The following is a 144,179-nucleotide window of genomic DNA, read 5'->3' as shown; positions in this document are numbered from 1 at the left end:
TTTTTTAAATTATGGCTTTCTTGAACCTTTCATTCAAAGTTACCCCCTGCCAAACCTGAGTTTCACCTTCCTTATAGCACAAATCACAGCAGAGTACAGAGCATTAACACAGCCTGCACTATTTATAACTGTCACCAGCTACATTTTAACCCTACTGGTGACAGCCATAAGCTTGAAAAATGCTCCAGAGCATTGTTTCACAATTTAAATTTGAAGTATTTGGGGAGGAGACAGCTCTCTCTTGCCTGTCATTCAATTAATCCAAAACTGAAGCATATATCACCTTCTTTTACTGCATTTATCTTCTTCAACAGAGGAATAATTTTAAATCCCTAACTTTTTTTTTTCTGTTCAGGTTTTGAAGTCCCATGAGATTGCTGAAAGTCACATTATTTACAACTATAGTAATTTGGCAAAAGTGCAAACTAATTGGCACAATTTGTATTGATACTGAGCATTAGAAGCTCCATGGAGTGCAAATTAAGGGGGTTTTTTTGTGATGCTATGTCGCAGTTGAGATAGCCACAATACACAAAGTATCACCATACAGTTTCAGCAGGCTTTAAGCACTCACCCATACACAGTAACACCTCACCTCATCAGAAGGCTTCAGGAGCCTGCCCGTACACAGGAACATCACTGCTGAAGGCTGCAAATACCTGCTTGATTTTTAGCCCAACCTTTTACACCCTCCTGTTGATGCACTGCACCTGTGTGCCCTCTGCTCCCTTTGGTGTTGGTCAGTGCCCCTGGGCACTCCCTGGCTCATTGCTGGCAATGCTGCTCCCCTGCTGCTCACAGCTGCATCCATTGGGAATGAGACTGGGCCAGCCCCACTCCCAGTCACCACAAACTGTGTGCCTACAATGCAACACCTTCTACAGAGCAGAAATTTTAACTTCATTGATGCTCACAACAGCTACACAATAAAGGATATCTCACCAAAAAAAAATTCCATTTTTTGAGGGAATACATAAAACTTGCAGTGTTTCACACATATCAAAAGTATAGAAAGACCAAAGGAAAAATTTTACAAATTGGTTTGAGTGTCTCTGTCTCCCCTCTTTAGTGGCTCTGCTGGAGCGCCATAGCCATTACCAGAGAAGAGCACAGTAAATACAAGGTTAATAGCTGCTACTATTATAAAACTACACTGTTACCAACATAAAATGAGTTCAAAATTCTTCATCACTGAGGATATTGATCCAAGCAGACTGATGTCACTTTTATGCATACAATGCCAAGTTGGAGAAAGGCACCTAAGAAAAATGAAGCATTAGTCAACCCTGAGTTGCAGTGCCCCAGCAGCAGCCCCTGATGAAGCGCCCGCCTGCCTCCCAGGCAGAATAAAACACGTCTGTCTGCAGCCATTGGAGAGCTCGAGGAGCTGCTATAATTACTGCATCACTGCCCAAATCCTCATTTGTCACAGACCAAATAAATTCCAGCACCAGTCTGGGTTCTCTTCAGCCATGACTCAGTACTTCAATCCATTACAGTAACGGTGGAATGAAGGCATTATTTAAGGAGGTAACTAAAGTTTTATGTAGGAGAATGGAATAAAATTGAGAGAAAAAAGGCCATTAAAACCAAACAGCTTAAATAATAATTTTCTGATATTCTTTGTTGACATATGCAAATGACTAAACCACTTAAAGCTAGAGTATTTTCTTCCTTCAATCCCTGTTTATAACACATTGTTAATATGTAAGTACTGCTCCTAGAGGGGCTTGTTTATATATATAGGCCAAGATACTTAATGCATCATTGATCAGGCTTTGTTTCAGTTTAGTTCCTAGAAACAATGTACTCACAATGTAAATGGCTTTAAATAGTTTTATTATTTGAGATGATTTGCAATCTTCAAACTGAGGCACTTCAGTGACTCAAAAAATGAAAAGGAGTAATTGAAATGTCAATTATCACATTTATAACTAAATCTATTCAATTGTCTTGATTTCAAGACACATGACTAGAACAAAAGTCCTTGATAAAATGCTTGTATTAAAAGAGTGACTAAAACCTATGGAAAATTAAGTAGGTTCTATTTTTCTCATGGAAAATTGAGTTACAGTTCCTCCTAGTTTTGTTTCAATGGTCATATCAGCACTATCCATGCCAACATCAGGCTACACACAGATTTTTATAAAACACATTTCCAGATCATAGAATCCACAGAGAGCCTGAAAATTAAGCTGTCAGCATATCAACTTGAAACTCTGCAATAAAATATATTGTAATATTTTTGTTGAATTGGCCTAAACTGAGCTATATAAAAATACAGTTTGTTTCTATACTGTCCAGGTATGATTATCAAAGTATTTGGAGTGACAGAAAAAGCAAAGACTAAGAGGGAGTCAGAGTCATTCATTTAAAAATAAAGATTTCTAATTTGTAATTACATCCTCAGACAAGAATAAATGAGCCATACCCCAGGGAGATAAAACAGTGTTTAAAACAACATTGTAACAAGCTCAATATTTTTCCTATTCCTAGAAGAAAGTATGCTCCCTAGTTAGACTCAGCTGGTTAAGCGTAATCTGAGGATCCCAACAGAAGACAGAAATCTGTCTTAAAGAATTTGGGTTACTCTGCATTTCTTTGTGTCAGTTAGCAGAAAAGTAGCTGACAGACTACTGCATACACTTCTCATTTGGTGCCACATTATCGATATTCCCAGCAGGTTTCTGTGCAGTTTGCTATTTCAAAGAGTCACATTAGATTGTAACTAAGTGGAATTTACTATATTAAAAACCTTTTCAGTGAAATAATAATCACTGTTTGCTGAGACAGTCTCCCACATGAATCAGAACAGAAGAGACAAATACGTTCACCTTCCTCTTATCTGCTTTAAATTGCCATGTAGTCAGCTACAGAAATAAATACACCCAAACAGACAATAACTGATTTTTATTTAAATATATACGTAACAGTGGATGCACAGCAGCCCCATTCCTACTTAACAGGAGCACTATTTGCAGTACTAGAGTTATAAATATGTCAGACAGTTCAGTAGACAAACCCATTTACACAGGTTTACAATTGTCTTCAGGACACAACACAAAAAGTTTCAGATGTATTTTCAAGGGGCTTAACAAAATAAATGAAGAAGAAGAAGCAGAAATAATGGTGCTTCATAATTTCCATCTCAGATGCCAAACAGAGGCAGCACAGGAAGAATTCAGAGTATTCTGACTTTACTGAGTCCAGTATCTCTGACAAGATCAGCAATCCAGATTATTTGTGGTCATTAGAGATTCTGTGGCATATTTTATTATAGTTGAAAGGTGTTCATGACAGTGACATGCCCTAGTTCTGATGAAAGAAATTATATCCTGCTCATACAATCTTTCTGGACAGCTACATTTTGGCAGAAAGCTCTTCCTTGCTGTAATCCAATCTATATTGTAGTAAGTATTGTAGACTTTATTAATAAGCCACTGTGGAGTATTCCAGAGACAGGTGCTCATTAGCAAGCTAAATTATTTTTCTATGTGATTATTTTTGGAAAGAACTATAGTAAATGGCTCTATCCTTTTCTGTTTCCAGAGTCAGATAAAAACAGAGGCTGTCCATACCACACAGGTACCTGGATAACCACGTCAGGGAAGGGGTGAGCACACAGAGACAGGAGTTCTCAAGTGCTGCTAGATCTGGGCCACTGGTATAGGCTATCTATATCCCTTTTCATTTGGTGTAGGAAAGTTTAACTGGAAATTTTGTAGGATAAGTTTTAGAAGAAATGCCAGTACTTTCTTTTCAAATTAGTCTGATGCTCTTTAAATTGCATATCTATCTCCACTTTACAGTGTGTATCCAGAATTCCCAGTTCAAGAAGAAGAATGTTTAAAAATATGCTTAAATCTTTACTTGAGAGGTCCATGATCAGTACAGTGTCCAGTTAATTTAATCTTTAATGCCTGTGCTACCTTTGTCAGCCAGCATAGCAAACCATATCTACTGTCTGATACATATTTTTTCCCATTCACCACAAAATGAGGGTTGATGTGCTCTCCACACTTTGCACAAAGCAAAACCAAATACACATCACTGTCACTCAGTTCTCACAGAATAATTACTTTCAGTCAGTAGTCAGCAGGGGCTTTCAAGAAAAGGGTACTGAAAGCTCTGGGTCATCTTCTGAGTGATCTGAACAAATCTACCTTCTCCAAGTGCTTTAGGATTGCTTTGCTTTCTATGGGATGTGAGTTAAATGTGCTCTTTTGCAGAGGAAATAAAAAGCTCTGCAGGTCTCAGCCACCACTCTGCAGAGCTGCTGACACCTCTCCCTTTCATGATGACTAGCAGGAACCCAGAGACAAGGCAGGAATCAAGGAGACAGGTTCCACAGCAGGAACAAAGACAGGGCATTTTGCATTTTCTTTGCTGTCATACCTGGTACTTCTAAAGTGTCAAAAGAACTTTTGGTACTGTCAAGAATTTTAGTCTTTTCCATTACTTTACAGCTCACTGTGCTCCAACTTAATTCTACAAGTCAAGATAAACAGATAATTAACATTTTGACTCATAGGCAAAAATTGATTTTTCAATTTTGAAATTTTGATTTTTTTGTGGCAATTAGCCCCTGTTCTGAGAGGTCTGTCCATGTGGTACTAAGGAAACCATAAAGTCCCCATACAAGTCCCAGTGGGCATGGAATCAGAGAATCAAACTACAGACTTGGTGCTGAGTCTCCTTTTTGTTCAGCAAAAGCATTCCAGTACAGGTGGCTGCCATCTCTCTGCCATAATTTGATTAACTTGTTTTCTAATACAATTTTCAAGTGTCAGCTTGCAGGTCCAGCCAGAAAGCAAAATCCCCTTCATCAGGACATGCTAGCCCAATGAACCTTAGAAGACTTGAACAGGAACTATCCTCTGCCAAATAAATTTCCTTGACAGCTGAATAATTCTCCTGGAAGAGAAGGGGAGAGAACAGGAGTCTGCCCACCTGACTTGAGTCCCCTTGACAGAAATGCATAAAGGACAATAGCGTTTTTTAAATGCTGAGTTGCAGGAAGGTCTGATCATGTGCACACCAGGAGGGGTTGTCAGCTTGGGGCTAAGAAGCAAAGGATGAAAGTTTGGCCACAAGTCAGTCTAAAGGGTGAAGATCATTCCTAACCCCTTCTAAAGCAAAATCTGATCAATACTTCTTAGCTAGCTGTTCTAGTTCTGCTATTCTTTGTTTCCCTTGGGTACTACCTCTGCACAATTTTACAGGAAGAATAAACTGCAACACTGCAGTGGAAGTACGAGGTGACCAGACACAGAGCTTCTGAAACATCTGTCATTATCACACAATATCTCCCCGATTAAAGAACTAGAAGAGAGATTGTTCAAAATACAAAAGAACTAGAGGACCCAAGATAAAAATCAAGGTACATTATTCTCTGTATTTTTTAGCTGAGCACTTCACAACCTGTAGAAGTCTTTGGCACTGCTCACTGCTCTCTGTAAAGCATCACTCTGTAACAGGGACAGATCTTGAGGCCTGTTTTGTAAATGTTGCATGAGAAGGAACCACAACTAGATTGAGCATGCAATAATAACTTAAAGACATAACTGTACTTCAGACACAAATCTACACTTCAGTGAAAACAGAACTAGAAAGCAAATTCTACTATAATCATCTGCAGAAGAAAATAAGGCAGACTGTAGCAATTCTGGGGCACCAGCTAGGTCAGGGAAACCTTTAGTCTAAACAAAGATGTCAAGAAGACTTGAAGAAATACACAATAACTTGTGGGCTGCATTTTAAAATCCCTAAAGCTTAATTTAAATCCACAGCCAGCACACAGTGGAACACAACCTTTTCATCACTTTTCTATGAAACCACGAAAAATGCTTTGTATTTTTCAAATACAAACAAAACAGAGTTGAGCAAATTTTTATCTCTGGAAGACCACAAACAGAAATTTCCATTTGTGAATCCCTTTCTGTAGAAGAGCTGTATTGTACTCTCCTCCTGATAAGGCTCAGACCTGAAATCTGAGCCCTGCTTTAGATGGACGGCAGTAAATTTTGCACACTTTGTATCAGTGCTTTTCAAATTGCCTGTTCTGACACATGGCAGGTTTAGAATTTACCCTATTAAGTTACGACACTCATTTCCAAGTGCTTGCACAGCTGAAATGTTCAGACAAGCATGAGTGAAGGAAGGAAGGTGAGGACAAGGATTGCATTGAAAACATGGCATGATAGTTCTGGATTATACCTTTTCATCTCAAAGATTTAAGAAACAGAGATTGTCAATCTTATGTCCAATCTGTAATTCTGCTTATCGTTATATACATGAAAAAAAAATATTTTCTGACTGCAATTTTACGAAAATGCAGAAACCTAAAAAATCCTACATCCTCCTTGATTGGGGAGGATGTGTCTCATCTGAGACAATACAGTGCCCTCTGCGGGTTCTCCTCTCCTATTACAATCACAGAAGTAGATGCCTTGGAGTATCGTGAAATTCTCTCTGCTAATCTTTGTAATTACACTGTTAAATACTGTTAGATGAAAGGTAGACATAAACTAAATAGAAATCGTCTTTTTTTAAAAGTAATAATAATGCTGTTAATTTATCTAAAGACCTCGGAATTACAATAGATGTGCAGTTTATTAAGTCTCCTATGAATATCGGCTGACAGAGCTGGGGTTGTTCAGCCTGGAGAAGAGAAGCTCCAGGGAGATTTTAGAGCCCCTTCCAGGGCCTAAAGCGGCTCTGAGAGAGCTGGAGAGGGGCTCTTAATCAGAGTGTAGTGACAGGATGAGGGATAACAACTTAAAACTGGAAGAAGGTTCAGATATTAGTAAGAAATTCTTTGCTGAGAGGGCGGCTGGGCACTGGCACAGGTCACCCAGAGGAGCTGTGGCTGCCCCACCCCTGGAGCTGTGCAAAGCCAGGCTGGATGGGGCTCTGAGCAACCTGATCTGGTGAAAGGTGTCCCTGCCCATGGCAGAGAGCTGGAACAGGATGCTATTTGTGTCCCTCCTAACCTAAACCATTCTGCCATTCTGTGAAATGATTCACTGCTTAGGTGATGGAATTACACAAAAGCATAGAAAACATAACTACTACCTAAGCAGAGTTCTCCAGAAGAGTCTGCTAACAGTTTTTACAGGAATTTCACTTGGTTTAATTATTAACTCTAGCAGGAGCAAGTACCATTGCAAACTTGATTAGCACTTATAAAATCAGAAAGGAGATTAAATCCCATCATACCCAATACCAAGCTGTTGCTTCCCTAGCACCTGGACACATACAAGCGCAACACTTTAAACCATAACTGCTTTGGGCAGAGCACCTCAACACACAGCCATAAACTTGGAGATGGTAACATGTGAAGCATGACAAAACTTGTTCCTTGGCCTAATTTTTTGACAGAGATATACATTATTTCAAATTAGCTTCATTTTAAAAAATTAAGTATTCATTATAAACTACCTCGGGATTTTTAAGGGGTTTTCCAAAGTACACGAAATTCTATTCGGGGCATGGTAACACTTACTGAACTTCAGAACTTGCACGTAATTGAGCTGTGCTGCATTAATACATCACAGCAAGTTTTGCCAGCAAGCAGATTGATGAGGAGTTAGTTTCTTTTTGTATGTGTAAAATCCAGACAGAAAAAGAAACAATTTTTTTCCTGAGGAAGCAAAGAAAAAGATTCATAATGTTGTCATTTTCCTTCCTTTGTATACAAAATGATTCAGTGGTATGAAAACCCCTTTTAAATATATCACTGAGCAAGGGGAAATGTCATAGTAATGAAAGTCAGTTTCCAGACTGCAAAAAGCATTTTTTATTGAGATACTTCTGCCCTGTATCAGAAGCATGGCAAATAGATACATGGATTTTATACACATGTCTCATAAACAAACATGATGGCCAGTTTGCTTTATGGTAACTCTTTCTAAGGTACTGAAAGGAAAGTTCTGGAAAGATCAACAAGACATTTCAGTAGAATTTCACAGGCCAGGAAGAGCACAACAAACATCTGCTAGTTCATCAGATGTAACCACGAACAAAACAAAGACACTGACAAGTCACAGAGCAAAATGGAGTTAATAACCAAAGTGGCAGGGCTCCAAAAGCAAACCTGGTGAATCTGTTTAGAACCACCCAGGAAAACCAGCAGACTCTGACTTTGCAGACAAGATTAAAGGAAATACTGTCCTTATGAATGTGCAGGCTTTCAACAATTTCAACATTAATAGGAGCAACATTCCATTAGTATTTTAGCCACCTAGACTTTTTTCCTACTATGCAACAGTATTTCCTCCCAAGAGAAAACACCTGATTTTGCTGCCTTTACACAAAATGCTTAATGCTTCCAGCAATCCTAGGTTTCTAGCAATCCATTTTTTCTCCACAATATCTTTGCTAATGTGATGGGAAGAACAAGCCACAAATCTTAAAGGCAAGAGACTGGATACATGGTGTTATCCCAGCAGGTCTCATCACCAGCTGGGTGCTGCAAACTGCTCTGAGCATAGAAGTCAATGCAGATGTCAATGACCCAAGATTCCAGGATACTCCAGAAGGTTATTACTAACCCCTAGTTGGGAAGCTGCAATCTGACTGTTGGTGGTCTTTTAAGAGACAGTCAAACACGCAAAACTAGGTCATAAGACCTGTAACACTGTTGTGATAGCTGTCCTCACACAGTCAGTGTAGGCTGAAGGACTAAAAATTAAATCAGAGAGGCAATAGCATTCTGCTGAGCAAAGCTAGGGGGGGAAAAAAGATTTTTTGGGGAAAAAAAATTTGATGGGGGGGAAAAAATGAAATCAGCCTCCTTGTCCCACTGGATAAAATTATTTCAAGAAGTGAGGAATGAGAAGCAAATCGTTAGTTCATGTGAGAGAATACACTGGTCTCGTGGTGTGTCCCCTTGAGAATGGGCTGCAGCACAGAGTGGCTCCTTGACTGCAGCTCTAAGAGGATTTATAAAGAGTAAAATAAACACAGGTTACAGTGCCATGCCTGCAGTGCTGCTGCTGAGGGGCAGCTTGCACGCTGCCCTGTAGTAGAAGAGTGAGAGATGTTTCACTCAAACCCCCGGTATAAAATGGTGCTCTCTGATTTCAGCTGTTGGTTAAGCAGGAGGTCACCCCTTACAGACATGAAACTCTGGCACACCTCAGCCTTCCCTCTGTGCTGCCATTGCTGCTGCCTGGCCTCAGAGCCTTCGCCAGGTTATTGCAGGGTAGTGGCTGTCTTCTGTGATTACAGTTTACTGCAGGGCTGACATCCTCCAGGGGCTCCTGCCCTGTGACAAGGAGTAAGGATTCAAGAATTAAACAGCTGCTCTGATGGTCAGGTTGATATTTATAGGGAAGGCAGATTTTCCTGTGTTTCTTCAAAGCAAGCTTTCATTACTTTGCTAGCACAGCATGAATTGATCTGTGTGACCTCAGGCCCCTAGCTTTCACTTTATAATTTAATGTTAAAGAAAATCCAGTATCTTACCCTCTAGCTTTCAAAATCTGGATGCAGCAATCCAGATATACCTCAGGGAATTGTATGATTATGTTCCCACAAGTATGTGTTTATAATTAGGAGCACAGCCTGTAATTTACCAAGTGAACTGCTCAAAGTCGATTTCTCCATTGCAGCCAACAAATATTCCCAGCCAAGTCCCCTGTCACAGGAGGAATTCCAAAATGGGTGATCAGGCAGCAGCCAAAAAATTGCAATTAGTTGGGTTCCAAGTAAATAAGTTCATCAGGAATTAGCCATGTGTTAGAAAACAGACACAAATCCATATGGAAACTAAATGCATACTTTCACTCTCAATAATCAGTGAAATATCCAGCATTCTGGAATTGCAAAATTGGATTTCTTTTGTATGCATCTTTGAGGATCTCTGCATTGTTACTTGAGCACAGAGATGCACAACCTCAGTGCAGCTGCTACAGATACAGCAGAGATGTGGCATTACCTGTGCCCACACTCTCCACAGCCCCTGGGTGAAGCCAGGTGAGATGCAGAGCACCTTGGGCTGCTCAGTTTGTCTCAGCACTGAATTTGAGGGCCTCCCCCAGAATGGTCCTTCTCCTTTTTCCTCCCACAACAGGCAATTCCCAAAACAAGGAGGCCCTGAGAGAGAGGAACAGAACAGCCAGTGTTCACAGAAACAGAAACTCTCATCACAATAAGGCCAGTTTGCCTGAGGCATCCTGACATGCCCAAAAACAAAACCAAAAATACTTTCATCTCCTTGAGAGCAAGATGAGTGCTTCATTCCCATTTTACCTACCGGTAAAGAGAAGATGACTTTTCACCAGCACTGAGAGCTCAGTGCAAGGCAGCATACCAGGAAGAGATCCCAAGCCTTGCTCTACAGTTGCTGAAAACCTGCTGGGCAGAGAGACAATGGTGCTGTCCCTAATTCAGTCTGTTCACCACTCACAACACCACAGTTCTGCTCAAAGCCTCCCTAATGCTCTGCTTACTTTTTTTCTTTGTTCTATTTTCAAGTTTTGTCTGTTCCTTTTACCTCCCCAATCCCCCCATGACTCTTAGCCAAACACACCAAATGTAAGCACCCAAATGACATTGATTTCACAGAATTTAGGATGAAAGAAGTGTTCTTAGAAAAGCCATATGGCCTGTTGCTATGATTCTGCAGTGCCCCACAGCATTAAGTATATAATAAGTCATGCCAAGGATGGGATTGCAAATTTAAGACCAGTTTTCAGAGATAATATAATGAGCTGATCTCTTGTTCTCTGTGGATATACCTGTAATTTTTTTTAAGGAATGTAAATGTAATGTAAATTTTTTTCAGGAAAATTAAGGAGGAAAATTTAAAAATGCTACAGATACAGCTGTTGTATTCTCCTTACTGTGTTTGTAATTTAAGCCAATTACACACCAGCAAGTTGCTGGAAGTCTTTTGTTTAGGGCACAATCCTTTGACTTTACAGGCACACAGACATGATCCAGCTGTGCACCAAGCAAAACTTGTTGCACCATAAACTAGATAAAGACTTTAATGAACATATTATATAGGACTGGAGAAGCCAGTCATTAAATCTTGATGATTATGAGACCTGCATATCTGAATCATAATCAAGTTTTTTTTTGCTCCAGTTTTGCTGTAACTCAATGAGATGTAACTCATCTCAAAGTGTTAAAAGAAAAAAATTCTCCACATTTTCACTTGGAAGTTTTGTGCAATCACAAGTATTTTTATAAAGCTTATTTTATCTTTTCCATGGCATATTTAGTTATTTTCAGAGATACTCTCCCTCATCATTACAAACAAATTTCAAATAAAAAAAAAAATTGTAAATTATGAAAGAGTCACAGAACTAGAAAATATGCAAAGTACCTGGAAATAAAAGACAATGCTACATGGAAATTTGTGGCTAATTTTAAACCATTTCCTGATTCATTAACCATACTCTGTGTACACATAAGGTCTCAGTGAAGTCATCGGGACTCCACTAGAGCTCAGATATTTGTTCAAATGGCCCTGGGAAGAGTGAAGACAACAGGCTTTAAACCTCACCTAATCATAATGGCAAGGCTGCTTCAATAGATACTCTGAAGCTTTCACAGCTATAAACATATTTTAAATCAGAAAAAAAGCTGATTTAAAACACACACACACACATATAGATACATAAAGCACAGAGATATTGGAAGTATAACTGACACAATTACAAATCCAAGTATATTTGAGAGATGCTTCTTGCCTAAGCAATACTCATATTATGACAATCCCATGTACATAAATACCAGCATGGTTTACACTAAAAAGAGAGGGGAGAAGAGGATTCTTGTAGTAGTTCATCTGATAAGTGAAATCAGTACAATGCTGAAAGGAGCAAATATGGCCAGATTGACTGACTAGAGTGAGGGGCATGCCTGGAATGAGTAGTTACTACAAGGAGATGAAACCAAGAAGGGAAAAGGAAATCATGGCATCAGAGGAAAGGGCAGTATGGACACTCATCTGCAGTTTGTTAGAAATGTAGGTAAGGAGAGGGAGAAGCTTCCTGCAATATGCTTGGGCACAGTGAGCTTTGCTGAGCAGCCTCTCCAAGGAATACCACAGGCATGCACAAACTACACCACAGTTAGTGGAAAAAAGCAAACTAATGAGCACAAAGCCATATAGCAGGCAAAGGATGTTCATTGCCTCTGACTCACTAGTGCATATGGGCATTATGGAATATTAGTTAAGCTCAATATTTACAGGAATAACGAGCCTAAAATCTGCAGTACTCTAAGGCAGAGCTGGAACTCAATTCTACAATCTCCTGAGTGAATGAAAAGCCACACTGAAGTCTGGAACTTTTGAAATCTTGCTGATATGCAGATCTGCTACCTCACATGTGCTTGTGGAATCTGGATGTGGGTAGGGACAGCCATAAGCAGCTGGTCTCTGAAATTACACTTTTGGTAACAGAATCACAGTTTCTTCTCCATATCAGAATGCAACGGGCAGTCAGACAGCAGCTGACATGCAAATACCAAAAGCAAATCACAGCAGCTGAGAATACTAAGATGAAATAAAAGAGAGCTTGCTTGTGTCTATGGCTCTAAGGAGACAGAAAATACATAACTCTGCCAGAAACCTATCCTGCCACTCTGGGCTCTCATATGTCACAATTATTCAGAACACTTCTGTGCCTCAGTACTTGAAATACAGGAATCCCACAAATCCCAGCTCAAAGCAACTGCTGCAATATCCAGCCAAACCAGTGGAATCCCCCTCAGTCTATGTTTATGCTTTCCTTTGGGTCCTCTAAACACCAGATTTTAAAACCTGACTTTTTAGTTGGATGCTGATGGCATCCACTGACTGGAAAGCAAATCCAAGTGCCCTCTTGAGAAGAACCATTTTTGTAGTTATTGATGAGAATCTGTTTTGCCCTGGCACAGAGTGGTATTTTGCATGTACTCTTTACCAGAAACTATCTCTGAGCCTAATTATTGAGGCCAATGCCTTGTCCACAAAATGAATCAAATTATTCTAAAGAAAGTGTAATTATTTTAAATCAAGCTAATTACTTCTGTATGGAAAGCTACAAGGAGTTGAGTTTAACTCAGATGCAATTTGATTTTAGAAGTCAGTCAGGAATAAGCTGATACTAAACTGAAAATGAGACTACTGAACAAAGAAGTTCCCACCAAATGAAATATAGCAAGTTTATATACAGGTAGGTCTATGAATTCCACGCTTTGAGCAAGAATTTACTCCAATTATTTTAGTAAATGCAGCAATATCACACTAACTATAGATTTAGAGATGCTTTAGAGGATCAAGAAGGGTTTATATTCAAATCTTATCCTACCTGAGGACATAAGGTCCATAGAGTGACTCACGAGAAGCTTATTTAAGTATCTTTTCTTCAGAAACTCATAATATTTTTTTCACACATAAAAACCTTCATTTGATCTGAAAAAACAGATTTCTTTCTACAGCTTTAATTGCAAATGAAACCCAAGCTGTAAGTAAAGGCAATTCTATTTCTAAGGCTGAGATCAATAGCACGTAGAAGAGCCACTCACTTTTCTTCCCCAGGCAGTTGAATATAATTTATATTCTGCTTGCAAACAGTTATTTCAGAAACCCTCAATTTTTGGTGTAATGTGTATCAATTAACATAGAATCCTGTTTTAATGAGAACAGCATTTAGAAATTAAATAAATCACTCTTTAGAGTATCATGGACAAAACTCTGCTGCAACACCAAAGAGAAAAAATTAACAGAACCAGACCTCAGCCAGTGTGCAGACTCCCAGGTCTATGAATGAGAAGACAGACCCCAAATCCAATATCTAGGTCTAGATCAAGACTTTACATCTACATAAATGAACTTTAATTTTTTCATTTAATTTTAATGCCACTGCCTATCCTCAAGAATTTACAACAGATTAATAAATTGGTATCTCACCAGTCAGTGGAAAAGGGCTAATAAAAATCACACATTCCTCTTCCGAAATAAAAGGAAAAAAGAAAAAAAAAAAAAGAAAGAAAAAGAGAGAGAGCAAGGTATTTTATTCAGGCAAATAATTTCCTCTGCAGAGTTCTAGTGTACTGCCCAGCAAGAAGGGATAGACATATATTAATTGCTATGGCTTCCATACAACAATAACCTCAGCATTTTCATTTCACAAAATAGGAGATCTTAAATCTTGAAAAGCCTAAGTGGTGACAAGTCAGAATCTGATAGGCCTTTTACATATTTTATTCAGTATTCTGTTGAAAAAGGCTGTCGTTCCTGTGTTTTTCCTGTCACTTTAGTGATTTCATATGTAATCATTTTCACAAGTTATTAAAAATTACCAGAAATTAAAGGAAACTTGAATTTCTGAATGCCAGCCTAAAGTAGGCAGCTTGATCTCTGGTATCCACCGAGCATTCAGTAAACATCAGCAAGAAATTTGTGGAGGACAATAAACTCCTGATTTGACAAAAACACAAGTGAGAAAAAGAAATCTGCAAGACAGAGACTCCATCAAATGATTAAAGCCAGGAGTGACACAAGTGAAGAATTAGGTACTAACCTGCAGTAATCTCACCTGCTTGATTCTATTGTTCAGTCATGAGAAAACTTCTGTGTTCACTACATCATCCAAAAACATTGCACTAACAACAAAAATTGTTTCATTATTATTTTTTGATTCCTTCTCTCTCTAGTAGTGCATTCCTCCAGTCTGAGCTCACATAAATTATGCTGAATAGTTTGCAAACGAAGCACACGGGACTGAGATGCTTCCTGATACAGACTCAAGCCACTTGCTACCAGCCCATTTCAGAAATAATTGCTCTTGAATTCTTCTCTTGCTTCTGCAAAAGTTTAATTCTTCTGACAGTTAGGAACTTGACTTCCAATCCAAATTTATTCATTGCCAATTCATGCCTATTACTTGTGCCAACATCTATCTTGCACAACTTTCCCTGGAGTTGGTTCTTTAGGCATATTTCTAAGGTAACACATCCATTCCCAGGCTTTACTTTCCTGAGCCAAAGAAACCTTCCCCAGAATATGTATTGTCTGTTCCCTGACAAGCCCTGCAAATCCTCCTGCACTGTTCCAGCCCAAAGAGCTGTACATAACTGCAGTGTTGAGGGTTACCCAGGGCCTGCAGCAATGGCCCCTGGAGGCACTTGCCCTCAGGCAGGGTGAGAGGAGCAGCAGCAGGGCGATGCAGCCTGCAGGCACTGGGCAGCACACAGTGTCCCACACCAGGGAGCCCAGAGCTCTGCACCCCCAGCAGGGCACAGCCCCAGGGCTCCCCTCAGCACTAACAGGGCCCTGCTGGCTCCCAGCGCTGTCAGAGCATCCCACCCACACAAACCCTCCAGCAGCAGCTGGGCACAGAGCCAGCCTGCACCCAGCAGGGCTGACAGCAGGCACAGTGTGAATCACTCACATCTGACTGGTTCCCTTAGCCTGCCAGAACCACAGCCAGTAAATCCTGCCAGAGCCAAGCTGGAGCCATGCAGTGTCAAACCAGATACCCCTGACTGTGGCCCCCATTTACCAGCAGCTGAGGTTATGCACCCACAAATAAGAGAGGGTCAGCTGCCTGCCTCTCCTGAAACATCTCTGTATACATTTATTTTTCCTATCATTTGGAAAACAGAAAGTGCCTCATTCTAGTGTACTTGTACCAACACTGCCATCCAATTCTGCTAGACCCTGGAAGTCTAATATGGTTATTTCAGTTATGTTCTGATACTCTATGCATCACTGTCTGCCATTTGCTCTTTCAGAAATACAGATGATACAGTATACAGTCTGCATGCCAGGTTCTGAAATCCTTCAGCAACTGTCCCCATGGACAATAATGCCAAAATTCATCAAGGTCTTGAAACGGTGGTGAGTACCTTTGTGCCCCTCTGGCAACACCCACCTGGTGTGACATTTGCTTTCTGTACCTTTCAGTCCAGGAGAAAAGTAATCTTCTCAGTCCCATGGTGTCCCACAAAACACAGGAGCTAAATCATGAGAGCCAAAGGAAGCAGCTGAGACCAGCTACATGCCACATGTAGTTCCTGACCTTAACTGGAGTCACAAATAGAGTCAGCTTCACTCCAGGGACAGGTCAATAAACTGTCCTGGATATAGGCGGAGACAGCACTCCAGTGATGCAGGAAAGAACAGGATAAATAGGAGAAGAATGCAGAAAGGAAGCAGGAGAAATGGGACTCATTACAAACACAATGGGGGAAAATGAGGGGGAGCAAAGGAATAAAAGAATAGGGGAAAAAAATCCAACACAGAAAGCAAGGATGGGGACCATTCCCATTCTGCCTGCCACTCACCCTATCCCAGTTTCCCTCTCCTGGTCTTTTGGGACAGCGATCAACAAAAGCCATGTTGTGAAACAGGTCTAGAATAGAAACTTGCCCTCAAAAACCAAGACTTCTGTAAAAAAATGGACATGTACTTCTGAACTCACTTCAAAGCTAAAAATTATCGAGGACAATTTTTTTAAGGGTTGCTATGAAAATTAAGAATTTATTCCTTGATGCAGTGAGCAAAATGGCCTCATGATCAAAACACAACTGAGTTCCCAGTTCTGCCAGTGAATCCTCTGCAGCCTTGTCACTTGCCTCTGTGTCTCATTTCACCATCTGCACAGATTTGCAAGAATCCATCCAAGATTGTTTGAGACATTTCCACTCTAATCATGGTAGCCAGAAACAAACACACTAAGATTTCAAATAGAAGAAGGAAAAACTCTAGGAACAGAAAAATCCAACTGCCAAGCACACAGAAGAGAGATTTTTAATTTTATTAGGGAAGAAGACTATGCTGAGGAAAGAGAGAAAAGAGAAGACAGAAGACTAAAAAAAGCAGAAGTGCTGAGTGTTCAATCGTAATAGGGAACACCCTAAAGAGGAATGAGAGCTGCATGCCCTGCAAAAGTAGTGCACACATTTGGAAACAAGATTTTCCAGATCAGGACCCTTGCTCTCTTATTGCCCTGCTGGCTGAGAAGAATTTGCTGGTTTCAGCTGAGATACCAGACATGCAAGTTGGACCAAGATGTAATAACAAGGTGCAATAACAGAATGCTTGCCAGTGGGGTGGATAACATGGGAACATGGGAAACACCAGAAGTCATTTTCAACAGAGGCAGCTATTTTCACCCACTTGAAAAACAAGTTATTTTTGGTCCAAATTACCATCTGCTAATAGCATATATTATGAACCAATTAGCAGATAGCAGAGACAGTGGGATATATCTTTTCTAGTGGAAATTCCTATGGTTCCCTCTGTTTCAGGTGCAGTTTACATCAATTAACTCTTGCAAGTGACACCACCAAACATGTTGTGCTAACCTAACACCAGGCATGTGATCCATCAGAGGATTGGTGACAGACACACTAAACCATAAGCCACTTGAGAGAACTGAAAGCCAACTGCTGAGAACCTGAGAAATAGAGAAATAGAGGGAACGTGCAGCTTGTAGCAGTCTACATGAGACCCATGCCATGGTATGAGTCTATAAGCATAGACTGCAGACAGTGGAATTAAGTCTAGTGCATTTTTTCCCTCCTCTTGGGGTGTCTGTGTAGGACTAGAGTGCAAATCCTCTGGGGATATCTGGGAATTGATTTGTGAAGTGAGATGTAAGTGCTTCACTGGAGGTTCTACCTGTCTGACTTTTTCTGTCACAAACAAGTGGAGTGCAGACAAGAGGCTGTCTCTAGGTATAAAGGCCAATCTTTTCATTCTTTCCTACTGCTGACATTTATCCCCTTGCTCTAACAAGATTTGCAAATCACAAAAGGAATTCTACTGTGAAGTATCTTAACTTTAACCAAGGGGCATTCAAAACAAAATCATGTGATAAAGTAAATATTTGCCTCAGCACAGCTGCCTCGCTGCACAAAAGATGCAAACATCTTCCTGAATATATCACAACACTAAGTTGTGATGTATGATTGCTCTGCAATTATATTCCCTTTAAAACTCTATTTTAGCTATACATGAGAATAAGACCATATGTGAAAACCCCCAGAGAACTGCAGCTTCCACCACTTTCAACCTCCTCTCCATAGAAATCCTCATTCCTCTCCTTTTGTATTCTTCTGCTCACCCTTTTAATGTTACTGTTCCCTTCAACAAGATTATTAGCATCTTTTTCTAAGGCAAGATAAATAAGTATGATTGCTCTGTCCTAGACAAGGTCCACCAGCAATCACACTATCTTTTTAATCAAAATCACCAGTCAACCAAATTGTGTTTCCAATGAAATTTCACCTTTCTTTGATAAACCACTCTCTATTAGTTTTATCAAGGTTTTCCCTGCTGCTGATTTTGGCTGATATGTTTGTAATTGACAACTTGACACAAGTCAGGACCTTTTCTGAATATTAATGATACAGTCTACTCCCTAACCCTTAGAAATGTAATGCTAAAAGCTAAAAGTGTTCTTTTTCCTCCTCTCAGAACTCAGAGAAATGGTGTCAAGACTTTTAGACCTGACTTGCAGCTGCAGCAATATTAAAACTAAAGGAGCTTTGCTAAGCATTACCTGAAGGCAGGAAAATCACACACCAGTATAGTCAGGAGAGGATAACACTGGACAGTTTTGGCCAATAGGATGAAGCTTCCAAAGATTACTAACTCACATTTTCCATATTTACCATCAGGTTACATCAATATTCTCTTTGAAGACTCAGAAGAAATCTCTTTTTTCTCTACCTCCTAGCCTCCTTGGCAGGCAGGATCACTCCTTACTTGTGCAGAATTCCTGGGGTCAATGGAACATTTTACAGAGCATGTGAAACCAGGCAACACTAGAGACAAAACATCAATATGAGTGGTACTTCTCAATTACCCATTCCCAGTTCCCATTTATCAGAGGACTGGTTATCTCTCCTCCTGCCCTCACTTGCAATATACTTTCAGTTGTGTATTGTAAACAAGCAGCCAAGGCTTGTTTTAGCTGTGTAATTAGAAGCCCTTGTTTCTCTGTTTAATTTCTCTGTCTGTAACAAAGCTCCCAGTCATTACCTGACAGCAGTTGTGCTCCTATTACTGACCCTGCTGTCTAGATACCTACTCACACTTATCATCCACTCTCACTTTCCAAATAAGGACCTTAATGAGGACAAGAATAGCCATTATCCCTACAACTGTGTATTAAAATACTTTAAATTTAAAATTTATATTGTAAGCAGTAAGAGAGCATATAGGTTCAGAATCTTTTTAAAAATACCTCCTTTATGACCCTGTGAAATAATTTAATAGTAATGATATTTTTGCAGTCACTAGAATGCTGATGCTTTGTAACCTCTGACTTACCTATTGCAGAAGGTTTATCTCCTTCATTTACCTCAAAAATGGCTTTTGGCTGCTCAACAAATTAAAAATTTTTAAAAAAAATTAATCCTGGACTAGCACTAGAAATGTGTTCACAACTTTTTTTAAAAGGTTGTTAATCCCCCTAACTAAATATCATTACAATTTATATAAAAACTGTACATTTTTTTTTCTCCTGGAAGAATCTCTTTATGATAAAGATGTCATGATCTTCTTTCTGTCACTATCACGGGGATACAGATGGTTCCAAACAAACACAAAAAATCCCCTCACAACTTTGTGCTGATGACTTCCATCCCAGTTGTCCCTGCTGTGTCAGCCAGAAGAAATGCATCACTTCTCTCCATCCACCTGCACCATCCATCAATGCCCTCTTTCACTTGCTTTGATTGCCTGTCCTTTAGTAAACCCTGCACTTCAGCATTTTACCTTCTGGAGGAGGCTTTAGTGAGCCAGCCTACCAGGCACCATGGCAGCACAAACAACCCCACACTGGGATGTCCTGGGAGGTGAGACCAGCCCAGCAGCCACACACACTTGATGCACAACACTTGAGGCTCTGATCATCCAGGGAAAGCCACTGTATTTATTATGCTCATAGTCTGGATGAGTATGCTGAGCCAGCAATATTAATACTGGATAAATCTAGAGATGGGATTGAAATTTTTCTTCAGTTTTTAAATCAGATATTCCTGGCAAAGAAACCCTTCACATATGCTAATCATGTATATAGAGGGGACTATAAGAGTAATATGTTAAAATAACCCAGTTACATTTGTTACAGGTTCTAGCAAATAATAACAAGTACCATTTTCTCCTTTGCACACAGGCCTCCAGTAGTGGCCTGGGGATCTGAAGAGGTAATTGGATTTATTGTCCACCAGAGCCCACACTGAGAATGCTATAATTATTTATGAAGACACAAATGTCTAAGCCCAATATCATCTTGCACAGGCCACTGTACAAGAGAGTGAAATCTCCTGAAGACAGCTCATTTAAAACTTATTCACATTAGCAACACAGATGAAAGTACAGACAAAACTGTCAATGATACCTGGCATATTATCCCCTAAAATGTGCCTCCCCTTTCGTAAAACTGCACCATTTGTTTTGGCTACAAGTCACAATTAATTGGAATTACCATTTCCAGACACCATTAAATTCTCTTTCCTGCCCTTATTTCACCTAAATTGCTCAAATTCTCTTCTATTTTTTCTCCAACAGCAAAGGTTTTTGCTAGTCAAACCAGGACATGGCACGAACACTTATGAAAACATTTATTAGCCTAAACAGGTACATTTATAGATTCATTTGTTTTTGTCAAAACAATTTGTACCATTCATTCCAGTTTCTAACCTGGACAGGTCTTTGCTGACTCAGAAGCTTGCATTTACAATGCCTTTCCAGCTGATCCCATACTGAAAATATATCCTGTATCAAAAACAAACTAAACAAAACAAGCTGCAAAACAATCTATCCCCCTAATTTTATTGAAATTTCTCCAGTAAGCTATCCTTGCATCAGCCAGGAACAGTTCTTTCTCTGAGAATTAGAAAGTAAATTCCAATCTCTGTAACATTGTGAAAATGCCCTCAGCTCCACGCTAAACAAGTCAGTAACAAGGCAGGAATTTAAAGCACATTAAGCCTGGCTCTGACAACAAGGCTATAATCAAGCAAGATGAGATATCTGATGACTCAGCAAATTAAATTTCCATAAGGATTTTATTTCATTGACTATATTTACATCAACAGATGAGAAAATCTCAGAAGTCATAACATGGATTAGTGCAGTCTAATGAGGCACACAACAGAGGGGAACTCAAGTCAACAACTTACCTTCTATTTCCCTTATTTTAACCAGTTAATGCATTAATCAGCAAGTCAACAGCATTCTTGGCAAAAACTGCTGGGGTTGAACATTTTGGAGTGGGTGCACAGCAAGTCCCACAATGCAGAAATGCAGAGCTTTGGGGCCCTCCTATTCCCAGAGCTCCAGCAGGTGGCTCAGTGTGTGAGAAACCAGGTTCTCCCTCTTCCCAGGACAGGCAGCACCCACCAGGTAGGCAGAGAGCACCTGCAGCCATCCCACAGCCCAGGCAGTGAAGAAATTAATTTACAGCTTCATTCAGTCCCAAGGTGGCAGAATGGCAGAGATGATAAGAAAACAAAAATTCTGGCTTTCTTGTCATTTCTTTCCATTGTATCACATAAAAGTACAAGTTATTTAGCAAAAGATTAAAAACACTCCAGTAAGAGGAGCCAGTACTGAAATTCAAAGCATTAGCCAGGAGAGCTTAGGACTTATGAAAGGCTCCAGCCCATAAATCTAATCTCTTCCTGTAATGTGCCCCAACTGAGTCATAGTCATGCTTCAAAAGGCAGAATCAGAACAATTCCTCTTCCCCAGCCCTCCACACATGCTGGTGGGGATGTATCACATTCCTACAGTATACAGCCTCTGCTCTTGTCCCAGCCCTCAGGCCCTGCAGTGCTAGCAGTATTCTCAGAGGACCCAGGCTCATGTGACAGCTTGCAGGCAGTCTTGTTGCCTAGAGATGGCATCCCCTTTTTCTTACATCCTAAGTAAATCCATTCTATGCCCTATCTGCCCAAGTAGTTCTAGGGGAACAATAAACCCTCATAGTCCATCCCCAGACTGGCTTTTAATTACACAGTCACAATCCCTGCAAGGCTCTGCTCTTTAGGGCTGTTACAGAAGTTTCTAATCCCTTTTTCCTTCCAAGTGCTCTCATCAAGGCATGGAAAGAATAAAGCAGAACAAGTTCCAATTAAAGTTTGGGGGATTTTTGACCTGACCAAACATCAGACCTGTTTTGAGCTGCTGAGGCTCTTCCCTGCTGTCTCTTTTGATGAAATGGAAATCCACATGTGGAGACTGGCCAAGGGAGCACCCAGCAACCTGCTGGTGCAAAATGGTCTGAAGATGGTGTGCATCTAAGAGGCAGGGGTTGTGTACTCCTAATCGCTTCATCATCAGTTCCTAAGTGGCCTATTCTGAATACAATCAATGGAAAATACAGGAAGGAGTTATTCATATGGGCCTTCTCAGGTATCAAACAAGGAGCTACAGCTTCTGACTTCTGACCCACCAGGCATCCATCAGTCACAGCTTCCCCCAAGGAGCCCACTTCCCTCAGCTCATCCCCAAAGAGCCATTCCCTGTGCACTGCCTGAGCCACCCCTGGTAGGACTACAGGGCTGTTAGCAGGCTGCTTGAGAGACACAACCACTGTCTGAGCAATCACCACTCACTGCTCAGCCCCCCACCACTCCCATCCTGTCTGCAAAATTAAAAATCTGTCACCTTCTCTGACTTGGCCAGCAACTGGCCCTCTCTCAGGATAGTGCTTAGCAGACACAGGGCTTTGACAGATGGCAAGACAATGACGCAGTTCAAAATCTAAATGTGATGCCACAAGATCAGAGCAGTGCAGATTTGGTAACAAACTCAATGGAAAACTGTGGAATCAATAAGGCATAGCTGAAAAAATAAATTAAATGTACCCTTATATAGTGGGGAATGGATGTCCTTTGTTGAAGGATGAAATAACAGGCTTACTTCTCCAGAATGTTGCAGTTCCTGTAGGACCTCTTCACGTTTCCCATTTCCCTGCTAATTCCAAAGCAATATTAATCACTAAATAGCTCTGCATACAACACACCAAGCACTGAGAATTAGAAGATGTAGTAGATAGATTTCATTCAAGTAGTTATGCTTCACATACAATCAGCTGTTTCTTGTAGAGGTAATGTAGCATGGCTACAAATGAGGACTAAAACTGTCTTAAACACACTCTGATTTTGCACCTTGCTGCTTTGCTGAAAGTGAAAGCATGCATGAAAGGATTAAGTAATTGAATCATCTATCACTGTCCATATCCAGAGAAGACAGGCTGAAACAAAAGACTAGGGAATTTCTGAGATCAAATCAAGATAATTCAAAAGAAAAGCTCAAAAAATAATTTGAGAAACTATATCAAGATTTCTTCCCCTTTTAGGAGTTTGTTAACTCAAAAGTGTTTAAATTACCAGCATATCACAAACACCATGCCTCCTTCATATCAACCTACATGAAATTATGCCTTTGGTTCTTGAACTTTTGGATAACCAACTGATATACCACATGATGGACAAGTACCTGAACACAACGTGAGAGATTTCCATAGAAAACACCAAAAATGCATTATGTATTTCAGCATTTAAACCTGTGTTTCTCAGCTCTCCTCTCTGCCTGGAACTGGAGACAAAGAGTACCACAGTGATTATTTCACATCCAGCTCTGGTGCTTGCTCTGCTGTCTGTCACCATCTGAGTGACACTGAATCACCCCAGATGATGCAGTAAGTTATCACATAGGATTTATTACCTATGCTCCTTCTGGGCTATACATGAGGTAACTGAAAAAGATGGCAAATGTAGAGACAGACAAGTAGAGGACTGTACCCTCGTACCAAGGGAAAGCCACATTATGTCATTTTAGGTCACTTTAGTTTATTCAGGAACTCGGTATGTTTCCTTAGAACAAAAGATTCAGGCCAAGAACCATTTGAATTTCACTTCAACTCATTTTATAGGGACCTTTCAAAATGCAGCTGAAGCATTGATCCCATGTTACTCCTTCCCAAGAGTGTTTATCACAGCAACACCTACAGACTAGGCAAGGATCACACTCCACCATGCAGAGAGACAGAGGGCAGGTCTGGAGGGACCTGCTGGAAAAACTGTGGAGGACAGTGGTGATGGATGGAGCAAAGAGCTGCAGGGCAGCAGAATGTCCAAGGGAAACTTCTCATTTATTGAAAGCTGCTGCTCAAGCTGTTACACAACTTGCACAAAAGCTGTTGCAGACAAAGTCTCCCTTGAATGAGGGATGGCCTCAAATGCAGTTTGCTTCTTTCTAGACCAAGGCACAACTCATTCAAGACAGACTGGATGTTACCCATGTAAAACATTTAGCCTTAATTTTAAAACAGAGGAATAACAGCAACAAGGAACCAGAACATTACACAGAAACCCTGCAGCTAAAGGTACCAAATAGCATTTCCTCCCCACCCTTTCACACAGGCCCACTGGCTCCATCCAAGATTACTGCTGATCTTCTGGATCTTGAAATTTGTTTCTGAAAACTGATGGCATCCCTATTTAGGGCCATGCACTTGGCAGGATTTGGGTAAATTACATTGTCTTTTAAATGATCTCCCTGCCCACATGTGCTCCCAGGGCACCTGGACACCCAGACTCCCTCCATTCCTTCCCTAGGAAAGACAATCCTCCCCAAAAGGTCCTTCTAGAGTAGTGTAAACTCAGTTAAACTGCATGAGAGCAAGCAATTGAGACAGATTCCACACAACATTTAAAAATCAACCCTTAACTACAAATTGGGGTAACATCAAAAAGGTCAAAGAATGGGGCAGGGGAAATAATCTCACAGAAAACCCAGACAAAACAGATTACAAAATATTAGAGGGTTAAAAAATTGTTTAGGTCTGTTTTGATAGAACTTCTTCCACTCCCTAACCAGAAAAAAAAATGTGGAACAGCTTATGCTGTAACTTTCCAAGTTTATCAGGGATTGACTTTTACTTTCTGGAGCTCTTCATCCCTACATCTACCCACACTACCCACAGAACTAAAATTTGTGCTGCAAACTCTAAATCCATAAAACAAAAGGATTTGTCAGGGCATTATTCCCAATGTATCATAAAGGTGTTTTGCATCCTCTTCCCAGCAGGAGACTTAGAATATTATAGAGAAAAAGCTACAGAAAAAAATAAAAGTCCATGTGATTGAAAAAAAAGAGTACATCTCCTTGTTAAGTCCCAAGTTCAACAACCTACATACGTGCCTAACTTCAGGGAGGGAGAAGGACTTGAGTAGCCGTTTCAAGTCTTCAATGAGATTTCTTCCCTCTTCCTTTCAGAGATATGACTTTTCTGAAGTTCCATGAGCATCTTGAAGTATTCAGCAGAAAATATTCAGATCATAAAACAAGCTGAAATAACATCAGTAAGTAAAAACTTTTGATAATGTTTACCTCTGTTTAATTTTCAATGTACACAGAATGCCAAATCCTACTTGCTTTTCACATGCAATTAATCCTACCAAAATCTTTTGGGACTACTTCTGAAAGTAAAATGAGCAGGATTTAGGTTTTAATCCAATGCCAACAGGAAGGGAAAATATGATACAGTGTTTTATCCCCAGCAAAGAGCCCAGGCACTAAATCCCCTGAGTGAGTAAAGCATCAGTGTGTATTCTGCAGCTAATCTGGCAGCAGAGCAATTTTCTGTTTGTAATATCTATTTTTGCCCAAATGACTATATAGAGGCAGATGGTCACACCAAAGGAGGACAGTTCTGGAAAGAAATCTCCCTCCCTGAGGAATAATTCACAAGACCAGTCTGGGGACTGCCAAAGTGAGACCTTTTGCCAGGCAGCTGAATCACAGCACACTTTACACCTTCAGGTTCTGTCTTCTGTATCACATTCTTATCTCCTAGTAAATATAGCTCTGAGGGGGAAAGAGCAAAAAGACATTTCTGTGACTGGATGGGGCTCTGAATGCTAATGACTGGATGCTGAGACTCATTTCAAGTTTTTATCATCCAAGGAAAGCTTTTCTGACTGCACTTCCTCCATCTGTAGGAGTATGCCCCAGGTTACAGATTATCTGGGATCTCATCATCAAGTTTTCAAGAAAGATACTAGTTTCTTTCATGCTGCAATGGCTCAAGCAAATAAAGTTTCTAAAACACAGGTCATACTAATCTGATTTCAGCCAAGGGTTTTATTCTCCCTCATAATTTTCCAGTGTATTCTGACACCAATTAACAGAGACTTCTTCCATTAAAACAAGTAAGAAAGTGAGGAATTTTAAGAATTTTTAATGAAAATATGTGAGATAGAATTGCACACCATATATTTTTATTTCAATGCCGAATTGTTCTTCCTCTGAATTTTCAATATGCAAAAAAATGGTTTTGATCAGCAACAAATGAATATCAAAACCTTCAGGGTTGTCAGACATTAAGAGTGATTTTCCAACAGCTACTCCGGGCCACAGGCCCCCACACACCAACACCAGACCTTTTCCCTGGCAAACAAAACTCACCATTCCAGGTTCCTGATGGCAGATTGCAGGAGCCACTTGGCACTGTCAAACCAGCCCAAGTTGGCACTAGTGCCAGCCTGGGTCTGGGAGGCATCCTGCGCAATGCGGAATTTCAGGAGCCAGCCGGCCACTCTGGGCCACAAGACAGTTCCAAGGAAAAGCTGTGGGAGAAGGCATGTTGTGGCAGTTTTGTGTTCCCCTTGGGATGCCTTTTGCAGTTGCAGTGTGCCTGGAGCTCTGGCTGTTCTGGTTTAAAAACTCTAACCCTAACCGTACTCTGATCAACAAGGTGAAGAGTTGACAGTCCTGATTTTGATAAACTCAAGTTTCAGAATTAAAAATGGGTTTAGAATAGTGAAAGTCTTCTTACCTGTTTTGCTTGTCTGCAGACCAAATGAGACATTACTTCTTTCAGGCATTTATACTTGGCTGAGATACATTCTTCATAAGCTTGAGGGCTAAAGAAAAAAGTTTTAATTTACATTTTAAAATACCAGATTACGTTTCATCCTACAAATCATAAAATCTGCAAGCCTGGAATCACAAAGTATCTGTGCTATATCCTCAGTGAATAGCTTGGGAACATTTCAGCTCTTTTGTCTTCTGTCCCTAGTGATAAAAAATATAAAGTTTCCAGTGCTAAATTTGGTTGCTTGCTAGACTTAAACTGCTCTGTTAGGATTTCCAAATTACATAAGCAGAGAGAGTTTCTGAAACATGGCTTCAGGGAAAAATCACAGCTACAAAGTGTACTAGATTTAAGAACTAAAGAATTACCAGCTATTTAACTTCAGCAGAAGAAGCAGAAATAAGTAAGATGTCCAACACCCTTGGCAATCTCCTGGTAAAACAACAGACAACTTCTTATTTGCATGGAGCCGCTTTATTCCCAGTCAGGTGTTTGGGGTCAGACAAACTGAGTCAGTCACTACTGAATGGCACCAAGTCAGACTGGTATCATACTGATTTCTACTGGGCACACACATGAACAATTCCCTCTGACTGCCAGAGCTACCAGAAAATTGTCTCATGACTGAACCTGGCCCTACAGGCCTTAGTCAGTGACAAAAACCTACGCAAAAAAAGTGATGGAAAGGATGAATGAAAGAAACTCCATTTGAAAGGAACTCTGTTTGTTTCAGAGCTGGGAAAGTAAGATTAAAATTACATTAAAAATGTCCCATAGAAATCTAAGATAACATTAATTGCTGCAGTAAGTCTCACTTCAGTGCCTTACCATGCATGGAAAAGTTGGAAGAGACAGAACATACTCCTCGTGATTCAGGTAGAGCATTTCAGAGGGGACTCAGAAAAGCTGAACAACTTGAGTAGAATTACCAAGGGAAACAGAGCCAGGAATAAAACTCAGCTCTGCTGACTTGTAGCTGTCTACTCACCACTTAGCTATTGCATGTAATGTGTGGGAAGGGAAATGGCACCTTGCATTTAGGATGTCAGAATGTACTCCTACAAAGGTAAATGATTCATAAAACTCTGTACCAGCACACACTTCCCTGCATCTACAATCAACTGTGTTTAAACATTTAAGACAATGGCACCACTCTCTTCCAAGTCACAGTTCTCAAGAATGAAGAACACTCAAGGTGATTTTCTCTGCTTGCTAAGAGCAGCTGATGCCCATCTGTTGAGATCTGTTTTGACAGAATTTAATTCCTGCAGGTTTATTTGTTTTATTTTTTTGTGTTTATCTTTTTTATAATGCTGTCTATCTCACTTCTCTTAAAAGCACAGTCCTAATCATGATGCATTCAGGTAGTCATGGACTTGTCTGCTCACTAAAGATTTTGAAAGAGAAAACAGAGAATGAACTGGCAAATTCTAAATCTAAACAAATGTGAACAGTGAAGGTTATTTTCTTTCTACAAAGCATGCAGGAAAAAGCTGGGGATATTGAAAACCACAGTTACAAAAAAAGAAACAAAGAACAAAGGAGAAACAGCGCCGACATAAAGGGTACACCCATCTATATACTGAATACTGCAGGAATTTGTCATCGTTTTATCCCACAAACCAGACAAGAACAGACATAAGGAGCAGCAAAGATGCTCAGAGGCCTTCCTACAGAACAGGGTAAGAGATCAGGACTCTTTGGTTTAGAAAACAGGTAACTAGGGGTTCACAACACTGCAAAGAGAATTAGTAATTCAGCTTCCCACAATACCAGAACAACAGAAAACCCAACGGTGTAAAATGCAAATCACAAAGAAGTTCTTTCTCACAATAATCAGAAGTGTGACGTCTTTATCACAGGATCACTGAGAAAGAATAAAGGGGTTCAAATCTAGACTTGATACAGTCATAAAAGACTGGTTCACCAGAAATTTCCAAAGAAATCTCTAAATTACTGACTGAGTTTAGGAAAATAAACCATGGAAAAGAGCACCCAGATGATGCTTTCTGATTGCTCTCTGAAAGCTCTGCTATACTGGCCATCATAGGTACTACAAGTTTAAATGGACTTTGTACACAAACCAGCATTAAAGTTCCTCTGTTTTCAGTCTAAAGGCTTTAAATATTACTAGAACTGGAATTAACAGGATGGTCCTGAAAAATCAACAACTATTAAAGCTATTGACTTTGGACAAGCAGATGAAACTCAGGTAGTGAAACAGATTTAAATGACTGCCAAAAAATCTACACAGTCTGGCAGAAGTAGTTTAACAGAAGTTGGCATTTCCTTAGGAACCTGGGAGAGTACCTGCTCCTCATGTGACCAGGCTCAAGTAGATCATTATATATGATACAATAAGAAAATAAACTGAACTGTGTGCAGACCATAATGACCACTAGAAAAGATTGTAATATTGTTAATTCCTTTTTCTATCAACACAGGAAGCAGATAAATTTGTTACTAGAGAACTACAAGTCTTCATCCTGCTAACCACCTTTAGTTTGACCTGAGAATGCCTCCTGTGTTCACAGCTGGATCTTTTCAAGCAGAACCTGAATTCTGCATATCTGCTGTAGAAATTCTTCAAGAGCCAGTGAAAGCAATTTTCAGGAAGCCATCTCCTTCCTCTTCAAAACAATTGAATCTACAGCAGCTGTGAATAGTGAAGAATGCCTCCTGTCACCTTTGTATCACAGCTTCTGACAGCGTCGGTGACAAAACCTGGCACACAATCTTCTCCCAGATTAATACCATCCATGGAGAAAAGGCAAAAGTTCTTTAAATGCAGCATCCCAGTATTCCCCAGATATCCTGGGGATAATCTATATGAGGCATCCCAAGCAGTAGCAAGGCCATGCCCTAAAGAAATGTGGATTAAAGTATGCTTTGTGCATAGAACATTCTAAATGTATTCCTAGCTCAAGGTTAAATACTGTTTCTTTCTAAATATCACCCACAAATAAAGATCACATTATGATATCTGTATCTTCTAGTTAAAAAAAATATATTTTCCACAGAGATCCCCAGAAGCTGGGTACAGCTAATGAAATTAACCTTGAATGACTTTCCAGCAGTGCCCAGCACAACTAACTAAACAGAGGAGGCAGGAGCAGCCTGGGGGAGCAGCCTGGCTGCTTCTTCCTGACTCCAAACCCACCAACAGTTTGTTTGGCTTGTTAGAAGGAAAAGCTGTCTATACAGGCAGGCCTGAAGAATGCTGGGTTCAGGTCTGCCACCTTTATGTTTCAAGCTAAACTGTGTGGCCTGTACCACTGTGTCCCCAGGTTTTGTGTCAGGGAGTACAAAACGCTGGGAAACACAGGGATTCGAAATGCAATCTCAATTTGCCCAGCACTGGGAACGGCAGGAAATGAGAGAAAAGCATGTGGTTATTTCACTGCTCATCCCAAGCAGCTCTGCAGAGTCAATTTCTGCAGCGAGCTGAATGAAAACACTTCCTTCTGCAGGAGCTTGTGTAGACAGAGATACTGTAACCAACCTCACCTCAACACAAGGGAGAATCTCTGGCATCTTCTCATTTTATCAAGTAATAAGAAATCTTTCACATTCTCCACTCAGGAATCACTTCAGTCAAGTTGATTACCAAAGTAATTCTCTTAATTTGCAAGTTTAGTGCAGAGCAGAGCCTACAGAAAACAGCTCAAAAACCTGCAAACAAGATTTTTTTTCAGTTATGCAGAGATGTCTGCCTTGATTCCCAGAGATAATTTGTGGATGCACAGTATTGTTACCCTATAAATAACACATGTATTTCCATTCAGGAGTCTGTTCCCCACACTGAAACAATGTCACCAATAAATCTCACAGTTTGTCGGGCTAGAGCTGACATCCCCCCTTATTCAGAATACCTTTACTGCCATACATATGTGTAAGACATAATGTTATCCAAGTACTTTTTAAAGGTGAAAAAACTGCTGTTCAAGAAGCAAGAATGAGTTCACCAAACAAAATATAATATGTAAAATAGAAGGATAGGAGGAAGAGGGAGGAAAATAATACACAAACAAACCCAAAACCAGCAAAGAATGTCTTCCAACACAGCTACCTCCACAAATCCTTATTCCTCCCTGTTCCTAACCAATCTCAAGTAATGCTGCTTGTTCAACATGAATAAAACAAAATAAATTTCTCTCCATATGGTCTCTTTAAATTGAGATCTAAAAATAGACAGACAGTCATCAATAGACAGACAGGCTTAAACAATTTTATCAGTGCTTGATTTATTTCAGCTTTCTGCTCTCTCTGGTCACAATTCAGTGCAACCCATAAATAAGTTAGGCTGGTAAAGGAGATTGAATTTTTGAGGCCAGAACAGTAATTGAGGAATTGAACAGCCTGGAGGTTGAAATATCCCCTGGGATATAAGCCTTTGGACCTATTAGCAGCTGTCTATTGCTTTTCCAGCCATGGACACCTATGACCACGTCAACACAAGAACTGATTTAAGGTTCTTTGTGGCACACACAGACATGTACTGGGCTCCACCGTGCTGTTACTCTGGAACAAGAGTATCTCAGGAAAACCTCTAACTAAAAAACCTCAGAACTATGGGAAAGCCCAATTTCCTATGAAGAAAGTCTGCATCAGCTCAGCACAATTTGATTATACACAAAGCTGTATTTTACTTTTTTTCTACACTGTATTAGTACATGGAAAGACTGAAAGTGAAGCCTGAAAGAAAGAATTTGCAGTTTTTTCCTAAAAGCCAAACAGAGAAGCAAAACCAAAGCCCCACCATCACCTGCCATTCTTTTGGCCACTCCCTCAGGATCAAACTTGGAGCAGAAAACCTCCACAGACATCCAAAGTGAGAAGGACTGATTGCAAACCCAACCCCTCACCAAAGGCAAAGAAAAAGGGGCAAAAACCCAGCCTCTCACCAAAAGCAAAGAAAAAGCGGGAAAAAAAAAATCCAGGTCTTACTCTGCACGAAGATGTGGAAGAGGCCAGGCTCGCAGGGAGTGAGGCAGCGGGGCTGTTGAGGGGCAGCCGTGAGGGCTTTGGCTCAGCCGCACCCTGCCCGCCTGCCGGGGCCGGCCCGGGCCGCCCCATCGCGGCTCCTCCGCCGTCTGTGGGGCCACGGCCGAAGCACAGCTCACTGGGCAGGAATGGCACCGCACATCTCAAAGGGCAGGAATGGCACCGCACTCCTCCCTCAGGAGCTCGGCACCCCACAGAGCCCACGCTCGGGGCGGGCCGCGGCTCCGCAGCAGTGATGGCTCCCCACACACCTGCCCGAGCAGCCGGGCTGGGACAGGGACAAAGACAGGGACAGTCACACACCGAGACCACAGGGGGACTTGGTGAGGGACGTGAGGGGCACTCCGGGGACTCAGGGCAAGGACAGAACCCCTGCTCGGGCCCTGGGCACAACTGAGGGAGCAGCCCAAACGTGTTAGCATGAGGCTGACCGCCCCCTCAAAGAAAAAAACAGCGTTTAACTCAAAATCACTAAGAGATTGTGGAAAAGATGAAATAGGAGAAAAAGACGCTTACTAAATCACTATTAAAATACACATTTCCAACTTGTGTAGTCTGAAAAAAGAAAGAAAACAACTATACATCTGGTTTTGTTTTGTAAGAAAAGATGACAGCAACTGAAACTAAAAAGCATTGTTAAAAATTGGTTTTGACTATCACATTTGTTGTGATCGAGCCTATCAGTTTGTTTTGAAGAAAGGCTCCTGACTGCATAAGGTACAAACACAGAACAGCAATCGTTTGTTAGACCTGGTAAATGCCAAGCAGACAGACAGTATAATGGAACTTAGCACTACCAGTTATTCATAAATAATTCTTCTGATTAAATATTCATACACCATCATCATCATTTGTCTTGTAAGTCTGTTCTCATAGGCGCCCTGTGCTCGGCTCCTACTGGATCTCTGCACAGACAGAACCAGTGATTTGGATGTATGACACTAAACCAGGATCTCTTCTGAATAACAATGTGCTGCTCATAAAATGCCCTTTCTCTCTCTCCAGCCTGCTCTGAGGGAGCAGTGGCAGCTCCTGCCTCCCCAGGGACTGGGCACAGCTCAGCCCCACACACAGGAGACAGATAAGGGCTCTCTGCTTGCCTATCCCCAAGCTCCTCTGGCAAGCCACTGTCTGATCCAGAGCTGCTCAAGTGGAAAGGGGAATGTATTTCCTTCCTCCTGCTTGGCAGGATTTATCCATGACCACCGGGATACTGCTCAGCTGGACATTTTCTCTTTAAGTCTTGTAAACAAAATGCAAAATCTAAAGAAATTTTTATCTTAAGCAAGCAAAGAAAATAGATTTTCACCAAAATGTCTTGAATAATAACAATTTCTATTAGAAATGTGGTTGGAGAGCGAGCCTCCTAAAAGAAAACCACCATTCCTCTGCAGCTCAGCAGCTCCCCATGAAGGTTTCTGCATGCAGTGGGTTGTGCAGAGATGTGCAGAATGATCACCAGCCCCATGTTGTTCAGCTGCAGCTCTTCCCCCCTCACCTTGTGCTCCAGTTGACAGACAAGAGAACAGGACACCACAGCAATTAAATTTAAAAACAAAATCACAAGGGCACTCTCTCACCAGGTGCTGCAAGCAGGTAAAGTCAGGTAAAAACAGTCTCTAGTGTGACTTATTGAGCATTTCCATCTGCCTGATTGGACATTAGATTTGAATTTTGGTGGGTGAGGATGATAGCAGGGCCAACTCCAAGCTAGGTGATATCACCACTACTATTTTCCAAATCTAAGTCCTGCATCAGTGTTAGCTTTGCCAGGTGTCAACTGCAATGGAATCCTGGGGTGGCTGACGTAGAAAGGAGATAAAACAAACAGTATATTCTTCACACTGAAAAATTTACCCCAAGACAAGACTGGAAATAATTCTGGACCACACTGGACTGATGAAAATTAATATATCCTCCCCCACATTGTAACCATTAAAATAGATTTTTATCCACTATGGAAGAACAAGAGACAAAGTTTAAAAAGCTCAGGGCCAGCATCTTTTATTATCTAATTATTTGCATGAGCTTGGAAAAGTTACCCAGAAAAAGTGTAACTTTCCAAGGAGCACATGGTATCTCAAACAGTAAAGCCTCATTCTCCATCCCTGCTGACAAGGTTTTCTCAAATTGCAAAATTGTAAGTATTGCCCAAACTAGTATCCATCCTATTATTTTTCATTTAAAAAATAATTCAAATTGTAAATGACCAGTATTCATTAAAATATACTTTTCATGAACTGTAACCACATTTCAGAATGATGTCAGGTGAGGCAGTAAGGAACTGCTAAGGTTCCTGAAGAGAATATAAATAGCAAATAAAAGCTCTTTAAGAGTCTTCTTCCATAGGCACATCCTCTTGTAGCTTCTGCACCATTTTGTCCTCCAGCTGTTTTGGTGTACCTTCAAAAAGAACAAATCAAGTTCAACATGTTTCTCTAAACCCAAATAACTGTTTTTCTTTGAACAATATACACGTATATTCCAGGTGAAACAGCCTAAATATATTGCTTGAAGAGATGTTTATGAGCAAATCCATCAAGCTCAAAGGTATTTACTGCTAACCTCCACCATCTCTTAAACTTGTTTCAGCAGAAAAGCTGATGCTGTTGTTGTGCAAAATCTAAAAAAATCTAAAATGCAGTCAAACCTGTGTTTTCATCTGCTATGACAAACTGATACAGCTGCCAATACCTGGCAGAACCTTGTAAAGGACTACAAAAATTCATTACTTATTACAGATCAATGGCCTTCTCCCACTAGTTTTTAAATAAACATTTAAAGCCCTCCTGAATGCTGTGTTGTTCAGCAAGAATGCTAACTCCCAATAAGATGACCAAAAATGAAAACATGGAAAAAGAAAAACCCAAGACTTCAATTTGACTCTGCTCCCTGCCCAGTCAGAATTGCAGAATACCAGGAAGGCAGCTGATGTTGGACCAACAGATGGACCAAACAGTGCTGTGCATCATTCTTTTAGTAAAAGCAAAGACAAACACAGAGATAATCACTTTAATTTATAATTTTGAATTCAGATCTTTTTCCTTCCCTCAAAAAAAAAATGGCGGGGTACATGACATGACACATTAAACTTAAACCAAAGTGTGAATATATCCTGACAAAAATAAAAAAAATCTAAGAAAAACCATAGAACAGACTTCTAATTAATATCTCATAATGAAGAAATAAAATCACTGGTAATCCTTATAAAACAAGAGCTAATGGAAATATTTTTAACTTGTCTTCATTACTGTACTTCATTAAGTGTATTTTAAAAGTAAATAATTTATTTTAAATGTGACTTCACTGAAGGAACAGTATTTTCATGTAAGTTCTACACAACCAACTGATTCAAGCAGCAAAGTTGAACTGATGTGTTTTATATCATTCAGTGTAGAATCTGAGTTCAACTAACCAAGTCAAAGGGAACATTTAAATAAATGCATTGGATAACAAAGATGCAGTTCATGCAGCACCAAGTATTGAATGCAATTTAAAACACTCAAAATAATGAAGAGAAAGGACTAGATGGGATGAATGCAGGACTAGACAAATAAAAAGGTAAATTTGATTTAGAACTAAGACACTACTTACATTTACTGGCAAGAACTGTTACTCATATTTAACAGACAAATTAATTGTAAGACAAATGTACAGGATTATTGATCTGTAGAATGAGTCACTCCTCCTAAAACTGTGTAGGCAAACCAGTAAATCAAGTTCTTACCTGCATGGGGAGCACGAAGCAGGTGGATATTCTGTTTGACTTCTTTGATGTCTTCTGCCTTCTGCAACTCTTTGCTCTTCTTTAACCTGGGAAAGGGGAAAATTAGATTTAATCACCTTCAAAGAGGACATGCAGGTTTTCATTTTAATGCATGGTATCTCTCACTAAAGGTATGTACAGGCTGTAAATAACTATGATTATGAGGAAAAAAAGGTAAAAAGTATTTGAAAACCAAGAAAATACTGGATACAAAGCCACAAAAAATGCAGCACTGTACCAACTCCTATGAGAATTTGGTTAAAATTTAAGACTCTGCATACAAATAAGTACTACATTACAGCAGTTATCCTTGAGTGTCCAAAAGCTGCATTTCCTTGGACAGCCAATAACACAGGGTAGAGCACACCCTGTGTATTTTACCCCATCACTTGGATGACTGTGTACATACAAAGCAGATTACTCTTTAAAACTGGATCATCCCATTTCTGGAAAGGTTGTCTAACACACACAGGGCAAGGGGTTCCCATCACACAGATAATTCTCACCTGTTCATAATAAATCTGGCTTGGCGTTTTTGCTTTATTTCCTCCACTCTCTTCATTGCATCCACTGAAATAAAGCAGAAGTTGTTTTAAATGTGCTTAAATCCCTGCAGCAGAAAATCCATGCTATTTTTGTAAAGCAGCTCCCATAATACCTAAACACCAGAGGCAATTCTTACACTATGTAGAGGAAACTATTCCTTCTCCCAAGAGCAGGATAAGGGAACATTCTGTGTAGCAACCCTGATAACTTGTGTTTTACAACTTATTTATGCTTCCACTTTTGTGCCTACACATAATGCCTATAGTTAACCATCACTGCAAAAGACTCAACTTGAAAAAAGATGCCAGTTACCAGCTTCTCCTTTGTGGCATTCATTCACATGAATATAAGCAGTTCTCCTATTTTATGACAATTGATTCTATGAAGCAAACTGAAGTGGCATGAGCACAAACACAGAAACAACTGCATCATGTAAAAGGATTACATTGGGAGCCTCTCAAAAAGCTGGAAAATCACTTAGGGGTTTTGAAGACAAAATAAAGGACTTCTGGTCCTCATTTTCAAACCAGTTTCCAGAAAAAAACATCAAGTGAACCTCCACACCTGTTTACAACTCAAACCTCCTGCACACTCAGAATTTGGTCATGATTTCAGTAATTTCAAGCACAATCACTACAAGCTGTCAGTACTCTAAAAAGTCTTTTGAAAGCACAATCATAAGTAAAAAACGAATTTTTTGGTTTTTTCCTATAATGACTCACCAGTCTTGTTCCACAACTCTCTCTGGTATTTCACTGGTTCGTTCCTACGTTTTTCAAATTCAAATGAATTATCCTGTATCAAGAAAAAGTAAATACAGACTTATGCAGAAGCTTTTTTAGATCAATACATTCATACTGTAGCAGTCACTCACAGAACTGAATATTTTATGGGATTCTTTTCCCCCTTTCAGAAGCTCAGTTCCTAGACTTGAACGATCATTAGAGAGAAATATGAGAAGGAAATTGAGTCAAATGTTTGACCTCAAAGTGTCAGGAGCCACAGTGATTTGTCTGAAGAGAACTATTTACCACATCACCACCCTCAGCTATTTTCTATTTAGCAAGACTAAAGGAACAGAGAAAACCCATGTGGAATAGGAAATACAGAGCAGATTAGACAGGTGGAAGGCGAAATTGAAAACCGGTAAATTTGAAAGCATTTATTGCAGGACAAATAAGTTCTACTCTACAGCTTGTAATTTTGAAATGGTTTTTAAAAAATACCCCAACCACCATTTCATTTTAAGAATACTGAAACAGTCTAATTTAAAATTGTGAAATATTTCAGTCGATACCTCTGGCACTTGGGACAGCTGCTATCCCCCTAACCATGTTCCCTCATTCCCATGAGCTGAAGATGAAAAACAGTTCCCTGATCTTTTTTTTGCCAGGCACACTTAGCTTTATATCAGTTTTATCTGAGGACTTCTCCCAGCCCAAAGGTTGTTTTTTGTCGTGGTAAAGCTGAGTTACACAGCACTAAGTTAATATATTGGCTTTATTCTTAAAATACATTATGTATCTCAAAATTGGAACATATTGTCACCTATTTAGACACGAATAAAGTTATTTTTAATTCAGTTATTTTCAAAAATGTAATTCAACATAGACAGAAACAATTCAAAAGCAAGAAACACAGTTACTGAAGATGTTAATTAACCATGGCTTTTCAGTCATATTAAAAAATAAAACCACATTATTTCCCTTGAAAGATCCACAAAAGGCAGGAAATCACTGTATCAAAATGCTTACTAGATTTTTATTATTCTGTAAAAAAATAGGTAATTAAGTCACAATAATTCTTGAATTATTTAAGGACTGTCCCACCAAATATGAATGTTTAACACTTTTACTACTGAAGCAACTTTGTTTTGAAATTGCATTTGAGGTCTCATGCTGTTTTTCAAACATTCCTTTCTATGCAAAGACTTTTTCTACACATTGTAAGCTTAAAAGAGGCTTCACAGGTAAGTATTTTAAGGGTCTGCATAGAGAGACTTCCTCAGGTACCTGGTAACTCAGATTATTTGTGCAGAAACACAACTACCAATGGTATACATACAGACTAGAGGATTTATTGGTGGGAAAAAATGCCTTGGACTCGGGAGCCACCACGTGTTCCCAGACAGACACCTGATACACGGGCTTCCATCCCAAAGGTGGAAGGTCCAGATTTTAATCAAGCTGAATGAACAGCTCACTCTCAAGAAACTCTCCCAGTCTCTTCCACAACCCCTCTTGTCCCCAGCTCCTGTCATTAAATGACAATACTTTAAGGAACCCAGCCCAGCCCCAGGAAGAGCCATTTCAGTGTGCTGATGTAAAGTGGGAACCAGTTCAGCTTCTTACCACTGTCAGCTCTTTGCCAGCTGCTTTACGGAATGCTTTAGTCCATCTCATCTTTCTGGGATTTCGCTTCTTTTTAAAGTTTCTGTGGCATTTTGATTTGCAGAATCTAAATATCTTTTAAAACGTGGGTGAAAAAGAAGAAAAATCTTAGTTAAATCATGTTATCCGTGCGCCACTGCAAGTGTGATATCAAACACTCTAACCATACTGCTCATCACAAATTATATTCAGGTTCCAAATGCCAGTAATTTTATAGAAAATACAGCAATTAACAAAAACAATTTCAAGCACTAATACTGTTTTTTTTCATTATAAAGTCAATTTCACAGCTGCCAGGGTTAAGCACAAGTACTTACAATTAAGCTGATTATACATAAAATACACCTGAGTTTTGAGAATTATCATCTGCAAAAATAACCATAAAGCCAAACCTGTAGTATGAATAAACAATTTTCTACAGCTGCCAGCACTTCTTAGATACAGTACCATCCTGAGAACAACAAAAAATCCTCACACCTCTCATAATCAATGCAACACACACACAAAAATGTCTATTTTCTGGGATGCAGCCTTAAGCCCCAAAGATTACCCTGCAGGAGTCCTAAGCACATTAGTTAAGTCCTGGACTGAAATTACTGAAAGCTGTTAAAGCATATGACAAAACCTTTTAATGGACCTTTTTCTTTTTTCCCTATTTTTCTACATATTCTACATAATACCAGACTGTTCACTTAAAAATGGTCAGAATTACATGTTATTCACGAGGTTTTGAAAACCTTATTTTTTTTACAGCCATATCCTCCTTCCCATCTAATAGTCAATTCTAAAAAAATGTAATAGAAATTCTAAATTCTAAAGTTTAATAGAAATTAAAATTAAATAGAAATTTAAAATTAAATTAAAACTAAATTAAATTTAAAAATCAAAAATTAAATTAAAAATAATACAAATTCCAAATGTAAATTTAATAGAAACTCTAAAAATGTAATAGAAAATATGAAACTTTTCATTAGGGCAATCATCTTCGAATAGCTTTTTTTTTTTTTTTTACACTCTTCTACTACGTTTTTTCACTTCGCCTCAGGCACACCTGCCACGGTGCTTTGCCGTTTCCCAGACGCGCTGTTCACAAGCGATGTTTTTAGAGCGCCCCTCGTGGCCGCGGAGCGCTCCCAGCCCGGCCCCGGCGCAGCGACTCAGCTCGCGATCCCTCCTGAGCCCGGGCCCGGGAGGGAAGCGATGTGCGCAAGCTTCACTAAGACACGAATTTCTCAGATTGACAGAATAGTCAGAGTTGAAACGGACCCACAGACAAGAGGATTACTGAGTCCAGCTCTTAAGCAAATGGCCCGTACATGGATCGAACCGACAGCCTCGGTGTTCTCAGCACCGTGCTCCGACCAGCCGCGCTCACCTCGGGCTCCCGCCCGCCCACACATGCGGACGGTGCGCGCGTACCCCGGCAGGGCCGGTGCCGACCGCCAGCAGCGGCCCCGGCCCGGGACAGGGGCTCCGGCTGTGAGCGCCCCGCGTGAGGCGCGGCCGGTGACACCGAGCCCCGCCGGGGCCCGCCCGCACAGGCCGGGCCGGCGCAGGGAGCGGCCGCGAGCACCGCGGGGAGGGCGGTGCCGGTGCCGGCCGGGCTGTACCTTGCAGTCGTTGCGCACGAACATGACGCCGTGCCCCGGGTAGATGGGCCCCGAGCAGAAGTAGCACTTCTCGATACGCATGGCGGCGGCAGAGGCGGCGGCAGCGGCGGCGCGGGCGGAAGCGCGGCCCAGCTGACCGGAGGCGGCGGGGAGGGGCGGGCCCGGCTCCCGCAGCGCCGCCGCAGCGCCCCCTGCCGGCCCCGCCGCCGGCACACACGGCACGGGGCCCTGGCTTCTGTTTATAAAGGAAAAATTGTGTTCCGAGGGCGAGAAATTAACGAACCGATACGGACATAAGGATAGACAGAGTCACCCAAGGAAAAGAAAGGGAGTTAAACGTAGATTTTTAAATCTAGAGTTAATTTACTGTAAAATTCAGACAACAATTTCTGTGCTGTTTTCTTATCTGTAAAATCCAAAATATAAGCAAAATTTGAAGTCCTAAAACCAATGGTTCTGCATACCATATAGATAGGTACCTGTTACTCTGGTTCCCTCTCCTAGAGTTACCTGTTTATTGTGAAAGGACCTAAATACTAGGCCCTGTACCATCCAAATTGGTTGGAATTGGAGGTCTTCTGTCTATTCTTCAATTGTAGGATGCTGTCCCAGCTCTGAGTCTGAAATCCTCCTCACCACATAAGTCTTTACCACCACAATTCCTGCCTCTCCATTTAAAAGAAATTAACTCCCAGAGTATCTGGTGAAAAATCCATGTATTGAATTGCATGTGCTTCTAAAGCAGTTTTTGCTTTCTAGAACAACAAAAGAAAGGCAGTCAGCTTGGTGCTGTATTAAGAAATATCAGAGGAAGAAAAAAAACTTGCTTTAGCACAGTGGAGTCACCTTATCAGCACAGAGGCTGTCTCCAGTCTTTCAGCCCCGTCTGCTGCAGGGAGCAGGGCTGGAGCACAGCAGTGGCCAGGCTGTCAGTGGCTGGGAGGGCTCTGAGGTGGGACTGAGGATGGCAACCCGGGCGAGGAGATGCTAAAGACAACACACACAATCCAGTTTTATCAGGGAAGCTATGAAGACAAGTTTACAGCTACAGGAAACAAACAAATAGTAAACAAGTTTGCTTAGGTCCCAGGCTGTTCTCCTTTTTCAGTTTGATTACTTTGAGTTTCCTGCCTATGCCATTTTTTTCCCTGTGGGCTGTATTTATTTCACTTTTCCTGGCAGAGCATTGCGTGGGTGAAGTGTTTGGTGGCTTCTACAGTTTAAACACATTGAATTACAGACTGTCACCAATACATCCAGCAGACAGGATGTGAGTGCACAGTGATAATACAAGCATTTACCATTAAATTATCACTCCCAGCTCTTTTTTTCACATCAAAGCACTAATCTCCTCTACAAGCCATTATGCTGTAGATGTGAAGTGCTTGTCCTTGACTAAAAGGCAATATAGGTTGAAGGTTGCTGGTGACAGAATCCAGATTAATTATAGAAAACAAATAAGTACTTCTACTGCATTAATAGTTATTCGCAGACAGAATTTGGTATCCAGGTGAAAAACAGCCTCACTGGAAGAAGAGATTTTGCAGCAAGCCAAGTGGCTCGTTTGTTTTTGACACAGATTACTACAGCAAGAACTGTTTTACCAAACATCTCAAAGCACTACCTTAAACTCATAGCAAAACTCTGATCTGCAAGTATTTACATACTTGTAGAAGTTTCCTAATAGAAGTAAAAGAACTGTCATACAGTCATGTGAAAGAATAAACAACTGTCAGGCAAATGCACTTGTAGGATCAGTTTCAGAGACTTATGATCATACTGGGTAGAAGACACTTCTGGGGGTCATCTAGAGCAAAGCCCTGCTCAAAGCAGAACAAATTAATACCAGGCTCAAGGTCACATCCAGTTTAGTTTTTAGTGTCTTCAAGGACAGACTCCATAACCTTCCTGAGCTCCTGTTCCAATTTCTGACCACTTGTATGGTGGCAATCTTTTCCTACTATTTAATCTTAATTTTCTAGAGAACATTTCTCTCTTGCCTCTTTCCTATCCCTGTGCCCTCTGAGAGGGGTCTGGCTCCACCCATTAGAATTCAAGATAGCAGAAAGGTCTCCCTTAGCTTAAAGCTAAGCAAACTCTGTTCTGTCTCTTCCTACCCCTTGTGCTTCAGCCTTCTGATCTTCATAGCATCTGGTGGACCCACTCCATGTGTCAATGCCTTTCTTCTACTGAGGTGTCCCAAAGAGGGCACAGAACTCCAGTCAATCTTACAATTACTGAAGATAAGGAAAGACTGATTTTCCCAACCTGCCACCTTCCTTTTACCAGTGCAGCCCTGGATGCAGCTGGCCTTATCTGCCACAGCAGCACACTTTTGTTTTGGTCAGCCTGCTTTGGACCAGGATGCTCATCCCCTTATCTGAAAAATGTGTTTTTTCCAGCTAGCACTACTACATAGGGTTATTGCAGCCCAGGGGGAATACCCAGTGACATTTGACACTTGCCCTTTTTAAAATGAATGAGGTTTAGTTCAGCTCATTCTCTTGCCTGTCAAGGAACCTCTGAATAGCAGCAGCACATTATAACCTACCTGGTAATAGACACTGCTCTTGATGGAAGCAGTTACTCTGAAAATTCAGGCTCCTTACCTTTGTAGAAGCAATGAAGTTGACAAAATGTATTGCTTGATTCCCTTTGCTCCAAGCACAAGACATGCTCAGATGAGCAGCATTCTGAACGTCTCCTGAGCACAGAACTGATGCCTCCATTGTCCTCTCTGGGTCTGGGCCCCTCCTGGCATCACCCAGCATTCACCAGGCTCCTGTCTGACTGGTTTGCTCAGTGGAAGAGAGGGTCACCAAGTATCTCAACCACAGCACAGACCTTGGACACATCTGAACAAAGAATCCTCACAACGCACATGGACAGCACAGGACACAGACTGACATTGAACTGAGACAATAGGAAATGTTACAGTTCAGTTCAACAGTGCTGGCAAAGTTCATGTCAGGAATGTTTAACTATTTTATATTATTATAAGAAATCCTGGGACAATCCATCTTAATGGAAACACTTTCCAAAATTTTGTTCAATTACAGATACATCTGACACTGAATGGAAACAACTTTTCTTGAAATAAGTTTCACATCATCTAAGAATTCTTGTTTCTTTGTTTCTTAAAACCAGTACTAGTCTAGTAAGAGCAGTGTAATTTACTGTCAAGAACATTTACTGTGATTTCTCATGAAAGTTTAAAAGGGAACAAAAGTTTTGTCACACAATAGCTCAAACAGATAAATCTTATGGCACATTTCAAAGGCTGACATCAAAGCAATTTTATGTAGATCCTCTTTGCAAATAGTTACAAATAATAGGCATGACACAAATATGACAGTTTCAGTATTTAATATTTAATATCCAATTTAAACATAAGTATTCAAAAGGAAATATTTTTACACTATTTCAGTAGTCACTTAGCTCAATAGCTGGTTGCAATAATCCTTAAAGTTTTCAGGAACCGGATGGAGCTATAAGCACAAAAACTCCCATTTTAAGTTAATACATGACAAAGTTCCACTGCAACCCTCTGAAAACCAAAGAGTTACATTAAAAGAAATTCAGACACTGAAGTACATTGAAATGTATTGTGTCTTACACTAGAGTTTCTTACTCTACTGGTCAGAAACATGATGGTAACTTCAAAAGGCACTCTGAATTAAACTACAGTAACTCCGGTCTACAAGCATTTTAGAAGTGGAGTAGAAAAAACCAAAACCCTATACTCATATAAATTTCTTTTACCTCTGTCCTAGCCCCAGAGCAGTCGAATTATATTGCACTTTTAAAATATTCTGTGTAGGCTGTGATAAAAATCTAATATTTACACATTGTGTTTGTTAAAGAACAATGCATTACTGTGTAAAATATTTTAAGACCCTAGTTTAAACACTTACTCTTGTATTAATTAATATAACCAGAAGCTACATCAAATATTTTTCCTTAGAGCCTATTCTAGAAACATTTTTGGTCCTTCCTTCAAAAATTTTGTAATGCTGCAATTCATGTTCGTAACTGGTATCAATACTTGCCTGAAATTGCAGTAGTTAGAATATTTAAATAAATAAATACATAATTTCTAAAGAAGCAATAGCTTTGGAGTTCTGTAAACAAGTTGCTCTGGAAGGTCTGTAACAAGACTCAATTTGGCATGTTATGACTTTAATTGGCAATACCTTACAATTATACAACCTCTGCCAGGGTAGAAAAGAGTTTGGTAGGCACATCTTATATATCAGTCTGGGCAAAAGCCCAAAAAATACTGATTGTTTCCTAGGTCATGTGAATAAATAAAAATAGTTAGAGTAACATGATCCACTGAAACCAAAAATTACATTTATGTGATCCATAGCTGGGGAGAGAGAAAAACAACTACATTCTTTTTAAAATACAATCTAAAGGAAATGAACAAGCCATAAATTACTATATGATAACCAAGATGTTCGGGACACAAAGGTTGGCAGAATAAAATGAGCATTATAAATTCATAGAAATACTGATCTACAGGACTAGTATCTTAGCTGCATCTCACCAGAAGACAATAATCATTCGTTTCTCAATCTAAATTTGAAGAAACATTCTCAATCTGTGTTTGGTAAAACAAATTCAGTGCAAAGCACCAACTCTGATGAAATTTTCCTGACATCTAGGCTGCCCTACATTCTTGTTAAAACATGAGTAGCAATATGAAAGAAACGTAACAGATGCACAGTTATGCCATTTACTTGTAAATTTACATACATGCATGTTCTAGAAATTCAAATGATGTCAGGAGATCTCATAGGCTGCATTGGATATATTTCATAGTACAGTTGTAGTTTACATGTTCAATTACATGACATGCCCCAAGTGCTCTGTGTGCACACCCCTGTGCTTCTCTGGAGCTTTTTATTCTGTACTGAAGTGCTTCCCTTTGGTTTTCATCACTGAAAACTGATGGATTAGGAGAGCAAGGATAATCTACTCTCAGACTTTTGTGGAAAACACAGGATGTGCTCTTTAAGATTGTTATTAAATGGTGAAATGATTAAATGTTTCTGTTTAAAACCAAGAAGCAAGTTGGTTATCGTGTTGTTAGGGGACACCAAGAGCTGTCACAATATCTAATCTAAATGCCTACTCTGTGTAGTTAATGGAGACTGCCAAGGGCAACTGCAAACCCTTCAACTCAAGCCTACCCTTTCTGGCTGCCCACAGACACATGTTTCTGAATTTGGTAATGAAAATTCCTTTCTTCCCCTTTCCTCCCAAGCAGAGAATTAGAGGAACATCCAGTGCTAAACCAAATTAAACCTCTGTCCCAAAGCTAATAAACTGCATACCTTACAAGTGGAGATCAACATTGTTTGAGAGAAAGCAAACAAAAATTCTTACCAAGAATTAATAGAGCTGATTAAATAACTACACAAAGCAATTTGTCCCAAAGTTAAACAGGTAAGCTGCAACTGTACTGTATCATACACATGAAAGTTAAGTGTAACTGGGCTAACAGCCACATCTGCCTTTTTCTTGCTCCTCATTCAGTTGTTCTGTAGAGCTGTGCCCATTGGAGCGCACCACCCCTTCAGGGATCCAGGATTTATCCACACATCGTTCCATGCGCTTCATTATGAGGTCAAGCAGAGTTTCAATGGCTTTGCTTACATTATTCCCATTTGCTGCACTGGTTTCAAAATATGGGATTCTGCAGGAGACAAAAAATAAACTTTCTTACATATCAGAAATCTCAGTGCTCAGAACACCTATGTCTTTGTTAAGAAAAGTTTCTGGCACCTTGGTTTCTAAAGTACATTGCTTGTTTCTTCACTGTTGTGGTCAGGATGTTCCACTGTGGATCTGTAGCTATTGCCTTCTGTACATAGTGCTCCCCACAGCATGGTGCTACAGTGGCTGCATCTGTGTTACTGCCCAGGATACTGATACCATCACTTCAGAATTTTAAGTACTTCTTACTTAACATGCAAGACCCAATGAGTGGCCAAGAGTCTCTTGCTGTGTCTGTGCAGGTCTCTTGCAATCTGTTTCAAATACATCACATATCTATACAAGGCCCTGCCACAAAAGGGGTCATTCATTATCTCACACCTTACTTATCAGAAGACTGTTCACTGCAGCAGGATTTATCTTGCCCCTCTTCATGAGAGAGTGACTCCTAGAGCCATCCTGTCTCACCTCTACAGGGCAGAGAACTTTGTAACTGCCTACAGATTGGATGTGACCCACAACCTTGACTTTCAGCTCACTATTCCTAAATTAAGTTGCATTTTCAGCCACAAAGATAAATACTGCATAAATCATTTTCAGAAGTCACATGCAAAGAGATTTAAGATATGGTCACATGCTATCTGCTGCTGTTTAAAACTTCTTGCTCCTTCACTAACAGCTGGTTAAAGTACCACATGCACTTGCTGTTGTCTGTGACACGGACTTGACTTCAAACAAACATTTTCACAGAAGGAAAAAGAAAACTGCACTAAACCATTTCTCTCTCATGGACAAATTGCTTCTGATTTGCCTCTAATGATTCTTTAAGGCCAAGGCAAACTAACTTTGCCTAGTAAACATCATGACACAGCAGAAGACCTGCAGAACAAGGCAGCTTGCACTGAGGAGCCAGTGTTCCCACTACTGCCTGTCCTGTGGGCTTTACTTTGGAGCAGTTCTACTCTATCCCTCCAAACAAAGGTGGATTAGTGGTTGGAGCACATCATTTAACTTAGCTTTCCTTTGAGAAGAAATCCAGTTCATGTGCTAGAAAATGGCTCCACTATGTGAATTAAAACACAACAAATGCATCAGATGATTTCCTTCAGAAATGTGTTTCTGATTCTCAGTGAAATGCCAAGGTAATCCAAAGATAAGCCCCATGAAAGAGTTAAGGGAGTATAAAAGTACAAATTAATATCTGATAGGAACAAAGATTTCACAAACTTCCTTCAGAGGCACGTGACCCGTGCCTGGGAGGAAGGGGAAGGGCAAGGCTGCCCTGCCTTCCTGCTGGTCTGACTCAGTTTTCAGACTCCCTGAGAGCCTGTGAGAGTACAGATGCCTCAGCACAGGTAAGAGCAAAGAAGTGACTCCATTATTCACCTGCCTCTATAAATTCTCTCTTTTCCAGAAAGTTTGTGAAAATTTACACTGTTTACTGCCAAGTAAAGATGACCCAATCTCCTGTGCAAGATTACTGCAATACTAAGTACTTATTTTTAAGCAATGAAGAAAATATTCATCTCATACAGAAAAAAAGATATCATACCAAGCAGTTAAGCGTTCTAAAATGCTTCTTCTCATAATAATCCTTCACTATGCAGAAAAAAATTATTACAGAAAATATCTCATTCTGCTCTAAACACAGCAATAATTGGAAGAAAGTTACATACCCATATTTTTCTGCAAGTTCCTTAGCATCTTCTTCCTTCACCATCCTTTGGTCCTCCAGGTCACTCTTGTTTCCACATAACACAATGTCTGGGTTTTCACAGTAGGCATGCATTTGTAGCTGACCTGGCAGCACAACATGAAGAGGGTCACGAGCCACTGTCACACACACTCCCTAGGAACACCACCACAAACCAAGGCTGCTCTGCTGGCCCACAGCCCTTCTCCACTGGCCCTGAGGGCTGCCACTGTCACATGCCCAGGGAAAAACCCAGGGAAGCAGAACCCAGGCAGAGTTAGCACAGAAACTTGTGCATTTGCAGCTGAAGGAGTTACAGTCACCAAGCACCTACAGGGAGTGCCAGGAAAGGATCTGCTTCCCTCTCCAGATGGATGATGCAGCTTGGGAACTCCTTTGCCTGGATATACCGGCCAAGTAAGATGTGCCTTCCTTTATGTTTTGCTGACAAAGCTTCAGGTGAGCCAAAATACTTTAGCATAGGCTTCCCACACACTTAAATTACTGAACAGCACCAGAGCCAGGGATAGGATATGGTCTCAGCTTTCTTTTATATAGGTTAAAATCCAAGTTCAATAGGCAAAGCTGAATTTCAGGTGAGCCCTAGAAGCCATCACTAGCAGCTATTACAATTATAATACAACATTTACATTATTTTACTGGGAAAGCCATAATAAACCAGTATTTTAAGCTCTAATTCTCAGTGAGACTTTATATTTACAAACATAACCCCCACACCCCATTTCACCCATGCAAAGAAAGTAAAAATTTAAAAAAAAAGCCATACTTATCCAGTTTCTGACATTCAGAAAGCTTTGCTCATTTGTCAGATCAAAGAGCAGAAGAAACCCCATAGCATCTCTGAAGAAAGCTGTAGTCAAGCTACGAAACCTAGACCAGCAAAGAGAAATTAATTTGCTCATCTGACTTTGAAAACATAATTGCTTACAATCACAGAAGAACTAAGGTAACTTAAGACTGAATGAACCAGAAGGAAATATTCATAGTTGTTTTGCTGAGGCAGGGACTGTGTAAGAAAAATTGCTAACATTACTGTGGCCTAATCAAGGCCTAAGGCATCAAGGAGACTTGAGTGTGAGAGCTTTAAACAGTCTTCCACTACAAAGCATGCCTTGATCAAGATTCAAAAATTAAAACAATAATGAAATCCTAACTTTGAACAAAAATTTATCCCCTATACACATCAGTCCTTGAATTTAAGATTAACAACCACAAGAATGCTAGTCTTTTGACAGGCCAATAGAATAGAATCCTTTGAGATACTTTTGCCTGTCTGACTTTCCCAAAACATCAATATATTTACAGAAACTTAAGAGAACTTTAAAAAGTCAAGCTTTAAAAGTGTCTATATGTGCTGGCTATGAAAAAAAAGACTAAAAAGCAATAATCACGGGGTTTGTGTTCTACAGTTGTAAATTACAGTTAGAATTTAATGGGTACTCATAGGAAGCTTTCCATTGCTGCTACAGTAAGCTCCCATTGCAATCCTGGGCCATACCTTTCCTGCCCTGCAGTGTCCCAGAGCTGAAGATGGATCCTCTGTCCTCTGCCACCAACACCATCAGGCCCATTGGGTCTATACACCTGGAAGAGGTAAATTTGCAGGACTGTTACCAGTCCAGCTGCTACAGAACACAAAAGAACTGGCATTTAAATTCATTAAATGCAGCAAAATTAGCACTGCTGATGCACAGATGCCAACTACAACTCAATCCTCTGCTTTGTAAGGCAAAAGTAGTATGAGATACTTTTTAATATTGCATCCAATTAAATATTTAAAATAAGGGTAAAAGGGAAACTGCAAAACCAGGGCCCAATAGACTAGGGACTCCAGATAGATACTTAGAGCCACAAGACAAAATTAATTTTCATATTTTGATTTTCTGGGGTTTTTGCTACTTTACATCATGTTCAAAATAAAATCTAAGAAAGCAACAATGCCATCTGGCAATGTATTTGTAGTAGTAGCAGAACCTCATTAGCAAACAGGATATACTCAAGAGATAATGACATCTCTACTTAGCTGCCAAAATGCTGCTGAAAAATTGCTGAGGGTAGATCTTATCAGATCACAGCTTATAAAGCAGAAATTGGATGATAAAAATAAAAGCTGAAGAGTTTGCTCGGCATGAAAAAATGAATAAGGGCATTTATTAGTCTTGGAAGGATCAGATAAAAATAGATTCATTTCTTGTTTAGAATGCTTCAAGTTAAGTCATCTTCGTTACCTTCAAATGTCATTGTATATAAGCTTACAAGAGCTACAAACAGATCTTTACAATTCCACAAATTCAGCAAGTTTATGTATTATAGGATTCAAGCTCTGAAGCCTAAACCTTGTCCTGAGTTATCAAATATGCTGATCATGTAAACCACCATGTTTACAATCCCACTAAAGGGACAATGACTTATTCAAGAGACCAGTCTGGCATTTTACTAAGATATCTAGTCCTTGAATTACTGTGGTGCATGTCATGCACCAAAAACGAGTCTGCACAATGCCCATTACCCCATCCAGATTTCTGGACACAGGAAATCACCAGGCTACAATGAAAGATTGTAACAATGTAAATTGTTACATTTAATAGTTGTATGTAAAAACAAAAAGCTTGTGCCCACTCCATTTCTCAGAGCAGTAAGGACCAGCATCCAATCGGTTATGGCATTCTAGTGCTCAGCTTCATATGAGAAGTACATTTGCTTAGTTTAATAACAATTCAGGGGTTGAAAAAAGCAACCTTATATTTCATAATTTTCCTCTGCTAGTGGTGACTGCTTAGGAAGCCAGATCAGCTGCATGTACCATTTCATTTACATGCTTAAAAAACTGCACCATTGTTCAGTAGTCATTTCAGTTCATATCCAGCAAAAACATTTTACTACAGTTCAGTTCTTCCTTGTGAAAAGAGTTCAACAGTAAAAGTGCTACTCCAGGTCCTGTGTGCACTAGTCACAGAGGTGACACACTCATCAACACCTGCTGAGCAGAAAGAAGTGGTTTCTTAGAATCAGCTCTTTAACTTCTGGGGAAATAAGTCTGTACACAGCAATGACAAAAACAGCCAGGTCAGATGAGGCCTTTCCTGTCCCAGAATGAAGCACACAATCACACTGATTGCAGGCCTACACACAGACAGACACCATTTCCGAGTAGCACATTTCATACAAACTCACCACTCTCTTTTCCCGAAAGTCAATGCCCACCGTTGTGATGAATTTGGAATTAAATTTGCCATCTGTATATTGGTAAAGAAGGCTGGTCTTTCCTACTCCAGAATCACCAAGTGCTAGGAATTTTATGAGGTAATCGTAGTCCCCATCAGACATAGTGAGAATTCAGGCGGCACCTGAAAAAGCAAAGCACAAAGGAACAGTTAGTGCAGAACTCTGCCAGGACTTCTGACAAATGTTTAAAACACAAATCACTCCCTGCACTACAAAGCAGCAAGTGGCGGGGCCAGTTCTGTGCTGCTTTACACCACCTTCACTTTAAACTCTCAATTGCACAAATTACCAATATCAAATGCAGCTGAGACTGAAAAAGTGCATTTTTAGTTTTATTACATTCGTCTTACTGGAAAGGGAAGGCAACACAATTCTGACTTCTTCAGGCAAGACTGAAAATCAAGGTCAAACTATTCAAGGTATCTGGAACAGAAACTGCAGAACTGTTATTAATCCTCCTGGAAGCTGGGAAAAGCTACTTAATTGTACTAGCAATGCAATTCTCATACTCACTATGGCATTAGAACCATATGAAAAGAAAATTTCCTGGACTGTCCACTATATTTAAACAAAATTTAAAGTAATTTTCTATTAATAGCTATTTTTTAGTCTTGAATAAGACTTTCTTCTTCAGGTTTTGATTTTGAAGAAGAATTTTCAATTTTTAAAGTTTGTGTTGTGATGCTAGCTAGCCATTCAAACTAAATCTTGATCCTGAATTGACATTAAACAAACACACATTTTTTTCCATGGCTCATTACACATTTAAGAAACTTCTCTCTTTTTTCTGCCTTTTCAAAAATAACCATATTGTCTATAGTCTGATCTAAGTGCAGGAACAACTACAATGTGTAACAAAAATCACTGGCAAATTTCATGTGTACTAGAAAAGCTGATGTAAGTGCACTGGCACTTTCCTGTTGAGTAGCTACTGAGCCTCCCTCCCCCAAAACAAACAGTAGAGAGCTGCCTTGTGCTGTGTTCAAAGACATGAACATGAAAAGATAAGCCTAAAATAACCACTCTAAAAGCAACAGAAAACCAGCATAAAATTGCCTCTTATGAAGGACAGAAAAAGATGCCAAAAATACAAAAAAAATAGATTATGAAATAAAATTTTGAAAGAGTAATATCTGCTGTTTCAACTGTAAGTATTTTTGGAACTACTTGTAGCTTGAACTAGATAAAGATATTAATTTCAAGCCAAACACTGCAATAGTTTACATCAATGGCAAAACACCAATTAATTTCTTGAATATCAACTCACAGCTTGAGGTCTGGAACAAACTGTGTCTCCAGCATGTGGGCGTCAATCACCACCATTCAGCTAAAACCGTAACCATCTTAAAGCTTCACACCTTCATAATGGTGCCGCTCTTGGTTACAAGTCAGAGCTGTGACTGCTTGATGTGGCCATAAGCAGCTTACTAAAAAGCAGACTGGTCAGATTTACCCCAGATATTCTCCAGCTGAAGAGTCAGTGGAAAGCAGCTGACACTTTTTTCCAATTTTGAAAAGCACTGAAGTCTCCCTTTCCCAGCCAACGTGTATTTCACATTATGCCATCAATGCCAGTAAAAGCTTGCAGGAAGGGGGTTTAGGTGACAGAGTTCACACTCACCACTAGGCCACAGCTGGCTAATTCACATCCTACTGCTGTGTTTTAACCAAAGTTTTGCCATAGAGTAGAAGGCTGAAAGGGAGAGCTCTGCAGCAAAAATTACCAGTGAGCTTTTTACATAAATGCACAACGGCAGGACTGCATCCACCACACAGGTCTGAAGGAGCAGCATATTCAAGTAAACAAATTGAACAGGCAGCCCAAACACTGACAAAAGAACATTTTCAGAAGAAATTAAGAACTCTGATCCATCAGACACACTCACATGTATCAGCAAAAATAATTTTGGTGGGCTTGTTTCATTTTTTAAATCCTCTCCCCTGTTGGCAAAGGAAAAAAAAAAGTAAAACCAGATCACCTCTCTTGTAGCTCTACTAAAGTCTTTTCATTGAAATGTATCAGAAGAAAAGTATTTTAAAAAACAGAGATGGATTTTTTAAAAGACTGCATTTTATTTAGACTTCCATCTCACACACGGTGTTTCCTTTGCCCTCATGTTCTCAAAGGGCTAAGAGCTGTGTAAGCTCATCCTCTACTCAAGCACTTGTTCTTTCAGTCTCAAGATTCCCAAATTGATTGTTGCTTTTAAAAACTTAGATGTAAATCTTAGGGCCCGTGTGTTACACAAAGACAAGCTTGCTTCATGCCTCTTACTGTGCTATGCCACCTGCACAGAGGTTTTCTCTTGGGTGGCTATAGGTGCACAGAACATACTTTTGTTAACAAGTACCAATGACAGTGCAGCTGATCACTGCTGATTTACCCTCAGCAAGACCACACAGAGGAAGGAAGGGCACTGCAGCTCTGCCTCGGAGCTGTAGGGAACTGTTCCACTTCAGCTGCACCTTCCACTGGACAGGGCTGTGTGAAAGCTCTGGCCAAAACAGAAAGGTCAAGATTAGGCAAAAAAAGGTATTCCTACTGTCATATCTGATTTGTAAAGTGTCTGTCAGGACAAACACTCATCATTTGGCCCACTCAATTCTCCCTGTGCTTGGTACAAAATACAACTTCCAAAGGACTGACAGAGGGTGAGGAACCCTTCACAGGAAGGGCTCTAAAAATGTCTTCTAAAAGATTTGCTTGAGAAGGAAATTTTCTCCTCTGGTTTTGAAATGCACACACCTCTCGCTGCACCCCACAAAGTCAATCTATTATTCAAATATCTCCAGGGAGTGGTTCTTGTGAAACCCTGCAGAGTTAACCTATCCTCGGAGACATGTAAAGAGCTATTTTCATAGCAGTTTCAAGCCTTGTCCTCCTCCCTGTACAAATATTTAAAAAGTGATCTCCACCCTCTACTTCCGAGACCCGCAGTCCTAGTGTCCAGACACATTCAGTTTCACATAAGAGAAATAAGAATAGATTCACTGTAAAGTATATTCACAGCAAAAACTGCTGTGAAGCTTTTAAAAATTGCAGCCCTCTTACTAAAACCCACCCCATTTTTTCCTTTCAATTTTGCTTTTTTTAAATTAGGCTTTATTACTTCACACTTTCCAGTCTTCCCTTCCACTTTTCCATATCTCACATAACAGGAGAGTAGGAGGTAGAAAAGGAAGATTCTGAAAAAAACTAATGATACAATTAGAATTCACCAGGTCACCAAAACAAAATTGTTCCCATATCTTGCTTCTAAGAGTATGAACTCCTTGGTTAAAAAAAAAAAAAAAATCACCAATGGACAGAGTTTTAAGCTCTACATCAAGCCCTCCACAGTTTTGCCTGTTGTAAATCCCTCCTGAAATCCCATTCAGCTCTGGCTTTGCACTTTGCCTGGTATGCAGAGGGACAAGAGCTATGAACAAGTGCTGGAAAAGCTCCACTGGCCTTTTCCATGGCTGACAGGACCCCCACAGCCAGCATTTGAGCTGTGCCTGTACAGCTGCTGCTCTGGAGCCTACACACACACACACACACACATCAGGCCTTATCAAGAAGGGATTCTCTCCAAATCAAGTGCTCTTCTTGTTCCCTGCATTTCCTAGTCTGAGATACTTTCACATTACAGACATCATTGTTAATGGGTTCATCTTTTTGCCTCTGGGACACAGATATGACAGCACTATTGTGTGATAAAATATTCCAGACTATGGCAGATTTGCTGCTGTATAAATTAGGGAAATTGGCTTGGCATGCAGGATTTCCCCCATGCAGTATGCGAATAGGGAATATGCGAATATGCATCCTGAACTGGCCTTACACAAAACATGCAACTCGTGTGCTGCTACTGAGCTGATGGAAAGAAGGAAAAAGGAAGAAGGCAAAAGAGATGAATACATAGAAACAAGCAAATAAAAAAAAAAAAAAACCCAAACCAGAAGCATTGATCTGCAAATAAACACATGCATGCATACACAGTGTAAAATTCAGGAAATCTGAACATGCCCCTAATCAGACAATCCTCAAGCACATCAGTTTAAAGTAAGGCATACCACTTACCCCAAACTCTGCAAAAGGAATAGTCAGGGCACACTGGAGATAGTACTTCCAGCAGGAGTACTTTTCCAGCACCACCTCTTCAGCACACAGCCAAGAGGCTTACGTGTCAGCTGTTTGCATCCACGTTGATGGGTGCTCAGAGATAAAGAGGTGTGCCCGTGTCTGTGTCTAGGAGGGTGCTGCCTCACTGCATGGCTGGCAAGCAATTACACAGCTCACATGTCCCTTTTATTCCTAGAGGCAAACAGCATTTCAAAAGAGATTTGTGCAAGACCTGCCTTGAAACCCATCTAAAGTTGCTGCAAATTCACCCACACATCTTTAAACAATTGCATTGTTCCCAGCAGGGGTTTTCATTCAAAAATGCAATAATGATGGAGTATATGGATCACACCTGCTCAGTTATAGCTTTACATTCTTTACCTCTGGTTTGAGAATACAGCAGTCTTTCATATAAACTGTTTCCTTTCTGTTGAGGCTCCATGCTGGGGATTAGAGTTGACATGGACATTGGGGAAAAATGAAACCAAAATCCCCCAAAAGCAGAAAAAGAAGACACTACAGGTCTCTCAGTGAGATTTGTACAGATTTGATGAATCTGCAAGTGCACATCAATTCATACATTTTTTTTTTTCACCAAGGCACTACACAAAATTACACTTTGAGAGTGTTTCATGTATCACTCCATCTGTTCCAGCAGAAAAACTGAGAAAGTGACGCAGAGTGCAGAGGAGTAAGTCAGTAGTCCCTGGCACCACAGCGCAGCGAGGCCATAACCACATTCCTGCTCAGCCTCACCCTGCTCCAGGCTCCAGCAGCACCTGAGTGCTCCAAGAACTGCTCAGTCAGACACCAGCCAGCTCTGTCCTAACAGGGGACAGACACTTCAACAATGTTCCTGCTTAGTCAGCACTTGGTTAGATGTGCTTTGTTAAAACCTGCCAGATCCATACAAATGAAATGTAAGCACATCATGACAACAATTGTTCATAAACTCAAGTACCTGCTGTGCTGGGGGAAGAGAACTAATGAATATGCACTTCACCAAAATGTTCTGAGCTGCACTATTGTTTTTCTTAGGAAAATGTATGACCTGGCTTATTTTAGTTTTGGTCAAAATGACACTTTCCATGACTTCTGGGCCTTTTCTGTAACAAACAACATGAAAAAAAAATTCTTGGTTACTTTCAATTGCTTTACCTGACATTTTACTGTTACACTGTTTTTTGTTTCAACTGTAGATTAATTCTAAGGAATTGCAGGATCACTGTCTAAGAAGTGCCTCTTTCTTGGAAAGATCTAATTTTAAGGGTGCTCAAAATACATAAGAACCTTCAAAACTAGGTACAAGAACACAGGCTGGGAAGTTGTAGCCTCCAAACACTGATCTCACTTTTCCTCAGCTGAAGGTTCTCTAGAATAATTTTTCAGCATCACTGCAACTGCAGCATTTTGAGAGCACGAACTGATGGGCACACAAAGCACTGTGAGAATGAGTTACTACAGGAGATACAGAAAATTATAAATCCCACCCAGAAAAGTGGAGCAGCAGGTCTGATGTGGTGAGAACCTTGCACAACAGGCCAGGCAAGGAAACAGCAGCTTCTGGACTATATTTCCAGAAAACCAGGAGACACCAGGAATGGAGAAGCCAGGAAATGAAACAACAGTTAGTTTTGCAATTGCATTTGCATTTCAGCATCACCACACCAACAATCAGGCAGCTGGATTTCAAAGGTTATCTCAGTTACACAAATGAATGAAAAGCAGCATGGAACTGGAAAAAAACAAAGAATAAAGGCAGGAATGTTGCAGTTGGTTATTCAACACTCCCCATACAGGAGGAACTTTGTGCAGCTTCAACTTCTGTGCAAAAAGCACAGCACCATCTCTGTTCCCTCATCACTTCCTAACATGTTCATGCTCCATGGTAAGGAAATACTGTAGATAAAGGAAGATTTGCAATGCTATGTGATGAAAAGAGTTGATCTGTCCCCCTCCTGGGAACAAAAGCTTTTGCCTCACAAGTTGCCTCTTTGTACTCTCATCAGAAGCTGCTTTGAAACATCTTTACAAAGCGAATCAACTCCAGAGTAACTGGGGAAAGTAAAGCAAGCATTTTTAATTTCTTTTAAGCAGTTCCACACTACTTACTCCATCCTCAACCATTCCCCTCTTCCTCTAATAAATGCATTCAGCCACACTGGCTTCCAAGTGTGCTTCCATGCTTTTTCACTAGCTTCTAAACAGGAAATTCAGAGCAATGCTCAGCACCTCCCTAATGTGACAATTCTGACCACTTTGGGACCCACCTCCTTCCTCACAGCCCAACCTTAACATCTGGAATACATCACTGCACTGTACCTACTCTTCACGGGATCAAGGAATTATGAAGGACAGTCTTACACAGATACACACATTTTCCAACTGTTTCTGACAAACAGGAGCCACAGGGGTCTCACCCACAAAGTTGGCCATAGTCACACATGGGAAATATCCATGAGTCTGACCACCCACTGATTCAGCAGCACTTCCAAATTCAGAAGGGCAAGAAAAGAGAGCACACTTTCTGCCCACAGAAATAACCACCAAAGGGTAAAGGAGAATAAGAACACACAGGATAGCAAGAATTGCATCTTTCTTTAAGGAATGGTTTGGTTTTCCAGGAGATAAAGACCTCCAGCAGATAAGCAAACACATGAAAATGCACAATAAGAGGAATAATAATAATTTTTTTAAAAAGTTAAAAATCCAGAAGCTGAAAAAGGAAGCAGTTTTATATGTGCAGGTAGAATATAAATGAAATGGCATCTCCAAAAAAACGTGCTAAAGAAAGTGTAAGTTGTGCCTATATGGGTGATTCAGTAGACTGCAATACATGTCAGTCAAGCCATGCTCTTTGTTTAATTCCATTAAAGCACACACTGTAAATGGCCAGAGGAAAATATTTGCAGCTTCTTAAAAAACCCCAATATAGACATAGATATATTTCTCTTTTGGAACAGGAAAGTTCTCAGCTACCTTCTACCTTGTCTCATAGGCCAGATAACCTGGAATACAGAAATAATTCTTCAAGAGGTTACACTGCCAAGTTTATGGATACCAGATACATCCTGCATTAGAGAGGAATAATCTGGCAAAATGAATTACCCTGATCAGGATGATTAGAAGTCAATGGAGAAGCTCAGCTACCAGACACCTGAAGATACTTCCTAATCATTGTTAGATAAAAGTGAAGACCACACAAATATGATAGAAATGGGACTATAAAATTACATCATTCATCTAATATGATGTGGGAAAAGGGTGAGGCAAGAAGAACTGCAGTGCAGAATTTAATCCATCTTTTCATCCTTTGGACTGGGAAATACATGGGGTTTTGTTTTTCACAGGAAGTAAACACTTTTCCTTGCTAATCTGGTTGCTAATTGGAAGATTCAACAACCTTATCTTCAGCAGCCACCGCCATTCCTTAGATCTCTATTGAGATCTAAACTAACAGGGGTCACAGTGTAGAGAACCTCTAACATGTTGTTCTTCTAGTTATTTCTTAGCAAGTTAAATGCTTTCTCATTATTTAGGTGCCATTGAAATATCCAAAAATTTTAAGTCCATCAGAAGTTTTCTAAAGCAGCTAATCACAAGGCATCGTGGCCTTTTGGAACAGGACTAATGTCATCATTCATCCAGCAACCAGTGAAAACATCCTGCTCCCCAGAACACTGACTGGTCATCAAAGTTACTGACTGAACAACTAAGCCATATCCATTTCTAGTGAGATGGAAAACTCTATTACCCATGAATATCAGGCACAACATTAGGAATGATAAGTTACTGGTGAAAATATTTCATCAGTGGGATTTCTTAAATTAACGTAACAAAAAGGACAAAATAAGTTCATAGTTATCTGAGGGAAAGCATGAGAAACTGTCAGTTAAAACTCAGTCCAGCAACTAGAAAAGGTGGTTATTCTACTCCTCAAATCCAGCATCACAGGACAGTCAGAGATGCTAGTCTAGGAAGAGTACACAATGGACAGAGATGGAAGGATAGATCTAGATTGATAAAACTGAGGCTCACAGCTAGCATTCACTTCTCCCCATCTTTTAAAGATCAGAAAATCTTGACAGAATCATCCTTGCAGGTGCAGAGCTCACTGGACCTGCCTGAGGTCATGCTGCCATAGGGAGCCACTGAGAGCTGCAGGCTGGCAGCAAGACACTTCAAAGAGTTTGACAGGTGGGTGGCAGCTCCTAAGAGATCTCAAAAAGAAACTGAGCCTTTAATTTCAGAGTCTGTAATAGCTACAGTCTGAGAAAGAGATTTTTCAGCCAGTACTGAGCAGGACTTGTTCAGTAAACATGTTTGGAGATAGTGAGTGTATGTGATGCTTCCATGTCTCATAAATGCTATGAAAAGGTTAGAAATAACTTGCTGAGAATACACTGGTCATAACTTAACATGCCTATTACATAATAAAAAGCCACTGAAATAGGCTGTATTCAGTAGGCCACAACCTGTGCTCTTGAGGAAGTCACTAACAGCAAAGTACAAATATTCACAGAAATCTTCGTGTGACAGCAAGACACCGCCACTTTGGAGCGTGCTTGTGGCTCAAAAGTATCACTCAAACTAAAGCAAAGCTAAAACTACAGTGTTTGAGTGTGCTTTTCTTTCAGGAATTGAAAGCCAAGCCCCTACTTCCACCCTATCCTCCCTTGAACAGCTCTGGAACTGCAGCACAAATCACCACTGCCCAAGCCCTCTCCTGAGGCCCTGCTGTCTGCCAAACTACTCAGACAGTGCTTTGGCAAAATGCTGGCTTCAATTCCTGTCCTAGCACAGCTTTCTAGAGCCTCAGGGAAGGCATAATTCAAAAGAAGCACTGATTAGCAGCCTGATCTGCTCAACACAAAGCTTCCATTCAAAAAGCCTGCTTTTTTTCAACCTGAGTTGCCAACAATATTTATCTCACTGCTCAGATCAGAATCCCATAATACAGCATGAATTATAGTTAAATCCTGATATACAGCACAGGTTCCTGAGATAAACAGCACAGCAAACCTGAATTCCTTACACTAATTGGTGTTATAGAGGAATATATGAGCAAAGAAATCAAAAAGCAGCACAAGTCCAATGCCAGAGTTTGCCCATACCTTTCCTTATAGTTATTCCCAGATGGAGGGAGGGGCCCAAGATGGCTGCAGAGTAAAACCTCACCTGAAACCTGGCAGGTTGCTTTTCATGCTGTAGGTGCCTTCCTAAATAATTCTTTCATAACATTTCAGGCACACAAAGCATCCTCAAGTTTCACTTGCACTGACCTACAGTAACAGGCAATTCCCTACCTCTACCCTTAGAAATCTTCAATTAAAATTCAGAATGGTTCTGTTTATAGCTAATAAATGGCTTAGGCAACAGTAAGCCTACAGATAACCACCTCTATAACCCAAGTTCCAGAAAAAATATACAAAGCTTTTCTATGAAAATAAATTGCCAGTCAGAATGCTCTAATTGATCCAAGCAGTGCAAGTTTCCTGTCAAAAACTGTGTCAGGGAAATGTGCATGCAGTTATCACACCACAGTGCATACAGACTGTGCTGGCTGGTGAGACACCAAATAGAAATGTTGTATGCTTGTGAGGAACTCAAAAATCTCACACAAACTGCCAAACCAACTTCACAGAACAATTCTACACCATAACTGAGAAAGGCATCAAAACCTCTGGAATGAAGAATGGAATATAAAGGGTAAGTAATAGGAAAGAATTTATTCAGATATGCCCTTCTGAGCACAAGTCACAAGAAAAAGGGAGTATGTAATGGTACTGTCCCACAAGAGTTTCTATATGAAAAGTCTCATTAAAGTAGGGGCTGGTGTTTCATCTTCTGCTAAAAGACTGGCTTTGGCTTGCAGCATTTGGTTTGATTTTAAATCACTGCATGTGATTTACTACAGAAGAAACTAAGAATCCAATAATGGGATTTCAGTAAAAATAAATTAAGCTTGTGAAAAAAGAAAATCTCAGCACTAATCAGCACAGCTGCAGTGCCTATGGCGGAGCTGTGCTAACCAACCCACTCACTCCCAGAGAACTGCCTCACCAAGATCCCAGTTTTTCTGCTTATAACAACAGTTGCATCACAATGAATCAAAACAGATTTTTAAAAAGAAATTTTATCCCTATGTCACAGTGTTTAAATAAATTCAGAAGCAGGAACTATAGTGTTTCTTAGTTATGAAGTAAAACATTTTAGAAGACCAAATAAAAGTTACTCCTTTTTCTCCTTCCCATTGTCTAGAGCTTATTTTTCTCTTTCTACTAAGATACTTCCAGATCTTTTTCCATTAACTAGTTTTAAGATTTTTTGAGGACATTCTAAATTTTCTATAGTTTCAGAATTTTTGTTGGTCTTTTTTAACTTTTTTTCTTCAAGAAAAATGTTACTATTTCTCTTTAATGCCATTGTTAGTGACATGCTAAATGAAGCCCAGCTGAATTAGATTCCCAGTTTGTCTTTACCAGGCTTAATTACTAAGGCTATTTTGTTTAAGACTGTTATAAATGAAAGACACATTGGAAACATGGAAATACACTGAAATCCAGGAAGACTGTGGTGAAGGAAAGGATAGCAGCACCAAATGCTAGCATATTGTTTTGCACTGTAAAAAAGAATTCCAGCATTATCAAAATTTAATCCTCAAATAACTTAGGCTATTAGAAATGACTGCACTAAAATGTGCTAGAAATAGTTTCTGTAACACATTCAAAATGCACATGTAATGCAACAAATGAAAGTATTATGTAACAGTAAATTACAGTGAAGCAGCTACAACAACCAAGCCATCCAAACAGCACAGGAAAAACAAAAACAGTAAGCCAAGCATCAATGTCTACATAATCCTTTTTCCCATTTATTTTATATCAACTTTTCATACACTGGGGATGACTACAAGGAAACAGTAAGAAAATATGTTTATTGAACTACATTTATTAATTTCTCACTTCTGTTACAAACATAAGTCAGCTGTTGATGATCTGGAGGAGATAAGTCATCTTGAGACATTTTGTGCTAGACATCAAATAAAACCCTGGGAAAGCCTTGTGACCTCCAGAGAAGTGGAGAAGAATACTGTTCTGTTCCCTGAACAACTCCTCCTTGGTTATTTGCAGTCTATAAAAACTGGAGTTTTGGTTCATGACCAGGAAAATGCTGGTAAACACAAGGCTAGAAAGGATGCTTGATTACAAAATCATGCTTGGGGTGGCATGGCACGACTTAGTCAGGTGGGTACATATACTCTGAGTTTCTTCCAAAGGAGATCCAAAACACAGTAATAACAGCCCACCTTCCTATTGCTTTTATCAGAATTAATTTTAAGATTCAAGTCATTACTATACGATTGAACAAGGAATGAACTAGATGAGCGCTCATGGTTCCTTGCTAGTCAATTTTTATTTTCTTTTTGCAATTAAAAGTAACAGCCTGTGCAACACACCATGTTCATGCCTTTTATCATCCCTTCAGCAAACATGATAACAAACATGGTGCACAATGCAGTTAAAAACCCTGCCATTCTAAAGGACTGTTTTATTCAGTATCATTTAACTTTAAATGCTAATAGGAACACAGGAAGAAACAGGGGGAAAAGTTCAAGCACTGCAACATTTGAAAATACTGTGTTAGTCTGTTCAGTATTTTAAATGTTTTTTGCACAGCACACTCTACTATCAGGGGTCTAATTGTACCTTCCCTGCAGAACAAGTTTGCCACAGAAGACAATGTAGGCTGATGATTTGGGACCAGAACAGGCATCTTATGGCTCCTGGATCCAGACATTGCTCACTGCAGTCATTTTATTTATTTTCTTAATAAACTTACCCTGGTTTGTATTTAAGTCTGACTGATTTATTTATGAAAAGCAATGACTAAATACACACAAAAGAGCTGCAGTTTTGTCATTTAACCCCAAAGCCTGTGTTACATAAACCAAGTGTACTCCCCAGCTTTACATTTCCCTCTAGAACAGGAGGATGCAGCAATGCTGAACTCTCAAAGTCAGAATGTTCCAGGCAGCTTATTAAAGTGCAGCAACAGTGTTTCAAAACTCTGAACAGAACAGCTGGCACAGTCAGCTCAAGGAAAACAATGTAATAAATCTTCGGAAAATAAACAGAAAAGAGAAAGTGTTTACATACCTATGTTCAACAGCTGAATGGATCTGTAGTTTTCCAAATGTGCTTCACTGACAAGTTTCCTGACACAGGTCAGATCTCTTGAATACCATAGTCATGCAAAAAGAGCCATTTCTCATCTACAGGAAGCATCAGCAGAGAAAGAAATAAAACCAAAATAGTGTAGTTCAGACTAACAGCTCTAACATTTGCAGGGCATGGGAAGCTGCCAGCCCCACACAAGCACCCTCCCCACCTAATTACATTCAGCTGCTTGTCATGTGGTCTTGCTGACCGATCAAGTGATCTCTTTTCCCCCTTTTAAAAGTGAACAAAGTAGCTAACTAGATCTCCCTCAACCAGGTAATACACCTCAAACCTTGTATAAACCACTGACCCTCCTCCTTGTCTTTGGGAGAGGAAGTTGCAATGTGGGAGCACAACTTTTTCTAAGTATACCCAAAAAATAAAATATAGCAAACGCAGTAGTTTACTGTATTGAAATACAGCAAGCACCAAAGTTCCCCAAACTGGTTTTATTTCTCATCTTTACAGACAGCAGAAAAAGATCCTGATTACAAAACTGGCAAAGACACCACAGAGAGAGACAGAATCTGAAAGGATTTGGGAGGACAGTGGCAGCTGTACCGTTGGGCTTTGTAGGCATCTGTGTCCAGTCCTTTCTGCTGAACCACTTCTGATGGCAACAAGCTCCAAGAAGAGATCAGAGCGAGGATGTTGCCAGAAACTTTCTGAAACATAGACACTAAACCTACAAGCTCCTGTCCCTGCACAGTCCTAAGAGACACGTGCAGACATTTTAAACATTTAAATAACTTCAAGGAAATAAAGCTACTGCTTTAACATGTAAACCAGCTCTTCAGTGAGTCAGCTCACAAGAGGCAGAATCCACAGGTCTGCCCCAGTTTCAGCACCAGTGTCTGCACCAGGCACTCACTGCATGGAGGGCCCTGCACTGGGCCCAAGGGATGAGACAGGACCTTCACAGCCCCTGCAGCCCCACAGGGGTCCCCTCTCAGACACCCCAACATTAGAGATGCTCACAGGAGAGCACTGAAAGCTGTGGACAAAGAAACTTTCGCACTCACGTGTAAGATTTAGCTGATGTGAGCTTTTGCAGACAAGTGTCCTTGCACAATCCTTTCTTGTCTCAGTTTCTTTCCTCAAGCTGCTTCAAGAGCAGCAAAGAAAGGAAATTAAGGTGGTGTCTCCAGCTAGTCTGCAATCTTATAATTTAAAAGTGCTGCAGACGGGCTGCTACAAATATTTAACATATGGATTCATCTACCAGTAACAAAGACAACTCCACAAGCTTCTGAACTCTCACTTGTTTCAGGGCTCAACTATCTTGTCTCTTTTCATGTGAATCAAGGCATTTTTTTTTCCTTGCCCTGGTGAACATCTAAGTTGTATTATACAGAGCTGGAACACTTTTTCATGCCCTGCCTTAGCATTTTTCCAGCATTAACTAAAATCCATTTCTTTGACATTTACTTACAGGTTGTAATTTTTAAAACTCTATCCACTCTTGGCTCAATCCAATCTTCTGAAAATTTCACCAGTTTTAGAGACAAAGGCCCTTTTTTGCTCCCACATGCAATAAAAAAACAGAATTGTGCTCAATTTTCAGCAACATGCACATTTTTAATCTTTAACTGCTTGCTTCCCTGATCAATACCAGCACATTTGCTTAACTGTGAAGAAATATTCAGACCACAAGCACAGTAGAATGTCTGGTAACTGCTCCAGAGTGCAGAAGGAGGAACAGGATAAGAAGTGTTGACAGACAAAGCAGCAGTTCTCCTGCCATGTTGCAAACAGCCCTGGGGGGTAACTACGCACACACTAAGCACAAACTGTCTGGAACCTCAACCTCAATCTCTCTCAATGTAAATGGAGTTCAAACTCTTCCATATAGTCAGATGTTTGCCATCTTTAGTGGGAAAATAATTAATAAATAATCCCCAGTCTTCAGTGTTTTATTTCAGGATGAAATGAGGCTGTTTAACTTGTCACTTATCAGCTTGGTGTGAGGAACACCAACTAATTCTTCCTTCTTTCCTACCAGGCAAGGGTTTTATCCACAACAGTAAGACTTTGCCAGAAAGGTACAGCTGAAATAAAGCTTTCTTTGTGAGGGTGAAGTTATGTTGATCTCAAACTGCAGAGTTATGAACTGGGAGGACATCAATGTTTGGTTATTTATAGTCTCTGTTTTTAAACAAACACGTTTGCAGCCTCTCGGCAAGTGCTGCACAGGCAGCTGAGGCAGCCCTGCTGTGGGGGCAGGAAGCAAACACCAACCAAGCAGCAACAGCTGGAACAGGAACCACTGCAGGCAGCCCAAGGTGAGCCTTCCTCCCACTGCTACCCCAGCCCTAGGGGGTTGTAGGAGCTTGGGCAATTTCTTACTTTATGTAGGGCATCAAAATTACTGAAACTGTGAAATGTAGTTTTGAAGCTCCAGCTCTACAAAGGAGTACCTATCTACTCAGTTATTCAATATTGCCAATGTTTTTACAAGTTTTATGAACAAGAGGATCTGAATGCATGGAATTTATGGTTTACTTGTAAAACTTTTCTATGCTTTACAGGCCTAGGAATTTAGGAGAAAATGTGAGGAGGTAAACACAGTTAACAGTGTGGAGCATTCTTCAGTATAAGCATCAGAATATTTGCCTTCACACACTCCTTGAGGAAAGTTGCAGATGTCCAAACTGTCCTGTAGCAGATGCTTCTTCTGTAAGAAAAATGCTGGGTTGTTACCTGCCTGCAGAAATAAAGACATCTGCCACTGGAGAGAGGACTGGGAGAATTGGATCTAGTAACAACCCATTTCAGATAATGCTACAGAACTGTTTCCAAAGCCAAGAGCTGTGCCTAACATCAGTGTCATCTGCCCCTGCTCTGCAGTAGCATGCCAGTACTTCAGGGCAGAACTGAAAGGACCTGAAAGGAGGAGGTAAATTCCATATAAAAGACTTCTTTCTTTTGCTTTCCTCTCATCAATATCCTTTAAAAAATATTTTAAAAAAAGACAATCCACACTAATAAAATCAGCTTTCAGACCAGAACTGTTATAGCTGGACTTTGCCAGGACCAAATAATGAAATATCCCTTGAGTGATTAAAATAAAAGTAGGGCAGGCAGGCCTTCCTGCTACCCAAAGGCACAACTGCTAATATTTAGCAATATTATAGAGTAAAACTTTCATTATGTTCTTTCAACTGTAAGCCAATCTAGGCAATTTCTAGTAATGGTGACAGAGCTTTCTGTTAGCATTGCATGTGATAAAGCATTGGCATATTTAAGATCTGTAGCATTGTACATAAAAAGGAGGATCTTAAAAATAATCCACTACAAGAGAGTCTCCAGATAACTAACTTCCAAGAATTACCATGGTCTCTTCAACAATAAAAAGTTAATAGTAAAAGAATCAACAAATGAAAAGCATCAATTTTTCTTTCATGGAACATCATACTGCCTAAAGACAGGAATCCTTAGCAGCACTTCAAAAAACTTTAGACCAAACTCCATCATCAGAAAAAAAACATCAAAAGACTGCTTCCCAAATAAGATTTATATATGGTTATATTTGACCTCAGAAAAGATTAGTAAAATTATCCCCAACAAGCTAATTGATCTGTCAATTCTGTCAGAACTGCAAGCCTCTGCCTCTACAGCACTTTGTATTATGCAGTCTGTCCCAAGGCAAAGTGGAGATGCCTATTCCAGATCTGAATCAAAAGGGGAAGGAAGGAATCCTTAAATATTTGAATCAGATTCTCTCTTACTACAGTTCTGAAAGATCAGAAAAAAAATAGTATTAAAAAATACTGTTGTACATGTCCTTGCACAAGATGGTACAACACCAAGAAATGGTGAAACAAGGTTTATTTAAAATAGCAATAAAAAATGTATGAATAAACATGATTATTTGTTTTGAGTGAAATGAGCAAATGTGATCATTTTGTATGCAGGAAATGGTATTTTGGCAACATTCACACTACTCAAATTACATCACCTGTACTCAAAAGAACATTTAACCTAAAGATGGATGAACTATTTGACATGCTACAGTTCTTCTGTGAGACTGTGTTGGTTCACATTTTGTAAGACCCATGCAGTGCAGGCTGAGTGCATGCAGGGAGCACCTGGAGCAGCACTGCAGGAGACACCAGCAGCCTGCACTGGGTGAGAAGCTGTAAAAGCCCACCAATAATCTGATGTCTCTCTCTGCAGCCTGAAGAGCTACAAACCTCATTTTAGATCAATGATCTTTATCTACTTTAAAGGGTTGATGACTAAGTCAGCTTTTTAATTATAAAACAGTATCTTTACAGGAAGCTGCTATGCCCATTTAAAGGAACATGTGCACTACAGCTACCTAAGAAAGGATTTTCAATGTTTTACAATCCTATATTAATACAGCTTTGAAAGTTTCTGTCATATTTTTATCCACACTTCAGCTTAATGGATATGTGTTTATTCTTGGCACTACCTGATCCAACATATTGTTTGAAAAACCAATCTCAGCAGAGCTGGGTTTTCTTTCCAGCACAAGGATATCCTGTTCACATCTTTTCTGATCTACTTAATAGGGCAAGTGGTTCATCATTCTCCTCACAAGCTACCAAGAGTGCCTTTTGCACTTTAACTCTGCTCTCAGGAGGAAAAATGGAAAGGTTAATTATGTGAACTATGTGGCAGACAGAGAAGTCTGCTGCTTCTGAGCTACAGCAAAGTATTGCTGCTGCAGTGTATTGTTTGATCTTCCATGCAATAAAGCACATGAAACCAAATCAAACACCTGGGATGCCTATTTTCTTCTACCATTTCTTAAAGCATGAACACCATTAACATGAGAGCTCCTTCATATTCCCATTTATTCAGTGACTCCCCAGGTTAACTAACCTGACTGGTTGATCTGCCTTCCTTCAGGCTGTGCAGGAGGAATGGGTGGGCTTGGAAAGGTGGTGATTCTGCAGTACCTTACCACAGAAGGTCTGTCACTTCCATTGGCCCCATTCCACTCCCTGAGTGACTCCCAATCACTAAAAACGTTACTGCTCCCATTCTTCATGCTCCCACAGGATGCTAGGCTGAAGAAAAATTCCCTAAGGCTCAACACACCACACTTGAGATTATGAATGCAATAAGGACTTCTTGGAACAAAGCTCCAAATTTGCAATGCAAAAAACAAAGCTGAAATGAGGACATGCCTCTTAGCCTGGTTTCCTAAGGAAACAAAGCTCATTAGAGAGGGGCAGAGACACTGAATTTCTATTATTTCTGCCTTCTCGCCCAACATTTGAATCTGCTGATCAGCTTTAACACTTTTACAGAGGGGAAGAAACCACAAAGATCTGAACTTCCTGAACACTTTGTGAAAAATTGGCAAAAAAAAGGCAGACTGGATAAAGGGAGGAGTAGGATGTGAGCTTCCCCTGAAAACTGGCAGAGTTTCCAGTTCTGCAAGGGAAACCCACCAGCTGCCCAGGTTGTACCTGCTGCAGCACATACTGTGACAGCCATTCAATTTTACATTTACTTTCAAGTTGGATTTAAAAGACACTATATCTATTTTAAAAGCAAATTAAATTTAAGCACATCTATTATTAAAAAGAGAATGGAATAAATCCAGTGATGTTTCACCACATCAGCAGTTTAGATCTGGAGGAGGAGGAGTTGTCTTCTGTTTCAAAACCTACTAAAAAGCATGATTCCACTTTTGCAGCATGCTCTTTTCACAGGCCTCCCAAAGCCTGCTCTGCAGCTCCTCCTGACACACAGCAGGCTCTCCAGCCCTGTGGGCTATATCCAAACTGACAATTCTACAAAATTATCAAATATTTATATTCACCTCTTCCATTTTATAGATAAAGAACATTTTAAAAACTACTACTTTAACAACTCGAACTTAATTTAATAACTCCAACTTATATTTATCCAATCTAAAATTACGAGAATTTTGCTACGAAATTCAGAAGAAACACAATCAGACAGTACTATCTTCAAACTTGGTTAACAGCATCTCTGTACAGAAATGTCTATCCTGACACCATTCCAAGAAAAAATATGGAAAAATTAAGTATTAGTCAGACAGTTCATGCCCCGACAGAAAAGACCTGTCAAGCTGAATCAGTGTTAGAGGAGAAAGTCAGTGGAGCATGTGCAGTTATGTGTACAGGATCTGAAAGTGCTGCATGAGAAAATCTGTGGGAAATGGATAACACCAGCAGGGCTAGGACTGCCCTGATACCTGTATTTTGGGTCACATTCAGTCATGCATGAAATTTGGTTAAAACAAAACAAGTGGGGGTGGGGGAGGAGGAATATGATTAGCCTTCACAATTGAAAAAAAAATCACCATAAAAAGACCCAAATTACCCAGTTTTTTTGCTATAATCTGCATTCTGAATGTTATCTGGGTTTCCAAGCAGACAAGGAAAGCACCAGCCACTGGCAAGACGTAGCAGCAAATCATCTCATGCAAACCCTGCATGAAACCATTGCACAGCACAAGCAGACCCACAGCTGGGAGCCTTGAGCGCTGCCCTGCAAGGCTCAGAATGCACCACGCTCCATGACAGCCACACAATTATCAGCAGTGATCTCCAGGAGAAAGGTCATTTCCCTCAGCAACTACCAACATAAAATACCATACTAGCAAGACTGCTGGAGACAGGAGAAAACCAGAAAACTTGCATTTTAATTCACAAAAATGAATGAAGTTTTCTTTCCCCCCTACCCACCACACATGCTTTATTAGTCCTTATCACCACTAGCAGCCTTCAGTCTAGTTCAAATATTCCTTTTCCCCAAGGATATTACTGGAATTAATTGTTTTCCTCCTTTCAGTTCACAGAGCAACCATTTTCCTTACAGTCTTTGGGTGATAAGGGAACCCAATGAAACATCCCACAGTTATGAAAATAATGAGCCAGGCTTTAAGAGTGAGACTGGGCTGACTTTGGGCAACAGCACTTCTCCAGAGAACCTTCACCACCTTCTAATGACATCAGCTTAATAAAAGTATTATAAAAATTGTGCATCCATTGTTTTCATTTTTACAATCTGCTGTTTCTAATTCAAACATGAAAGAAGCTTACATACCTGAAAGCCTATCCTTTCCAACTAAAACTGCCCTAATAAAAGGCATTTCTTCTACCCATGGAGCTCTCCTTACCTGAAAGTATTACTGAAGAGTCAGTTTTTATCTACTTTGCTATTTATTCCTTTATCCTGTTATCACCTTTTAAACCAATAGCAGAACACAGCTGCAAAACTGCAGTCACAATCTCCAAACTTAATTTGTGCTCAGCTACCTGATTTGTGTAGCAGTGTCCTTGTACCCATCCAGTGTTCCATTTGCACATAAAATATTTCAGCAAGGTGTGCTCCTTACAGTCCTTTCATTCACACATCACATTTACACAAAGAATTACTGCAGAAGTGTACAGTTATCTTCAAAATACTTTTTGCAAGTGCCCACAAACTTGACTTTTAATTTTAAAACACTGGTTACATATTAACGAACTTCTTTTGTCCATTGCAAATCATAGATTTCTAGAAAAGCTCCACTCCTGCTGAGTTTGTATCTTCACTGCTGCTTCCTGCCTCTTTGCTACCTTACTACCAGTCTTCATGTTGTTTTCCACAAGTGCCTTTTTCTGACATGCTTTATTCTTACCCATTTCTCATCAGTAAAAGCATCAGACACAGAGAAAGAAAACAGCTATGAGAAATGGGTTTTCAAACTCAGGAAAATATCACTGCACTGGTTTACACTTTGATGTTATCCTCAGAGCCATAGAAACAAGGACATTTGCCTGTTTGGTTTTTTTTTCCTCCTGTAGACTAAAATACTGAAGAACTTGTTAGGTCAGCTCCAGAGTGCTGAAATGTGCCAGTATGTGAAAAGAATTCCACCACCCAGGATATGCAAAACTGTCACGCACCCCCAAAGCATCTCCAGCCCTTTGAAGCCACATCAACACCACAGGAAAAAAGTGTGCTGGTTGTTATATGTCATATTTTAATCTACATGCCATAAGGCTTATTAGATTGGAAAATAAATCACAGGCACTGAGACTACTTATTACTATAAATCAAAAGTACATTCTGATGCTTTATGTATGAAAATACAACAATGTAAGGGTGTTCCAGAAAAGAAAGTCAGGGCTAGGACTTATTCACAAAGCTCCCCTGGAGATAAAAGGATCATTCAATCATTAAGTGATCTCAGCTCATTTAACATGGTTCAAGTTAGTCCTGCCTCCTGACAGGGATGCAGTTCTGACTTAGAAGAGAAAAAAAGAAATGAGGAAAAGAAACCTCATAACCAGATGCTATATCCAGAGAGATTGATTGGGAATATATTTGTATAAATAGGAAAAAAAAGTGTTTCTGCTAAAAAAGCTGCCTTACAGGTTAGAATTTATCTATCCATGCTGTACTTAACTTTTTAGGCATGTTTGAAGCCAGTGCTGTAAACTCAAAGATTGTATCTGCAGCACTGAGTGGTGTCTACAAAGCAACAGGAGCAAAAGCAAGTTCCAGAGCACTGTGTACACCCAGCCCAGGAAAAGTTCACCTGTAAGTATCTAAATAACCCTCTGCAGGATCCACCACATGTGCAGAGCACAATAATGCAGCTTTAATGCAGATGGGAATATTTGATAAATTTGATTAATTATTTATAAATGCAACTTAATTACTTGCTGAGATATCAACAGGGAAAAGGAGTTCTCATTCTTTATATTCCACCTCTAGAGCCAATTTTGCCTGTTTCTTCGGATTAAATTAAATTCTAACCATCTCTGTTGACTGTGACAGACTGATCTTGGTAATGATGTCGATCTGCAAGTGCGGGGTTATGCTGGAAACTGACAGACCTCTCTGGTCATTTACCAGCACGGGAGACCCCGGGCAGGAACAGCACGACCAAGAATTCAAAGGCACACAGGGGTTACTGCATGCAATATTTGTTTCTGTAAATGTCAAATGCTACTTAAGAATTCTTTTATCTCACCTTATCTTCTCTTTGAAAGAAAAGGAAATGTGTAATCGAGTGATAAATTAATGTGTTCCCAAGTTTAACAAGAGTGATAAAACAAACTTACAGTCTGGTTTTAGACATCTGGTTGCTCATGGGAAATTTTGTTAACTGTGAAATTAAACCGGTGTAAGTTGTAGCACACCCTCTCTCCCAAACTCCTTTGTGCAAGAGATTAAGTAGATGTAAAATCAGAACCCTGAACGAGAAACACAGGAATATGCTGTTCTTTTTTCCATCTTTTTAACCATGCTTTTGAGACATTCATTTAGCATTACAAACACCATTCCTACATTTACCTATCAACATTTGAAATGCATATTGCAGTATATGCTATTCCCTGGCTGGAAAATACTTGGAACACTCACAAAATTAGTAAAAGTCTGTGACAAGAAAGAAGGGCTGAGACATCTATGTCAGATTTAAGTTTCCAAGAAAGGGTAGTATAGATTTTGGAGAGTTTTAAAGAAAAACCTGTAAGTGCAGCAACACACCACCTTGCAGAACTAACTCCAAACATGTATATGTTATCCTGATGAAAACCTCCTAAGAACCATGTATGAGGGAAGTGTTAGAAGAATCATACAGTCAAAAAGGTCAAAAAATTCATGATACACGTCTAAGACATAAAAATTGAGTGGTTTCAACAGTTCTAAGCATGTCCTTTATACTTTGCTAGCACCATCAAAAAAACCACTTATATATTAACATACTCTAGTTACTTACAGAGTTAGGAAAATCAAAAGGTGTTTCTAACGGACTTAGTTTTCTTTAGATCCAAGATCACCAAAGTGTAAATTCAGCCCAAGCATTACAAATCAGGCTGAAGGGCCTTCTCGGCACGAAGCCTCCCTTACACAAACACACAGTGCTCAGAAAGGAGCAACAGGTCTGTTGATAGTCACGCATAAGATCTGAGTCCCGGCTAGGCAGATGTAACATTATCATAGTGCTCTCACAACGACTGACCACTTTTTAAAGCCTTTTTAAAAAATTGAACCAGACAGGCAGTGCACTCTCCTCTGTAGAAGAAAGGCAGGTGTAGAGGGTGGGAGCTCCCGCAGCAGAAGCAGCAGCGCGGGAAGGAAGGCCCGAGCGGGGCTGTGTGAGGCGCTCCCGGCAGCCGCCGTGAGGGGAAGCACCTGAGGGGCGGCCCAAGGCCGAGGCTAAGGACGGCTCGCTCTCATCTCCGCGGCGAGGCCCCTTTGTCAAAGCCCGGGTCGCTGTTCCGGAGCCGTGCGGCTCCGACACGCAGTTCCCCGCCCGAAACACCGTCCCGGGGCTCTGGCCAAGCCCTCTGCCAGCCGAGCCGAGCCGTCCCTGCTCGCTGCCCTGTTCGCCTTTCCTGCCGCCCTACCTGCTCGCCTCCCGGCAGCCGGAGCTCCCGCAGCCGCGTCACGCCGCACCTGCCTTTTTTTGGGCTCCGACCGTGTCTTTTCCGTCAAGGCAACATCACTTCCCGTACAGCCCGAGGTGGGGGCGGGCCGGGCGGCACCGCCCCGGCGTGTCCCGGCCCCGCCGCGGCCACCTGGGCGGGCTGAGCGCGGCCCTCGGGCAGCACCGCGCGGCGCTCAGCGGCGTTAGCCGGGCTGGCTCCTCAGCCCTTCTCTCCTCACCTCCCTGAAAGATCTCGCGCGGCTGGTAAGAATTCATGAGAGACAAAACAGGTTTTTCAGCGAAAATCCGCGGTGCCTGGTTAATGCACACCACTGTGGTTTAATGAGCTCTTCCTGCCGCCTGCTGGCTGCCTGCCTTCCCCCGCGAGGGAAGAGTGCTCTTGACTCTCAGTGCTTTAAACCCGGCAGTCTCAAGAATTCAGCAAATCTTAAGCTCAGTTGCATCAATAACCCTTCCACCTGCATCCCTTCAGACACCCTGTTTCTTGAGGCTTTTCAAATTCAACTGCCATCTTTATGGACAATTCCAGTCATTATATTTACAAAGGAAGTGCCTTCTAGACCTGAGCTACACCTCTTCAAAATAACCTTTTCAATACTTAGTGGTACTGTAAAGGAAGCTGCCAGAGTCACTGCAGTAATTCAGTGATGGCACTGAACTTTTGTGGCAATATGTAGCATTTCCTTATAGAATCAGGGAATGGTTTGGGTTGGAAGGGGCCTTAAAGACCATCTGGTTCTAGCCCCCTGCAGGGACAACCTTGCATTAGACCAGGCCGCTCAAAACCCCATCCAGCCTGGACTTGGACACTTCCAGGGATGGGCAGCCACAGCTTCTCTGGGCAACCTGTGCCAGTGACTCACCATTCCCACTGTAAAAAAAATTCTTCCCAGTATCTAATATAAACCTGCCCTCTTTCAGTTTAAAGCCACTGCCGTGTAATGTCATGTCCAAACTGCAATTGCTGCACTCAACTGCATCTCCCAGCCCATCTTCTACTGCTATCCTCCCATCTCAGCTTCTATACCAGTACCTCCACCTACAACATGGTTCCTGGCTTAAAATATAGACACACAAACATTTCTTTCCTCATTCTGTCCAAACAAGATTGTGTTAAAACCAAAACCTGGCATAAGTTTGTCCCAAGATCTCCTTGGTTTGGTTTCTTTTTAGACTTATTGAAGTATTGAAGTATCTACTGATTTTGTTTCCCCAAGTCTCAGATTCTATTCTGTCAGACTAATCCACACCTCCAAGGGCCATGCTTCCTTTCTGAGCGACACACTGAGGCTCTTCTTAAGGACAACCCATTTTCCAGGCAGATTTATGTATTCAATATCTACTGTAGCCTCACTCTGTCAGGACTGACATCTGTGTATAAGCACATGTGGTACGTGTGTTTATGTACATATGGCCCGGTCTGATTATAAGCTACCAATGTTGGGTGCAGTTCCCTTCTCAGCCATGTGCACAACTGCTTTCCCAACTGAGCTGACGTATTAAGAACTGACACCATGAGAAGCAGAGAAAAATGGTATTTATCACTTGGAGGATCAGATCAGAGGCAATCCAACAAAACTCATGAAGCATAACGACACAGCAGCAGCTTTCTTTTTCAAGTTTCCTGATGTCATTTAAATTTAGAGGAGAAACTGCCCTTCAGACATTCAGCATGTCATCCATGATTCACTGACGTCCCAGGGTCTGGTACGAAAGACGCAGGCACGCAGCTGCAGCAGGCGGGCGGCTCCAGCGCGGGGCCGGGCTGCGGAGGAGGCTCGGGCGCGACGGCCCCGGCAGGTGACGGCCCCGGCAGGTGACGGCCCCGGCAGGTGACGGCCCCGGCAGGTGACGGTCGCGCCGGCTCCCAGCGGCTCCATTGCCCCTGACGGACGGGGCGTGCGAGGGCCGGGCTGCGAAGCGGTGCCCGGGAACGGCGCCGCACGCCTCCCTCAGGGCCTCTTGTCGGGCGCGGCGTCCGGCGGCGACGCGGCGGGGCCGTGTGGGGCCGCGGGCGGCTGGAAGAGCGGCCCGTAGATGTAGAGCCCGCTGGCCACGCCGAGCGCCACGGCCACGGCCACATGCTGCAGCGGCAGCCGCCCCCTCATGCCGGCAGGCGCTGCTGCCGCGCTCACGGACACGCGTGGGGCGGGAGGGCGCGCACTGCGGCGCGGCCCCGGGTCGGCGTCGGTCCGCAGCCCCGGCGCCCTCACCTGAACGCGGGACACGGCAGAGCGCCGGCTTCCCGCTGGCTGCCGGCACCGGACGGAAGTACCGGCGCTGTCCCGCCTCCCGCGGTCGCGCATGCCCCCGCGGGAAGGCGGCGGGGGAGCTGCGGGCGCGGATGCCGGAGGCGGTGCGGCTCCGCAAGCAGCGGTCGGTGCTGTACGGCTCGGCCGGGGGGGCCGCAGCGCAGCGAGGCGCCGGTAAGCGAGGCCGGGCGGGGAGGGGCAGGGGCAGGGCTGGGGGGCGGCTCCCGAGGGGCCCGTGACGGACCAGCCTCGCCCCCGCAGGTGCGGCCGCGCCCGCGTCGCTGCTGGCGCTCGCCCTGGCGCTGCGGACCCTCAATTGCTTCCTCGTCCAGACCAGCTTCGTCCCGGACGAGTACTGGCAGTCGCTGGAGGTGGCCCATCGCATGGTCTTCAAATATCCTTCCCCTGCCGCGGCCCCCGCGCCCTCTCATCGCTCCCCGCGGTGCCCTGGGCGGGTGGGCGCTCGGGCACGGCTTTGCCGGGAATAAGGTGTTGGCTTGACCAGCAACATACACCCCACCGCTCTGGCTCAAGGGACAGAAGGTCTCGATCCGAATGGCTCGGGTAAAGCTTTTCCTTTCAGTTGGTTATGATCTCTCCTTAATATTCATAATTATGGTTACCTGACTTGGGAATGGACAAGTAACTTAAGGGGCTACTCATACCCACTGATCTTTGCCAGCATGTACAAAGCATTACAGCTGCTGGCTAAGGATAATGTTCAGCTGCTGGTGAGTATAATCAAAAACTGTGCATCTGCTACTAAAATTCAATTTTAAAGTATTGTATTTAAACACAGCATATTTTTATCATTGTCTAAGTAAAATGCAAAGCCTTGAGTCTGGCAATTAGAGATGTGTGAACACAGAGATCTCACTGACTTCCCATGGGGGCAGAACTCAATAGATTTCCAATCACAACACTGATGCCTGCAAGTGCAGAGGTCTCTGTCCATCTCTTGGATTTCAAACTGATTGTGTTTGCCACTACATCATAATTGCACAGTAGTTCAGTTTTCCAAAGTGTTTAGCAATGTATAGAACTAACAACATCCCCTTTTGATTTCTATTGAAGATGTAAAGCAGATAATTCTACTTTCCATCTCTGAACACTTTCAGTTGAACTTCAGACATTCTCTGTTTTGGTAAAAATACTATCCTTACCCAAGGCCCTTACTATTTCATTTTTAAAATCATAAAAAGCTATAGAGAATACTCACCAATTCACTATTTTCATACTTGAACAGTCATTCTCTAATTCAGTCCTCTCTTAAAACTTGGAATTTAACTTGGTTTGTTGCAAGTACAGTTTTCTCTCTGCTTACACAGATCTGGGTCCCTAGGCTTGCACAGGCAGTGCTGGCTGCTTTTGCTGATGTGAAGCTTTACTCATTAGTGCAACACCTTGAAAATTCAGAAACAGCAAAGTTCGTGGTGAGTCATAACCTTTAAAAAATTATGCATGTTAATAAACACTCATTTTACATTGTAAAATAAGTAAGTGCAAAATAATATGTCACACCTTGAAGAATTACCACCTTCATTTAGGTGAACTTGTTTTAATGTGTTCATAATTATTTTCAGTTCTTCTGCCAACTCTGTTCCTGGTTTACATGGTATTCCTGTACCAGAACTCTAACAAACACCATGGAGACTATTCTCACTATTTTTGCTCTTTCCTACTATCCAATAAAAGGCTCCAAGATGGGGAACAGGTGAGAAACTTTCTCCTAACGGTACTGATGATTTTTGGTTTGGGATGACACCAATCTACTGATATTGTTTAAAATGCTAACTTTTTTCTTAATATCTAAGGAGACCAAAGCCCCTTCATTCATGTAGCAAGAGTTCTGTCTTATGGAAGGAACATTCTAGTATTTCCTCTAAGTATTTTTTTAAGATTATGTTATAGCTAGATGTAAAATTATCTGTTCCCCTCTTTCCTTTGCAAAGTGTGACTTTATGGGAAGCTTTTATTTTAAACTTTAAAGCCATGGAATATAGAGTAACTTGGGAAAATATAACAAAAGCTTTTTGGGATCAGATATAGGCGAATTTGTGGTCACAATTTTCTTTATCACTCACTATTTTAAAGTACCTCTAGTTAGCAACTCCACTGTAACACAGCAATTCTAGAGCAGCAGCCTTCTAAGCAAGAGAGAGTATCTGCACTCAGAGAGTCAAAGTTACCCGTAGTATGAAAAACTTTTGGCCAGAGACAGGACAGTTGTTGAAATGTCACTGTCTGCAAAAGAATTGACCAGATCTTTTGATAAGCTGCTGGGTTTTTTATTTTTCTTCCTTCTAGTTGTAAGTATTTAGCTTTGGTTGCACTTGCAATTATTATTCGTCCCACTGCTGTTATCCCGTGGATGCCTTTGGTCTTCAGCCATTTTTTGCAAGAACAGAGGAAAGCAGACCTTATCCTACACCACTGCATTCCAGTTGGGTAAGTTCTTTCTCAGTTTAAACTGGGACTGTGCACAGCTACATCTTAAGATTGGTTTTACCACTGCAAAGGCAGACAAGCCAAAAAACCTGATATCATGTAAATAAAAAATAGAACAAATAGAGTCTTTTTGCAAAAGTTTAAGGAAGGGGCACATTTCCTTCAAACTGTTACATATGCTGCAAAAAGCACCTGGAGAGATTTCATGATGGTGAGACATGAGCAGCATTCCATTTTAATCTGGGATTGTGCCAAGGATAGCAGGTGATGGCAAGTGGCCACTGTAAAATGGCCATGAGTATGGATAACCTCAAAAATACTAGGAATCAGAGTTTTGACAGAGCTGGAGAAGATACAAAAGCAATTCAGGCAATGTCAGTGCAACAAACTTTCCATTTTTGCAGATTGGTCACAGTAGGAACCTCTTTAATAATTGACCGTGTGTTTTTTGGTGAGGTAAGCTGTTTTAAACTTGACTTACAAGAAGAAGGTTGGGGTTTAGTATTTTAGCATTGGTGGATATTTCTGATTTCTCTGACCTCTCTTGTTTCTGTGACAGTGTCTGGCCTATGATCTTTAAATATATCCTAAGCCACAAACCCTTGAACACTGATTCTTAGGTATTTCAAGTGATGGACTGCTACATAAAATCAGTATGCTTAGTCCTCAATAGTTACCAACAAACTACAAACTTACACACTTCTGTGATTAATTGCTCAGTATAGGAAATCCCTGCTTACTAAAACAAAACAACCTGGAATAGGAGTAAAAATGTATTATATAGGCCCAGTGATGACTGTGTAGCTGTTGTGTTTGACTTTGGATTTGTGTTTAACTCCCCCCATCTCCCAGTGGGTACTGGTTCAGCTGAACTTCTTGAAATTCAACGTGCTGCAGAATTTGGGAACATTTTATGGCTCTCACCCCTGGCACTGGTACTTGACTCAGGGGCTGCCAGTTGTGCTGGGTCCCCACCTGCCGTTCTTTGTTCACGGCTGCGCGCTGGCACCAAGGAGGTTCCGCATCCTTCTGCTGGCACTGCTCTGGACACTGCTGGTGTACAGGTAATCTCTGCTGAGGGCAACTGCTGCCTCTCACTGCTTGTGTTCTTGGCAAAGCTCCTGTCCTCTCCAGAACAAAGCAGCGTAGTGTTCAGGTTAAGTGATAGAAAACTTACAGAAACTGTTCAAACACTCCAAGAAATGCCATCAGTTATAAAACTGGTTCTAGAATTTTGTGTAATACTGCTTCTTGTATTGTCACCAATATGTATCTTTAGAATTTATTTAGTCCTTTAAAGAATAAAGTAATTCATCATGAAATTAAATTTAAAAAAAATCCCAAAGCCAACACTCAATCACCCAACAGGTGTTTAAATAAAAACAGAACTAGTTAGAAAACTGAGTTCATTAGATGCTTGTTAATGAAAACACCATTTCATTTGGTTCTTTAATACATCCCCAGTAAGGTGAGAGATTCCAAGTCCTCTAAAACTTACTCCATTCCCAAGTTTATACACAGCCATAAGGCTGTATTTCTCACTGTAAGCTCAGAAGTATAAGAAAAGGTAAGTTTTTTCTAAAGCATCAGAATTAACTGTAAAGAGAAGAGACAGTTTCAGACATGAAAAAATACAGCAAGTAAATAAATACTAAACAATGAATACTTTTATATTATTGTAGTAATAGACTACAGCAAAACAGTAGCAAGACCAGAATTGCAATTTCTTCTTTCCAGCTTAAAACTGGAAGTAGCTTTATTTGCTTTAGGACTTTTTTTACCTCCCTTAGTTTTGTAAGAACCCCTTTGATTCCCAAGACATGAGAGTTGCAGTAATCCCTAAAAAAGCCCAAAAAGTTGTCATGGGAACTTGTTTATTTTTGTATTAGCAGGGGTGACTGTTAATTTGCTAGATACAAATGGGCACTTGAATCTTAGCTTTTCATCCACACTATTTATTGTGTCTTATTACAGAAAACAGATTGGTGAAGTACTGGTTAATTTACATCTAGTTATCAAAGAATCAGACCACTCAATTGTAATAGGCAGGAATTTTTAACAGTGCTTGGTTTAAACTGACCAAATAGTCTTAATTTCAATGTACTCATTATGTTCTTCAAAAGTGACAATTTGGATTTTTACTCTTAACTGCTTCAATACCAAAAGCTTCTTAATACATGCACGTGCTCTTCTTCCCTGTGCTCTAAAACACATTTTGTCAACAGAACTGAAGCATTTAATTTTCTTGCTGTACTACTGTATGTTTTATTACAGCACACTGAACCATAAGGAATTCAGGTTCATCTATCCAGTACTGCCATTCTGCATGATTTTTTGTGGTAAGCATTGGTTTCAAATGTCTTGCAATCTTACCTGGATATAATTTTTATCCCAGGGGAGACTGTTAATGGTCAACGTAGGTATTTGATAAAGGATTCTTAGAATTAACCTAGCCTTTTCTTACAGCTAGTTAAAAAGAGAAAGAAAAAAGATGAGGGAGAGCAAGTGACTGTAGCACAGATAAAGAATTCTTAGCATGGATAAAAGTATTCCTGCAAAAACATGACAATTGTGTGCCTTTTCCCATTATTAGCTCCTTCAAGCAAAATGGGGAAAAGGGGCAGTGATTTGAGATGGGAAAAAATTGGAGTATGCTTTTCCAAGGCCAGAAGCTCAAAATTTAAAAACAATAAAATAATGCTGTAGTTTTCAGCAGTTTGGAGAAAAAGAATGCCACAGCCATGCACATGTAGTTTACCATTTATTCTGGCTCTATGTGGACTTGTATGAATCAGAACACATCAGTTAAGTTGCCATATATCATTCATCCAAACTACTGAATGGACTGATTTTCACTACAAGAAATTAAATTTAAAGAGACAAAGCACTGGTTTTGAAATTGTATTGCCACTGTATTAGGCTACTTTAAAAAAATGTGTGAATTGTTTATCTCCCAAACTTACTCAAATGTTTCTATAGGATATTCTTTGAGATACCTGAAAGCATGGAAGAAAACTGCAGCAAGTTTCCTGCTGTTATCCAATTTAGTCCCAGCCCTGTACACAGGCTTGGTTCACCAGCGAGGCACTCTGGATGTTATGAGTCACATCCAGCAGCTCTGCAATCACTCCCAGCAGTCACAAGCTTTTGTCTTCATCCTGATGCCATGCCACTCTACCCCATTTTACAGGTATTAAGTGTCAACAGTGCCCTACATTAAAACCCAAACTCTTAATCAGAAATCAAGATTTCTTTTTTCCAAGGCTTAATAAATTGAGATACATAAATGTATACAGGAAGAGTTTTGATTTTTCATACTGTTAATATGGAGTGAATAGGGGAAATATGCCAAATGGTTATAACACAGAATAAAATTCAGCATCGAAGCTTTACTCATTTTTTGTGGAATAGCTTTGTATGAGGATATGCAGTAAGTCCAAGGACTTCACTAAGTATGTCACACTTCTTCATTATGATAACATTTTTAGCAAAATTAAACACTAATTGTTACAATCAAAATGTATTAATTTTACTTCTGCTGCTAGGCAGTAAAGAAGTGTCATTACAACTCTGACTTACGTCACTGCAAAAGGTTTTCAGTAGATCCTGGCAAGTAAACAAAATGCTAAAGCAGATATAATAGTGAAGCTGATATGGAAAAGTACCTTTTTAAGAAACTGATGTTGTGCAAATGGTATTTTTATTAAGATAAATGTGTTTTCTGTTAACTGCTAACAGCACAGTCCCAGCAGTTGGAGCTGAATCTGCTTGCTCTACTTTGCTTTCATATGAACTATTGAAGGGAAAAATACACTACTCTGAAGAAAAAAAATTAACTGATATTTGTTTTGACTGAGGTGTCATTTGAAGTGCTGAGTCATTTCAAACCTCTGATTCTGGTCAGTTTATCATGAAATGTGTTTTTGTTTTTCTCCCTAGTCATGTTCACTGTCCTCTAAAAATGAGATTCCTTCAGTGTCCCCCAGACCTAACTGGCAATGTGAGCTACATTGATGAAGCAGATGTGTTTTACTCTAACCCACTTGGCTGGCTGAACAAGGAGTTTTACAATGACACATTATTACCCAGTCACTTGATCCTCTTCAATGTGCTAGAACAGGTATGGTAACATCAAGATGAAACAAAGTGCTTCTGAGGATAAGTTACAAAATAAATTAGAGAAGAGTTATAGTTAAAATATTTGAAAATTGTTGTTCACAACTTTCAAAATATAGCTTATATTAAAATTGACCCCTATAGCCCATAATAAGATTATTGATATAATTCCACTGCTCTATATTTAATGTTCATGTATGCTCTCTCCTCTGTGCAAATTCTACAGGCCACAAAGTAATGTTAAAACAAATCCGCCATCTATTCCCAGAAACTGCACTTTTAAGTAAGCAACAATGAAAACTAAAAACACCTGCAGTCACAGTACCTTTTAACCCCTCAAATCTTTAATGAAGTCCATGAACTCAAACAATGGTGGCTGGTGAATATCTGCTCCAGACAGGATCAAACAGGATAAGTGCTTCTTTTTCTAGCAGGCTTTCCTAAAATAAAGGATAAAGCTTCCCAGGGACAGTTGAACTGATGGTTGTTAGGAGACTTTGAAACACTATTCTTATGCTCACAGCTGTGTTTTCTTACTGTGTAAATTAATGTATGTTCATTTGCAGGAAATATCATCATTTCTAGCTTTAAGGGGCTATGAGAAAACAGCCACTATCTTTCACACTCATGTACCTCAAGGACGAGTTGGAAGCCACATCTCCATCTACAGGAGGAAAACTGAAATGAATTATCCCTGAAGATCAGGCTAGAGCTCAGACCCAATGAGATCAGTTTTGCATAGCAGTAGCTGTGCTTACACCTCGTACTGAGGAAAGGAGAAAGCACTGAGTCTGAAACTGGGGGAGTCCCATGAGGCAGCCAGTGGCTGCCTGCAAACACATCCACCTCCTCCTGAAGGCAGCTTCAGTAGCAGTGGGGTTCCTGACCTACCTTACAACACTAGAAATCATTGGGAAAACCAAAATTACCATATGAATACTTAAGCAATAAAATACAGACAAGGCTGGACTGTTTTTATAGAACTGTACAGCTATGCTGAGTTTCTTTTATAATAAAAGACTTATACCCACAATGTCTCTTTTATTTTTCTTCTACAATATGCAGATATGCAAGACATTTCAAGTGTTTAAATCAGCACGCTGATTAGAATGCAGCACAGCAAATTCTTCACAATTCAACAGGCTCTTGAACCCCCCCAAAGACAGGAAGCAAATATAAGGTTACAGAACACTAACAAATACATTACCACAATGTTGATCTATGTTTTGAAGGATGAGATGAAGTTAGTATATCAAACATTGGAGTTAGTAGTTGGTACATTATGCATGGCTCAAGCTTTAACTACACTAATGGAATGCAATTAAGCATTTTTTTCATACACAGGTCATGGCATGCCTAGTTTCTGCAACAATACTGCTGGCACCCAAACAATCTTTACTTCCAAAGAACAGTTAAAGCAACGGTACAGAATATGCAAATCAGAAAGCCTGACTTCTGCCTGTTAACAAAAATGTGTAAAAATCAAATTATTCAGAAAAAAAATTTGCATTTTGCTGCTTTTTTGAAAAACAATTAGTTTCCAGAGAGCATGTGAATTTTAATCTTAATTTTTACAATAAATTACTCAGTATTTTGGATCGAAGGGTAGTTGCCCCAATTCTATTTCAAGATTTGCCATGTGTCTTCCATTAGTGCGACCATGTTTATGCCATTTACCTTCTCTTTTATTACGGTGTTGGTACTTCTGAGCTTGTTTTTCATGTCTGGAATTTTCAGTTTGTGTAAAAGGTCTTTTAGGTCGACTGCAAGGAGTAAACAAAAGCTTATTACTACTAAAAGCATTTTATAACACAAGTACATTTTCAAGTACAGCTTTTAACATGCTGAGGTTCATTGAAAACAAAATTAGTAGTAAGTAGTCCTTTTAGCTCCTTGTAAGAAAAATGGGGGAGGCATTTCTTTGTTTAAATCATCAATAAGATGGTATATACAAAAGAAATGCTTTCTAAAAATAAAAATGCAGCTGGTATCACAAGCTTCTGTATAACAGTATCAGTAAAAGAATTTGGAATTGATTTTCTGCAAACTGAAATTCTCATTACTGAAATTCTCAATACTGAAATTAGGTATTTAACTTAAAAATGAAGTTCATTTGATATTAAATTAGGAAGATGGACTATAAATAAAATCATAAACTTATGTGTTTGCCAAAACCACATTAACTGGGTAGCTGACAATAGGACTATTACCTTCATGGTTCACCTTTCAGTAGGAGCAAGTGCTACATTACATAATACTTAGTAACCCCAAAGTAGTTAATAGTTCAGACTTGAGCTGCAGTAAAGTACATGAAATGATAAATAATACAAGTGTAAATTTGTAAAGCCCTGAGAACACCTTTAGATCCAGGAAAGGAATGTAGGAAACAATTGACACAAAGGGCCATTGTGAGCAAGTCTGAACAAAGCTTAGTCAGGGGCAGGATCTGAACTAAAGCCTGCTGTGTGATGAGCTCCGCTCTGGACATACAGACTAACCCAGCATTACACTCCTCTGCAGGAGAGGAGTGAAATGTATCTGCCAGAACATGACTCAGACACACCTTAAATACACTCAAAAACCTCATTCAGCAAAGGACAACAAGGAAGCCCCAGTTAATGCTCCAAGACAGTTCCTCATTCCATCAGATGGGCAATCAGAGCTGTTTGGTCTAAAAAAATCCTACTGGCAGCTCCAGGTTTCTAAAGAACCCAGCAGAAACATCAGATTTTGCTATGCACACACACAAAATTTATATAAAGGTTCTACAGATCCACTTCATATACCATAATCTAATATTTCCACTAAGTCCTTCAGAAAGTCTTCTAGCATATGTGTGTGTATATGCATACATACACATACACACACATACCTGCTCAAAGACCATCCATTACAACAAGGACATTGGTTGTCTTTACAAAGAACACTTCTTTGTGTTATCAAGTACAGGAAACATGGAAACAAACCTGGGTCCATACTGGGGTGAATTATCATAATGGAAGTAGTATCTGTAGACGTATTTGTCCAAATCCTCAAAAACCTTCTCATTATTACTTTGGTATTCCTTCATATCTTCCAGGTAATCCTTGACATCATTAACAAAATCAGTGAACAGCATCTGGTCATGTATAAACAATCCATTATGAAAAAACTTATTGATGAAATTTTCTAGCTCTCTCCAGTGATGAAAGTTATGCACAACTTGCTGCAAATACTTTCTCATTAGCCGGTTAAATTCATCCACCCTGATGGGATCCGAAACTCTGTTAAAGAGACTAAGGAATTCTTGATGAGCACATTCAAAAATACCAGAGCAGCCCTTTAGGGTAAACTGATGTTTTCTATTACACAAATGATCATTGAGACATTTCTGGGAATCTGAATCTTTTTCATATGTTGTAAAATGATGTTTCCTTCCACTTCTGGATTCTTTGGGCATGTGAGGTCCCCTGTAATGCATGTGCTTCAGATTCTCGTAGGAGTTATGGTCTCGGTAAAAAGTTCGAGCTTTCTTGTTTGCCTCATATCTTTTGTCACTTGATGACTTCTCTTTTTCATCAAAGATGTTTTTTGTGGTATCTTTGAAGTGTCTGAATGTAGACTTTACAGAATCAGAGAATTTTTTCAAGTTTTCTTTCACTGCTTCTTTAGCCTGCTTAATCTTTTCTTTATGGTGTCTTACAAACTCTTTTGTGGAATTTTTCATAGCATCAAAAGTTTCTTTCACTGAACCAAAAAATGTCTCCTTTGATTTCTTTCTACTCTTGCTTTGCCCTTTAGCACCTTTCTTCTGTCCACTTTCATAAATTTCTTGTTTTTCAGATTGGTCTTTTGCTTCAACATACAGCTTCTCCCATAAGTCAGAGCGTTGTTGCTCAAAGTTCAGCTTCTTTTCCAGTTCTGCCAGTCTTCCTCTCAGAGTTTCTATTTCTTGATTTTCTCTTAAAGTCTCATCATCATCATCATCAGCACTCTCAGGTGTTTGACGAGAACTTAACTGTTCCAGTTCTTTCTTCAGAGCTTCTGTAACATGACGTTCCTTGTCCAGTTCTCGCCTTAGCATCTGTGCCTCTGCAAAGAGTGTTTCCTTTTGCCTGAGAAAATTGCTGTTCCTTTGCTTTTCCTCTTCCAAATGCTCCCTTAGTTTCTGATTTTCTATTACAATAGATTCAGTGCTACTACCTTTATCTTCTAAGTTTCTAATTTGTTGTCTTAGCTTCCTTAATTCTTCCTGAAGTGAGGCCAAAGCTTTTTCTTCTTTCTCTAGAGATTCTCTTAGGTGCTGATTTTCTGCTGCAAGACTTTTTTTTTGAGAATCAAAGGATTTCTTCTCCACCTCAGTAAAGGTCAAACACGTGTCAAGATCTCCCTTGAGTGACTAAAAGAAACAAAAAGAAAACAAGCAGAAATACTACAATGAGAATTGTTACAACTTTAGCTAGAAAGAGGAAAAACCAAGGTAGCCCAAACAGAGCTTACTTGTCATTTTGGATGCAATGAAACATGCACAGCCAAGATGCAAAAATAGAGCTGGTTTGTTTATCTCAGCTGGGTTTGTTTATCACACACTTTCTTGGCAACAAAGACCATGTGAGAAACTCTCCCAGCCAGCCAGAGGTCACCACCCCTCACTTGTATTGGTTTAACTAGACAAAGAATAGTCAGTTGGGTGCATGAACTCTTAACTCATAACATCTTCAAAGGAAATCAAAATGTGCATCTTTGCTGTTGATTTATGTTCAGCAAACTGGATTTACAGATTACCAAAAAAATTAGCAGAAAAAAAAAAGACATTTAGCTGTTGGGGCTAATGATTTTTAATCAAATCTGAAAATATCTGTTTGTGTAACTATATACTAACACAAAAGGAGCTCCCCAGTCTGTTGGCATCATTGACAAGCTCTAGAACATACTGAATTATGTACAAATGCTGCTAACGGACACATAAAAAAAAATCTAAAAAAAATACCCACTCCCTAATCATCTCTCTGGATGATGCAGCAGCAAAAAAAACAGAAGTATGGTTTAAGTATTCAAAAAATTAATAACTATTGATAATTCAGAAAGATAAAGATAATTTAAAAATCACAAAACCTCTATGTTCAACATGTTTTTACAAGCATTTTCTACTTCAGCTGTCTTCATTGATGACAACTTGGCACTGTGTCACAGGGAAACAGTCTCTGTGTCCAGATAACTCCTAGAGCACAGACATAGAACCCAGTATGTTTAACCACATTCTGAGAGCAAATTCAATCAACATAAACATTTGTCAAGAATTCAGGGGAAAGTTCTCTGAAAGAACTTGCTAAAGACAAAAATTAAATGGATTTGTGTGAGAAATTCGTTTCACTTTGTGTAAAACACACACACAATGACAGAATTATGCAATGACTTCCAGCTAAGCTCACACCTACCCCCCCTTTGTGGTGCACTTGATCTCCTTGCTCTTGTTGGCACTGGTAAAGGTCATCTTTCAGATCCTTTAATTCACGTGTCTTTGTCACCAGCTGCTGCCGTTTCTGGATCTGCACTGTACCTACAAAGATAAAAAAGTTTCTTTTGATAGACTGACTCAGAGTAAGGAGTTAGAGGAACAGAGGAACCTAAACATCATCTTCATTCTCTTTGGAAATTGAGAAGGATTCTTACCTTGCCATTTCAGCCCTGTCCTTACCAGTAACTGTTTAGCTGTAGGAAAATTTTTTCTTTCAATGATAAACCATTTCTCAGACCCAAAAATCGGCTTCTACACTGGTTTTTCACTTATAACAAATAAAGGAATTTTGGAACACTACATAGAAATAAATTAGATCCAAACCAACCCAACAAGTTATGCAGGAAAGAATATTTGTGACTTCTCTCTAAGTTTTTTAGAAACATGCAAGTCAACCAGGATAAAAGGGAGACTATTGGTCCATGCATTATCCACTTCAGAACTCCAACCTTGACTGTTAATTGAATTACATGAATGAGAGGGTATTAGCACAGTGTTTAAATTTTCATGCAGAAATACAATTATTACACACTGCTCACAAAGCAGCAAGTATTTCAGGCCCTGTCTTGTCCTTCTTATCCATAAGCAGAGGCTGCAGAGTAAGCATGTGTCCTGTTTTTCAACTGCCAGACAAAGGCTGAGACACCCTGGCTTTCAGAAAAAGTATCTTTGCTGTACTAGCCACCAAATTTTCTTTGTCAAGAACAGCTTCTTGACTGGTACTTCCTCACATAACATATGTTCTCTAAATCCTAACACTGATGTAGTTTTTATATATTTGCTTTTCAGATTCTCTTGAATTGACTCTAGAGAAGAAGGCAACAGCAATTTTGAGGTATTTCTTTCAAAACCATTGCACCATAATCAGAGATCTATTTCTGTATTTAAAGGCAGGGGGAGACATACTGTAAACAGAAGAAATGCTCTAACTACACTTGCACTGATGAATGTTTTGTGCTCTCTTCTTTTTTATCTATTGTGAAGTGTGACCTTAAAAAAAGACTGCTCTATTAAACCAAGCTGAACTATAATAGTTCAATTCAGCAACGGCAACATTTGCCTTCAAGCAAAGGCAACATTTTTACAGCAATGATTTTAAGTCTGCAGAGTCCTAGTAAACACTTCTTGAGAGCACAGATCCTTTCATAAATGAATTCAAGTATACTGACAGTAAATTTGGTTTTAATATTTATCTTTTATAGATGCTTTTGAGGAAGTCCATCAATCCTAACAATCTAAAGCCTGCATCTGAAAAATCATCATTTAGCATAAAGGGTTTATGTTGGGTAGAACCTGAATTACAGAAAACACTTAAAGCTCTCTTTTTCTCCTTATAAAACATCCTAATTTAAGTAAAGTAAGCAAAAATGACATTTAGCAACACTAAAAATGAACATATTGAAGTGCCATTCCTCAGTAATTGGTTTGTGTTTCCAGCTGGTACTCTAAGTCACAGTTTCCTTCAGATTCTTTAAGTAACCAATCCAAATCCCTAGCATTATAGCTATAGTGCCCCTTGCAGTTTCTGGTTAAAGAAAAAAATTAATCTGAATGTCCATAAGGAGACATTTTTCTGGGAAGAACCTTCTACCTAATTTAAGCTTCACCTGTTACCTGAAAAGTTTGCCTTCATTCAGTTCTCCTTCCTAGAGCATCATAAAACCAGTTAACTCAGTTTAATATTGATTAGGATACAGCTGATTAAAATATATAAATTAATCTAATTCATCTAATCTAGTTGCTTTCCGCATCTCTGAAAGTCTTAAGGGGGCCCTAGAGCTCTAGCTAAAAAGAAAATACTATCCTGATATTGACCCAAAAAAAGGAAAGTATTTTTAAAAGAAGTTACACTTGCAATCCTCTTACATGACAATTAGCCTAACAGTAGAAGAGTGCTGTGGGAAACATTCATTCCAAGCTGAACCACAAAATTACAAAGTAGTCCTCTAGGGAGATGGATTCTCCCTGCAAGTTTGTGTTGGAAAAAAAAAAAAAAGCTAAAAACAGGAAGATGGAAGCAGAACTTCACTTCCTTTCTAGTGGTAGAAAGATAAGTTATCACATAACCATGAAGAACTTTCACTTGAAGAAGCAAAAACTGAAGCCACACAGAGCTGTCTTACTTCTGCTGAAAAATGCAGCCATCACTGTCATCAATGATGACAATTTTTATTTAGAAGTACAGATTCAATGAATGAACAAGTGAATTCCTTAAAAAATGCATTACCCTGAGTCCACATTCAAAGTGTATTTTTCATCCACAGATCTCCAAGTTCTTTAAAAAGACAGTATTTATCATTAATACCAAATTAAACACAATGAAGTGATTATCAACTGAGATCTCCTGTTCCCCCACAAGCACTATCACAGACTGCTGTGGTCACTGTGCTCCTCTATGCCTCTAGCATGCCAATGCTCATCAAACAGCTTTCACACCAGTTACTACTACATAAAATGTGTATGATTGGATTAGTTGCTCCTATCCCACATACATTAGCAACTCCTGAGACTTGGTTCATTGTTTTGTTTTCCCAATATAAGTATGCATACATATATGGATGTGTGTGTACACAAACACACACATGGTTTAGAAAGTAAATCTGAGTGCAAGAACAGCATCCACAGTACATCACTCAAGGCTCTTACCTTCAGGTTTACCTAAGAATAAAAAAAATTGGGATCAATGAAAATTAATACAAATCTCAAAGAAGTGCCAAAATTGAAATTCCTAACAATCAGTCACCACCAAATCCAAAGTGAATGATATCCTCATCTCCAACTGAATCACGTGCCTTTTTAGAAAGGCATATTTTCATAAAAAACTAGAGCTACTCAGAAAAAATCACTATTTACCCCATTACTGTACAAAGCAGTGTATATTGCATACAGTTGCACTGCTGAAGAACCTCCCTGTATTACCACTACAGCTGCAGTGGCTTAGGTCGTTAGCAGAGAACAAGACAAAACACGGCAGTCACAATAAAACAGCATCTGCTGCACAAAATGTGCACTGTGTGCTCTGCCCTCCCTGAACTCACCGTAGAAGTGTCCGAAGCCCATGCTGATGGCGATCACCAGCGCCAGGACGATGCACCTGTTGAGGCCGCTGCCGAACTGCCGCTGCGGCTGCTGCTCGTCCCGGGCCGGCTCCGCCTGGGGCTCGGCCGGTGCCGCTGCCGCCCCCTCGGGCTCGGAGCCCGACACCCCCCGGCGCCGCGGGCGCCGCTTGCGCACGGCCGGGCTGCCCTGGCTGCTGCTCTCATCGCTGCTCGACTCCTCGGGGCTGGCCTGCGAGGAGAACACTGAAAAGCAGCACACAGCCGCGGTTAAAATGCATTGAGTTCTGTGGTAAAGAGCAAACTGAATATCAAGATCCGTATTATTTATGCAAAATAGATCTGGTATTTATCTTTGAGAACATTAACAAAACAAAATTAAAATTCTAATGATATCGTTTGTGCTGGAAATTACACGAACAATGTGTGCTCTTCAAAGTTAAAAATTAATTTTTTAAAACTAAATGATAGAGAATCAAGAAATCATCACTAAATAGCTGTATAGCACTTCCCCATACCTTATCATTCACCCATTACAAAGTGTTTCAGTCAACCCTGCCTCCTAAAGCATCTACATGTACTGCCCCTGCAAATTCTTGTGAAGTAAAAAGACAAAGATTTCAGTTTTCTTTCTCTTACAGCTATTAAAACTGAAATACTTAATAATGAAAGAATAATATAAAGGCTTGCTAAAAGAAGGCCTCCCAGAAGACAGACATGGCTTTGTTACATCCCCTCAAAAAATTTCATTCTGTGATCTGCATGCAACTGCAGAAAAAATTCCATTACAGTTCCATTAATGTAACTATTAGAAATAGTCAAAATCAAGATATAAATTTACTTAAATATGCAATTTTGTTTTCTTTTAATATCTACTATATACTATCTGTTGACATCTTTATCCACCTTTCAAAAAAGCCATTTTCAACCACTGTAGCACAGGAAAAAATCCAATTAAGTGCTTTTCTGTTTGTTCTTTCCCAACACTCTTCTATTACCTGACTGAAATTTTGGTAAATTGGACAAGATTTGCAATAAGAACAAATTCTAACCTTAAAAACTACCTTTTATAGAATTTTTTCAAGATTATATTTATTATACCATTTGTATGTTCATGTTCTAATGGCCCAAAAGGGCCATATTCTAACCAGGAAAATAACAACATTTGTACAAATGTTTGCTGCATATACTGTAAATAGATTTCTATAATGCAGTATATAAGTAATTATTATTTAATCTCCTTCCTTTAAAAGTGTAACTTTCAAGTGCAAGGGGAAGCAGTAGTAGGGTGGAAAATAGCTTTCAAGTATCTACATTCTGTACCTAATTCACATGTCTGGAATAAATTCAATGGGATCAGTGAAGTCTCTAGACATGACAGAGTTCTCCTGTTTGGACACTAATTTTGCTGCTCACAGTCACACAATGCTAATGCTCCTCCTAAAATATGGTTGTTCATTCTCTTATCAGACATCATTACTCAGAATGTAAAAATACAAATATAGAAAGTCTGTCCTTGAACAGTTCACAACCGAAAAGTCATTTGTTTGAGCAAAGCCATGCACACATCACTGAACAGACAAGAATGCCAAGCAGTACTAGCTATTATCTATAAAATGCATTTCCACTTAAGATTCTTCACTTAAAATAAATTACAACTCAATAGAGGTGATTGCATCAAGCCCAGAAAAGATTATCAATTAGTATCTGGAACACTTCTAATTTCCAAGTCCATGGACAAGCAACATGACAGATTATGAAAGACAACTTCCTCCCTTAATAAAAAATTCCATTTTAGTAAATCAGTCAACCCAGACTTAGACAGTGACTTGGACATGCAGACACTTAAATGAATTTCTATAGCTTAGGAGAGAAGGACACCATTTTAGACCCAATCATTTAAGCAGATGCATACTTCCCAATCCTGGAAAACAAAGGCAAACATTCCAAATGCATTCCTAGAATGCAGAGGTCAGACATTATAGAGAAATATACAGGACAAACTTAGTAAGAGGTGTTTTTCTTGCTCATCTGTGGGGCTTTGTAGGGTTTTTCAACAACCAAAGAAGGTTACACACATGGAATACAAAAGTGGTTAAGGAACAAGAGCTGCTTTTAGCCAAATGGAAAAATTCTTTGATACACACTGGACAGCAAAGAATAAGAAAAGAGGGAAAAAAAGACAATCAGAAAGAAAAATGCTGTAATATACTTAAAGCCATTCATAAGCACTTACAGCCAAGTTGTCAACAGCAATTACACTTTCAGGCAAGAATGACACTGCCTTACAGCTGCTGCAAGAATTCAGTACAAAGCTGTGCTCTAATAGTACCAGGATAGAAAGGATACAAATAAAACCAAGTGTGATCACAATAGCAGCCCAAAATCCTAGTTTCTACTGTGATTTTGAAGTGTCAGATCTATACCAGCAATCAGATTAAGTCAGTTGACATTTTTGCACAGACACAGCTCAGATACAGTTCACTGTAGCATATGGGTATTTCTGCTGGCTGAACTTCATTCATGAAGCAATATTAAAACATTTCTGCTTGCATGATGAAGATAATCTAAACAGGAACTGGTTTGCAAAAAGAAGTGGCAGAAAATCCTTGTAGAATGCTTTAGTATCTACATTAGGAAGAATCTGAGGCTCATCCTTTTCCAACACAGAACACTCAACAGGAAGTGGATGGCAAAGATTTCTGTTGCCACTTTTTGTCACCTCTAAAACTTCAGCATTTAAAACACTTGCAAAAGTACTCCTGCCATTTTCTGCAATACTTGATCAGTTGAATGCCCAGCACTAAAGGCCATGCTGAAATCAGCTTACGTTAGAAGGAAGAAATTCTTTTTGCCAGTCACAGGTAGGCTTGGAATCCAACAAGAACTATCCATTGGAACAAGCAAGCACACACATTGAAATGTATTACAAACCTTACTGATGCCTGCTCCAAACCTACATGCAAGGTTAACATCTTTTTAAAGAAGCACATAAGACACCGAGAGCTTAGCCAAGTTCTTCAGTGAGGACTGGCTTTCAGCATCTGTCTAGAATATGACTATGACAAGACCAAGTCAGGTTGCTATCAAAAATTGTAAGAACACTCCATGCAAGCCTTAAGCAATCAGCTTTGCACAAGCTGATCAAATGTAATCACACCACCTTGAAAAGGAAGACTGCGAGATACATGCTCTTTCACCTCATTTCCCCATCCCCTTACACAATCAGGAATCTTCCACAGCTTCTCCAGCCAACTGACTTTTGTGTACAAAAACACAGGGGGGGAAAAAAAAAGACATTTTTTAGAACTTATCCCTAAAAGAAAAAAACAAAGTCAACTAAATCTTAATTTAAAAATTAAGCCAGATTCCCCAGATGACTTAAAGAAGGTGACAATTTCATTACAAATCTTCACTGATTATAATTAGACACTAAGCTGTCACTTTCTGTTTCCAGTAGATACTATGCAGATACATGAACATTTAATGATGCTGTATCCTACTCTAAGATAAAACAGTATTTTAGGTAAAATCCTGCTTGTATAATAAACTTAATTTGAAAGATAAAAATCAGCAATACACAGGTGTCATAGAAAACAGAGAACAGAAGAGATTACAAACAAGAAGCCAAAAAGAATTATAGAGGAAGACTAGAGAACTAGAGAACAGCAACAAAACGGGAAGTTTTTGGTTTGGATTTGTTGGGGTTTTGTTTGTGTTCTTTATTGGATAAATATTCATCCTCTTCCTCCTGATTATAATGCACTGCTTATTTCAGTCAAGCACTGGGAATATCTTAAATCTATAAATATACACTACATAGCTATGAGGGTGGTGCAAAGTTTTTGTAGTCATACTGCCTAGTCCTCGTGGCACCAAAAATCCTCTCCCACTTGCTAGTCATTTATGCCAACTCTTATATAAAGCCCAAAATACTGCCAAGAGAAAACCTACAATTATTCTGTGAACTAAAAGTAATTTTCATTCTCCAAGATGTGCTACAAATTAACTTTCCATTTAAAACAGTGAACAAACAATGAAAAAGATTGCTTTCAATTAAAAAATTGCAGACATACATTTAGACAAAATTGAAGAGGGCACCTAGAGTTTAGAAAAACTCTAATACTTGGATATGTACTCAACAAAACCATTATTTTTTTCCTCTCTCCATAAAAAGAAGGCTCACTAACCAAAGACTGGTTGGGGTTTTTTCCCTGGTGACATTTTTGCACACAATTGCTTAAGACTCTATTGCTCTTACCAGTTTCTACATGGGAAAACGCATACTGACTGCTAGAGGAGGAACCCATGTTAAAATCCTCTGAACTCTGAGCTTCTTCACCATCAGCAGGAGCTTCCTCCTGACTCTGAGCTTCTTCTGGTTTTGGAGCTTCAAGTGTAACAATGTCAGAATCATCACTAATAGTTCCAATGCAGGAGCCATCATCAGGAACTTTTTCTTTATTTTCCTAGGGAAAGGGACAGTGTGAGAATTATTCAGACACAAAAAATATGAAGTAATTAAAACAAACAAACAAACAAAAATTGTTGGAACTTCAGGAAAGGAAAAATTTGTGTCTCCATTTTAATGCCTTCCAAACATTTCTTGCCATTGACAGATGGGGCTTAGAGAAGCTTCTAAATAATGTAGTCTGTTAATGTAATTTACCTCTGGAACTGTCTGAGTCTCCTCAAAACCAGACAGAGTATTATCTACTGCTGGGATCTCTTCATCATTGTTGCACTGAGCTATATGAATAAAAAGAGGAAATAAACAAGCAAACAAACATGGGATTAAAAGCAGCAACCACAAATTATGCCCACACCCATATAATATTAATATACAATGTCATAATGTTATTTTTTAGGAGTACAAGCATTGATGGTTCCTTCCAAATTATTCTTATTTGATCTATGACATTACTAGGGAACAATTCTTTTATCAATAACACTTCTATGAACGATCTTACAGCAACACCAGTGCACACTATTCTATAACACATCTAAAGTATGGACAAAATGAAAGACATTCTACTAATTTCACACATTTCAGGAAAAAATACTTTTATAAAGTTGACAACTGATTATTTTCCATAACATTGGTGAAGCAAATACCCTGACAGACATCCACAAAGCACATAAAAATCTATTGAAAAATACCAATTTTGTGCCAATGCTACAACAAATATTGATCTATTTTATGCAACTGCAACTCTTTTAATATCTTGCCTTGCACATCAATTGCCTGCTCCTCTTCTTGCAAGGAAACATATTCTTCTGAAACAAACTCAGGGTTGTCATTTGTGCTTCCATTTTCCGAGGTCACTGTCTCTATGTCAGAACCCTGAAGGTGGAAAGTTTAAATGGACATTACAATTACTGGGGTTTCCAATAGTAAAGTAGGAAGAAAGGGCTACAAAGAAAACAGAATATTAGTAATAAAAACAGAAACAGAAAAACTGAGCCTTTAAAACTGAAGACGACTTTGAGCTAAGAAAAGCAGGTGAAATACCAACTAATTAACTAGAGTGAAACAAGTGTTAGTGTGTAATTCTCATGACCAAGGTTAAAAAAAGTTAGACAAGGACAATTCTAAAGGGGAAAAATGACAGCAATTTAGGCATTAATTAACAACTACACTGAGTATTTTAAAAAACTATTTTTATTGTCTTTATTAGATCTGTTTATTAAATGGAATTTATATAACCAGAGGAGGTTTTGAATATGGGATCTAATTCCCGTTCCTATCTATTGTATGCAAATACACACACCCTCCCAAAAATAGAACTTTCAAGCATATCAACATGAGCTGCAATAAATACTACCATCAGGATAAACTATGTCTAACTTCACTCCATCTCAACTCCTGTGAGAAATTTTGAAAGGCTGCTCATAGAGTACATCTCTGACACCTCAAAAACAAATATTTATACAAACTCTAGATTGGATTTCTGTCTTTAATCCAGAAAGGAGCCCTCGTTACTGGTCAGCAGCCAGGCAGCAACAACACCAGAGCACAACAGGAACTGCAAATAAACAACGCCAAGAGACTGCAGGGTACTAAAGTCAAGCAATATGCTTGACAATTCCAAATGTTTAATCTTTATATTGTAATTTTGGTTTAAAAACACTGATGAGACACCAGTAAGGCTATTAGCAAACTAGAAACATGCAAAACATAACTGAAAAAATCCTAAGTCACTCTGATCCATAAATAAGTTGAGCTGTTTTTGTAAACAGAGATAGTTATTTTTGCAACAGCAGGTGTGAAATTACAGTAGCAGCAATACTTCCAGATCAGTTTCCCTGGATGTCTCATTTCAGGACTCAAGCAAACATGTATGCTTTTGTTTTTACAGAGCCTGTACTTCAGGAAGATTAGATACCTCAAAAAGAAGTGCATAAGATACATTCTATAATCATGTTACAAAGTTATGCTTCTTTTATAAAAGGCTTCAAAAATTAACTCCTTTGGTAAACTGTTAAACACTGTGTATCTTTTTTCTTTTTTAAACACATTGTATCTTTTTTCCTTTCGACTATGTAAATATCACAACTTTGATTTGATGTGTTTTGCAGAAATTCACCTCTCATTTACAAGTAATGTACTGTAATCTAAGTGAAATCTCAGGAAAGAAAATACAAAGTTATTTGGGGTTTTTGGGTTGGTTAGGTTTTATAGATAGATATACAGGTTTATTATGTGACAATTTTCTCTGGTGTGACAGAACCACTTTCATTTCTTAAATTGTGAAGAAGAAGAACATTTCAGTTTGCCAGGCTCCACAAGAAGAAAAACATCGGGAGTATTGCTTAAGACAGATTACAATTTTAGCTAAAAAACCAAGTTAATGGGCTAGCTGAGTACATGGTAAAACACACAGGTGGGAATGCATGAACTCTCTGATCCACTTCATCTGATGCTGGACCTTCCATGTCAGCAATAGCAAAGAGGTCAAAAAAAGATATTGTCACCTCCCTACCCTCCTACACAAAATTAGCAAGTCCTTTCTCAGGAGCAGCCCAGCAATGTAGAGCACTCTGACTCTGTCCAAAGCCCACCCTCAGTGCAGCAGCCACAGCTGCCAGCTCCCTGCAGCCACAGCCTGGACAACAGCCACTCCCTGCCCCTAACTCACTGCAAAACGTGTCCACAAACAGATTCCACTGTGCCATCACCAATACAGGTCACAACAGCATGTGAGAAAATCATAACTCAGTACTCCAAATTTGTCTAACCCACAGTTCTACCCCTGTCCTAAACATCCAGCTCAATTCACTGCAGTGTACAGAAGTCCACATCCCCCTCCATGGGCAGTAGCTGTGTGAAGGGTACCTGGCCATCCCATCCATTCTGCTTCCTTTCTGCTCAGATTCAAAGCTGTCTTACCAGAAGAATGTGAATAATGGCAGCTCTTAAACACCAGTGCTGCCCCATTTTTATTTCACTGAATCAGAGATGAATAACTGGGAACAAAAAATCTCCATGCCACAGAAATCTGTTCTGCTTTGACTAGACAAATCCCAGCCATCCTACAATCTTGTGTTATGTTAACTTATTTAGACAGCATAATTCATTTGCAGTTACAGTGTAAAATAACCATCCCAAGAATGAAAATAAAGTCTGCACTTCACAGCTGAATAACTCAACCTCTAAATCCTTTTACTTTTATCTGAGCTCTGTGAGTCCAGCAGCCTGTTACACTCTTGTAGCCCTCTTGGCCTTGAGGAATGGAGTGCATAAGTTTTCTGTTTCTTTTGGTGACAAGATGCCCAACCTGTCATCCAGCCCAAAATAAGGAAAAGAAGTTTTAACCATCTCTTAAATACCACTTTGCTGCCAACAGAAATGAAAGCATGGCCCAATATTTATAAACTTCAAACTGTATCACTTGTGACAAGGAACTGTCAAAACATGAGTGCAATCACAGGTTTGTAATAGCTTGGTTCCAAATTTCCCATTTTCATTATAATCTGCAAAACAGAGGAGTGTGCAATGAAAAACAGATGAACACTACGCATGATTTTCAGTCATTTTTTCCTGCTTTCCTCCTCTGAATGAAACAGTTCAAGTACTGGTCCTCGAATTCTTTTCTGGAGCAGGCAACAAGTAGATGCAGGCAATACTAAGTGTCATTCCAGGAAAACTGTCAACCCATCTGTCCTGAGGATTCTGGCTCAATGGCCTCCTCAGTTTACAAGACAATGCTAAATACATAAGAATCAAACCAAACAAGGAAACCAACCCACCCATCCTACATTCACACATCAGTCAAGATCTGCAGAGATCCTCAGAAGAAATCCTCAGGACTAAAGGAGGAAAGGATACTGGATACCCACACTACCAGGAAAGGCTTCTCAGAGGTTCTGAGCAACCCAGGCCTGGTTGTCCACTGTGGGAAGGGAAGATAAAACACTTTTCTTATCTACACTCATGTGTCTGCTGTACCTGAGCAGGTGTTGAAGGCACTGTGTCAACCAGCACAGTCAGGGCAGTCATTTGATCAAACCTAAGGGCTGACCCTGCCATAAGACTCCTGCTCTCCACTGACAGCACTGATTTCATCCACACAATGCAAACCTTGAAACCAACAGCAGATCCAGACACCTGTCCCAGGATACTGCTGGAATATACACTTGTCCCCATCCTAATTTTCTGTAAGGAAGACTATGTAAGGACTGAGGGCTGCCCCTGAACAGCCACTGCTGAAATTAGGATCAGATACCTTAGTGGTAGAAAAAGCTTGGGGAAATCATGGAATCGTTCCCTCTGCACAAGATATTTTTCCTGCCTAGTATTCCAAACTTTGTTTGTTTTGGTGAGGGTACAGATTTATCAGGAGGAGAAAAAATACATTAGCAACAACAGACAAGTTACACAGCATGCTAATATTTTCAGGCAGGGTGAAACAGAAGAATGCATGCCACTAAAATTCTACCAGCTCTTCAAAGTAAAACCTTTGCAGAAAAAGAAATTCTTTTAAATATGAAAATTTGTATCAACTATAGTAAAAGTATACATTTTTTTAAATAGTAGTTCCATGATTTACATCCAAATTGCTCTTCTGTATTCTCAGCTGATATGCAATATCCACACAAAACAAAAATTACTAAGCTGAAATAGCATTTTACTGCTTATAGATGACAGAACTGCACCAATGTGAAACTGGGTACCTCGTGATTGATGACAGTCCAGCCGCAAGACGAATCACTGTCACTGGAATTTTCAGACATTTTCAAAGCACACTGCAGGTAAAAGTAGACTCTTTTAATATGCAAGACACACAATTTCACTGCTCTATTGAAAAATAAATAAGCAGAAGAATGGAAATCATGATGTTACAGAAGAATATACTAACACACAAATTGTTATTTTGGAATTGATAGGAAAAAAAAACAGAATAAAAGTTGAGAAAGAAAATATATCCTTTTATACTTATTTCCTACTATCTTCTTTATACTTGGAGCAAATATAGTTTTGCTAGGCACATACTTATTTCAGCCAGCCAAAAAGCCCTTAGACTAGACACACACACAAAGCTAGTCAACTAATTAATAATTAAAGTTAAACAATGATGCTATAGACAAGTTTTAAGACATGAAATAATTTCTGCTTTGTTACATGCACAGAAACTACAGTTTATTCAAGAAAAACAGTGTGAGGTTTTTTTGAGAAGAAACAGATTAAGATCTTTTGGAACTAATTTTCTTCAACTACTGGGCAAAATCAATGTTTCCTGTTTCTTTCACTCCTTCACACTGATTCTGAGGAAAATTGAGAGCATCTGGCAACTACAAAAACAGAATGAAAATAACATAAAGTATTTTTTAAATAATATTATCAGATGACTGGCAGCCACTTTCAAAAGAGAACTGTCCAGCTGCAGCTGCCTATGTATCTTTTCTCCTTTTTAACAGGAATTTACCAGGAATACAGAGTATTCATTAACATCATATTCAATCACTTTTTCAAGTCCTTAATTAGCAAAAAGGTTGTATAAAGAAGTTTAAAACAGTTTTTGTTCCTTGAAAAAAAAATATTGAATTTTTATATAAAATTGACTATGGATTCATCTTGGTGGGAAAAATATTCCCAAAATTGAACAATTTCCAATTGATTGGCTGTTATATGCATCAACATAATAAAACAGCCAATGAAACCATGGTTCAATACAGCTTTTATCACACAATTTCAGACACCTGCTGTATTTCCCACTCTGAGTTAATTCCAGTAAGAACACAGAGGAAAGCATCTATGTGTTTAAATTTATTTGCTCTCTACTTTATTATCAATCCTGTCTTCACTCCTGGTTTCTCAAATCAGAAAATATATATAAAACTTGAATGAGAACATCTAAGTACACTAGTGTGCCTGGAAATGGGCACAACAAAATATAAAACCTCCAATACCATGTAGGTTTCTCTCAAAACACAGTAAACGTGTCTCATATCTCTGCATTATGGTAGTTACTGCATGTTTTTCTAAGATAAAACTATTTTCTCATCAACTTCTACTAATATATTTACAGTTCCTCTGTAAAAAAAAAGGAGATGGTGACAATCACAACAACAGTTTAAGCAAAAATACTCACTAACAATCAACTTAGGTATGAAACCTAGAGAGAAACTGAATTACTGAATTTCTGGTTTTTTATAAAGCCCTACTTTGAATATGGTTGTAATTTTCCTGTAGATATTTTTCTTCCTCCATTAGTGCTTTTCCTGGAATCTCAACCAGGGTATGTCAGGTTGGGATGGGGTGGGAAGAAATCCATTTTGGTTTGAGTTGTTTGGGGTTTTTTACATCACACTGCATAAAAGGATCTCTTTTTTCTTTTTAATTGTGATTTATTTTTAAATCACACTTCCTCAATCATCAAAATAACAAATGCCCAAATGGCAAAGACTAAGTTCTGGAGTTGACATGCGACATGTGACAACGACATCTGCTTGCTGTCATTAATTACTCTAAATGTGACTGGGGCATCCAGCAGCAGCAGCATTCCTTTCACAGGAAGGGAACTCCCAGCACCAGAACTTGTCACCTGGCAGAAATATCACTGGCTGCCTTGCAAAATCTGAATTCTTAAAACACAACCTCAGGGCACCAGTACAGTTTGATACCGGTGCATCTACAGATTTTGAAATCCCAAATTGTCACAGCAGACTCTGTGCTGGGCATTGCAACATCTCTCTTCCTCCAGCTAACTCAGCATTTCACCCTGGGCCTGGTGAACCCAACAGAGACACCATCCTGCTCTCCCTGTCCTGCCAAAAACACACGGACAGGTAACTGCAGAAACACAAAGGCATCTCCTGTTCTGAACGTACAGCCATGGCTTTGGGCTCCACATAAACACCTGTCCTCCCATCCCACACAAAAGTTTCAGGACCTCACTGGGTACCAACATCATCAAAATATATTAAATAAACAGATAAACAAGCAGGCAAACAATCATCATTTCCTATTGCTCACTTGTCTTGATAAATGGCCTTGAGTTAGAAGTTATTTCTTTGCATTCAACCAGAATACTACACTAAAAGTGCATATTTACCTGCACACAGGTGACAAACCACCAAAACAGAAAATATTTTTTTATTAGTATTGTAATTAAGACTTTAAATATTAAATATCTTTAATATTAAGAAAAATAATGGATTTTTTAAAAAAGAATAACCAGAAGAACACTAAAGTTTATGGTTAGAACTGCTAAATTTAGCCAAATTACAACAGATAGGAAGTTTGGCATCAGACTGAAGAGCATCTCTAGGGTAAATGCATTCCTACAGGTATATTCAGCAAACATACACATGTAAAACAGTTACCAAAATTAAAACACTTTATTACTCAGATCTAAAAGATCAAAAAGACCTACAAGCTTTAATTAAAAAATTACCTAGGTACAGTGTTCCTAAACTTCAACCATCAGCTAAACAGTTTATTTCTGCAACAGATTAATAAAATGCACATAATCATAACTCAATCCAAGGTCAAATTCAATCCCCTAAGTACACTGAAAAACAGAAGCCTAATTTGAACCCAATGGCTAAACTGACCCACTCACAAACTCTTCTCCAGTTTGATTCTCCAGCAAATGACAAAGACCCACTAAGAACCAATATGCCTCTCCAACCAGCCTAAAGGGGCTGGAAATGCTGCCACTGTCTTCCTGAATGCAACTTTTTTAAAAAAAATAGCTTTGAGCAGGAGTTAAAAAGACATCAAGCCTTCAAACTTCCTAATGAATCAAGATGACACTAATGGGTTCTAGCCCAGTAACAGCAGGGATAACTGGAGGATACACCAGGGTGTTACAGGTCTCCTGTATGCCAGGCCAAGCCAGAAGGAAAGACTGGGGGAAAAACCCAACCAAAGCCAATCCCGTGGTGCCCTGGTTTTATATGCTCGCTAAGCATCTTCATTGTCACTTCTGGCATCATCTTCTTAATTTCTGTGTGGACAAATTAAATACTCATTATGCTCAGAGTGCAATTTGTATGTATTTGGGGAAGGGGGGCAGGAACTCAGAAGCATTAACTATTTTCCCATCCTTAGTGAGATGTAAACCAGAAGCATAAGGTGCAAAAGTTTACAACCATATGTATTGTTGATAACACAATACGAAGTTATTCCAGATATGTATATAAAAATAAATCTGAGATACCACATCCTATTCATCTACTGTAAAGCAAAATAAATACCAGCCTTCAACAGGACCACTCCAGTCTACATAAACCCTTAAGATCAATCATCTAAAAAAAAAGGATTTCCGAGACTAAAAAATAACCTTCAAAAAGCACTGACAAAGATGAGTAATGGGCACCAAAGAAGAATATGAATGTGTTCTACAGAGCTTGCTGTGCTGTCATTCCAAGTAAAACCTCTCAGCTCTCTTCTACAGTCGATTCTTTGTTGCACAACAGAAATAAAAATAGGTTCAGTGCTATTAAACTTCAGCGTTCTCATGGAAGTTTATTATCTCTAAGTGGTTATTTCTTCCCCTAAGTAACATTCTTCTCTAAGAATATATTTAGCAACCCATATTGAATATAGAATATTTCCTTGTTTTGAAGGAAAGCCAGGCTCCAGCAAGGCTGGGCATTCCCGGCTCAGTCCCTACCCCCAGTACCGCGCAGGTGTTCCTGGAGCGCACCTGAAGCGGAGCGCGGCCCGGCGCCAGCGCAGTTAAAGCGCCAGCGCCGTGTTTATGAAACAGAGCACCTTGCATCAGCCGCCGAGGCAGCGGCTGACGATGGCAGAGAAGGAAGTTGGCAAAGGCCAGCGCCCGGGGCCGGGGCCGGCACGGCGGTGACCGCTGCCCGGAGCCCGCTCGCCCCCCGAGCAGCGCCGCGGCCCCGCGCGGCCCCGCTCACCCACTGCCCGCTCCAGGAACGGCCGCCCGGCCCCGGCGCCCCGGGCTCTGCCCCGCTCCGGGCGGCCCCTCCCCGCGGCAGCCGCCGCGCCCCCCGCAGCTCCCCGCGGCCGGGCCGGGGCAGGGCGGCCGCCCCCGCGGGCCGGTCCCGCCGCCTACCTGAGCGCGGCCCTCGCGGGGCCCGGCACGGACGAGGGGCTGCGGCCGCAGCCGCCGGTGACGCCGTCACAAACAACCCGGCCCGCCCGGGCCGGCGCCTGCGCGCGGGGCGGCGCCCGCAGCACCCTGGCGAGCGTAGTCCGCGCCCCGCCGCGGCCCGGCGGCCGCAGCGCCCAGAGCGGCCCGGGCACCGCAGCGACCGGAGCGGCACCGCAGCGCCCGGCCCGCCCGCCCCGCGGCCCGCCCCGGGCACCGCCATGGCAACGCCGCGCCGCCGAGCGCGGGCCCCGGCGCCGGTTGTGCCGGGCGGGGGCTGCTGGAGGCCCCTTCAGCGCGGGGGGCGTTGTGCCGGTGTGAGCGCGGGAGGGCCGGGCTCAGGGACAGCCAGCTCTGAGGAGACGCGCTCCGGTACATGCCAGGAACGCTTGTACTGAGGGAAAGGATAAACAATCAGCAGCCACTGCCTCGCCCCCCAAAAAAACAACCAAACAAACACCCCAGAACATGCCACTCCTCCCCCCTCAAAAAAAAAAAAAAAAAAAAAAAAACCTCTCAAAAAAAAAAAAAAAAAAAAAACAAAAAAAAACCCTTAAAAAAAAAAAAAAAAACAACTACAAAAAAAAAAAAAAAAAAAAAAAAAAACAAAACAAAAAAAAAAAAAAAAAAAAAACAAAAAAAAAAAAACACCAAAACCCAAAGGTGCTGTATAGGGAAAACAAATCTTTGATTCTTCTAACCTCAGGTAGAAAAACTCTGATTAACTAATTTGGAAAGATTCCTCGAAGCACAGGCCCTGCTGCTTCAAGAGAAACTGTCCCAGGAGCCACTCGGGACTGGGGATAAGGCAGCTCTTAACTCCCACCCACGTTCCTAGAGCACATCTCACCAACAGGCACTGTGCAAACAGAGCGGATCATCCAAAATCCCAGAGGTTTAGACCCCAACAGTGCTCTGATACTGGAACAAAAAATAAATGGGAGATTGACAACAGGCCTCATTAATAAAGGCAATGTCTTAGTCAAGTTCGATCTAAGAAAGCAAATTAAGTGTCAGCTTCATGTCTTACATGACTGAGAGACAAAGAAAAAAGCTTTCACAGCACCTCTGAGGAGCAGCAGGTTGTAACTGGCTTGCTCAGCAGCACTAAGGGAGGGACCTCACTCAGAGAAGTTTTGTGGCAGGCTCATCAATACAGTACTACAGCAGTTCCCACAAACCGATGAAAAACTATTTGTCATATGATAACTCACTCCCTACTGGGGAAAAAAATAAAAATATTAAAAATACTTGCATGTAAACATTAGTGAGGAAGCACAATCACTTGTAAATTTCTCCAGGGCTCTATTTTTCATATTTTTATTATCCATACTATTTCTGCTGCACATATTAAGATACTTTCTATGCTCAAGATTATCACTAATGCAGAAATTTACATCAATCTCAAGTTTTACTATCTTCCATAGTCATTAAGAGTCAAATTAGCACTGTCCACAGTTTACTAAATAAGGTCAAAATGTTAAGTTCCTCACTCTCCACCATGCATGTATTTCAATACACATCTTGAGCAATGTTTGCTCTGACCAAAAACAGTTGACAAATTTGAAATGCTTTGCCCTGTTAGCTGAAGGGCTGACTAAGATGATCTTTCTCCTGTTGTTCTCCTGTCTCTGCACCTTAGCCGTCACCTCCCCTCGGTAATTATAAAAAGAAAACAGCAATATCTGTAAGTATAGCATTACAGCCAATAGAGGCACTCAAACTGCTGCACTGCCCTCCTTCCAGCTGTTATAAAAAGTGTTTTCAGCCCCTTGCAGGGCAATGCAGCAGTTTTCTGTACCAGACATTTCTGACTCACCTCAGCACTCCTCTCAAGGCTCTAAGTAAAACAGCTGGAAACAATGCCTGCCACGTTCTCCCTGATACAACACTGTAACATTTGCACACAATAATATATATCTGCATGATAAATACTTTATTATAAAGACAAAAATCAGTCATAAATGGTATTCAGGAAAGAGACTGATGCAGAAAATTCAGAAGTCTGCTAAAACTGCTACTCAAAGAAGTGTAATTGAAATAGCCCCAGTTCAGAATGAACACTTAACAAAAAGGAGCCACTTCAAGTCCAGGGTTTCAGATTGTCAGAGTAATATAGAATGCTAACAAAAAGCAAAAATACAACAACTTTGTATCAAAATTATAGAAAATATATCTAATCATGCTTAAAATACTGTACTTTCCAATAATATATCCAATCTTTTACCAATTTTATAAGTGTTCCAAGTGAAGCAGAAAAATGCCTAGGTAACACACACTGAAGAGAAATAAGATTCCTTCTGATGTCCTCAAAGGCATCAAAGTTTCTTTTTTATACTTTTTTAATTAAGAACTTTGCATTGTTCCTTGAATTAGTTGTCGAATCTTCTCAGCATCCTTTTCTATAATTTTATTTTTAGGATCAATCTTGAGAGCTGCTTCATAATCCTGGAGGCCTAATATAGACACATTAATAAGAATATCAATCAATAATGCAAGGGCATCCTCTTTAGCAACTAACTGGAAATAACTACTCCCCAGTCATATGCATAAAGTATTGATCTTGAGGTTTGTCCTTAAGTAAGATGGGATCAGAATGACATTAGTTTAGCTTCCATCAGTAAATAAACATATTTTGTTTATCTTATTTTACAAAACATTGTAGTGGAAACACTCTACCACATAAATATTTTCAGGTTTTGAAAAATGAAAATAGAGCCTCTTCATTCATGTACATACACACTTATATATGTGTGTGTGCATGAAGGGACTGTTCTAAAGTGTTCTGCAGAAGAGAGGAAATAATCCAGTATGAAAATATGAACAGAAAAGACATGAACTGTGAAAATCAGAGCTTGTGGGGAAAAAAACAAATCCTGAGTATAGAAAGTAAAATCTTGCCTACATTAGTCTTTTTTATAAGGTTTCAAAGTGCAAATGAAACCTTGTAAGGGAATAACCAAGTGAGGCCTGCAGAAAAAGGTAAAAAATGGCCAAAGCTTAGTACTTCAACACTGACATTTTTAATATTTTTCCATTTCTATTATCAGCTTTCACTTGTAAATTTGCTTTACAAAAATTGATTTGATACTCTTGAGGAACTGAATAGGGAATTCAGTTACTTTCACACAAATCACATGTACTTGATGAATCATTTCATTCATTAATATGGGCTTCCTACCTCATTTTACAAAGATGTTACTAAGCACTTCACAAGTATTTTAGAAATATTTCAGGTTATTTTAATATCTTCAGTGGAAAAACTCCTTAAATTAGGAATGCAATCCATTTACTCAAACTTGGAAAGATTTTTCAAGTATCCAGTCAATTTAAAAAAAATTAAAGAATGTGGTATGAAGGTTCATAACAAATAGACATAGATTATACAGACCTCCTTCAAATCACTTCTCAAAACATGAAGGTGTGAGCTAAACAAAGTTTCTTGCATGTCCCAATAAATTCCTGTGCATGTTTCCATAAAAGCAAGGCCTCACCTTCAGTGTACAATTCCAGCTGACAAAACGCTGTTCCACGTCTCACGTGGGCTTTCACTCGAGCGTTCTCATTATCAGGAACAGGTGGTGTCAACAGTTCCAGAGCCTTCACAAATGACAACATCCACAGTATTTATAAGTAGGTTTTCCATAATTTGGGGGTTTTTTCTAACTTACAAACACTTCTCTCACCTAATTACTATTATTATACAGTAATATAACAACTATTCAAAGAGTAATAGAAAATAACTATTCAAATTTAACTATAAATGGCTTGTGACTCCAGTCATTAAGATTTGTATCCTTCACCCCAGTTTGCCAACTACAGTTACACTGCCATGGCTAAAAACTGACAAACACCATGTTAAATGTTTACTGGGGTCAAATAATGTGTTCTGTTTTCATACATCATATGACCTATCATGCTATCAAAAGAAAAAAAAAGGTAGCACTAAAAAAGCACATGTGTTTTGGTAGCAGTTAGTAGGAAAAAAACAGGAAAAAAACCCCCAAGTTTCAAGACTCAAGTTCTTAGTAGTTCAAAAAATAATAATTCTTGGAAAATTTTCCCACATTATTCAGGTGCCATTTGAGATCATTCCTCTTGTGGCACAAATAACAGCTGCTAAAACATCAGGACAATACAGCCCTTCTTTGAAAATGTTTGGTTTGTTAGAAGTTTAAGGTATCTTGCTCATCACCATCATTTTTTTTTCCTTCCAACCAAATGAAGCACATCACAACATAATAGAAAATGTATGAGTTTACTTTGGTTTTGTTTTTCTCTGCTCCAAGTCGGGGGCTTTTTCAAGTGTACATATTGCTACAATATTTTTATCTGTAATGAAACATACTGGCCAATATATGGCCATTTGTCACAAATGTGTGGAAGCCTGGTTTAGGGTTTATTTTATTGTTGTTTTGTTTTAAATTTCTGAAAGTTCATTCATCAGCATCAAATTTTAATATTTCACCATGGCTTTATGATATCAATTTTTAATTCTAAAACTTTGAATTGCACTAACATGTATTTACAGATCTGCTTAAAACAGAACCACCACAGTAACAAATCACATTAATGCAGAAGAGCCTGAGCTCCTGGATTTTTATACCTTGGAGGAATCTTCGATAGCTTTGTGCAAATTTCTCAGTTTAAGGTGGCAAGCAGCACGGTTCAGGTACAGCAGGGGGAGTTTATTGTTCAGCCTCACTGCAAGGTTATAGGCATTTACAGCCCCAAGGTAGTCTCCCATTGCAAACATTTTGCTAAATATTCAACAAAAAAGTGAAACATGCAGTTTAAAGAAGGGGATAAATAAAAAATAAACACCTACTTATTGTTAACTCAATTTCAAAAATTGGAGGTTTTAGCATCTTCTCCTTTGAAATGTCCCTTTATAGCCTTTTGTGAGAACAACATAGCTGAAGTTCAATGCACCTTGCTGCTGACAATAGAGCTTAGAGGTACACAACAAAAATAGTCACTGCTTGCAAGCAATGAAGGATTGTAAGAGTGGACACATTCATGTAGACACAGATCTAATTTTGAAAGCTTTGTATATCTGATTATGATTTCTTAATCAAAGCTTTCTCTATAACACAGCTATATAAATACACCAGTATTTGTATAAAGTCCCTAGTTTATTTTACATAGATGTTTAAAATCTCCCTAAAAAAGTACAAATGAAATTAAATCCACTTAGGTATAATAGTGCACTGCCTCAACTCTCTTCAAAGAAGAATATACATAATGTGTTAATAATTGTTTTGTTCATAATGAGCTTCAACAATTGCATCTCATTCTATCAGATTCTAACCCCTAAGCTGTCAATAAAATCTCTAGTACAACTACCATGACTACTCTAGACATTCACCAACTCTGTCTAGAATAAATAGAATATACCAAAACTGAACAGTAGACAAACACCATAAAACTAATTCATTTTTAATGCATATTCACGTGGAATGTAACTTACTTTCCTTTGTCCTTTAACCAATCTGGATTCTTCTCCTCTTCCTTTAAATCTTCCAGCTCAGATAAATCAGAATTTATTATTCTTCGAGCTTCTGCTTGTTTATGCAGCCACTGTAAATAAAAAATGTGCTAGTATTATTTCTGAAGCAAAAATTCAAATCCAAAAAAGGATTTTATTTTCATCTCTTCACTCATACCTATCAAAAGAATTCTATTGACCACGTATTTCAGACACAGGAAAATATTTGATAGTGCCCAATATGAAAAACTTCAAAGTTTCCCCAAATATTTTATTACCAGGAGAAGTCAGGTTACCACATCTCTAATACATTTTTTGTTTACTTGTGTGTTTTGATCTTTCAAAATTACTTTGTGTTCATTGAATCGAGCTCAAAAGAGCTGTGAGCTTCTTTTGAGACAAAACTGAAAGAATCCTAAATATAAGAGCTAGAACACTTCAAATTTTCTACTTCAACTAATTAAATTAATATTGCTGCCTTTTCTCCCCGTCCCAAAAAAAGGAACATGTTATTTATTAATCTGCACAACAGGGTGAAAAGAATTTTTGTATAAAATTGGGTTTTTTATCTCTTAATTTAAATAAGACTGCCTTCCTTGGAAGATGAGGATATTGCACAGGTAACATTCCTTGGCACAGACACCATTTTTGTATTGACTGAATACACAATAATTAATTCCCCACCTTACCTCCTCCTCCTCTGCAACACGAGATTCTCGCAGAGCTGTGGGAAAAACTCGTGGTGTAAAGTTGACTTTAATTGTAGCAGCAGCTCGGGGAGCTGGTAACTGTTCTTCCTTTAAATCCTGTGAAAATATACTACAGGAACCACCACCTATGAAAAGAGTTAGAGCACTGGAAATGAAAAATGAAGTAAGAGATTTTTCTGGTTTTCTACCAAAGTCCAAAGTACACCTGCCTTAGAAATGTGGCACACTAGAATTAAACCTCTAATTGCTTGAAAAAAGCTTAGACCTGCTCTTCTGAAGGGAAGGTTCAAACAGTTTTTCTTCTTCCTAATGTAGCAAGTAAAGAAATGGAATTATACAGCATCTATCACAAATGAACCTTAACTCCTCTTACACCTCTCTCTCTGTTGCTTGTATGATGCTGTGACAGGGCAACAATAAGAGCTAAAACTAACCTATCAAATCAAGCAAACAACAATTAAATGTCTTCTGCTGGTTTAGCTCCCTGAATTGGCTCTCCAGGGATCCAAGGCACAGGACAGAGAGCACAAATGAGATTGAATATTCCATGAAATCCAGTAGTTGGGTAACTTTGGGCAACAGAAACCCCAACCCCAGGAAGTCTGCATTACACTGCCAGAAGGGTTCTCTGATTTACTTTTCTAAAGCTTAGAACAAAACTCACCCTTGTATTTCCAAAGACTTCAGCTAGAGCTAAGAACTCATGTGCTTTAGCTCAATAAATTGTCTGAGAACAACAATTTTAAAATAACCGTGAGCTAAAAGAACTGGTTCAGTATGGTGGAGACAAAGATAAGTGAAGAATTAGAAACATCTGGGAATAAAGTTATACCCACACTTTAAAGAATTGCAAAGTACAGTTCAATTATACAACCTCTTGTGGATTTGAGTCTTGTCTTAGAACTTCCTTCATTAGGAATCCGAGTTTTGTTCAGTTTTTCATTTTTTCTCTCTTTTAATGGCTCTTTTTCTTGATGTAATTCCTCTTTTGCTTGTATGCTCTTGTATTTATCACCATCTTTTTGCTGGTTTTTCCATAACTCCAACTCTTTAGTGACCTTCTGCCGCTCCTTTTCTTTTAAATCTTCAATTCTTTTTCTTTCTGCTTCCTCTAGCTATTTGAACAAAAAGACACCTAAGAGATACAGAACATCTCAAAATACTGACTTGACTAAGTTACCATTATTTTCTCAGTTCCATATCCCAAGCATAGTGTAACCAATAATGTGACTATACTAGCAGAATTAAGATGCTTGAAAATGCCTGAGAGTAAAGATTTCTGATCAGCTTTTAGAGGTCTCATCTTCAAACTACTTTACTAATAACCCTAAAGTACAATCCAGAAGCATTCAGAAATAAGTTTTAAACAGTGAAAATCCTAGCCATGTTCCAATGTAGATCTCTGGAAAATACAGAAATGTAAAATATATGTGATGATCTGAACACACTGTTTCTTATTTCTCCTCTTTGAGATTATTACATATCTAGAAGAGGTACAATATTGCTACTAAGTCACTAACTGTAGCTCTTTTTGGTCAATATTGCATATGCACTCTCAAAATTTCATTGCATGCTCCAAAAAAAATCCTTTGAACACAAGTGAAGGGATCAGACTTTTTATATACATAAAAATTTTAAGAACATATCTTAAAATATACATAAAAAGCAGAATGACAAAGACATAAACACACAAAAGACAAAAGAAAAAAGCAAGTCTGATATAAAATACAACAAATAATAAGTGAGAATTTTTAAAATCAGTATTTTTTTACAGTGCTAAAGGACTAAACACCTGCAAAGGCCACAAAAGACTACAGTTTTGCCACAGGACTGTAGTCTCCTTTGAACAGTCATAAATCTGAGCTTGTCACCAAAAGCTTTCATTAGTATTTCTCACAGAAAGTGGCAACTTGTAAGCACTTTGTCAGTAACATTTTCATATTTGGTAATAAATAGGTTTAAATGCAGAGAAATAATAATAAAGTTCACCACCACTACAATAAAAATTGGAACTTTTAATATTCTTCAACATACATTTAACAAAGCATCTGCCAGATTAGTTGGTAGCTGTTCACATGAATGTCTTGCAGAGCTTCTTCTAAACCTACCTTCATTGTGGCCTCCAAAGCATATTTTTTGTTTTCCTGTTTTGTAATTTTTTTTGCTTTTGTCTCCTCTTTTGCCTTTTCTTGGACTTCTAGAATAGCATTCTCTCTCAGATGTTGTAGTTTCTCCTTGTCAGCTTAAAAAAATAAACTATCTTAGTCATTGAGGCCTGATGTTCTATTGGTATATAACATGTTAATGAAAATTATTTCTTCTGCTACTTTGACAAAATACAACATGATTACAATTCAACAAATCAGGGTCTACCAAGCCCATCTCTAAAAGAGAAAAATTAAGATTTACTTAAACACAAAATGTTTTAAACACAAAAAAGTTGCACAAGAAATATTGTTTTATTTCACACACACTAGAACTAGTAGATATTCTTTGTTCTCACATACTTTCTATTTTTAATAATGAACAAGGCTGAATTGAGCAGATATCTACTAGCAGAAGTTTCTCAGTATGGTTTCCTTAGACACAATCTACTTTTCAGAGTAGAAAACTTACCATTTGCTAGAGTTAGGGAATCCCAAATGGCTGGTTCTTTTTTATACAAAGTGAAGAAAATGTTTCCATTTCCAATCTTTGCTGTGCTGTTTGTGTCATCAATAGGCGCATATAAAACGGCTTCAAACAAAAAGGGAGGGATGCTTACCTACAAAAACATAATCTGTGCTAATAGTTACTATTTTCAATTCACTCTCACATATTCAAAGCAGAGCACAAGCATACAGTAAACCTCAAGAAACAGATTCTATTGACAGAAGATAGAAGTCACCTGTGGAGGTTTGTAGAAGCCCACAGAAGGTGCTTCCTTCCCATTAAGGGTGGGTCATTACAAGGTTATATATTTCATTAATATTGAAAAAGTCGGTTCTTTAGCACTGCAATAGATTTCAAATCTAGGATTATTCACAGTATAGGCAAATGTATAAATTCAGTCCACGTATGAGAGTAAAGGCAGCGGCACCTGTTGAATGGGAAGAGCACTAGTAGGGAATGAGCAAGTGCTAAAGCCATGATCTGCTGCAGGACGGGCGTTTAACAGCCCGCAGCAGACCGAGGGAGATGATAAAATATAAAGGGTTCTGCCATAAAGAGACGATAAAAGATAAAGGGCTCTGCATTTGAAGGGTTGCCATGGTGCACGGCACGCTGAGCAGGGTTCCGGAGTCACCCCGCGGCAGGAGGCCCGTGAGGCGAGCGGCTCCCACCTTCAGGTACTGCTCGCTGCAGAAGATGTTGGCGGCGGTGGCCCGGGCGCCGCGCAGGGGCAGCGAGAGGTACACGGCGGTGAGGCTCTGGCGCCAGCTGTGCTCCCGCAGCCACACCGGCATCGCCGCGGCCCGAGCAGCTCCGGGCCGCTCCCGCTCGGCCCCGCGGCGCACGCCGGGAGCTGTAGTCCCCAGGGCCTGAGGGCCGCGGGCACCGCTCCGGCTGCCGGCGCTCGCAGCTCCGCAGGGCAGGCAGGAACGCAGCTCGTGTCATCCACGTACATTTCTAGAAAGAGACAAACTGCTGACAAAAACTATCAAACGTTAGTTTTTACCAAAAAACCATCTGGTCCAGCCTCTCAGTTCAAGTAGGGTCACCCCGGAGCACATAGCACAGGATTGTGTCCAGATAGGTCTGGAATATCTCCAGTCAGGAAGACTCCACACGCTCTCTGGGCAGCCTGTACCCACCGAGAAGTTCTCCCTCAGCTCAGGCAGAACTTCCTGAGCATCAGTTTCTGCCTGTTGCCTCTTGTTGAATTGCTCAGAACCGCTGAGAAGAGCCTGGCTCCATGCCCGGGCACCTCCCTTCAGACATTTACACACATTGCTGAGGTCCCTCCCAGCCACCGCTCCTGGAGGCTACACGGGCCCAGCTCCCTCAGCCTGCTCTTGTGAGAGATTCTCCAGACCCTGGAAAGAACTCGGTAGCTCTGTGCTGGACCTGCTCCAGGATCTCCATGTCCTCAGCACTGAGGAGCCAAGAACTGCAACACTCCAAGAGTGGCCTCCCCACGGCTCAGCAGAGGGCAGGATCACCTTCCCTGACCTACCCTGGCAATGCTGGCACTGAAACTTCCACATGTCCCCTAAAAATAACTGGGTCACATAGCAGCCCCACGCTATTGCGAGCAATATTGTCTGCTGCACTGTCTCTGCCAAAACTCAGGAGGTAATTTGCACATTACCACTCCATGTTTCTCAAACAAACTGTAACACTGTATCTGCCAAAATAAAGTCTAGTATATTGAAAGCAACTGCTTCTGGAAACAACAGCCTGAAAGATGAGCCAAACACAGCTGGATAAAAATTCAGGTATGTTTAAGTTCCTCAAAAGTATACAATTACCTAGAAATATGAGGAAAAATCCATAAACAAAAAATCTAGTTTTCCTTCTTTCTTTTAAAATGAGACCAAGAGTAGTGGAGTTTAACATGGTTCTCATTAGCTAGTATTTGTAATGTGTATCACTTAAGATTTAATTTTTATGTTAAGATTTAATTTTTATGTTCTATTACATATAATACACAACAATATTAAAATAGTAGAGGTTACTTAGAAGTACTGTTTATATATAAAAGTAGGTATTGCAGAGATTTATAACTTTTTTTTGAGCAAGAAATCCATCATAACCCATATGACTTCTGGGTTATTCTGCATCCTCACTCACCCACATCAATATCTGGATCTGGAAGAATCCCTGCATGGACTGGAATCTGATAATTGAATTAAATTCCTCTTTCCAAGAACATTCAAAGTAGATAGCAGCATAGCAGCTAGAATGTGTTGAGATTGCTGGCATCCCCAGGTAAAGGTGAGAGATGAGGAATCTGACTCCATGTTCTCAGAAGGATGATTTATTATTTTATGTATGTATATTATATTATATTAAAAGAATGCTATACTAAAACTATACTAAAGAAAGAGAAAGGATACAGACAGAAGGCTTAAGAAATATGATGAAAACCTCGTGACTGACTCCTCAGAGTCCAACACAGCTGATTGGTCATTAAGTAAAAACAATTCACATGAAACCAATCAAACATGCACCTGTTGGTAAACAATCTCCAGCCACATTCCAAAGCAGTAAAACAGGGAGAAGTAAATGAGATAATATTGTTTTTTCTCTGAGGCTTCTCATCTTCCCAGGAGAAGAAATCCTGGTGAAGGGATTTTTCAGAAAATGTGACAGTGACAATAATGATTATAATGTAGTAACTCAAAATCTCCTACCACTCCAGCTGCAGTCATCCAGCAAGTCAGAGGTTTTGAGTGCAGGTCTTCTGCCTTGGTCACCCAGGTGTCATTTTTAGTTTAATCACAGAGAATATACTGAAATGAAGCAGCTCATGATTTATTCCTGCTAGAAGAACTGTATTATGCATACATGCTTTACAAGACACAGTTATGGTTACCAGTATTTAGTCTTCTCAAATTACACAAAAAAGAGCTCCCATACATCTACCAAAACATCTATTTACTTAAAACTTAGATCTGCAAAGCAAAGCTTGTAGGAGTGACAGTAAATATCACCAACATGTTTTTATGTCAAAGTAGCAGATTTAGCTGCTAAAGAACACAAAAGGGATTCAGCAAGGTCTTGGATCAACCTTAAAGGTTTTGAATTGATGTGTATGTGCAGAACCACCACCTCTGTCCCACCCAGCCCACAGCCTTACCTGGACCAGCTGCTGTGCTCTCACCGTGGCACACTTGAAAAATAAACAAGAGATGCTCAGGCAGTGTGGTTCTTCTGCTGGCACTAACTTTATCAGTCAAAAGTCTGCAGTGAGAAGTTTGCAGTAAAAGAAGATAGATTTTTCCATTGAAAAGCTGAGTCCTCAATTCCCATCTCCTGTGCCATGAAGGATGCAGATTTGTGTTCCAGACAAACCTTAATAATATTATTCATATTCTGCATCTTCCAGCTGCCTATACATACATATATCTTTCCTGGGGTTGTTTCACTTCTAATGGCTTCAGAAATTTTAATATAGGGAAAAAATCATTTAGATAGTTTACATTTTCTTACCTTTAATTATAAACCTTTTTTTCTCACATCCTTTCTTAATTCTCTCTCATTTCTCTCATCTCTCCGTATTTTTAACGAGAAGCAGAAACATTTTATGACGCTGTTTATTCCAACAAACTGTTTTGCATGTAGCTTGGGACCTATATCAGTTACTTTTTAAAATTATTGGTAAAACAGTGAGTTAGTATGTGTTAATTCTGGCATTTTAACTAACAGGAAGAGCCTAGTAGTAATTTTATAAACTGGAATAAATAATTCTTTGAATAATCACTGTCCAAGTGCAGAAAGTTATTTTAAAAAAATCTATTTGGACAAATGGTGCTTAAGCCTTCCTTCCCATCCTGTGAAGAAATAGGGCTGAAGGCACAAGATCTTTTCCCATGTGCTTTAAGTCACTGCAGATGAACACCTTTACAGAGCACTGCAGCTCTCCAAGAGAGGCAGGAGCTGTATTCTGTGATCCATATGACCTCATGCTGCTTCTTGTAGGATTACACTCAATCCAAATGCCTTCTCACAGGCAGAATATGAGAAGCATCCATCTAGGCATTACTTCATCTTAGAAAGTCTACAGGCAACTTCCCCACAAAAATTATCTTTATTTTAAAAGAAATCGAAACTAGACAACAGAAAGCAACAAAGTTACATACAGTGCTGGACAAAGCCTACCATATACATTTTCCAAGAACACTTGAATCAGATTCTGATATATGTTCTTCTAAAAGGTAAAAATATCACATCATTATTAACAAAAAAAAAATTAAATGTCAACAATCTTAATCAGCTTATATTTTGCATTGTTTGGATGGCAGTAGATTGGTAACTTGCCTTTTTCTACTCACTTTTAACTCTAAAAGGAGAAGGTGAACAAAAAATTCGAAGTCAGAAGGCCCTAAAGACCACAGTGCCTGTTCTAAAGGCCACAGAGAGAAGCTTGAAGGAAAGACTAAGTTTTGAATAAAAATCCCTACAACTTTGTATTATTTCACATTTCAGAAAGAAAATAAACTATCAAGAAAGAAAAACAAAAAGAAAAAATAATACATTAAGAGCTTGCCCTCCTTAAGTTATAAGGAAGCTCAGATTTAGACCATTCTGTAGAGAAAAAGATGTCTAGGAACAGACAACTCTCATAACTCCAATCCCAAAACGTCTCCAGTACAGCAATTCCTGAAATACGGTGCACAAATCTCCAAGGAAAAAGGTGGGGTTGAATCAAAAAATTATTTTGAAACAGTTTCTTTGAACATGACAAGGAAAATTATGTATGGTAAACAATGCAGAAATAGTTATTCCCCATGGGGCTGGGATAAGCCATTTCTAAACCAGGAGATAAAGGGTGACACTGAAAACTTTCTGCTAGAGGCAGCTCCTCTGAGGGGCTGAACACCACTCAGAACTAATTACCCCAGAACTGATGACACACAGCACTAGGCCACCAAAGGGACCTTTCTTTTCTTCTATATAAAGCAGAAGTTATCACTTCCACATAAAGAAGTGAATGTGCATAACTCAAGATGTAGTGTAGGATAGTTATATTGCCATGAAGAGTTCTGCTAAGTACACTTAGTTTCCAATTTTAGGGAAGAGTCTATTCTAATATAGAAAGCTTCTGCCAAAACTTAGCAAGTGCAGAATAACTTTAAAATATATCCAGTTCTACATCCTCCTGCATGTATCTAATTACATCCAATAGACAAAAAAAATTGTATGCCTTCTAAACAAACAAAAAATTATATGTTTTGTGAAACAAGTAAAGAGTGTTAGAATAGAATTTTCACACACAAGAGCTGATTACCAAATGTTCACCCATTTATCAGTGGATAATATTAAGAAATTCATATTAAGTAATGGCAACAAGATGATAATGCATATCAGTGCTGTGTGTTCTGAAAGGTACTCAGTTTTAATTATTAACTGCTACCATCTATCATACCTCATTCTATGCAAGACACCTCACCAGCTACCAATCCATAAACAATAATGTTTCACATACTTCATAGAGTAGCTTAAAACACATCATGGTATGAAATAATTTGTATTACATAGTAATTTAATCCCTGGCCACAGGGTTAATGTTGGACAAAGTCTGGAAACTTTTCCAATTTGAATTACATACATGAACTTTGTCACACACCACAGCACTAATGCATGTATTACATCAGACATGCTCTAATTTAAAATCAAAACAAAAAAGTTGTTGCAAAAATACATGTCACCAATGTGGAACACATTCAAGATTGTATAAAAAGTACTGAACTGATATCCCAAAACAGGTATATTTAAGCAGTACATAAGGAAAGATTAGTTTTAATATGAAACAGTCATTTAAGTCACATACAACATGATAAGAAGCATGACTTCCTTTTCTTAAAAATGTTACACCAATACTTTTACTGACAGGCAATGCTTATTTATAAAATGAGAGGGATCTATTTAATGCAGATGTGTTACTGTATTAAGTTGGAATAAAGACAAATGTTAAAAAGGTGCTACATTTTAACACCACTGATTTTGTAAAAATCTCAAACCATATAAGCATTTCACTTGCAAATATCACAGGCCCCAAACTGCAAACACTTTAAAACATTCTTGACTGTGTGCATGCAGTTTCACCTACTTCATTAATTGTCACATGCTTGAAATTAAGCCTGAAAAATGTGATTACAAAACTGGTTCTTAGATTAAAAACTTCAGAGGTCACAAAGTATAATCTTCTTTGAGCAGCCCCCAAAACTATAGTTTTCTTTTAAGTAGAGCAAACTTCATTACTTTTCTCTAGCTTCTTTCATGTGAAGATCTCAAATAAAAACAAGGCCTCTAAACAACCTTTGGAAGTAAGCATCAGTCCCATCTTCTTTCAGAAGAGACAAGCACAAACCTGCTAGTTTCAAGTTGTAGAAGGAATGAGTAAAACAGGAAGAAACAGGATTTTTGCTACCTGCCCTCTAGTCTGTATCCAGCACTGTCACTTACATGTTTTCTCATTTAAAATTGGTCACTAGCAAAAAAGTATTAAGGACAGCACAATCCAATTTATACCTGTCTATTTCAGCCTGAGGGGAAAAAAAAATTTGGGAGCAATATAAGGCTGCATTTCTGATCATGACCAGAAACCATGTAAAAGGACACAGGCATTTCCCACAAAAATGTTAAGGTTTGCAAGATTTACAAAATCTTTGCAATATTTTTGGTGTGCAGCACCAGTACAATCTAAATCACCAGTAATGAAAGAAGCACATGAGAGTTCAATACAAATTGTTTCATGTATTACAAAAACCTCACCTATTCTAGCCAACCCTCCCTCCCTCCCACCCATCATTCTAGAACTAACTTCTACTGCTAATCAGCTGACATTTTCCTAGTACCTCACTAATTAAACATGATTGCTGTTTCTCCTGTGCATACTTGAACTACTACTTAGTCAACACATGCAGAGAAAATCAAAATATAACTGCTCTCTAGATAAAGAGTTCAAGTATGCCTAGAACATATCAGTAGGGCAAGCATATTGGCTGGATGACTTCTGGAGATCCTTGTCAGTCCTATCTCTAAGATCACTGTCCTAACAAGTGTGGAGTTGGTTGTTCATTTGTTTTTATTTCATATCATTGACATTTGCTAATGCCTTGAACTTACAAGTTAATAAATGAGGAAAATTTACTGGATTACAAACCCAATATAATACCAGTTCAGAAAAAAACCTAAAATAAATTGTTAGAATAAGTTTCATAAATACACAATTTAAGGCCATATAAAATGATATTCCGGATGATTTTAAGTATTTAAGAATACTATGTTTAAATACTAATGTCCTGACAGCTAATCTAGAAAGTAGTTGCCTAACTTCATGTTGGGTTGAGGAAAAGAATAAGAAATACATGGCTATTTTAAATGCAATGTCTGCTCCAAATGTCAAAACATGAATTAGACTTCTGAGAAGAAATGAGCCAAAATCTTCTCACAAGAGGCATGGGGTGTGGGAGTGGGAAAGGTAATAATATCATCACTGGAGCTTTGGTTGAATTTTCACTGAGCAAAATTCTGATTTCACTTACATTACTGTAGGTGTGAACCAGCTCCATTATGTTCACAGTGCTAATTGTTGCAGAGATTAAACTGATTCCTAGAGGAACAGATCTATCTAAACAAGGTTTGGTTTAATTGCTACTTCAGGTAGCAAAAGCAAATTCAAACGGTCTGTCAGTCATTAGGAGAACTACTGAAGAATAAATCTCTTTAACAGAGGTTGTTGCTTGTTTGGTTTTTTCTTGTTGGTTTTAAAATCACACCTCTAACAAAACAAGATTAATTCTAGTTAATGTACTAAATTAAAGCAACTACTGATGAAAACAGCAGCTCTGGATCTATCTTTTACTTTACATCTCCATACTGGAAAATCTCAAGATATGAAATATGTCACTTACACTCTAAATATTATTTTCTTTTTCCTGATGAGAGGAACACAAAAAAAAAAAAGACCAAAAACCAAAACAAAAAACCACAACCCAACCAAAACAAGCAAACAAAACAAAACAGCCAAACAAACAAAACCACCCCAACCAAAACACAAACAAACAAACAAAAAACCACAGCGGGGTAATACTGCACTTACACAGCAAAACTTTTCACTTTTAAAATAAAACAGATTGCGTAGATCTGCACAGGATCTTCCCGGAATGTACACAGTAGAGCCCATTTAAAATCAAACACAATGGTGAACTATCAAACAGGCCTTACTTTCGCTCATTAGCATTGCTTACCATGAAAACTATCTCTTTATTAGATGACTGAATTCTCTATAAACTCCTATATCACTCATCATCACAGACCTGAAAAATTTATCACATTAAGGAACATGACTAGTACCTGTAAGCTTGACACATGATTTAACTACTGTTTAAAGACTGTTTCCAGCACAGTGGTACATATTCCAAGCAGAATCTGTTATCACAGTGCCTCCTTTTATTAGTTCCAAACAATATTTCTCTCAAAATAAACTTTTTCAGTTGCACATGCAACTTCATCACACGGCTAAGGCTGAACTGTTCAAGGCTAGATGCTTCCCAACATTCAAAAGAGAAGGGGAGTTATTTTTGAGATCAAGAATAAGATCAAATTACCCTTATTAAAATAGAATTTCTTAGCATCACATATGAAGCTCTAGTGCCATTCAAACTTGTCAGTAGGATATCAGGTTTAGCAAAGGAGCTAAACTTCTGATTACTTAGTTCTGATGTGAGCTGAACTCACCTGATATGACAGCTGCATTTTCTTTCTTCACCTTAGATTTCCTACCCCCTCACTGCAAGACTGGCTGAGGCAGTGGTGGGAATTTAGATTTAAGACTGCTAGCCAAATTATCAAGCAATTCAGAGAGCACACTCCATTGCCTTGCCCCCTCCTTCATGCCAAGTGGGCTGTGTAAGCTCAGGGTGACTGAGCAGGCTGGAGCTGACAGCCATAGGAGCTGGGCAGGATTTTCTGTGCACTACTTCATCCCCAATCCTCAGGCAGCACTGAGGCAGGAGACAGGGACCATCAGTGAGAAAGAATGAGAGAGAGGTGCATGACTGCACAACCGTGACAGGGCAAAGACTGCATCCCAAGGTATGTCCTCAAGATAGATGAATTAAGGTTACATGTGCAACCCTACTTCTGGCATTCTCTAGATTTAAAGCAGTGGACTTCATAAACTCAATGTGTTCTTCTTCCAATTTAATCTTATTTCACAACAATTTCCAAATAATGCAAGGCCTAGCAAGAGCCTTCAGCATATAACTGCTGAGAAGTCAAGAGATTATTGCCTTTTCAAGGAAACAGAAATGTGTAATAGTTAGCGGGTTTCATTGTGTTACTAAGAATGAATTCATGATTTTTGAATAGCACATTAATGCTTTACTTAAAAATAGGAAAAAGCACATACAAAATTCTCTGTATTTACCCTAAAATAACAACTATTAGTACTGCACATTCCTCCATGTCATCTCTACTATATTCAAAGAAAGGCTAGCAAGAACATCAATAACAGACATTCACGCCAAAAGAAAAAAACAAAGTAATGAGTACTTGCAAATATAGTACCATTAAAACCAAGCACTAAATGCTAGTGTTAGTTAACACATTAATATACACTAGCAAATTAGGGCTATTCATACAGGCACATTTTTCCTTCAATAATGTTGTCAATGCTCATCCTACTTCCGATCAATTGTCAGTTACAGTTTATTCAGAAACAAAAAATATTCCATCCTGTAAAACATTAGCACACATAAAACTAAGAGTACAAAAGCTGAGATGGAAGTTTATGAATGAATACAGATTAGGGGGGAAAAAAGATGACAGCAATCAAACACAACTGATTGTCTGCAGAAAGTGAAGTACCCAATTTGTAACCGAATTTTCATAGCAAGTATTTGCTCCACTAGCAGCCATGGAGGCCGTCAGCCCTCTGTGTTCAGTGCAGGTGGCCCTGCAGTGTCTCTGGTGCGCATTAACTGCACATCCTTGTCAGCCATGCAAGTGTCACAGCCCCACACCGCCGAGGCCTCCGCCGTGAGGAGCCCGTAGGCCGACTCTGTCATGCCTGTACAGACCCGGTGGAACCATTTCTGACAAGAGGCTTCACACAGGATGGCATCCTGGTCATCGTTGACTTCATGTGTGCAAATCCCACACGGGTACACGGGCTCAGAGGACGAGTGTCCGTGACGACTGGGATGGAGGGGGGTCTTGCTGCTCTTTTCAGAGTTGCACCCTTCAGCAGTACCTCGAGGCTGGCGGGACTTGCTCTGGGTCCCATTCGAGTGGCCAGCATTGGTGTTCTCAGCACTGTTAGAATGGCTGTTATCCTGATTTACCGCATTGTTTCGAGTAACGCTTTTCAGGTCACTGTTACCTTGACTCACAACGTCCTCTGTCCTGTGATGATGCTGATGAGCAGCAGTGTTCTGGCTGGATGCTTTGCTTGCACCTTGAGTAAAGTCTTGCTTTTGTGCTGATGATTTTGTCTGGTTGTACGTGTTTGGTGGAGGAACAAAAGAATGGTTTGACTCTAGCTGAGAATTTGGAAAATTTGGATTGTTTCCAGGACCAAAGTTAGTTGGCACATCAGGGTGAGGTATCTGACCAGAATGGCCAAAGTTCTCCCCAGGATTTGGTCTGAAATGCTGAGCAGACATATTGACATTTTGATTCATCTGACCACTGCCATAAGGTGGTTGATTCCCAAAGCCTGGGTTATCATGAGGACCAAAGCTGAAAGAGTGGGGTCGACTAAAACCCATGCCAACAGGGTTTTGAGGAAGAGGATGTGGCTGGTTTCTGAGGGAGTAAGAACCACCATATGGTGAGGACACTCTAGGCAGCATGTGAGGTGGCATTCTGAAAGTGTTATAGCCTCCAAAGCCAGGATAACCAGGATTACTAAAATATGGATTTCCTGAAGGAAGTGGTTTATAAGACACAGTATTATAGTTGTCATCAAATGGATTTGCAGCTACAAGGTGGTCAGAGCTTGGGTTCGGTGGTGGAGCATATTCAGATGGAGGAGGAAATGACGACCCCTACAAATATTTTAAATACAACACTTAAATTAGTTTTAGTATTTCCCTGCAAGTTAAACCAACCACAAAGGCTCTGGATTAGCAATACAACTGCTGAAAGAACTGTTCAGCTGTTGTGTAAAATTCACCCGCTGTACCCTGCCAGGCTGTCTGAAATTTCAGAGGCAGGAGAGGAGCTTGAGCTCCAGATAATGTGGTGATTTATAGCAGTTTCAGAGTTTTAAAAAGTTTGCAGTTGAAAATACTACTTGATATGTGACTTCTATTTCATAATCTTTTACAAAAGACAAGGAACAATACAGAAATCCAACTGTCACAAACATACACAAAGTATTTCCAAATGTTGAAGAGCAGATTTGAAGCATTTCCCTAACTTCATTTTTGGGTTCACGTTACTGAATATACATCTCATAAGACAGCCCACTTCCATTAAGATATACAAACCTAATGGTACTATAACCCTAAAAAAGGCATTTAGAGTATAGGAGTCAGCAGGCTGGTATCTTCTATAGTCTGTGGAATATTCTGTGCTGTACATTTCTGTACCAAACAGCATTCAGTGACTGTGGACAGTCTGCAAAACATAGTCAGTAGGTATGAAACACGAGGATTATGCTCTGGTTACAGAGCATAATCAAGTGTTTAATGGAGCCCAGAGTCTGTTTAAATGTCAGCAGTGCAGTCATACAATTGAAATTCATTCTAGACTAGCCTGTAGGGAACACCTGCTGGGTTCACCCTCACACTAACTGTGCTCACAGAAAGCACTTCCTCCTAAGTACTAATGAACTAAGACTGAAAATTTATTTTAAAAAAATGCTGCATTGCAAATTTTAACCTGGTCAGAAGGAACACAAGCTAATCTGCATGTCCTCTAGAGTTATTACCATTACAGAACATAAGGAAACTCCACTAAAAAAGAGGCGTGAAGCCTTGTAAAGTAACAGAATATTTCTCAGAGCAAGTTTCAGCATGACTACTTTAAAACAAAAGAAAAATGAAGAAAAGATCCACATCTCAATGGATTCTGCATAGGCCTAACAGAAAGGGATTGTTTTACCTACATAAATAAAGGTATTCCCACTGGGCAGTACCAAATTAACAGATACTCTCACTCAAAGCTGAATGAATACACAAAGGAAAATTCAGCACTATAGATACCCAATTGCTTAAGATATTTTGTATTGAGGCTTTCTTTTCTGGAAAGAACAACTGCATAGAAATGTCACATTGCAAGGATTCACTGGAAAGGAGCTCTGCCTGACTTGGCTTTTGCTTGGAAATCACCTGGGGAGTATTCCAAGATCTTGGTCAAAGCATTAACAAACTGTACTGATTCATTAGCCCACAAACCTACACATACAGAAATGAAAGTAAGGTAAGAAGTAGTCTCATGGCAACTACTCATGCTGTACCATGATTTCTACCAATGGCTACAAAGTCATTAAAAAAAAGTCTGCCTCAGAATCAGATCCCTATGGGAAAAATCCAAGTTATTGCAGTCTCACTGTGCTCCTCTCTTTATATGTTTTTGGCAACTTACCGGGATTAAAATAACTTCAGCAAAAATACTAGTATTCAGGAAGATTTCAACTTCAAAGTAAAACTGAAATACTTGCTATGTAGCTGCTATTTGTGACAACAAATTGATATTCTGAACAATGAGAGCTCCTCATACCAGCAAACAACATTCGAGTGCACTGTTTATTAAGAACTCAAAAGAAGCAAAGGGAATTTACCTGTGTGTTCGCTTTGCGCTTTTTCTTATCAGGGCTCCCAAGCTGAACTCCTGGTCCTCCTAACCCATCCAATCCACTGTCACCACCTACAAGATACCAATCAGTGCAGTACTACATTAATTTTATTGCAGACTGTATTGTAAGTTTCTCTTTAACTACCATAGCCTCAGATATCTGGTACAAATACTGAATTTGCATTGACTCTGGTGCCTTGTGCTGCAAGTGCTAAAGGAGCACACATCTGGAGGTGAGCTAACATCCCTCCTACTCCTGTCTGCTACCACTTTCATGTCCCATTCATGCTCATTCTTATTGAAATAGACATTTCCATTTATTTTATTTTTATCTGTCCCTTGATTCTCCACACCACTAGTTAGAAGTATTTCTTGTTTGCATAAACCATAAAACTCTCAAAAGAACTGCAAAAAGCCAAGTCTAAGACTTACCTCTTAACTCACACAGACACTGCATCAGTGTAGCAAATATATAACAGATTGTTACAATCCACCATGAAGGAAAAGAAAAGCAAACAGTAGTAGGTCCATGAACAAAAACCACTGAAAACTTGCCATGTTGTTTAGACTAATCTCCAGTTCATCAAATCTAAATTTCAAGACTTGATCAAACAAAAAGACACCTGCCAATAATCAGTGAACAGCCCACCTCTGCAGAAACCTTATAAAATAACTGAGCAAGTCTATCCTGGCACAAAAAAAGAGAAAGGAATGTTCATTTCACTGGTTGCTCAATCAGATTTTACCCTGAGCAATACAAAGAGATATCTGTACTTCCCCTGGGATTCTCCACCTTTCACAACAGTGGGACAAGCTCTCAAATTTGTATAAATCGTGGCTTCCATTTTAAAACCCTAGTTAGACCATGAGTGAGAAATAAATCTGGCAATCTCATTATTATCCCAGTCTGTCTTCACAGGCTCAAGTGAAATTGCCATAATATGGGAACACAAAGAAACTCCTGAGCTGAAGTATGAGAAGTATTTTCAGGTGATACCAGAGCAACACATGTTAAAGTACTAACATCATTATATTAAGAAACTATATTAATTCTTTTTTATCCCAGGCCCATTAGGATAATAGTTTATTTGCTCTTTTATATTAATATATAGTAACAGCACAGAACAGTAAGCAGGCAATCCAACCTAAAAATTTTACTGTTGTTTGTTTAAAATTGATATTCAGAATATGAGTCAAACTTTATCAAGATGCAAGCATCCAGCTGAACACACAGGTCCTCATTACCAAAGACAACCTGGAGATAGCTGTGAATTATCAAGAGTATTATGCAAAGCAGCACAATGTATGACATTACACTGCTCTGTTAGACAAGTGTTCCCAGCAGACAGGTAAACCAGCTTTAGGAATATTCAGCAACATAACACAACATCTCTTCTCACAGGGAAGCAGCAGTCCTACTGTACACAGACCAAAATATCCAAGTTATTTGAAATACTCCTGATCAAGGAGAGCTGACAAATTTTCACTCCCAGCACTTCCTCCAGGCCTCCTTTTTTTTTTTTTTTTTTTTTTTTGAGGTTTCAGGGGATTTACCAGTCCTCCTTCAAGTAAGAATCCAATTCTGCCTCAGCTTTAGTAAGTTCCTTTTGGATCTAGCTGTCACTGTTAAAATTTGATTTTATTTTTCATTACATATAAGGAAGATGCATGGACATCCCAGATATCAACACCTATCAAATTTTAAGTCTGAATTTCAAAGACAAGGGCATGATGTCACAATCAAGGTCTCAAAATAAATTCAAGTTTGCACATAGCATACATATTGTGGTCTAAGGTACAAGCAGAGAAACTAGGGATTACTCTTTAAAAAGAGACCTTTTTGCCTTGATTTAGAAGATAAAATCCTGCACCTACTAAGTGTGCTATGAAGCATTGCCACTACATTACCTGTAGATACTAAATGACTACAGCATAAGGCTTTACATAAAGAATGATGGCAAATTTTCCCTAAATTTCAACTCTATAAATCATCTTTATAATCTATTTTCTCAAAACTGTTCCTATACTTTCTATCAGCTTCTTCTCCAGCATTCCTATAAGTTTATACTAAATTTAGTGTAAGATCGCACTCTGAACACTAATCCTCACAACTGCATAAATTACACTCCTTTTCGTGTCCCTGTACTCTTAAAAAATAATTGACATTAACTACTGATAGCAAAATATTCCAAACATCCAGATTTCTTTTAATAAATTCAACAATAGCAGCACAGACATCAGTAAATTTGTGATCAAGTAGAATACTTAGGGTCATACACAAGTGTTGGTTTACAGTAGCTGAAGCTAAGACTTTACAAAACTACATATAAATTCCCTCTCTGGGACATCATTCTTCAAAAGCATCAGCATATGAACACGAGAATTCCAGTGACAAGTTCCATCAATTTCTACCTGAATTACTCTCATCAGCAAAGCCATTCACATGCCTTGGTTTACAGAAGGGAGTCCTGTGTCTGGAAAGGCACAAAGCTTTTGTATTGTCACTTCTCACTGTGTGAGGCCAATGATTTAATTCAGCCCTAAGAATTTATATTTTCCCTGTGGGTTCTATAATGATTTAATTTATACATGAAGGAAACAGAATGTTAGTCCTAGCATACCTCCAAAAAAAGAGTGAAAAAGGCTCATTTTCATGAAGCCAAAATAAACTTTCCACAAAGTCACTTTTGGTACCTACCACACAGACTTTCATTAAAGGAGTACCAAGCATTTTGGAATGCTGAAATAATGAAAAATTATTCATTGTCCAAGACTAATTTTTTGGGCAAAAATACAGTCCTTTTGATTGGGACATCACCTATCTCATGGATCTAAAGATACAAATACATATCTGATAACTATTCCCCTATTAAACTACAGATAAAATTCATTTCAGCCATTCACACTTGGGCAAAGGAGAAGAGATAAGCCTCATATTTTCTTTTACTTCATACATACCTAAGATAGGCATTTTCAGTGTTAGTTAGGAGAACTGCAAGCTGTAGTTTGGTTTACACATTAAGGGATTTTTACTTTGCATGTAATTTATGCCATACTTAATATACTGCAAATACAGTATGGAATGTTTTCATATCCACTGACAAATCTCAGTCTAGGTTTTTACTGCTTTATCTCAGTAAGAACATTTTCCCAAGAAACATAAATGGCTGAATAAACTTTTCATTAGAGGCAGAAAACTAAAACTAGTCTAATTTCAACCAAATTTGGTGAGCCTGTTCTGTGGCCCTGAGACTGTAAACAGTTTTGATAATAAACTGTAATCAGGTGGAACTCGGTGGGTAACTCCAGCATGTGAAACCATATATGCTTAAATATTTGCAGAATCAGGGCTTGAGAGTGGAGGAGTCTAATGAATCCCAGTCTCCTTTGTAACGCTGCTGTGTGTCTTCATTCTCTCATTTTCAAGCTCGCAATCCAGCTGTTACTATAGCAGTTTTAGAAAAGCAAACTGTAAATCAATGACAATATGCACCGTGGAATCCACACCTTTTCCCACTTATCCAACCAGAAAAAAAGCTTAAAACAGCAAGAACAATAGAATTCCAGGGGCAAAAGAGGAGACAAGAAAACAAGAAGCACTAAATTGCAAATTTTATAATTTTGCCGTGATTTTCACCCAATTCAGTCACCCATCCTGCTGTCTTTGATTATTTCATTCAGAGAGGCATTTCTGTGTCTAAGGACTAAAAGGACACAACAATCACTACGCAGGCTGATGTGCTACTGCCATTAAAGTCAGCTGCACTGCCGAAGTCGGAGGAGACCCTGCATTTCTGCCCTTCTCCCTACTCCTTTGAAAGAAACGCATACCTCAAACCTCACCAGAGCCATTCACCAGTGCTATAAGTAAAGAATAATATTTCGATTTTTTTCTTTTTTCATTTCCCGAAAAGGGAAAGACAAAACCCTCACCAGACTCAAGCACAGGAGCCAGGACTAGGGGCAGAAGAGCGAACACTCAAGTGTAATTTATGGGCTCTGCATCAGCACGAACTCGGACATGTGGCACTGCCGCCGTATTCCCTTGCACCAGCAGTATGCTCGCTGCATACTAATGGGCTGCACATCCCCAGACACACAGAGACAGGACCGCACGCCGCCCTCCCCCGCGGGGCACACCTGCGCGCACGGCGAGCCCCGGGGCTGCTTTTCAGGGCCCGCAGGCTGCGGGAGCCCGCGGGGCCCGGCCGGGCCCCACCGACCAAACTTCGAGCGGCCCCCGCACCGCCGGCCCCGCGGCAGCCGCAGGGAGGGACCGCGGCGGGGGCGGCCCGGCCCGCGCTGCGCGGCGCGGGGAGCCCGGCGGGCAGCGGCGGCGCGGGCGGTGCGCGCATCCCGCGGCTCCGTCAGCGCTCCGCACGGGAGCCAGGCCCCAGCGGCGGCCGCCCCCGGGCCCGGCCCAGCTCTCGCCGTACCTCGGGATCTCTTCAGCGCGATGGGGTCCTTCTCCTGTTCCGCTGACATTACAGACAGCAGCGCATGGCTCCCAGGGCGGCAAGAATCGGGGCTCTTTGATGCTGCTGCCGCCGCCGCCGCCGGCCCGCACCCCGCCCCCTCCGCCCCCGCCTCCTCCGCCGCCGCCCCCGCCCGCCGCTGCCCTCGCCGCCGCCGCCCCAGCAGCGGAGCTACGAGACTTTGCAAAGTTTGGGCGCGGGAGGGCTCCGCTACAGCCCGCGGCGGGGCCCAGGCCAGGCGGGGTCCGGCGAGCGGAGCGCCGCTGCCCGGAGGCCGCCCGGGGGTCCGCGGAGCGCCGAGCCGCGCCGGCCAGGGCCCCCGCAGGCTGCAGGCGCCCGCCTCGCCCGGCCCCCGCCGCCGGGGCTGCCGGGCCCCGCGCAGCGCCCCCGCCGGACACGGCGCCGCTCAGCGCGCCGAGCCCCCGCTGCCCGCCGGCTCCCGGGCGCGCAGGGGCGGCAGCGCCCGCGGGGCGCTCCGCGGGGCTCCCCCTGCTCCCGCCATGAGCGCGGCGGGACTCCCGGCCCCGGCCGCGCCGCCGCTCGGAACAAAGGCGCCGCGCTGGGGCGGCTCCGCCGGCGCCTCCACCCTCCGCTCGGCCACCGCCGGGACTCGGTCCGGCCGCGGGACATCCGCGGGACGGGCAGGGGCCGGCGGTGCCCGTGAGCGCGGGGGCCGCGGCAGGAGCGGGCAGGGGCCGCCTCGGCCGCCGTGCGGGCGGAGTCGCTGGCCGGGACCGCGTCCGGGGCCGTCAGGGGTTCCACGGCGCGGCTCCGGTGCGGCACGTGCCTCACGCCTGCTTCCCGCCCCCGGGCTGCGGCTCCCGTTCTCCTGCCCACGCTGGGAGGGTGTTGAGGCGCTGGAGCACCCCGCTCCGGCGGCTCCCGGGCAGGCGGGGGGCCTTATCCCCGGAGGGGTTCCCCACACCGGGTGTCACCCGCCGGCCGGGTCTCTGGCCCGGGGATACCGCACAAACCACCGGGCCCAGCCCGTGCCCTCACGGCGTCGGTAAACCTTGCCGAACCCTTAAAAACACACGGGACAGATAAATCGCTGCCGGTGTCGGTGTAATCTTGTGCAAACACATTCTGCCTCAGTTTCCCATCTTCTCAAGTGGCTGAGTTTTAGAGGTGTTCAGCGTGCAGTTCTTGATCTAGATCAAAATTGTTAATCAACTGCATTAAAAGTACCATTTGAATAAAGATTTATTCTCCCTATAAGGATAAAAAATGCCCAGCTGTACAGTATTGGGTTTGCTCACGTGCCTGACTTCTAAATACTTGTCAGTGCTACTTCTTTATGTACCTTCTTGTTAGATGGGTAGTTGATACTTTTGGTATGGCTATTACTTAGTTATGCAAAATGCAAAAGTAAAGTGGAGAAAGTAATTCAGTTTATGTTGATTTCTGTCCTTCCCTAGACATCACTTTTATTTGTCCACAGTCTCTTACTTTGCAGCGATCCCAGATGCGCGTACCTCAAAGTACAGCACACCGCCAGTATTCTCATGGGATGTGCTGCTTGATTCTGTGTAATCTTACTGAAGAGAATATTAGCAAGGTGGGTGTGAGCTTGTCTATATTTGGAGGAAGATGTGCCTTATCTGTGAAGAGATTTGCATTTTGTGTGACAGAGCTTGCTGCAGGCCTAGCTGATTCTCCCCGGGCTGCAGGAGCTTTGTGCACGGCTGCCGTGTAATGGCATGTAGACTGTAATTATGGATGCGCAGATTGATGTCACCGAGTCTGTGAAGATTCCTACGGGGACATTGTCTGCATCAGAAATGGGAGCTGGGAATTCAGATTTAACCCAGTGCTCTACTTGCAAAAAATTATGTCTGTTTTGCTGTTCATCCAAATTCAGCTTTTAACTGGCTCCGGTCTTTTGTGTGCAATCTGTGGGAATCCTGTTGGACTCACTTCTAAACTCTCATTGGAAATAGCTGATGTGGTATCTGAAAGGAACTAATTCACTGGCTCAGGTGCCTGCTACACCAGCATCCCAAATATTTCCCAAAAATCTACAGTTCTCATTATGACACACAATTCACCACCTGATAAGCCTCACTGGACATTGGTTGTCCTTAAAATTACCCCAACATTTCTTCCTTTCAAAAGCTGGCATTAATTAAGAAGACTTAGGGGTAGCTAGTTAGCAACCTGCTAGTTAGCAACCTTCCAACATCTAAGTGGAAGTTACCAAGAAAAGAGAGACAAAGCTCTTCACAGAAGAGTGTGGCAGAAAAATTAGACCCATAATTTGAAATGAGCTTCCAGGGGGGCAAACCCCAGAATTACCTGGTCCAAGTTTATCATTAGACTTGCTTTATGCAAGATGCTGGACTCAAAGGTAAGACCTCCAAAGTCCTTTTGAACTGTAAAGATGCTGTCATTCTGAAATAATTTTCTTCTGGAAAAAAAGGGATATGCTTAAGGAAATTTGGATTTTCAATAGTCTTAGCTTGTAACAGTATTCCAGCATCAGTAGATTCTATCCCCCCACTTGCTATGAGGGAAAAAATACAATAATTCATTTTTCTAAAAGGCCTCTTTTCATGTTAAACAAATATAAGTGCTAATTCTACAACCTACAATTCTACAATGTTTCACAGCACCAGTGTGATAAACAGGACTGTTTATCAAGGCTGGAGGGAGTTTCTGTCAGGCCTGAGACAATACCAAAAATCTGGGTTTGCTGTTTTGCTTGAGTTACACCCCTGCTCCAGACTCATTTGTTCTCCTCCTCCACACCTCCCTTTGTTGGTAGTAGAACTGAACACGTGCATGTTTATAAGTTACACTGAGATGTGCTTTTTATGCTTTTCTAGCCTGGCTGGCTATGCAGCTGATACTACTCTGGGAAAATGTGTTAAGCAGGTCCCCTGTGGCTCTGTGAGAAGCAGAGCATCTCTGCCGACCTGACTGGGCTGGAACTGAAACACTTGGAGCATGAGACACTGAAGCCATTTCAGTGCAAACTGCTCTGCCTGCTGGTGAATGCTGCATCTGTTCTGGTGATGCAAACCAGGCCTCACCAGCACACGTCTGCTTTGTTTCTGCTTTTAATCAGCAAAAATTAGGACTGTCTAAACTTCTGCACTAGCCACTTAGCCACATAATATAAAGTACAAAATACAAAACAGAATCTAATTAATTGTTTATTCATGTTTTAACTTCAGTCTGAAATGAATACAAAACTGCTTGTTGGAAAAAAGCGCAAAATGTATTGGCTTATGAATTGATCCATGAAAGAATGTAAGTTTTTATCTGTAGCCCATTACATTAGTTTTCTTCCATATGACACAAGTCTGAGAATGATCATGCCTTTGTATAGTCACATTGCAAATCACTGGCTGATGAAACACATTTTTCTAAGCTTTGCAAGACAAGTTATTAGTGAACTGATCAAAAAATGTCTCAGCTGTACAAAGGCCACTCTAGTGTCATATCTATATTCAAACAAAATTTTTAAAGTTCAAAGCAAGCTCTTAGTTATGAAACCGAGTGAGACTAATTGATTTTTTTGGGGTGCATATTTATTTTTTCAGCTTACATCTGAAACATGTATATGCTGAAGTATCTCAGAAAAAGCAGCTTTCATGCACTCAGATACTCTTGCCAACACAAGACTTATAAAGTTAAAACCTACAATTTTCCATTACTTTGAAACTATAAAGTTTTATATCCAATATATCAAAATTAATTAGTATCTAAAGAATTAAAATATAAAGATGATATTGATTGTGTAGGAACTTAAGTTTAATTATTGTATTTACAGCTATATATACACCAAAGAACAAAAGTTTTGACAAGTGTGTGTGTATATGCATTAAAAAACCTCATTTGATCTTCAAGTCACTAAGACAGATAAAACCTCTTTGCTAAGTAAAAGGAAACTTTCAGTTTGCCATGTTAACTGCAATACAATACCTTTTGGAAAGGGAAAAATACATGCTTGAGTAACCTTTGTAGGCTTCTCTGCAAAATGGACTTCTGCCTACTCAGAGGTGGTCGGTCGCCTGTTGAGCAATGAACAGTGAAATGGGGACACTCTGTGGGGAAAGGAAAGAAATGCAATTTCTCACTCTTTCTGGATCATCATCTCGAGTCCTTTGCATATTCCTGTTCATTGTGGTCTGATAAAAAGAAGGGAAGCATTTAATTCCCGCACTTCACTGCTTACAAAATGGAAAATGAAAAAAAAAAAAAAAAGAAAAACCACAAACATTGTTGGCAAATGTAGCAAAAACCTCCACAATGAAATCTCTTCTGCCATCCTAGGAGAGGAGATAACAAATCCATCTTCATTCCCTCTTTTGTTTATTGTGCCACTAAAGTAGGGAAGAACACAAGAACAGATAACTAAATATGCCTAAGTACACTGTGACCTAGTTACATAGATGCTGCACTCACCCATTGCATCTGAGAGGAGCCTCCCTAATCCCCAGGCTAAAATTCACATGAAATCCAGGATTTCAAGAAAAGAATGTAGAATTATTTAAAAGATATGCACTATCTGTCTGCAAACACCAAACTGGATTAAATTACTTGGCATGTATTATGTTTAGTGGGGACAATTCCAAATCAGAAATGTAGAGGCAGAGGTTTTAGGATGCTGTACAGCTGTTCCTCTGGGGATCCTGTCATTTTCTTATCTGCAACTGCAGGGCTGGGCTCCACGTTTTGGCCCAGTTGAGCTACAGAAAAGAAACAACACCATAAACTCTTAAAACCTTGTTGAATGCTAAACCAAGTTGCAGAGTGCTCCTATTAAGAGTCTGTTTCCAGCCATCCCCACTTGGGCTGAGACCTCTGAAGCCCAGGCTGTGGCACAGCCAGCACTGCTGGGTGCCAGGGTCCCACCCCTGGCCTGTGCCCAACAGCCCAGCATGGAGGTGACCTCTGGGCCTTTCCCAGCTCAGGTGAACTCCAGGGACTGTCAGCTGTGCTACCATGGCTTCTGACACACTGACCTCCCCCACTGATTTTTTCCTATCCTGCCTGCACCACAGAGATGGAGAGGGAGCTTATAAAAAAATGAGAGTGCTTTCCATTTTAATATAGCCATTTTTCTGTAAAGTGTTTTAAAAGCCAGAATTCTTCCTATTATGAACTAGGGGTTGTCTTGCTTTTGATTTATCAGAAGAATTTTAATTGAAATACTTAGAAACTCAAGCCTGGGGTTTACTTATCCTTTGAAGCTGGGAAATCTCAGTCTCAAGGGATTCATTCTGCCTTGACTGTGGGTTTTGTGTAAAGCAAAGCCAGATTGTTTTATTTGGTAGAGCCCAAGCAAGCTGTTACTGACTTTTAAATATTCAGGACCTATTCCAAAGCAGGATGGTTGCTAACATGAATAATTTTAATGGAATTTTTTATTGTTATTATTTTACAGTCTGTGCTGTAAACTATCTTATTTCCAACTTCAGTTGTATAACCTATCACAAGGAAGGCTATGAGCAAGTAGTTCAGTGGGATTGCTTTATGCTATTGTGTCTGTAAACTGCAAAAAGTGTGGAGGCAGCATAGACTGTCTGTCACCCACCTCCTGGTGATAGTTTTCAGCAAACCAGGGGGGTTAATCTCCTAGACCAGCACACCAAACTGCAAATTGTAAAGAGGCTCTAGTGAGCTGCAGCGTATGCAGCACTTTTCCTGCTTTCATGTGGTGCAATAGCCTGGCAGCCCAGCCAGAAATCTGAGGCTTTACTCATGAAAATCTTTTTTTCCCAGTGTATTGCTATGCAGATAAAAGGAAATTCAAAACCATTCTATTAACAGGAGCTCTGGGGAGTCCCCATTTTATTTCCAGCTAAAGTAGAATCCAGTGTTTTAGGCAGTGATTTAAAATGTCCCACAGAGTATAATAGGAAACATTATCTTCCATTGCCCATAAAAATTTACTTTCACCCATCAAAACCATGGATAATTATAATATCCAGCACCCCCTGAACCCACCTGGAGTTTTGGTCAGCTTCCAGTGATGCTGGAGTCATCTCTCCAGAGAAACCCTGAGGAACTTTGGCCATTTGGCAGCACTGCCAGAAAACCATCTCAGCTGCTTCTTGCAGGGGCCCCAGAGCCACCAGGATGGGCAGGAGTCTCTCAGAGGTCAGAGCCCAGGCCTCTGTTGGCAGCCAGGGGGATCCTATGGACCAGGGATATCCATGAACAACATCTCTGTCACTGAGCACAGCTAGATCCTGAGTTTTTTCTATTTTCTGTATGTTTTAAGGTGCTTTCCTGTGTGAATGGGATTTAAATAAAGCTTATACTCCTATTTCAGCCAGAAACAACTTGATCTCTCCTTGTCAAATCTGAATGCGTTTACCTGGGGCTCTAACATGCAAGTTTGTGAATAGAGAGGGGCTCAAATCCCATCTTCTTTGCTGTGTGGGGAGGAAAAGGTGAAGCCTCAATATATCAGTTATAGAAAGCGTAGGACCCTGCAACATGGACAGCAGCAGCTTCTCTCTTACTGACAGAGGATATGCTTTACTGCCCAGCAAGCAATGCTGAGCCATGACTGCAGAGGAAGGAAGAAGGGATGCACAGTGCCAACATGTATCAGAAATAAAATAAGGCACAGTTTAATCCTACAGGTAACAAATCTTTATGCATCCCCAAACAGAAAACCCAACTGGATTTACTTGTATATATTCAGAGAAGTAACTTGAATAAATGAAAGGAAAGTAGAGGTATTTTTCATATATAACAAGATGTGAAGTCTGGCTTCAGGTGCAAAGGAGATTCTTAGCCCAGGCCTTCGTACCCCAAGCTATTGATCCCTTTATTCAAAAACCAGACAAGCTCAGACTGTAGCTTGCTGTCCCTGATAAACTAAACAAAGCAGTGGCAATGCTGTCACCTGAAGGAATGTGGCCATTCAGTACAGGTGGCCCACAGCACTCATCTGTCTGTAGCTCAGACATTCAGGTTGGGGGCAGACTGCAGGCAGGGAGCACAGCATCAGATCCCAAAGCAGGGCTGCTTCTAAGCTTTTCTTTGCAACAGGAACTCCTTGGAAGATGGAGCTCTACTGTTTAGTTATTGCTAATGAGAACAAGGATTCTGGACTGTAAAATGAACCTGGAACATAACTGGAAACTGCAGTTGGTTCCTGTTCTTACCTGGAGAAAGAGCAACATCTCAGGTGGATTGCACTAGTAGAGCACTGGTATCACTGTACAGTCCAAGACTGACTGTTCCCTAGTTATTTGAAATTGTTATCTTTTAAAATGTAATTTGTTTACTCTATTTAGGATTTATTCATTTTTTACAAATACTCTCTTAAAATACTTTATCATATTTTCAGCATTGGTCTGATTTTCTCAATTATCTCTCAATAACTATATTTCAGTGCTCCTATATTTGAACATAAGGAGTAAAGACTTTTGGATTATACTTGGTTTTATAAATAATCTCCACAGCTGGTGCTCTAAAACTCCCAGGGATAAATGTCATATAAGCTAGGAAGAAGTGGTCTAAAAGCAGACTCTGCAGGTGGGAACAGCTGTGATTCATAAAGAAGCATGATGAGGCTTTTGGGATTTCCTTTGTCTTCTGAGAATTCAAAAGGAAAGAGACTTCATGGTTCTGCTGCAGAATTCAGGCATCCCAAGTGATCAGCAGGAGACTGACAAAGCAGAGAAGCTCTCACTGCCAGGGGTGTTCAGTGTGCTCTCTCTTGGGGGCACCCAGAGTGACAGGGCCCATGCTCTTACGGGTCAGAATAACAAGTAAATGTATTCAAAATGTATTTTCTGGACATGGGAAAAAAGTTAGCAGACATTTATTTCAAATCTTCAGTTCCCAATACTGTGATTTCAAAGCTTCAAAATACCTGTGGATATTTTCCCTCCTCCATTAAGTATCCAGTGCAAGCAAAGAATTCACATCTTTTAGGGAACAACACAGACAAAAACTGAAGTCAAACCTACCAAGTATTGCAAGATTCCACTTCCACTGATGTTTTGATTTTAGTCTCCCTAGAGACCCTGTAAATGACAGCAGTAATTTCTGTGGTTTCATTTCCAGTAGTTTGCATGGGCACCATTATTCTAAATCCAGCTCTGAACTGCCCAGCCAAGTTCTCGTTGCTCTCAGGTGCCAATCAGTGACCAGGCTGCCAGAACAGACAGCACTGAATCCCTCCAGAACACAACTTCCTCACTAACTGAACTTGACTGACTTCCATCTGGCATGCAGTCCTTTGTCAGAGCAGCACTTTGCCTCCTGACCAACAGCAGCTGCATTTTCAGTCTTGTCATACACTGGACATGGGGTTCCACAGGTGTAAATGTGCTGGGGAAACTCAGCAGTGCAGCTTTGTCAGCAGCTGGAGAACAACTGCACTGAGAACCACCTGTTTCACACCCCATCAAAATAAAGCAGAACAGAGACCTTGCATGGGTGTTCAGCAGTGGGACAGAGATTTAGGTGGGAAACGATTCCAGGTACATAAGTGATACATGAATACATGGTTGGGCAAGTACTTTGAAATTCAATTATAAGTTCAGTTTAATGTCTACCTCTTTTATGACTTCAAGTGCCAACAATACCCTATCTGCTCAGCCTGAAATGAGGTGCTGCAGTTTTTATCTTCCTTGTTTTGAGCCACTTCTCAGAGACACTGAAAATAAAATATCAAGTAACACCTTTACTAAGGAAAACTTTTATTTCAACTGTGCAATCAATCAGTATTTAGACAGCAGTTTCATAAACATTTGGCATTTAAACTTCTATTATTTTTTGGCATGACCTTGGGGTAGTATATAAACAACCCTGGAGGGGAAAAATGAACCAACACACTAGGTAACATTTACTAGAATGCTAGGAAAAGAAAAACAAATCCACATTATTAAACAAAATAGTTTTTAAAAGACATTAAAAAGTTACATTCAAATCAGGGCAAACATTAGCTTCCCTCATGCAATGGAATTCATGGAGCTGATCCCCTGAGACAAATATAAAATTAATACAATTCAGCTCCATCCTCCATTAGCCAGTCAGCCATTGCTGCCCTTGGAAGAAAATGGCACACAGAGTGAAAGGATCCAGACCACCACAATGTCAGATACACACCTGGCTCCTACACTGGCAAGTCATTCACAACTTAAAAAAAAAAAAAAAATCAAAAAGCAACATTTGTATAAATCAGTTTTTCATATACAGTTAGTCTTCACTGAAAACACACCAGGCAGATGCAATGTGAGTATATGCAACCATCAAAAGCTGAAAACTTCTTTTATTGAAGGAGCCCTATGGAACCAGAGGGCCCAACACAGCAAAGCCTTAAGCATGTTTTTATATCCCTTTCGAGTCAGTCTGGAGTGGGCTCAGCATAACTCTAGAGGAATTTCAAAGAAATGAACTTACATTTGAGCCAAGCTGAATTTGTGTTCTTTTCTCTCTTAACAGAAAGTGATCTGGACTGGTACAAGAACTGTGGTTTCTGAAACACATGTTCCAAAATGCTACACAGAGTTATTGTAGGAAGGTGCTCAGTATTTCCTGCAGACAGGAATCCCTCTGCTCTAAGGCTGCCTGCCATTAGCACAGCTGCAGCAACTGGCAAGGTGAGACAATTGCTCAAGCTAAGAACTACCACTTCAGCCAATTACTAAGTGTAATTCTGCTTTCAATTTTATGGGAATAATGTCAGTTAATTGATTTCTGTGAAATACCACCAGCACTACACCTGGGCAGCTCTCTCTGGTTGCCATGAATGGGATTTTGGGCTCAACATGGAGTGCCCTGCAAAACCTATCAATGTTCCCCATGTCAGGAGATGGAATTTTCCCTGCATGAACTTCACTAAATGAGCAAAAATTCATAAAATGAACAAAAGCTCAGAAATTGCTCAGAGGAACATTTACTGAGGGCCAGCAGTAGCTCTGCTTGTGTACACCCAGGCTGCAGCAAATGAGAAGTCATTCAAGTTGACCTGATTTGCAATGAAAAAGAGGTAAACTGACTTGAAATATTCAGTGTTTACTACAGGCTAATACTGGATTCATGGAGAGCTCTAACACTTCTGTCCTTTTAAAATAATAGTACTGTGAAAATTTAAAAAACAAACAGAAGCTTATTTTGTTTGTCCAGACTATGCAAACTGAAATACAAATTAATTCTCCCATTGGCTTAAAAAGAAACAGGATGAGGACCCTGATTTGAATAAGACAAACAAGATGAAGCTCATATCAAAAGTTTGGGATTAAACCCAGAGAAGGAATGAACTATAAGAATAATGAAAAACAGGCAAAGCAATCTTTTGACACTATTTTCTGTTAAAAATATCATCAGTTATGCAAGTGTAGCTGTGGGCAGACTGAGCATTTAGTTTTGACTCCAGGCACTGAAGGGCAGATCCTCTCTGACAAACACTGTCACCATGGTAAGTCAGTTTTGAGGTTCTCTCTGTAAGTTTTGATGCTTTTCAAGTCACATCAACAGTAACATTTTTGCCTTTTTTTTTAAACACAAGGGTTGCACATATACTCATTGCACCTGCCATGGCCCCTTAGTTCTTACAACACTTAAACAAAATCAATTCACATAGTGTAACACTAAATTCCACATTTATGTTCATCTTCCAGAACATATTTAGCAAAATTCATAATTAAGAAATTATATTTTTTTCTCCAGGACCCAGTTTCTACAGACATAACCTAGAAGAAAAACCTGGAAAACCTGAAACCAGACTGCCTGCTGTGTTCTGCCAGCTCTTTCTAGGCAAATGGAATGAACAAAGGGAAAAACTCATTCCCTTAGACAGCCATGAGTATAGACTTTGAAAAAAATTATCATCTGTAAGATCATATTTATAATTACATGCATTGCCTTCAAGGCTATGAAGCATTCAAAGTTTTTAATTTTGCACTGTTACAATTATAATTCTGCTATTAAATTCAATAGAGACATTATCAATTTCTACAGTTTTTCTGGATATTCCTTACCTTACCTTATTGGTGTTTTCAATCATAAGACAAATTTTCTCTCACAAAATCTTGTGATACATTAGTACTAGCCATGAATTTTGAGGAGAGGATTTTTGTTCTGTAGAAATCATGACTGTGCCAAAGGGAAGCACATGAATGTAGACTGGGTTCTGGAGAAATGTTTTATATTTGGTTAACATAAAAATAAAGAAAAAGACAGAATAATTAATGCCTAACTAAGCTTTCCTATATGCTGAGGTAACATTAAATATCTTTGGTTTTCTTTATTTGCTGATAAGAAGTACCTTGATAAAGCATTAAGTGATGAATCCAGCTCTGGACGTGCTGCTCTCTAATACACTGAGTATTTTCAACTCTTTGGCTATTGAACTTCAAGCATCTGTATCAGATTGGCAGATTTTATTTGAAGCCTGTTTCTCTCAGATCATCCATAGATTAAACTACAGAATGAGTCTTTGGAAGGAAGAGTTTAGGATTTATATATTTACCTGTAACTAGGATCATTAAATTATACCCCACTGCCAGTACTTACAGCAAACAAGTCTTTGGAGAAGCAGTTACCATCTGCATATCAGCTCTTTCTGAATGCAACTAACACAAGAGGCTACTCTGAAAGATGAAGTGTGAAACTTCATGCTACAGTTACACATTCTTACTCTAGTTTTGATTAATTCACACTCTACCTAACTAAAAACAGTACTCTGCTGTACACTACACGTTCTGCCTGACAAGACCGAAAATAAATCTTTGGTGAAAAGTTTTCTTTTTCTTCAGCAAGTAGTAAAAAAACGGTTTAAAAATATTTTTCTTAATACTGTACTGTTCATCAACTACAAGCTGGAGAAAAAAATTACACTTGGAATTCTTTGGAGATATCTGCTGGCATTTTAATTTTCTTTAAAGGCTCTTGTAACAACAAGGTAGTTAAAATTGTTGAATACAACTCACCTATGCAATCGGCTACTACAATCAAGAAGTCCTATTGGGTTTTGTTAGTAACTACTTATACAATAAAATGTATTCAGCTCTTCAAACCTATAGCATTTTAACTATTCAATTCATTTTGGATAATATGTGGCTTCCTTCTCCTCCACAGAAAAGTCTTTGGTACAAGATCATTCTTCATTGGTGAGTGTGTACTGTGTGCTGCAGGACTGGCAACAGCTCCAGGGGAAAGAACTCCAGGAACCAGAGCCCAATCCCTCTGCACAATCCAACCATGAGAGTAGGGCTTAGCCACAACTTCTGACCACCTACTGAGACTGAGGAGCAACACAGGAGCCAGCCTGGCACACCTGGAGGTGATATCTCAGCCCCAGTACCGTCAGTGGGAGTTCTGACAGACTTAAATAGAGCCAGGAGTCCCTATGGTTGATTTCTCACAACATTATATTTTAAACAATTTTTTAAAGTAAAAACATATGCCTAATTTTTTTTTTCTTTTCCTTTCTTACTTTTTTTTTAAAGTAGAATAGGGAAAGAGGAGGAGTGAGAAGAGGACTGGATATAGATACAGGTAAGTTTATAACATTGGATGATTCCAGCCTCCTCCCTGTCTCTTGCTCTCTCCTATTAAAACACAAAATGATACCCTGTCAGTTTGCTCCACGTTTCCGTGAGGCAGCTTAAAAGTAACAAACTGTTCCCTGAGTACAGGAAAAAACAACAACAAAATCCAAAAAAACACTAGAATCATTTTTAAAGGAGGTAGTATAAAACAGGAATTGCATGGGTTCAAGGCAGTAGCAGTACTCACCTCTTTCAACAGACTCTTCAACTAAAGCTCTGGCTTTTTTATTTCTCATGGTAGCCTAATCAGAGTTTTAGATTGGCATATAGGTAAAGTCACTCCCTGAGCTAAAATTCCTGGCTAATAGCACACTAGGTGAAGGCAAGGAGCAGGTTTGCATCCTAACAGTTCTGAGACGTACTACAATGCTAGCACTGCTTATCAGCACTCAAGATGGGTAAAAATGAACTATAAACTCATGTTACAGCTTATTTAAAATATCTAAGAAGCATTTAAGGCATCTTTCTGTACTCCAAAGGAATTTTATGAATGCTAAAAAGGAATAAGGCAAATCAGTAATTTCATAATATATAATGCAAGGCACTACTGCTAAGAAGTACTGTGATACTGGAATACTCACTGTTTTTATCTATTCCGTAACTCTCAGGCAAAGCCAAGCTGTTTGAAAATGCTGAGTACTTCTTCATTTTGCTATGATTTTTAGCCTTTACTGTGAATACAGGGGCAATATCTGTCACCCTGGGGAATCCAGCATGTCCCAGAGCCCCAGGGATACAGCACATATGCTGTCAGCAGCTGCTGGCACAGGGTTCTGAGGAAAGGCACTGTCCTAGGCTTACTGAGGGTCTAAGAAATCAAGAGGTACAAAAGATTTCATGTGGCTGTATATGTGGAAGTCCCAGTTCTCCCAGTTTTTAACATACTCTGTGTCAACCACATGAAATCATAACATTTTATACTCTGAGGTTTCCTTCTTTTTAAAGACAGAGCTTCAGCTAAACAATCTTGTCCACCAACCTATACAACTCCCTGATCACTGAGTACACACACACACACACACACACACACTCTACACACCACTTGGGGCAGGG

The 144,179-nt window shown here is 40.0% G+C and overlaps 6 protein-coding genes across 12 annotated transcripts; 1 reads left to right on the top strand and 5 right to left on the bottom strand.

The window, feature by feature from the left end:
* Positions 1 to 33,825: 33,825 nt before the first annotated feature.
* Positions 33,826 to 40,291, bottom strand: RSL24D1 (ribosomal L24 domain containing 1). Its single transcript, XM_063169651.1, has 6 exons — positions 40,160 to 40,291; positions 38,511 to 38,624; positions 36,882 to 36,954; positions 36,120 to 36,183; positions 35,575 to 35,660; positions 33,826 to 34,250 (listed from the first exon to the last, which is right to left on the bottom strand). Exons 1-6 carry the CDS (start codon positions 40,238 to 40,240, stop codon positions 34,177 to 34,179), a joined length of 492 nt encoding a protein of 163 aa, XP_063025721.1. The 5' UTR covers positions 40,241 to 40,291; the 3' UTR covers positions 33,826 to 34,176.
* Positions 40,292 to 43,508: 3,217 nt separating this feature from the next.
* Positions 43,509 to 73,777, bottom strand: RAB27A (RAB27A, member RAS oncogene family). 4 transcript variants are annotated; one of them, XM_063169647.1, is made up of 7 exons: positions 73,496 to 73,613; positions 63,084 to 63,199; positions 50,769 to 50,941; positions 49,093 to 49,178; positions 48,361 to 48,464; positions 47,557 to 47,680; positions 43,509 to 45,860 (listed from the first exon to the last, which is right to left on the bottom strand). In XM_063169647.1, the coding sequence occupies exons 3-7, from the start codon at positions 50,919 to 50,921 to the stop codon at positions 45,662 to 45,664; spliced, it is 666 nt and encodes a 221-aa protein (XP_063025717.1). In that variant the 5' UTR covers positions 50,922 to 50,941; positions 63,084 to 63,199; positions 73,496 to 73,613; the 3' UTR covers positions 43,509 to 45,661. The 4 variants fall into 4 exon arrangements, with proteins under 4 accessions (XP_063025717.1, XP_063025720.1, XP_063025718.1 ...); XM_063169650.1 differs by lacking the exons at positions 63,084 to 63,199; positions 73,496 to 73,613 and adding an exon at positions 73,755 to 73,777; XM_063169648.1 differs by lacking the exon at positions 63,084 to 63,199.
* A 2,103-nt stretch (positions 73,778 to 75,880) lies between these two features.
* On the top strand, positions 75,881 to 83,385 carry PIGB (phosphatidylinositol glycan anchor biosynthesis class B). The gene is made up of 12 exons (XM_063170141.1): positions 75,881 to 75,962; positions 76,050 to 76,182; positions 76,402 to 76,519; positions 77,117 to 77,221; positions 77,372 to 77,502; positions 78,096 to 78,236; positions 78,641 to 78,692; positions 79,089 to 79,300; positions 80,511 to 80,575; positions 81,216 to 81,426; positions 82,176 to 82,356; positions 82,919 to 83,385. Exons 1-12 carry the CDS (start codon positions 75,881 to 75,883, stop codon positions 83,048 to 83,050), a joined length of 1,563 nt encoding a protein of 520 aa, XP_063026211.1. The 3' UTR covers positions 83,051 to 83,385.
* On the bottom strand, positions 83,374 to 104,526 carry CCPG1 (cell cycle progression 1). 4 transcript variants are annotated; one of them, XM_063169643.1, is made up of 11 exons: positions 104,438 to 104,526; positions 100,080 to 100,151; positions 96,135 to 96,249; positions 95,575 to 95,654; positions 95,167 to 95,374; positions 94,069 to 94,164; positions 90,888 to 91,151; positions 90,496 to 90,507; positions 87,770 to 87,891; positions 85,319 to 86,730; positions 83,374 to 84,115 (listed from the first exon to the last, which is right to left on the bottom strand). In XM_063169643.1, the coding sequence occupies exons 2-11, from the start codon at positions 100,137 to 100,139 to the stop codon at positions 83,938 to 83,940; spliced, it is 2,547 nt and encodes an 848-aa protein (XP_063025713.1). In that variant the 5' UTR covers positions 100,140 to 100,151; positions 104,438 to 104,526; the 3' UTR covers positions 83,374 to 83,937. The 4 variants fall into 4 exon arrangements, with proteins under 4 accessions (XP_063025713.1, XP_063025714.1, XP_063025715.1 ...); XM_063169644.1 differs by lacking the exon at positions 90,496 to 90,507; XM_063169645.1 differs by lacking the exon at positions 94,069 to 94,164.
* Positions 104,527 to 105,784: 1,258 nt separating this feature from the next.
* On the bottom strand, positions 105,785 to 114,117 carry DNAAF4 (dynein axonemal assembly factor 4). The gene is made up of 9 exons (XM_063169216.1): positions 113,995 to 114,117; positions 113,288 to 113,435; positions 112,780 to 112,913; positions 111,546 to 111,786; positions 110,651 to 110,796; positions 109,944 to 110,053; positions 109,080 to 109,233; positions 107,968 to 108,073; positions 105,785 to 106,929 (listed from the first exon to the last, which is right to left on the bottom strand). Exons 1-9 carry the CDS (start codon positions 114,115 to 114,117, stop codon positions 106,820 to 106,822), a joined length of 1,272 nt encoding a protein of 423 aa, XP_063025286.1. The 3' UTR covers positions 105,785 to 106,819.
* A 6,009-nt stretch (positions 114,118 to 120,126) lies between these two features.
* On the bottom strand, positions 120,127 to 130,685 carry PYGO1 (pygopus family PHD finger 1). The gene is made up of 3 exons (XM_063169641.1): positions 130,561 to 130,685; positions 126,111 to 126,196; positions 120,127 to 124,371 (listed from the first exon to the last, which is right to left on the bottom strand). Exons 1-3 carry the CDS (start codon positions 130,607 to 130,609, stop codon positions 123,250 to 123,252), a joined length of 1,257 nt encoding a protein of 418 aa, XP_063025711.1. The 5' UTR covers positions 130,610 to 130,685; the 3' UTR covers positions 120,127 to 123,249.
* Between the last annotated feature and the right edge of the window lie 13,494 nt (positions 130,686 to 144,179).

The sequence above is a fragment of the Melospiza melodia genome, chromosome 15, assembly GCF_035770615.1.
Source record: "Melospiza melodia melodia isolate bMelMel2 chromosome 15, bMelMel2.pri, whole genome shotgun sequence".
Taxonomy (NCBI): Eukaryota; Metazoa; Chordata; class Aves; order Passeriformes; family Passerellidae; genus Melospiza; species Melospiza melodia.
Note: the sequence above shows the minus strand (reverse complement) of the source record. Positions and strands in the feature narration are given on the sequence as shown.

Coding starts and splice junctions, on each gene's coding strand:
- RSL24D1 (XM_063169651.1), bottom strand. CDS start 40,240: ATGCGTATCGAGAAGTGCTACTTCTGCTCGGGGCCCATCTACCCGGGG. Junction 36,955..38,510: donor CTGGCAAAGAGCTGACAGTG/GTAAGAAGCTGA, acceptor TTCTTGATACAG/GATAATTCATTTGAATTTGA. Junction 35,661..36,119: donor GCCAGATTTATTATGAACAG/GTGAGAATTATC, acceptor CCCCTTTCCCAG/GTTAAAGAAGAGCAAAGAGT.
- PIGB (XM_063170141.1), top strand. CDS start 75,881: ATGCCGGAGGCGGTGCGGCTCCGCAAGCAGCGGTCGGTGCTGTACGGC. Junction 77,503..78,095: donor GGCTCCAAGATGGGGAACAG/GTGAGAAACTTT, acceptor TCTTCCTTCTAG/TTGTAAGTATTTAGCTTTGG. Junction 78,237..78,640: donor CACCACTGCATTCCAGTTGG/GTAAGTTCTTTC, acceptor CCATTTTTGCAG/ATTGGTCACAGTAGGAACCT.
- RAB27A (XM_063169650.1), bottom strand. CDS start 50,921: ATGTCTGATGGGGACTACGATTACCTCATAAAATTCCTAGCACTTGGT. Junction 49,179..50,768: donor ACTTTCGGGAAAAGAGAGTG/GTGAGTTTGTAT, acceptor TACCTCTTCCAG/GTGTATAGACCCAATGGGCC. Junction 47,681..48,360: donor GAATGTCAGAAACTGGATAA/GTATGGCTTTTT, acceptor TTGTGCTGCCAG/GTCAGCTACAAATGCATGCC.
- CCPG1 (XM_063169643.1), bottom strand. CDS start 100,139: ATGTCTGAAAATTCCAGTGACAGTGATTCGTCTTGCGGCTGGACTGTC. Junction 95,655..96,134: donor GCAGGCAATTGATGTGCAAG/GCAAGATATTAA, acceptor TTATTCATATAG/CTCAGTGCAACAATGATGAA. Junction 95,375..95,574: donor AGACTCAGACAGTTCCAGAG/GTAAATTACATT, acceptor CCCTTTCCCTAG/GAAAATAAAGAAAAAGTTCC.
- DNAAF4 (XM_063169216.1), bottom strand. CDS start 114,117: ATGCCGGTGTGGCTGCGGGAGCACAGCTGGCGCCAGAGCCTCACCGCC. Junction 113,436..113,994: donor GCAGCGAGCAGTACCTGAAG/GTGGGAGCCGCT, acceptor ATGTTTTTGTAG/GTAAGCATCCCTCCCTTTTT. Junction 109,234..109,943: donor TGGTTAAAGGACAAAGGAAA/GTAAGTTACATT, acceptor TTGAATATTTAG/CAAAATGTTTGCAATGGGAG.
- PYGO1 (XM_063169641.1), bottom strand. CDS start 130,609: ATGTCAGCGGAACAGGAGAAGGACCCCATCGCGCTGAAGAGATCCCGA. Junction 126,197..130,560: donor CGCGCTGAAGAGATCCCGAG/GTACGGCGAGAG, acceptor GGTATCTTGTAG/GTGGTGACAGTGGATTGGAT. Junction 124,372..126,110: donor AGCGCAAAGCGAACACACAG/GTAAATTCCCTT, acceptor AAATATTTGTAG/GGGTCGTCATTTCCTCCTCC.